Source organism: Saccopteryx bilineata, chromosome 2, assembly GCF_036850765.1.
Source record: "Saccopteryx bilineata isolate mSacBil1 chromosome 2, mSacBil1_pri_phased_curated, whole genome shotgun sequence".
In the NCBI taxonomy this organism is placed as follows: Eukaryota; Metazoa; Chordata; class Mammalia; order Chiroptera; family Emballonuridae; genus Saccopteryx; species Saccopteryx bilineata.
This window is the reverse complement of record NC_089491.1, coordinates 363,283,450-363,409,293: the sequence shown is the minus strand read 5'-3', so window position 1 is coordinate 363,409,293 and position 125,844 is coordinate 363,283,450. Positions and strand designations below refer to the sequence as shown.

General features: G+C 50.9%; 1 protein-coding gene and 1 long non-coding RNA gene across 20 annotated transcripts; one reads left to right on the top strand and one right to left on the bottom strand.

Moving 5' to 3' along the window:
* Nucleotides 1-10,131: 10,131 nt before the first annotated feature.
* On the bottom strand, nt 10,132-108,178 carry MYO18A (myosin XVIIIA). Of its 18 annotated transcripts, XM_066263166.1 has the most exons (48): nt 74,684-74,716; nt 70,916-70,976; nt 69,177-69,318; nt 66,803-66,864; nt 63,682-64,350; nt 61,414-61,491; nt 59,957-59,992; nt 57,824-57,911; nt 57,524-57,630; nt 57,225-57,401; nt 56,679-56,892; nt 56,394-56,536; nt 55,723-55,823; nt 54,506-54,569; nt 54,138-54,282; nt 53,788-53,808; nt 51,797-51,973; nt 51,491-51,581; nt 51,003-51,195; nt 50,091-50,177; nt 47,913-48,054; nt 47,603-47,762; nt 46,679-46,865; nt 46,115-46,355; nt 43,234-43,343; nt 39,020-39,085; nt 35,758-35,886; nt 34,930-35,073; nt 34,450-34,539; nt 34,190-34,309; nt 33,861-33,972; nt 33,301-33,428; nt 32,854-33,008; nt 30,881-31,004; nt 30,603-30,803; nt 29,929-30,039; nt 29,302-29,406; nt 28,465-28,611; nt 27,969-28,082; nt 26,576-26,692; nt 26,299-26,382; nt 25,741-25,878; nt 23,563-23,748; nt 22,274-22,413; nt 21,450-21,494; nt 18,087-18,209; nt 15,645-16,942; nt 11,344-11,483 (listed from the first exon to the last, which is right to left on the bottom strand). In XM_066263166.1, the coding sequence occupies exons 3-47, from the start codon at nt 69,211-69,213 to the stop codon at nt 15,649-15,651; spliced, it is 7,203 nt and encodes a 2,400-aa protein (XP_066119263.1). In that variant the 5' UTR covers nt 69,214-69,318; nt 70,916-70,976; nt 74,684-74,716; the 3' UTR covers nt 11,344-11,483; nt 15,645-15,648. The 18 variants fall into 18 exon arrangements, with proteins under 18 accessions (XP_066119268.1, XP_066119269.1, XP_066119272.1 ...); XM_066263158.1 differs by lacking the exons at nt 61,414-61,491; nt 63,682-64,350; nt 66,803-66,864; ... (1 more) ...; nt 70,916-70,976; nt 74,684-74,716 and adding exons at nt 96,736-97,815; nt 108,035-108,178 and having other exon boundaries at nt 59,849-59,992; XM_066263164.1 differs by lacking the exons at nt 61,414-61,491; nt 63,682-64,350; nt 66,803-66,864; ... (1 more) ...; nt 70,916-70,976; nt 74,684-74,716 and adding exons at nt 96,736-97,815; nt 108,035-108,178.
* LOC136326767 (uncharacterized) lies at nt 70,701-81,359 on the top strand. 2 transcript variants are annotated; one of them, XR_010729517.1, is made up of 4 exons: nt 70,701-70,931; nt 78,538-78,606; nt 79,946-79,977; nt 80,759-81,359. It is a non-coding gene; the product is annotated as an uncharacterized lncRNA (long non-coding RNA). The 2 variants fall into 2 exon arrangements; XR_010729516.1 differs by lacking the exon at nt 70,701-70,931 and adding an exon at nt 74,819-74,878.
* Nucleotides 108,179-125,844: the final 17,666 nt, after the last annotated feature.

The following is a 125,844-nucleotide window of genomic DNA, read 5'->3' as shown; positions in this document are numbered from 1 at the left end:
AAGCAGCAGCCATGAGAAGCCAGGCTGTGAGCTAGGGACATGGGCATAATTCTCTAAAAACACTCCAAGGGCCAACACCCTCAGGAGAGAAAGGTTTCTCAGATTCCCTGAAATGTGCTAAGTTCAAGTTCTACTCAATCCCTGGTTTCCCTTATATCTGCTGCCAAGGCCCCAGCAGGCTCCTCGCGTGTTACAGTGCAGCCCAGAGCCACACAAGCAGCCAAATGAGTACAGCCCCCAGGGAAGTTCTCATTTTTTCCTGAGGTAGGAATTCTGCTATTTTCACACAAAAGGAAAAAAAAAAAATCTGCTACGCTTGCAAGGCAAGAACAGGCACTAGGCGTATCAGGGGAAAAAGAGATAGGAACAGGTACACGTGGTATGTGAGTATGTAGGGAAAAGGAATGTTCGTGTCCACAGAGAGTTCGAGCCTACCCTGAAAGAGGGGCCTGGAGAAGAGAGGCCTCCAGTGGGCATGCTAGTGCCTGCTGCTCTGCTATCTGCCCCGGTCTACTGGCCAGAGGCAGGGGAGGAACTTAACAGCCTGGGTGAGGAGGAGTTGGCAAGAAGCTGGTAGGGGGAAAGGTAGAGCATTCCTCAACCTTGGCTCCACATTAAAACCACCTGGTTAACTTTTTTTTTTTTTTTTTTTTTGTATTTTTCTGAAGCTGGAAACGGGGAGAGACAGTCAGACAGACTCCCGCATGCGCCCGACCGGGATCCACCCTGCACGCCCACCAGGGGCTATGCTCTGCCCACCAGGGGGCAATGCTCTGCCCCTCCGGGGCATCGCTCTGCCGCGACCAGAGCCACTCTAGCGCCTGGGGCAGAGGCCAAGGAGCCATCCCCAGCGCCCGGGCCATCTTTGCTCCAATGGAGCCTTGGCTGCGGGAGGGGAAGAGAGAGACAGAGAGGAAGGAGGGGGTGTGGAGAAGCAAATGGGCGCTTCTCCTGTGTGCCCTGGCCGGGAATCGAACCCGGGTCCCCCGCACGCCAGGCCGACGCTCTACCGCTGAGCCAACCGGCCAGGGCTGGTCAGCTTTAAAAAATATAATATAATGCTTGGGCTCTTGCTGTATAGCTCGGTTGGTTAGAGCAGCATCTTGATAGGCAAAAGTTGCCGTTTCGATCCCCGGTCACAACATGTGCAGAAATAGATTGATATTTCTGTCTGTCTCTCTCTCCCTCTTCTTCTCTCTCTAAAAAGCAATAAATAATTTTTTTTAAAATAAAAAAATACAATGTTTGGGCCCCATCCAAGGCTAATCAGATTGGAACCCCTGAGGAAGAAGTTCCCAGGCACAGTGTTTTTTTCATACTGATTCAAACAAACTAACTTAATATATATATAATTATTAATACATAATAAAATCAAGAAAATTTAAACATTGGCTGGATATTTGGTATTAAGAAGTTTTTGATAAAATTTTTAGGTGTGATAAGAGTATTGTAATTATATCTTTTTAAGGAGTCATTTTCTTTTTTTCCACTGAGGAGTAGATACGAAAGTATTTATTAACCAAATGATATATCTGGGGTCTGCTTCAGAACAATCCAGTGAAGTGGGGAAGTGGACAGGGGTGAAGATCAAGCAAGATTTGCTCCGTGTTGTTAATTGTTGAAGCTGCTTGATAAAGAAGTTTATTACACTCTTCTTTTTACTTCTTATATACAAAATAAAACAAAACCAAGAACTCTTTGAGTGTTTCTAATATGCAGCAGGGTGAGAACCACAGAGTCAGGCACTCAGCTGGACAGGGGCCACCATGGTACCTCTGTGAGCACACCCAGCTTCAACATTGTGGGTCCCTAAATGTTAGGTGAGGGCCCTGACCTCCAATACCCTGGGCCTCAGGCAGAGCTGCAGGAACCATCTTCAGGACACAGTATCTGACAGTTAGAGATGAGCCCTGGGGGCCCAGGGGCTCTGCAGTCCCCTTCCCTGGCCAGCACAGCCCTCACGCTCTGTGAGCCAGGCCAAGTGGCTGGACCCAGGCAAGTCGCCTGCCCAAGGCACCTAGAACAAGCAGTCAGCCTTGCTTTTCTCTCTCAAGCCCTGCTGTCTCCTGACGGACTGCACGGGAACTGGACCCCCACCTCAGCTGGACACTCCCTCCCCACTGCGGTCACCACTGCTTCCCTGCACTGTCACTCCCCCGATGGCCTCATCTGCCTCTGCCAGGGAACATTAGCCCAGCTGACTTCATCAAGGAGGTGAGAGGAGGCTGCACACCAGTCCACAGAAGTAGGGGCACCCAGGCGCCCAACCCCAGTGGCTGCTGGCAGAGCTGTCTGAGCTGCTGAGAAATTTGCTGGTAGCTTGCTCTCATTTGCATACCACTCCTTTAATGAACAAATTCAAATGAATCCCAAATTCTCACTTTTCTACTATCCCGACTGGTTGGATCTCCTCACACTTGTCCCTGACACGGACCAATCATTCCCGTGTTTTCCTGGAATGCCAGGTGAATGGTCCCCCAGCCCCAACTGCTTCCGCTCCCAACACCCCACAAAACTCAGCCCCTCTTCCTTTCCCACCCCAGGGCACCACCAGCTTGGGCATCATGCTCAGTTTGGGGCTCTATCTGTCTTCTCCACTCCATTACCTTCCCTTGATGGCCTCGAGGGGCTGGGGAGGGGAGAGAGTTGGAGGGGGTCTATTTAAGAGATTTTTGGAGTCTGTGCCTGGGCATTACCTGCTGCCATGAGTTATTTCAGCTCGATGTTTGTCTGGAGCTGATTATTCCAGCCCGAGAACAGGTGGAGCAGCCTGCGGTGGCTTATTCGTCAGCCAAGGCCATCTGTTCCCAACAAGCTGAGATTTGTAGCTAATTTCTACTGGGGAGCAAGGAGAGGGGGAGGGGAGGAAGATGAAGATTACTACCACCCTCAAGGGATTTACTCCTTCCAGACCTTCTGTGATGCCTGAATCCCCAGACATTCCTTCCAAATACCCATACCGTCTCATTTCCTCAGATAACTCACTGGTCACTAGATTCTCTGAAACAGCAAAAATACTTTTTCCTTATGGGGCTAAACCTTCTTAGATGGAGTCACGTATGAGAAACACAAATCCATTAGCCAGGCACAAATTCTGGTCATTGAGCCATGTCCACTCTTACAGATCTTTTTTAAAAAGTACATGACCATGACACAGATATTCTAAATGACCTTGGCAGTTGGCGTCTCCTCAACTCGATCTATCACCAGTCCCTTAACCAACAGCTCTCCTGACTTAAACCTGTCACCTGCAGGGCACAAGGATGTATGGGGAGGGCACTATCTAGATGCTATTCTCTTCTCCCTACTGCTTCTCTCCCCCAAATACTCTGTTCGAGTTCCACCCTCCAATCTGTTCCCTTTCAGCTTCCACTCTCAGCCGTGCCAAGAGATGCCTGCTGCTTTAAGAATAGCTCTCCCCGAGCAAGGGATCGAAGCAGTTTCTAAGCAGCTTCGCCACATGGTTTCCCCCTATGGCTACTATTTCTGTATATGAAATGCCAGCAAGAAGCTACTCTTATAGTCACACTAATAGAACAATTTGGGGCCTTCTTTCGTGTTTGGCACAGACACATATCTATAATGACTTTTTAAAAATACATATGTAAATTTTATATTATAAGCACAGATACTTCATCTATAACCTCATGTGCCCAAATAAAACTATTTATAATATTCAGAAGTTCCTTTTACTTTTTCTCTATTTATCTGTTCTCACATATACTTTTGTTATTTGTACACGTTCCCTTAAGAACTCATTCACAGAGCTATAAGACTTCCTCACTTTCTCTAGGCTTATTTTGCCAGTTCTTGGGAGCAGAAGCTCCCTTTCTACTATGAAATCCTGCCGAGTGGCTCAGTATGGGTTTCGCTGGAAAGACTAGCCCCACAGATGAGTTCTAGGACGCCCAAAGGCAGGCCGTGAGACTTGTGCCTCTAGTGCAGAACATTCTGGAGCAGTGCCACTCACTAGGGTCACATTCTCCCTTACCTTCCAGAGGAAGATAGCTCCGTGGGTGGCAGAAGCAGCCCTTAAACAAGAATACCAACCTGCAACTGATGCCGTCCTGTGAGAAGGATGACCCATGAGGCCTATTTCACCACATACATTTTATATTTGCCTGGTTACCAGTCATTGACCTGTATTTTAAAGACCTAATGTTTCTGATACCATTGGCTGCATCTTCCCTATACCAGGATTTTTTTAAAAACTCCCTTTTTTTGAGGTATTCTTCACTTTCAAATTCCCTAGTTGTCCTCTCTTAACCAAATCCATTCACTTCTTTTCCTAATCTAGTCAGATCACAGATGTGGCACAAAACACATCAAAATTTATTAACATGTGGAAACTATTTGACTCTTAAGCCACCTCAAATATAATTTGCCTGAATAGTGTCAAAATTTAATATCCTTTCTGAGGTTCTTTTTGGTAAAATTGTCATAGCTGACTTTTGATATCTAAAGCAAATCCTCTCTGCACATTTAAGTATTCCACTGGGAGACTTATGTCACTGACTTCAATTGCAAAACACACATCCTTTTTGGAATCTCTCTTATGTATATGGCCCATTACTGGGGTTTATACTACAGAAGACTCAATTTCTCTATAAAATTTATTCTAAACAAACCTAGCACTCTTGTTAACTCCAGTATGGCTATTGCTCTGGAAATCACTTCTCCCAGGTCAAATCCCAGAGAATGGTCCAGAATGGTCTCCTGTACTGTAATGAAATGAGGTGAATATAGCTTAAAATAGGCATTCTGGGCTGTTGGGAAAACAGTTGTGTTAGACTTGCTCACTTGTACTTTGCCTGATTAGTTCATGAGCATGTGGCAGCACCCACATGTGTGTAGTCTGTGTAAGGCTATGGGTGCTTGCCCTGAGGGCAAATTGCGGATTGCAGATTGCCTGCCCACCACGGGGAAGGGCTGTTTTGTGTTTGTTCACCTGCTACCATGAGAAGAGGTTTTCCCCTGCTTGTTTGCGAGACTGTTAAACAGGAATGGCCCAACGCTTTCTGGCTCTGCAGTTTCTTTACTGTCTGTCTGAATACAATGTGAATCTGCCTGGCTTCGACCACCAGCATTACACGGGTCATGTGGAACTTGTTATTCATATTGTTGGCATAGTGTGTGTGAAGCACAAATGTGAAAATGTATAAGGGAGGCTCTGAAATTGTAAGAAGCCTCAATGTGAGGCTGATTTGTTCTGAAGGCCAGGCCTTGGTGGATATCAGACACACAGGTGTTTCAGATGAGGCTCATAATAGGAATTTTTTTTAAAACTTTTTTTTTTCCTTTACAGAGACAGAGACAGAGAGTCAGAGAGAGGGATAGACAGGGACAGACAGACAGGAACGGAGAGATGAGAAGCATCAATCATTAGTTTTTCATTGCAAGTTGCAACACCTTAGTTGTTCATTGATTGCTTTCTCATATGTGCCTTGACCGCAGGCCTTCAGCAGACCGAGTAACCCCTTGCTTGAGCCAGCGACCTTGGGCTCAAGCTGGTGAGCTTTTGCTCAAACCAGATGAGCCCGCGCTCAAGCTGGCGACCGCGGGGTCTCGAACCTGGGACGCTCTATCCACTGCACAACCGCCTGGTCAGGCGCAATTCTTGGCTTTTTAACTTCCCCCTTCATCCTCTGACAAGAATAGCTCCAACTCACCTGGCCCATTGCAGAAACCAAGCTGAGGACCTTGCCAGGAAAGACTTTTCCTCATGGGGACAAAGACACTTCACAGAGTTGTGACAAAGGTTAAATGAGATTGTGTAGGCAAACTGCCTAAGTACTGGGGATATTGCAAATGCTCAACAAATGGGAACTATTACTGGTTTTATCATTCTCTTCATCCCAAGGATCACCACTGACAAGCCCAGAAGCCCCAGTCACTAGTCACTCTCAGCTCCCGCCAAGGACTTCCAGGAGCGATTAAAAGAGCGGGAAACAATACTGACGTATTGCTGAGCTAAGAGATGTGACCTCACGCCTCTGGAATCCTTAAAGGGCAACGATGTGGGGCGTGGCCCGGCTAACTGCTTAAGAATCTTTAAAGGGGCGTGGCTTCCAGGAAAGGCGGGAAGAACCTCTAGACGGGGGCGGAGCCAGAGGACCAGTGCTCCCAAGGCCTAGGTCATGCAAATAAGATATGAATATACTAATTAATCCCTATTTCCCAACCAATGGGAGGGTGCATGAGGACAACGCGGAGGCAGACGCAACCAGGCTTCTGGACCGATCCAACCCTGACACACCTCGCGCTGGGCTAAGACGTCCCTCCCTCACTAAGCAGGGGGACATCGCGGGGGGGTGGGGTGGGGGGTGGCTAGCGCTGCCTCTCCGTCCCTCTGTTCCCCACCGAGAGTGGTGAAGGGGTGGGGATGCTGGCAGCATTGACGGGTTCCTTCAGAATTTAGAAACCAAAAGGTTCTTGCCAGTAATATCTCTTTGTTTTACAGATGGGGAAACTGAGGCTCAAGAGGTTAAGTCTTTCCTCCAAGGTCTCAGTACTAGAGGCAGAAGAGCTTAGCTTAGACGGTTTTATTTGTCTGTTTCGTTTTCACTGTAGGTGAGAAAGCAACAGCCCCAAACACAGCAAAACTTGGTACATTACTAAGCGAGTCCGGACTGCCCACGAGACTGGAGGATTTAGAAAAGAATACTTCCTGTGGAAAGATGAGAGGAGTTGGGGTGGCAGCAGGAGCAGTAACAAGCAAGGATAAATGATCCTGGATTGGTCTGGAATATGTTGCTATGTAAAAGGTGATGAAATGTTCCAGATAACCTGAGAACCAGCTCAGAGAAAAGGAAAGGGGAACAGAAAGGTTTAGGGTTAGATTTAAGGCAGCACTTTCTCCCAGGGTCGATAATGGGGCCCTTTATTCAGTGACCAAGGAAGGATGTGGGCTCACCCCCCTCCCCCATGAGGCATTTGGGAATCCTTCTCCCTCTAGTCCTACTCAGGCCTGCTTGGAGGACAAGAATGAACAATTGATTTTGAAAAGACCCCAACATTTAGGAAGGAGATCCTTTTCCTGGCTGGGCCTCCTGGTTTCTTTGCTGAGGGTGAGGACAGCAGACATGCTGGCTCCCAGGGCCCTGGGGGAGAAGCAGCAGTCATAGCATCCCTTACAACACGCTCCCTGCCAAATTGATTCAAATTGGCTTGGATATGAACATATGATTAAAGGAGCGGCGTGACTCATTTATCAGGAGAGATTAAAGAGCGGCATCTGCGCAGCCTAGCTGGGGGACAATTAAGAAGCAAATCTCTAAGTGTCTGTGCCACCAGGCATAGGGGCAGGGCATGGGGAGGGGAGGACAATCGGTATAATTTGATAAGAGGACAAAAGGAGGTGGTTTGGGAGTTACTTCGTGCCACTGTTGTCTCTAGGCACAGACTGGGTACCATGGGTAGCCTTATAGGGCTCTGGTTCTCACCCATGCCTCTTATCAAGAGTTAGAGCAATCCTGAGATTAGAGAGGAGGATCTATTGAGGTGGCATTGAGCTTGGCACAAGGGGCAGATTTGCTGTCAGTTTTGTGGGAATCACATTTTAGGGACAAGAGCTACTGTGAATGAACAGGAGAGGGCAGGAGCTTACAGAGCTTTGAAGGCACACCCAAAATGAAGACGGGCTTTGATGTTTCTGCAGGCCCCTGGACTCTCCTGAGGAATTTGTGCTGAGGGTATTGCCTCCTTCCCAGCCTGGAACCCAGCACCTGGCTGAGAAGCTTTGCTGCAGCTTGGAGAAGCATTTGCTATATGTCCTGCTTCCCCAGACAGCCTGTGGACTTTTCTACCACCACTTCTTTTGTCTCGGAGCCTTTGCTTAAGCTCTTTTTTCTTCCCAGCACACCTGTCCCAGCAATATTTACCTGTGGAAATGCTATCCTTTCTTCACACCCCAGCTCAAAATACCACCTCTTTTTAGAAGCTTTCCAAGTCTGCTGCTTCCTCTCAGTGTCTCCCCTCATAATATGCCCAGAGCAACTTTTTATCCTATTACTGTATTTCCTCATGTATAAGACACACCTTAATTTTGGGGCCTGAAATTTGGAAAAAGATGTATTACATAAGGTTATTGAACTCAAGTTTCATTCATCAGAAAATTCATACAACTCATCACTGTCAAAACTCCCATCCATTAGCTTGTCCTCATCTGTGTCTGATGATGAATCATTGTCTTCATATATTGCCTCGTCCTCAGTTCCATCTATGGCATTTGAAATGCCACAACCACTGTTAAGATGCACCCAGTTTTTAGATCCCAAATTTTTTTGAGGGGGGAGGTGCGTCTTATACATGGGGGAATATGGTATATCTCATGTAATTATTTCACCACAGGTCTACCCTAGCCCTAATCCACAAGCCCCTGGAGGAGAAACACTATGAATTACGCCTCTCTTCTCGCCCAAAACTTTCACATATTAGTAGGTGCAGAACCTATTTTGTGTCTAACTTCTCCACTAGACTATCTGCTTCATGAAAGAAAGGATCTCATCTATCCCCAGCAGTCAGAACACTGCCTAGTAGACCATAGCAGGCAGTTATGAAATATTTGTTGAATAAATGAGTAATATAATTGATTTTGAGTGAATGAATAAATGAATACTAAAGTTTTCTGATTTGGACAAAGTCCTTTGCCTCAGGCCAGGCTACTGGAGATTGATGTTGAAGTTGCTAGTTAACCAGAGGCCTGAGTCCATGTGGATGAACAGAGTTCAGATCTTGTCTGCAGTTGGTAGGGACTCTGTCATACTAGTTCCTGAAAACAGAAAATACACAAACGTATTTGAAAACAGAAGTAAAAGATGTGAGTGACAGAACTGAACATGAGGAACTAGTAGTTTAAAAAAAGAAAAAAGTAACTTCTCTTTTACTATCTTCTTTATTCAACCTTGGAGGAAAGTGGAGAGAGGTGATCTCAGATTTAAGATGAATCCATTTTACACTTCTCTCCCACTCACTATGGGGGTGAGTTTTCTCCTTCCTTCCCTTTTTTGACCCTTTCTGGGTAGCTGACATCACCAGAACCTCAGCATTAGAGAGCTGATATTCCTTCCTACTTGCCCAAACCAGGGAAGCCTGATTGACCAGCTGTAAACATGTCATGTGTGTAGGGATTATACTGGGTCACATTACAGAAGGTAGAGGAAGAGGAGTAAGTTGTTTATAGTCCATCTGCATGAGCTGCCTCGTGGCTTCAGTGAGGGGACCAAGTGTGGACTGGGGCAGGAAGGCCAGAAACTGAGCAGGGCAGAGAAGTCATCACTCCCAGCCTGTTCAAATTGCCATGTGGTCAATGGGGCTAGGGGCCATAGAGAGTATATCAAGTTTCGATCAAAAAGTCATCTTTGGAATGACTAAAATTAATGTTCTAAAGAATTCTGGCCTGACCAGGCGGTGGCGCAGTGGATAGAGCGTCGGACTGGGATGCGGAAGTACCCAGGTTCGAGACTCCGAGGTCGCGCGCGGGCTCATCTGGCTTGAGCAAAGAGCTCGCCAGCTTGGACCCAAGGTCGCTGGCTCCAGCAAGGGGTTACTTGGTCTGCTGAAGGCCCACGGTCAAGGCACATGTGAGAAAGCAATCAATGAACAAACTAAGAAGTCGCAATGCGCAACGAGAAACTGATGATTGATGCTTCTCATCTCTCTCTGTTCCTGTCTGTCTGTCCCTGTCTATCTCTGCCTCTGTAAAAAAAAAAAAAAAAAAAAAAAAAAAAAAAAAAAAAAGAAAAGAATTCTGATACAAAGGGCTTGTATCTGTTAACAACAAAAAGTTAGAGCAGATAGGATCTCTGTGATTGGTGAGATTTAATAGAGGGACTGCAACATTTCCAAGTAGAGGCCAGGGAAAGATGAGGTCTGGTAGTTGTGCCAACCTGAATTACCATCCACAGACTTAAAATGAAAGGGGGCGGGCTTGTATCTCTTCTGACCAGTCCTCTCATTCCACTGCCTCTGCCTGTCCCAAACGACCTGCCGAAGCTCTTTGAGTGGCTCTGGTCTGATGGGGGACAAGACCAGGGAGATTCCCCCAGGTCCCCACCAGAATCCTCACTCTGCTCACCTGTGGCCACCTGGACTTTACCCGAGCTTGAAGGAACAGGCAGGAAAACTGGCGAAGCCAGGAGGAAAAGGACATTTATTTCCATACATCAGGTAACCAGGGAAGAGAGAGCACAGCCCAATGAGTACAAACCACCTGCAGGAGAGGAGAGGGGACAGCAGATGGGAGCGGCACCAGGCACAGCCCTTGAGCCCCCAAGTCTGGTGGTGTTGGAGGGATGACCTTTAGGGTTGGGGCTGGGACTGTCTAGCTACATGTTGTCATGTCTAGGATAAGTCAGGTGGGGCAGGGTGATTGGAATAGAAAAATGACTCAGGCTCAGGACACAGGGTCAGGACCCGTGTCTAATACACATTAGTACTGACCAAAACTTCCATCTTTAGTTTTTCTGACCACAACTCAACCCAAGGCCTTCCCTCTCAAATTGAGCTTATGGTCTAGGCAACTTGGACAGAGGGGGAGGGAAGCAGTGCTTGGATAAGCCCCAAATCGGTGTAGGTGGAATGGGTTTACTTTTAAATAGGTCATTGCACTTAACACACTAATGGGCTGAAGAGGGGTAGGGGCTGTATGTTCCTGATGGTACGTATGCAGCCTTGTCTATGTAGGCTTGCTCAACCCAAACCCAGAAGCACCTGGATCCAGCTCTGCTTACCCGTCTCTCCAGCTGCACAGAGGAAGGGCTGCTCTCTGCAGAGTGAACATCGAGATGAAATTCCCCTAGTCGTTCTGGGGCCCCAGCTGCCACCGCAGCCCCCTCCCACTCTTGGAGAAGCAGCTGTGATGGAGAGGTTGAACATTTAAATTAAAAAGTAAAAAGACAGCAGGCACTGAGAAGAGAAAGCCCTCACCCCAAGCCAGGAGGAAGGAATTGCTGTTCCAGCCCCCAACTCCTCCCCATGGACCCAGCAACTTAGAATGTCCCAGTAGGCAATCTGTCCACTGTCCCTGAGCAGAGGGCTGAGATGGAGGTCAACTTTCTGGCTCCATGCAGTGCTAAGCCACCTGCCACTGTCCACAGTGGCCCAAGGTCAAAGCCAAGAGTGTGGCATTTTGGAGGCAGAGGAGCAAAAAGTTCTCTGATCAGAAATTCCTCTTCTCCCACTTCTTCCATGTGGAGAGGTCAGACCCCAAGGCCCGGAAAGCCCCATGACCCAAGAGGGCCAGGTGTTTCTCCTGCAGATCAGCAGCCAGGTGGGGAGACCTGTGCCCACAGTTTCCTGGGAGAGGTGCTGTGGCAGCAGTAGCCCATGGGTTGGGGGGCTATGCGTTGGTCTCTGTTGGTTTGGCCTCTGTGTCGCTGTCACTCAGATAGCTCTGGGAGTGTCGGGGCCTGGAGGTGCTGTCGACAGGGTCGTGCTCTTCATCTGACCGGTCAGGGACAAGGGACTTCCAGTAGTTGGTGGGGCTGCAGGGAGAGAGGAATGAGGTCATAGAGGAATGATGTTCCTAATCTTCAGTACCAAAGCCTTTGGTCCTGGGGAGGCCCCCAAAGCCTGGTCATAGCATTCTTCAAAAGCCACAAATTGAAAAGTAAAAACCTTCCCTGGCTTCCCCAGAAGATATTCAGAGTAGTAAAAGAAAGCATATTGTCTTTACTCTGAAAACTTGGAAAGCCCTGAGAAAAGCGATCCTGTACAGCAGTGGGTCTCAGGCTTGAATGTGCATAAGAATCAGCTGCAGATTCCTGGGTCCTTCCCCTGAGAAATTTGGATTCACTAGCTCTTGGGTGGAACCCAGGAATTCTGCATTTTCAACTTTCTTCCCAGAAGATTCTGATGCAGGAAGCCCATGGACCACACTGATGTGGAGACTGACAGTCTGGTGATCACATGACCACATGACCTTGTCTAAGGTAGTTATTCCTAAAAAGATTCCAAGAAGGAGAGACTTTCTCCATTGAACACTCCTAGATTTGAACCCTTTCTCCCAATCGGGTATTCCTAAGGCTTGTGAGAATTTCTGCTCTTGATCATAGCATCATCTACTTACCATGGAGACTCAGGATATAAGAAGCTGGCAAGACTTGTTTCAGGGTGGCATAGATATCACTTTCTAGGTACCATAACCCAACCCCATTGAGTTTTCATCAGGCCACCCTCTCCTCCCACCAAGATGTGGAGTAGGCTCACGGCATCAAGCAAGGATGGAACCAGTGCCCTGTACCAATGGGTCTCTGACCAGTGCTTCCAGGGACACAGCCCTGCTTCCAGATCCTAGAGAGCTTCCACTGGGATAGATAGGAATTCTTTGATCTCTCTGCTTATAATTCTAAGAATCTGAGGGCCCAGGTTGACTAGTCCTTTCAAAGTTAAATCCCTAAACCGAGAGGAAGAAACCATTCTGCATGAAAAAACGACACTCTGTGGTGAAGAAAGGGCTTGGTCATCTAGTACTTGCTGTGTGTGAGACACTCTCCTAGGTGTTCTCCCCATGAAATGTCCCCAGGAAGCTGGTTTAAAGAGATGGAGCATTTTGCCCAAGGTCACACAGCCCGTGTGTAAATCTGAACCTCGGACTCGTAGACCTCAAAGCCTTTTCATAACTCCACTTTGCCACTAGATTGGGTGACCTAAGGAGAAAACAAGACCAAACCTGAATTATCCCCACTGGCCTGGGTGAGAGCCTGGGGTGTGTATAGATAGGTCAGTCTCTCTCTCTCTCTCTCTCTCTCTCTCTTCCTGGGGAAAAGGAACAGCCTGATAAAATACATGTTCAATTATGCAAAATGGTTCAGGAATAGGGCAGTCTGGTTAATAGTTATCGTATTTCTCATGAATGAATTACCATTTTTAAAGGAATCAGAATAGCACAAAACACATTTAATACAAACTAGACTGAACATAAATGAGTCTTACTTTGATGGGCCAAAGGCACTTAAGGACTCTGGGGTGTCTTAGGGACAAAATCATAAAGCCAATAATGACTATGCAATACAGGAAAAATTGGGGTTATTTTAGCTTTTGGGTTGTTTGAATTCTAAATTAGTGGGAGTCTGATATTTTCATTTTTTAGACAGAATTTCTGGGTGTCCAATGCTAAGATCTGCTGTTAGGCAAAGGAAGGGCTGGCTTTGTGGAAAGACAGTGGGGTTCTTTGGTGGGTGGGGGAGGGGGCGAGACAGATTCCAGGGCTGACACCCAGATGCAAAGTGGGTGTTCTGGAAAGCCTGGGGTGCTCCTTTCCATTCTGTCACCTCTTGTCAGAGGGGGGCTGCAGCCCCCAATCCCAGTTCCTGTGCTGGCCAGGCAGACCCCTGGATAAAAGACAGCCAAGTCTCAACACTGTTCCATCGAATCGCTGGGCAGTGGCAGAGGCAGCGGGGAAGGGGTAGCTCCATGCCTCTCTTTCCTGCTCCGTGGAGCCACAAGTCCCCCTTGCTCCTACCTTGGGTGTGCTGTAGCCAGTCTCCTTTGTGGCTTCCACTGCCACAGCTGTCAGCCAACAGCAGGCAGCTAGCCCTCTCCCCCTGGCAAGAGTCCGGGCTGACAATTTAAACATTTTAACCAAATTGTTTAAAAAGCTTTCCTCCCCACAAGCCACTGTCTCCTGCTCAATGCTGTCACAAACAATTTGGTACATAAGCTAATTCCTGCTGGGTGAGCCCAGGGTGGCAGCCCCCTCCCCTTTCCTTAGCTGTGGATGCATGCGTGTTCTGCATTCCCGCTAGTCCCCACCACCAGATGGGAAGCTAAGCCACCACTCTGCCCCCTCCCCCACCCCCGCTCTTGGCAGTTTATCCATCCAAAGCCAGTCCACGCTGAGTCCAACTAGGTCCTCCCGCCCCCCGCCCTTGTCCTGCCAGCTCTGTATTGGTTGGCGAGTTCCTGGCTTGGTGCCCACTCTCCCGAGTGAATACAATCCTCCTTGGAGGTGGTGGTGTGTAGGGTTTCAGGACTACTCCTGTTTTCTTTGTGGACAAGAGGAACTGTGCTAGTGGTTCGGGGAAGAAACAGGATTTATGTGTTTTTGTTCTTGCTGGTTGTCGAGTCAAGGGCTGCGGGCACTTGAGTCTGAAATCCACCAGTTGTCGGTTAAAGTAGGATGGCTTGGCTAGGCCCATGTCCCCCTCTTCAGGTAGGGGTGCAGTAGTCAGAAGGGCTTAGCCCTTTGCTTCCCTAACCTCTCCCCAGGGTCCATCAACAACTGACTTCCTATCACATGGAAGGGGGCAACGGAGCAGGGCTGAACCCAAGAAATCTGGGCCATGAGCCTGGTCTGGGTTTAAGTCCCAACATCCCCATTCCATCTCCCCTAATCCCATCCCATCACCCATCTCCAAACAGTTTCGGGTACCATTCACTTCCCTTTGCTTCATTCCTTAAAACATAACTTGGTCCCTTTGGTATAAAAAGGACAAAATCATTGTCCTTGTCAGCTGCCCCGCTGCATAAGCCCACAAGCATGCGACAGGTTTTGTGTTAGTTCATGCACCTAGGAAACAAATGCCTGTGCCCCAGGGGGCTGTGCTCTGGGGTCATACCTCCTGGGAAGCAGCAAGCTTGCCCCGGGAGGGTGCCATGCAGAAAACAGCTTCACATAACGAGGGTGCTCCAAATGTCACCACCCGCCAGGGAAACTCGCAACAATGGGATTCCAATGAGTCAGTCTCTGCCTTTCTTCCGAGGTGGGGGTGTGGGCAGAAAGAACCTAACTGCTAGATCTCCCTCCCCACAAGGAGAAGAGAGGGGGAGGCAGGGAAGCCAGGAGGGGGCTGTCACTCAGCAGCTGCTAATTTCTACTCATTAAAACTTTACAAGATGAACAGAGATGAGGTGACGCCCATGTGTGGGCTTTAGGTGGGAGGGATGAGGAGAGAGTCAGGCGTCTCAGGTCTACTGTACGGTGCAGTACTGTGGGGGTGGGAGTCCTGTGAACCTTGTACTCCTAGGCTTGAGATCCATGCCAGGGAGGAAGGTCATGTTGCAGGGCAGAGGATAGCTGAGCAAAAGACCCCATGATAGCCAGTGGCCACTGATACACTAACCCACACCAGGAGGTCAGCCAGGGCCTTTTCTTGGTTCAGCCTGTTGGGGCCATGGACAAGAGCTCCTACACGGTGCTGCCAGGCACACTCAGTAAACATTTTGCCCATGTGCTCTGCTTTGGGCTGTATGGAGGAGTGGTTAAGGACAAGTTGAATAGCCTCCATTCGGATCCTGGCAATATATCTTCCTGACTGTGGGACCTTGGCAAGTGACATAACTTTCCTGAGCCTCAGCTTCCTCTTCTATAATATGGGGCCAGACTGTTGTTACGGAGTTAGTGTGAGGATTAAGTGAGTAAAGCCTGGCAAGTATCTAGGAAGGTGCCTGGCCCAGGGTAGGACTGGATAAGTGGGAGCTGTGATTGACATCATCAGTGAGCTCAGCTGACTGGGCTCAGGGCTCTGAATGACTAACCAACTTAGCTGGCCTCTGCTTTCCGAGGTAGCCGGGAGGCTCTCTGAGGCCAGGGCTACCCAAGAGGACTGCAGGAGGGTCCTAAGTGGAGGTGGGTGGGACAGGAGCACGTTAGTTCACACCGAGTGGCACACGCCATGCTGCACTCCACGCCAGGTGCCACCTACTGCACTAGTCGCTCTCGGGCCGGTACAGGTACCGCATCATCAGGCTGTCCACTTCTTTCTTATGTTTCTTCTCCTCCTTCCGAGACGGCCGGTGAGCCTGCCCAGCCTCCTCGTTGTCGGCAGCTGGGCCCTTCTTCACGCTGGAGCGGCTGTGGCCTGAGACGGTAGAGCCGCTGGATGTTGACGAGGAGGATTCAGACTCCGTCTCCGCTCTCTTTCTTCTTGATTTGGACTTCTTCTTGCCCTTTCGAGAGCGCCCTTTCTTCCGCCGCTTGGGCTCTGAGGACTCTTCTGAGCTGGAGCTGGAGCTGGAGCTGGAGCTGCTCCTTCTCCTTCGCCTGCTCCGGCTCTTCCGGCTGCTGCGGGACCGGGACCGGGACCGGGACCGGGACCGGGAGACATCAGCAGCGGAGGCTGAGCGGCGGATGCTGGTGGCCCGCTCCAGGGGGTCCAGCTGGGCGCTCCGGGCACTCTGGATGCTCTTCCGGTCGTCTTCCTCGGAGTCGGGCTCCAGGCTCCTCCGCTGGAACGGGCCGGGTTTGTAGCTCAGAACCTCATTGATGGCAGCCTCCAGGTCCGGGTCCAGGTAGGAGCGACGGCTGGCAGGGCGGCTGCTGGAGCCGAGGGGCTCCTCCGTGGCGGAGGCCGAGTTGTGCGGCCGGGGCGGCACTGACAGACTGCGGCCCAGCAATGGGTAGCCGTACTGGGAGTGGGCCTCACTCAAGGCCACGCTGGCTCCGTCATCCCACTCGTCCAGGCCGCCCCGGCCCACGGACAGGCGGGAGTCAGGGCTCTCCCGGCCTACGCCCGAGGCCCGGCTCAAGCAAGGGCTGAGGGTCCTCGACAGGCTGTCGAGCCGGGAGGTGCTGCGGCGGGAAACGGGTGAGCCCGACAAGGAGAAGCTCATGGAGGAACGCGCTCCGTCCTCGCCCGAGCCGTGCCGTGTGGCTGAGGAGGCCCGACTGACAGGCGCAGAGACGGCCGAGGCCCGGTCGAAGTCTGAGCCCCAGCGCTTCTCCAGCCCCCGGCCGGCCCGGCTCCCAGCCTCGGCCTTCCTGCCCTGGCCTGGCTCCTCCCTGGGGCTTGGGTGGGCCTTCCGGGGGGGCCTCTCGGGGGAGGCGGCGCGCTCGCTCAGGGTGGTGAAGAGCGAATCCACATCCCCGGTGCCCCCGATGGAGTCCTTCAGGGTGAGCCTCTTCCGATAGCTCAAGGAGCTCAGTGCGGAGGCCGGCCTGTCCTCCACCCCCGGGCCCCCCGGGCCCTCCTTGCCCTCCTTGCCCAGGGCGCTGAAGGCCATTCTGAGGGAGGAGGTGAGACCGGGGAAGAGAGGACCAGGAGTGGATTAGAGGCAGCAAAGAGAGAATGAGAGAGAAAGAGAGGAACAAGCATTAAACCTAGAGAATAAAGACACGGGGAGGGAGCAGAAGGAGGAGAAATCAGCAGCCCCGGCAGTGAGAGCGTCGGAGGAAATGAAGCAAAATAATTTGCGTCAGTGAAAATAGCTTCATGGAGAATGTCATGTAAATTAGACTATTGTTCTATTTCATCACTTTTCCCCCTCTAAAACGTTTAGTTCAATTTATTTCATTGTCAACTACCTGGAGCCTCATGCCATGCCACGGTGAATGGCAGTGTGTGTGTGGGGGAGGCGGCATTATCTGCCATAACAAAATGTGGCTTGGCCAAATAAATTAAGCCAATTAGAGGGGGCCACTGGTGCTTGTGGTCAGGGGCTGGACTTGGGAAGGGACTCTGGGGAGCAGGAGAAGGGGGTGCGCTGGGATGTGATGCCACTGAGTTGGGGAGAAGTGGGGAAAGGGGTGAATGCCAGCAGGGAAGTGGGCACAGGAAGGGTGAGAACGGAGGACCACGCTCTCTGCTGCTGTGCCGGCTGAAAGGTGAGGGATGGGGAAGGTAGAGCTCTGGACTGTGAATGGGTCAGAAAACAGGGGAGCAACCCCTCCTGCTCACCCACCATGGGTGTGAGCAGGAAGCATGGGGGGGGGGTGCTCAGTGAAAAGGTTGGAGGAAGGAGAGATGAACAGAGAAAGATGACAATGTATCTGCAGCTGTGACAGGAGAGTCAAAACCAGTGCCTTTTCTGCAGCTGCTCCTGTTGAGACCTCCAAGGGCCCAAACTATCATATAGTTCAATCAACATTTGTTGAAGGAATAAGTGGGAATGAAGTTAAACCTGTATCAAACCAAAGCCCTGGGGGGAAAGTACTACCTGGGAGTAATAAGGGTGCCACAGACCCTGCCTCAGAAGGAACTGAGCCTCCTGTGTTCCCCCAACAACATGCCAGGGGCACTCCTCATACTCATGCCACGCAAGAGACACAGCCGGTGCGAGGTCTACCCGCTTTGGGATAAAGGCATACTGCTCATCCATCCTTGGGGCACAAGGTGGTTTTTCTTCCGAGCTCAGGGCCACATGCTCACCTGGAACTCTTCAAGCTGCCATCATCAGAAGCTGCCTTGGAAGGCCCCTTGTTTTTCGACAACCACGACTTGACCCCGTCGACCCGGTCCTCCAGCTCCGAGTCCACATCCGAGTCCCCTTCACTATGGGATGAGGAGCAGAAGGGTAGGCGAGGCTGGGGAAGAGCTGATCACCTGCTGCCCAGCAGGGAGTGCTGAAGTGGCAGCAGGTTTGTCTTGGGCAGGAGTGGGATGCAGGGTGGCATGCGTATCAGTGAGTCAGTAGAAAACAGAGAAGTTAGATAGAGCACACCATTCATCAGAACCCTGTCCCCACTCTGCAGGCCACTCTGTGTGACAGCCACCAAGAAGACCCTTGGAACATGGGGGGGGGGCACCTCCCATTCCACTTATGTGAGAGGCTGCTGCTCAGCAAACCAACCCAATGAGAATGATAAGGTGGCCACTCATTCATCAATTATACCTAAATGGCTTTTGATTAAAAAGAAGAGTCCTGAACCTTTCAACTACTCCCTGAGGTCTGTTCTGCTGTTTCTTATCTGCCCACTCCCCAAAACGTGGCTATAGTTGCTATAATTTTCCATGCCTTCATTTCAAGAACTAGGCTGCTGGCCATGGAGCAGAAAAGAGAAAGGCTTCATTACAACTTTAAGTTAGCTTGAACTTGGAGTCTCCTTAGCTGATGGCAATGCCAACCTGGGCACAAGAGGCTATATCCCAGACCCATGGGATTCCTGGCCCTTAGGAAACAGAAAGGAAAAAGAGGGGACAATGACATTTCCTAAGAGGCTAGCAACAACTTCAGGATTTAATTTGTATTCTGGAGATCCAGTTGGCCCCAAAAGTACTAGACAACGGCTCTGCCTCTCCAAGTCTCCTTTTCTGTCCCTCAGACAGCCTCCAGCTCTTGCTCCTCAGTACTTCTTTTGGCCAAGCTGGCCTGAGGCCTCTCAACTTGGAGGAGAACCCATAAGAGTCAAATTCTTAGGCTGGAGTCACAGTGACCCCTCACAAAGCAGCAGGGCTTGGAGAAAGCTGAGTGAGAATGCTTCTAGAATTCTGCAAAATGTCTGTTCAACACATTCTCAGGCTATGGATATGCTAGGATTTCTCCTTGATATAAATTTCCTTTCATCTATGTCAACAGGAGCAGCCCTGTTCCTGATTTATGTTCTTGGATAAATAGCCACACAGGTGTGTGTGTGTGTGTGTGTGTGTGTGTGTGTGTGCGCGCGCGCGCGCGTGCAGGCGCGCCACACACCCACACACACACACACACACACACACACACACACACACGAAACCACCAGACTCTGTTCTGGGGACTGTGAGAGAGCATGGCTCGTGGGGAGGGGAATAAAAAGGCATATTTTATGGGCTTCCATCAAATACAGAATTATAACAAAGACGAGGCTGGCTGATGCCCCTGGTAAACAGTTTAGCAGACAGCCCTGAAACTGCTAATGCAAGCCCGTGCCCGTCTGAGCCCAGCAGATTTACTATGGTGCAAGGGCCCCATGGAATGCCAATACTACCTGATTTATACACCGTGCAAAAACCCTCCTCTTCTAGCTTCAGAGCCTGTTATTTATCACCACCGTTCATAACCATATTGATTGCCTTTAGAAAGGAGGTGCTGTATGCATCGCAAAATCTATGCCTACATGTTAAAAGCATCTCTGTATAAATCTCCCTTAATACCGCGCTGTTTACTGCTTTCATTAAGGTTATGGCAATAACAACTGTATCTCTAAGTAAATCGAAACATTTTTTTTATTCTGCCTCTCCTAGCAAGCTAGCTTGATAACTTGGAGCTGAGGCCCAGAGCTGCTGAAGAAGGAGCCACATCACCTCTCTGCCATCAGCAGGAACCTGGCTTGGACTGCATACCCTTGTGCGCCTGCGTGAGTACGTGCTGGGGTGTGTGTGTGTATGTGTGTGTGTGTGTATGTGTGTGCGCGCGCGCGCGCGCGCGTGTGTACACGTACCGTGTGCTGTGCCTGGCAATGATTTAGAATATGATCTTAAATGCGCATTTTATCAGTCCTTGAAGCTCCTACAGCCCAAGGATGGCAGGGCTAGAACACACAGGGGACAGACAGTCATGGGCCCAGAATATGAATTTTCCTCCTTACGAGCAACGATTAGGTTGAAAACCTGGCCTGCCTGCTTTCGCCTTCCCTTTAGTTTCAAGTATATAGATGATGTTTGGGTTCTTTTCCTTAAATAATCAAGCCTGTAAACAAACTCTAGGGGCAGGCAGGCTCAGGGGGCAGTTGAAATTTTAAATGGTTGAAATTAAACCTCATGTCAAATACAATTTATGTCCAGGCTCATGTGCTATTAGTTAACTGGGAGCTGAATCACGGGGGAACAAACAAACGGAGACAGAACGGTGGGGGATATTAATTGTGTGTGACAACCGGGCTCCAGCGGCCCTCTATCACTGTTACACACTATTACATTTATCATTAGCTCTCACAAAGTCCTTTGTGCGGCTGCCAGCCCATCCTGGGCAGGGCAGGGGGCCTGCCAGGCAAGAGGGAGTTGGGGAGGAAACCCAACACCATGCTAAAAAAACAATCTCTCAAAAATAGCTCTGTCAAACTTGACGGAGGATCACTGGGTCCACCTGCACACACTGTCCGCTCTCACCCAGAAGGAAGGAAATGATGCGAGGGGTGGATTTACTGAGCTTCCCGCCACCTGACAGCACCAGCACAAGGCCCCAGGGCCTCCCTCTGCCCAGTTGCCCAAGGGAGTAAAGTAAACACATCTGGCTGTGTTCCCTTCCCAGGCCACAGCAGAGCAGCCCATGATTCGCTGCCTGAATGCTTTCTCCAAACAAGCGACTGCTCGATGCCCCTCTCCTCCTACCCTTGTCTGCCAAAAGAAGGTGGCAGACCTTTCATAGAAACATACCAGCTTCTTTCAGGCATTTCAGGCTCCAAAGGAGCCCAAGGATATGGACAAATCCATCCCAAACAGACCTGTCCCCAGGAAAATTGTCTGGGGAGGCACCTACACTTGGTTTTTGAGAGAGGAGAGGGCTGGAGCTCGGGAAGGCAGACTGTGGGTACTACCGACTGAGGCTGAGTTCTCCTTTCTGATGGAGTCCCCCTCCTGCCTGCACTGGGGAGTGCACCTTGTTGCCTTCCCTCTACCTCTGAGGCAGGGCCCAGCCTGTCTCCCTGCCTTCCCTCAGGACAGAGTCAGCAGTGTTAGTGTGAGAGTCTAGCTCAGAGGATATGTCAGAGGCTGTGTCCCCATGCGTCATGCAGCAGGCCGGTTGGGAGGCCAGTGTTAGGGGCAGTTAAACACCACGCGAGGAGTGGCAGAGAGCGCATGCGCTCTAGTCCTCACGGTTTATTTTTTCTTTTCTGATACTTTGTCACCATGTCCTGCAAACTGGAAACAGAAAGAAAATGGTGGGCAGGGAGGCCAGAAGAAGACAGAAAAATAAACAGGCAAACCAAGGTGGACCCCTCTTTCCTCAGCAAGTATGGCTGGGGCTGACTGAGAACAGATGGCAAGATGAATGATAGTGCTGTCCTCAGAGGGAGGTCCAGGCCACCCAGGTACCTTTCCTCTGACACAAAGGAGTAGGCTCCCTGGGACCTGCCTGCAGGATGGGGCCCTGGCCCTCCTGCAAGAAGGGGGCAGCTCTGGGGCATCTGCTCAGGGCAGACGTGGGAGATTTTCTAGGGCCCTCACATCCCCGACTGCCAGTCTGCCTACCTCATGACTTCCTCCTCAGCCTAAGACTACAAATCTTTCTCTCTCCCCTAAACCATTCCTTGGGTGGGTTTTATGAGAGAAAACCTCTGGCATGGTAACAAGGCACCATGGCCCTTAAATCTCTGCTCTCCCCAGAGTAGGGCAGGCGTCACCGGAAATGCAGCTAAATGGGGGAATAACTCATCTTGAACAGGCAGAGCTGGAGAGCCAGGTCTGGGGGAGGCCTGGGGAGGGAAGATGGGAAGGAGGAGGGGAGGAGTCTGACCCAGGCAGCACCTGCCCTGCCCTCAGCTGCTGCAGGACAGATTCCTGTTTGGGTCTGGCAATGACGGGGGGAGGCTGGCGGCTCAGGGAGACGGAGGTTGCAACTATTCTACCTTTTGGCCTGGTCCCGAGGTGGTCAAGAGGGCCTCCATGATGTCTGAAGCTGCCCTAGAGACGCCTCTTACCTGTTGATGAGGTCCTCGTTCTCATCGCTCTCCATCTCATCCTCAATGGCAGCCTGCAGGTCTCCGATGCGCTTGAATGCCAGTTTTAGATCGGCCTGCAGGCTCTGGTTAGCAGCCTCCAGACTCTCCATGTCCATTTCCTAGGAGGGAGAGTGGGTAGTCCAGTTCACAGGAGGGCTAGTCTCTCATCCAGCTGCCCCAGAAGAAGCCTAGTTCCAGGCTCTCCTAGCCAGACAGGAGATACATGGATGCAAGCCTACAGAGCTTTTTTTATGTTTATTTTTAGCTCTGGTGTTACTGGGCTGTTGGGCCTGGTCTTGCCTGATGGAGTTTCCAGGGCAACCCTTAGTCCCTGGACTGCCCTTAGGGCTTCCTGGACTGTCCTCATGACATGTCTTCTTTTCTTCTAATTCTCTAAACCAGAAGTCCCCAAACTTTTTACACAGGGGGCCAGTTCACTGTCCCTCAGACCGCTGGAGGGCCGGACTATAAAAAAAACTATGGCCCTGGCCGGTTGGCTCAGCGGTAGAGCGTCGGCCTAGCGTGCGGAGGACCCGGGTTCGATTCCCGGCCAGGGCACACAGGAGAAGCGCCCATTTGCTTCTCCACCCCTCCGCCGCACTTTCCTCTCTGTCTCTCTCTTCCCCTCCCGCAGCCAAGGCTCCATTGGAGCAAACATGGCCCGGGCGCTGGGGATGGCTCTGTGGCCTCTGCCTCAGGCGCTAGAGGGGCTCTGGTCGCAACATGGCGACGCCCAGGATGGGCAGAGCATCGCCCCCTGGTGGGCAGAGCATCGCCCCATGGTGGGCGTGCAGGGTGGATCCCGGTCGGGCGCATGCGGGAGTCTGTCTGACTATCTCTCCCTGTTTCCTGCTTCAGAAAAAATGAAAAAAACAAACAAACAAACAAACAAACAAAAAAACTATGAACAAATCCCTATGCACACTGCACATATCTTATTTTAAAGTAAAAAAACAAAACGGGAACAAATACAATATTTAAAATAAAGAACAAGTAAATTTAAATCAACAAACTGATCAGTGTTTCAATGGGAACTATGCTCCTCTCATTGACCACCAATGAAAGAGATGCCCCTTCCGGAAGTGCGGCGGGGGCTGGATAAATGGCCTCAGGGGGCTGCATGCGGCCCGCAGGCCATAGTTTGGGGACCCCTGCTCTAAACCATGGTTTCTTTGCAGCCCCCCCCCCCCCCCGCCCAGGAGTAAGGTGTGCACTTAGAAGCTACTCAGTGGGCTGCCAGGTGGGGGCCCCAGGGTGGGGTGCATTACCAGTTCATGCTTCTTGCGGCTTGCCTCGGCCTCCTTCCGGGCCAGCTCGCCCATCTCCTCCTTGGTGTCCCGGAGCTGCCGCTGCAGCCTCTTGTTCTGCTCCTTCTCCCGGTTCTCAGCTGCTATGCGCTGATCCCGCTCCTCAGTCAGCTTCTCCATGTTCTCCTTGAGCCGGCTGGCCAGGCTCTGGACAGGGAGGTGGACAGAGGGGCCCATCAGCCAGGTGGAGAGAGGGCTGTGGTGGAACTCTGGAGTCAGGAGGCCTGGGGTCCAGCTCTGGCGCCACCACTCACTGGTAGGTGGGCAAGCAGCTAAAGCCCTCTGAGGCAGCTTCCTCTGACTTTCTGTACAATGGGAGACTAACACCTAGTCCCCCGGGGGTCTTCTGAGGACCCAATAAGGTAAAGTACACGGAGGCATTTGGGAAGGGAAAAGGTGTTAGTATCATCATTAGCACTCCCAAGGTCTGGCGCCAGCCTGGGCCTGTCCATGCTGACTGACATCATGTGTGGGGCCGCCGTGAGCAGCAGGCTTCCCTCGCAGACCCGGAACCCAGAAGCTCCAAAAGCTAGATCCTGAGCCCAGAGGTAAATGGCTTTACTAAGAGTTCCCAAATGAGGAGGAGACCAAACAATCATCCCTCTAAGCCTGATGAATCTTTCTTCCCCCAGAAACTTGAACATGCTTCCTCCTCTGGGCCATAGGATGCTGAGCAAGAAATGACCTGGAGACCGGGACAGAGTGTGAGGGAAGAACCCTGGTTCCAACCTGACTATCTGCGCCCCAGCCTCTGTCTCTCTAAAATAACAGCACTAGGTTGGTTACCTGATCGCTAAGGGCCAGTTTTGTTTAATAGTCTATACATCTAAACCACAATATTGTATTTCTGAGCAGAAGGGGAAATGAGAGAGAGCTGAGGAAAGGGACTGGGGTCCACCAGAAAAGGAGACAAGTATAGTAAGTGTGTCCTATATCTACCAGGCCAATGACCTCTTCTGTCCCTGGATAGCTCTGTGACCTTAGTCAACCTACTTACCTATTCCTATATGTAAAATGGAGATCAAAATATTACCAAGGCAGAACATGAGCTATTAATAAGTCTCTTCTCTCTCTAGCTCTCCTGAGGACTGTGAGCCCATTTTTGGGAGGTCCAGTCATAGTCTCTTCTTAGGTCAAGAGTATTAATGCCCTCCAGATGCCCACTGCCAGCCCACAGTCACCTGTTTCCGTCTCTACCCTAGTGCCTACTCGACTGAGGGGCTGACGGAATGTGGCAGGGATGCTCCTCAGCACCCACATCCCATGAACACAGTTGTCATGGAGAACTGCTGGTGCTTAGACACGTCTGAGAGAGAGAGAGACAGAGAGAGACACACAGAGAGAATGCTGCCTGCTTCTTTCTCCTACCTGCTCTGTCGGAAAAGGAGGGAGCTGGAGCATGCTGGTTCTGGGACATTAAACAGAAAGGATTGAATTTGGAGTGTGGAGATCACAGTTGACAGGAAGGAGAGATTAAAGAGAGAAGAAAAGAGGTGAATAGAAAAAGGAGAAGGGTTGAAGGGAAGAGATTGAAAAGTAGAGGGAGAGGAGGAATGGGAGGGGGGAAAAGGGAAGAAACAAGGAGAGGGTAGGAAAAGGGAATCAGATCAGGGAGAGGAAAAACACAAAGAGAAGAAAGGATGGGGCCAAACTAGAGAAAAATGACGAGAGAAGGAGGAAAAACAGAGAGAGACGAGAAGGGTAGGAAGAAGTGAGGAAAGGGGGAATAAGAAAGGGAAGGGAGAGAAAGGGAGAGCTGTGAGATGAGAGAATAGACTTCAGCCTCCTAGAAGTGGCGCCGTTCACTGCATATTTATGACCCTGCCAGAGAGCGAGTGAGGCGAACCTGCGGGGGGAGCTCATGGTGGAGGAAAATATGAAGACGAAAAGCTAAGCTGCTCTGGTCCCTTGGCAGAAAGTAAGCACGAAAACAGAATGTAAAGCAGGCAGGCTCCACGGTGCCCAGAGAACAGCCAGGCGGGCAGGGGAGAAGGCATCGCCCCGTCAGCTGGCCTGGCAGCTTGGCAGAGGCCTCTGAGGAGCGTCCGCGGGCCTGCCCAGCCCTGCTCAGCATGCGTGGCTCTGGCTGCCAGGGCAGCTCTGCCCTGGTCACGGTGACCAGGAGACGTGTGCACCCACCTCCAGCCGCTTCACTTGCGTCCTTTCGAACTCCAGGCGTGTCTCCAGCTCTCGGATCTTAGCTTCCTGCCTGCTCACCAAGGACTTGTCCACCATGGATTGCTCTAGGAACTCCTTTTGGCTCTGGAGGGCTTGTAGCTGGGGGGTGGGAAGCAGGAAGAGAAGAAAGAACTGAGTCCAGTGGGGGTGGGGGGTGGGGGGAGGTAGAGTGCGGTGCTGGAAAGATCATTATGGTGACCAGAAGGCTGAGGAGGGAGGGATGTGTAGGGGATGTGGAAGAATGGGGCCCAAGCCAGAGACATTCCCCACCTGGCCAAGCACTGGCACAGATTTAGCCCTTTGGAGACAAAGGAGAAAGCTAACGACCAGAGAGGGACTAGAAATGTGCAATGAGGCAGCTGAAGCCAAAATGTCTGCTATGGCGATATGGCTCCAAGCCTAGCTCTCTGTACTTGATGCTGCTCTGTGGATTGCGGAGGGCAGAGAGAAGTGCTTGCTACCCTGTGAGCTTGGGGGTTCATCCCCATGCATGGTGATCCCGGGACTCCCGGTCCCCACCTTCTCCTGGAGCTCTTGCTTCTCCTTGTTGGCTTCCTCTAGCTGAGCTTGAAGGTCATTCATCTGAGCGAGGTCCCGGGAGGCCTGGGGAAGGAGTGAGTGCTGAAGCAGGATCCCCTATGAACCTCAACTCCACCCCATTCCACCCTACCCCGAGTGTCAGGGACGGCAGGCACTGCAACCTCTCCCAAGAAGTGGCTGTACTGGGGACCTCTGAGGAGGACCAGAGGACAGCGTCTGTGGCACCGGGTGTGGTGGGCACTCGTGGGCAGGGTACCTGAGCCACAGCTGCCTTGTGCTTCTTCATCAGCTCATTCATGTCCTCCTGATCCTCCTCCAGCCGGTTCTGGATCTCGTTCTTTTCCCGCTGAAGGCGGCTCAGCTGCTCCTCCAGCTGGACAGAAGCAAATACAGATCAGAAGGCCTCAGGCCAGGCGCAAGTTCGAACCTTCCATGTCACTTCCAGTGGGAGGGGGGTGGCGAGGAGGCCAGGCCCACATTCTGGGGTGGATCCCAGGACCAGTGTGATCAGGGAGCTGCGGGAAAGGACTGTCCTTGCAGCACAGGCAGACCCTGGCCTAAATGGCAGCTGCTTTCTGGCAGTTCTCGGGGAGCTAATGAAAAGGTCTGTCCACAACAAGCGACCTATCATCATGGAACTAGCAGTCTAAGCCCTAACCTATATACCTTCTGTCCCCTTCAGGCCCCAGGAAGGACCCCTCGAGTCTGTGTAGCTCTCAGGCATGGATTCTGTATTCCCCTGGGGCCACCTGCTCCCTGACCATCCAACCCCCACAGCCAGTCCATGCCTGGGGGGAGGGGAAGAGACAGCCAACAGCAACTTCAGGAAATGAATGAATCTATTAGCCTGTAATTCCAAACCAAAATGACTGTGTTGGCTCCTTCTCTGCCCCATCCATCTTGTTACCGGGCTGTGGGGAGCTGAAGAAGCCTCTGCCAAGAAATTTATTAACTCAGATTTAAATAAAATGGTAATTTTATAACAGCCCTTTTTAACACAATTAAAGATTTTGAATTACTCACCTGAAAACTGCTGAGGAACACAAATGTCACTGGGATAAATCAAGCCTGGGAGATTGGCATCAGTAGCCAGGTGGCTAGCTATGGGGTCGTGGAGCCCCAAGCCAAGCCCAGCCTCGTCCCCTGCCCCATTCCCTGCTCGAGATGGTACTGGTTGCCACATCCCAGTAATGAATTCTCAGCCAGCAATGGATGGGCCATGGGAGAGGTGGGGAATTAAAAGGGAGGCATTATATAAGAGCTCTAATTAGCTGCCACTTGGGCTTGTCAGTGGGCTGGCCAGGGGAAGGGGAGAGAAATGAGCCATCCCATCCCCTTATCGGTGCTTTCGCTACTCTCTAGGCACCCGCTTACTTCCCTTAGCCACATTAACTGCTTTTATTTATGGTGTTGGGGCCTGCAGCCAAGCTCCCACAGGCAGGTGTTTAAACAGGGAGATGGGCCCTTGCTGGCTCCCTCTTCCACCTCGTTCCCTCCCGGGCCTCTGCTGTTAGTGAGAGAGACAGAGGAGGGAGGCCCGCTCTCCCTGCAGAAAGTTCTGATGGGAAAGGTCCCTGTTTGAAGTGAAGTCAGCCACTGTCACAACTCCAGGCTCCCACAGCCCGGCCCCGTATAACCCGGTTCCTCACCGCTGTCTTGGCTTTGGCGATGTCATCAATCTGCAGATGCAGGTCTTCGATCTCCACCTCCATTGCTTTGCGAGCTTTTACGGCTGCTGCACAGGTGAACTCGGACTCCTCTAGCTGGAAACAGAGCCAGGGAGAGATGTCAGCCATTCCTTGGGGGCAGGAGGGCTATGCAGGGTGTTCACAGGGGAGAGGGAGCCCAGGCTCTCTCCTCCTCTGTTCACTTCGGACCCTGGGAACTTGGGGTGTTGTGGTGCATGCATAGGCATCTCTTCCCAGAACAGGCACCCACCCACAACATCCCAGGGATTGGCAGGCACACTGTACATCATGCAGAAGCCCTGGGGAGTATGGTTGCTACAAGTGGCTTCTCCCCTCTTCTCTGTCACCTTCCATCCCCAGAACTCAAGAACCATTGAGAGGGACAAGAGGGAGAGAAAGAAATTGAAAAACTAAGCTCCGCTGCACTGAGAGCTGACTGCATCCTCTCTGCAGATACCTGGTTCTTCAGCTGGGCGATCTCCCTCTTGCTGGGTGCGTTGTTCTTCAGGTGGTCCAGCATGATCTGGGCATCTGCCAGCAGGGCCTTGGTGCGCTTCAGGTCCTTCCGGAGCCGCTTCTCTGACTCAAAGTCCCGCTGGTTCACCTGGGTGGACACCAGAAGTTGGGGCTCTGGGCTCCACCACAGAGCCTCCTCCTGTCTTCCCCAAGCCCACACCTCACCCTCGCTCTCATTCTGAGTCCCCCTACTGAGCAATGACGGTTGAAGTGCCAGGATCATGCCAGCCAATAAGGAAAGCCTGGGTGCACCATGTATGGCTATCACCCCCATTCCACAAGTGATGACAGTGGGTCCTATAGAGCCCAGCACCCTCCTCCATGTTCCCAGTTTTCTTTTTTTATTTTTCTTTTTCTTTTTTTCAGGGACAGAGAGAGAGTCAGAGAGAGGGACAGATAGGGACACACAGACAGGAACTCAGGGAGATGAGAAGCATCAATCATCAGTTTTTCGTTGCGACACCTTAGTTGTTCATTGATCGCCCTCTCATATGTGCCTTGACCACAGGCCTTCAGCAGACCGAGTAACCCCTTGCTCGAGCCAGTGACCTTGGACTCAAGCTGGTAAGCTTTTGCTCAAGCCAGGTGAGCCTGTGCTCAAGCTGGCAACCTCAGGGTCTCGAACCTGGGTCCTCTGCATCCCAGTCCGACGCTCTATCCACTGCGCCACCGCCTGGTCAGGCCATGTTCCCAGTTTTCTACACCTGAGAGTCCCATCCCTAAGTCTAGATGGGGCAGGCAGCTGGCCAGACCCCATCCAACAGTCTCAGTGACTCACCTGGTCACTGAGTGTGGCGAGCTTGCTCTCCAGTTCCCGCTTCTCTCGTAGCACCTTCTGCTTATCCTCGTATTCCTCCTCAAGCTGCACTTCCATTTGTTTTAACTGGAGAACCGTGGGTACAAAGCCCTGTCAGTCCCTTCAGTGTCTGGAGCCAGCCAGTCCCCTTTTGTTCTGGATACGCCCCCACCCCGGGAAAACAGTGGGGCAGGGCTGAGCATGGATGACCCCAGAGAGAGCAGACCCTGAATGTGAACTTCCTAGTGTTTCAGAGCAGCCTGGCAGGTCGAGGAGGGATGGCAGAACATGCATGGTGGCCCCAAGCCAGAGTGGGAGCCCCTGGTCCAGAATGGGCAGGCCCCACTGAGCCAGGCAGCTGACTGCACAGGGCAGCACAGGGTGGACTGCTGACTGGCACAGAAAGCAGAAAGCACTAGTTCCTCAAGGGCCCGAGTTTCTCTGTAGACCCTGAGAGCACACATCCCAGCTAATGCCAGGAGTGGAGACTCCTGGTCCAGAATGGCGATGAAAGATAGCATGGCTGAGGCAGGGAAACACTAATCCCCTTTAAAGCAGTGATGGGGGAAGCAGCATTTATACTGGATAGGTAAATACCCACTGCCTTACCTTTTTCTGACACGACTGCCGGGCCTCCTCCACCTCCTCATCGCGACTTTCCATCTCCTTGGAATGGGTCTGTCTCATCCGCTCCATCTCCATCTCAAGGCGCAGCTTGGCCTGGAGGTGGGTAGGAGTAGAGACTGGGTTCCTTTCCCAGCAGCACTCTGACCCCACCCACTGAACACTGATGGGCAGCTCACTCCAGACTCAGGAGCAGGGAACATCTCCGCCAGCAGTTCACTTTGCTCCCACGGTGCTCCTGTGGCAGTGGGCTTTCCCGGAGAAGCTGAACTCCCTTACTAGGTGTCTAGCACAGGCCCAGAGAAGGCGCAGAGAAGCTGAGGACAACCCTGCGGCTTTTCCACTTGGCTCCCAGGCTCTAGCTCCCAGAACTGATATGGTGGCTCAGTGGCAGCCTGGGTGGACTCATGGCCTTCTGGCTGCTGTGCATCCTGAGCCCCTTTACTAGAGCTCAATCAAGATTTGTCCTTGTGAAAAACACCACAAAAGCTTAATTATCTTCTCACTGGCTGGCACAGATCAGGTGCTCACTCAACATTTTGTGACTAAGGCAATGAATGAGCAAATGAATGTCTGAATTTGGATCCTGCCCTCCTCAGGCCCAGGCCTCAGTTAGCTGTGGGGATGGTGGTGGCTCCCTTAGCCAAGCCCTCCAGCACCTGTTCCAACATCTGGATGGTCCCCGCCTGCTCATCTAGCTCCTCTTCCTGATCCTTGACCTTGGCCTCCAGGTCCCTGAGCTGTTTCTTGACCTTGGCCAGAGAGGCTTCATCCTTGGACTCTTGGGAAGAAATGTCCTGGAGCTCAGCCTCCAGTGATACGACCTTCTGGGTGAATCCTGCAATGTCCATGTCTTTTTCCTGGAGCAAAAGAGAAGATGAGGCTGGTCCTGGCCTGTGAGGAGGACGAGGAGTGGATGGTGGGCATCACAACGCACCTCCAGTTGCTGTTTCAGGCTGAAAGCCTCGGCCAGAAGCATGTCCTTCTCCCGCTGCAGTTTCTCCCGCTGCCCTTTCTCCCTCTGGGCCTCCTCGTGGGCCTGTGAGAGCTCGCCGTCAAACCTGCGAGGCGGACGGGCACAGTGGCTCCATCAAACAAGGGAAGAGTCTGGGTCTCCAGCACCCAGAGGCTGCCAGGAAACGATGCCACAGATATGAATGGGATATAGGCAGAGGGGATACGCATGCAGCCTGAACTATGGCCCGGGTGAGGTGACATTCAGGGGTTACGGGTCAAGTCATCGAGGCCCTGCTCAACAACCTGGTCTGGGATGGGGGCGTATTTCATCAAGCAGGTCCAAGGAGCCCTTTCTTTGACTTGGTGGGCCTAAGGGGCCACACAGACTGCTTCCAGGGAAGAGGTGAACACATTCTCCTCGGGTGTTAAGTCTTGACCTTTTTTCATTTCAACAGATCAAGAATGAGGGCCCAGCCTGAGGGCAGAGAGGGCATCAAGATGGGTAGACATGGACATCCTGCCTGGTCTAACTCACTCTCCACAGTTCACTTTGGCTCCTGCCCCCAGCTCTCAGCACCAGCCTCTGGCCAGGCCCACCTGCCCAGCAGTACCCATGTCACCACCAGGACACCCACATTGGGCTGGAGTCAGCAGTCCCACTATGCCTAGCTGGCCCCGTGCTTCAATGGAAAAGAGCACAGTCCACGGTTGGGGGCCTCCTTCTTCACTCCTCCACTTCCTAGCCTTCCTTTTCTTGTCCAGTGACTTTAAACAGGGAGCAAATTGCTGAAATTCCTCTTAACACCTTTCCTGAATAGCTAATCAGATTCCTGTAAGAAAATTGAACAGTCCCCCCCCAACCCAACCCCAACCCCATCTCTCTCTCTCTTTCTCTCTCTCTCTCTCTCTCTCTCTCTCACACACAAACACACACACACACACACACACACACACACACACACACACACACACACACACACACAGAGCAAGAAAACTCCGGGCAGCTGAAACCTAATAAGTTGCCCAGTGGGGAGTGCAGCAAGATGGTAACTAGGCCGCACTGGCACCGTGATCGGGGCGCTCAGAAGGGGGTTCCCGCTAACAGTGTCAGCCTCTAGGTGAAAGGGGGGTGGGGTAAAGATAAGAACTAGGGAAGCAGAGAGTCTTGGTATTGGGAGGGAGATACTTAAGACCTTGTTTCCTCTCTCTCTGCAAAGCAGCAGCCCAGCCCAAGAGGCCGAGGGTAACCTGGGGTCACTGGAAGGACGGAGCTCTGCAGTTCTCACCTCCAGGGTTGTGGCTGCAGGGCTGCCCCTTCACAAAGGCAACTAGTGCCTCTGCTGAGAACCCCTCTGCTGCACAGGAGAGCTGGGCTCTGTTCCCACTCCCCGGTGCACCCTGCTGTTCCCAGGGTGTGTGGGTCCCTCTGTGTTGCTAATAAAGGCGTCCCATTCCCATCCCCAGCCAGGGAAATTAATTTAGATTGGATTTTTCTCCTGTGAGGGCTGCCCCCCTCCTTTGTGTCATTACCATAATGAGATGGAAGTGGCACAGTAGTTTAATGACATTAGTCAGGAGAGTGTGTTTGTGTGGCTGAGGCAAGGGGGAGCCGGGGAGCCAGGTGGGCACGTGGGACAGGGCTGCAATGGAGTGGTTCCTGCATGGGGCCTGGCTGGTGCCTGTCCTTGTTGAGCTGAGGCAGGGTGACAGGAACACTGAGCCGGGGCATATCTGAGAGCAGAGGCCTGAGCAGGCCTTCAGTGGGGATGTGGTCTGAGTGCTCCACAGAGGTCAGGAGTAAGACCCACTCACATTCTAGGACTAGTGACCATGCAGGCAAGCCCGCGGCCAAACTGAGGTCCTCCCTCCTCCCCTCCCTGGAGAGGGGGGAGGGAGCCCTGTCTGGGGCTGCTCTCGGAGGTCCTCTGCGCCCAGGCCGGGGGACCCACCCACCTCCTCTGCTTCTTCTCCAGCTCATGGTTGCGGACCTGCTGGCCCTCCAGGTGCAGCTTGGTGTCCTGCAGCTCAGCTGTCAGCCGCTGGCACTTCTTCTTGAGCTGCTGCAGAGTCCGCTGGCTCTCCTCACTGTCTGCCTGCAGGTCCCCGAGCTAGGGGCCGAGGTGGGGGGCGGGGTCACGGGCCATCCAGCGGCCCAGAAGTTGGTAGAGAAGGTGAGGAGGGCATGGATAAGTGAGGGGGAAACCCAGAGATGAGGGATGAAGTAAGGGATGTTCAGAACTAAAACACTGTAACAATAGTTTGCCCTTGTCCCCCCACACCGAGTGGCTGACACGCCAATCCCTCCCCAGCGCTCCCTAGCGCCTCTGGCCATTCACTGGGTCAACACGTGGCCCCGAGCCCCTCCTTGGCGCTCCCAGGCACAGGCCTCCACAGACTCACCCGCCTCTCCAGCTGCCTCTTGTTCTGCTGCTCCACCTCCAGCTTGTCCTCAAACTCCTGCTGGAGCCGCTTCTTGGTGAAGTCCACCTCCCGCACAGCTCGCTCGTACTTCAGGCGCCACTCACCACCTGTGGGGTTGGGGGCAGACAGAGAGGAATGAAGTTCTGAGAGTCCTCAAGAAAGGGCAGAGGGGAAGCCGGATGGGGCAGGGAGGAGTCACCCGGAGGGACTCAGAAAGGTCTTTGGTATGATGGCTTCCTCGCAAAGTGGAAGGAGCCAATACCTGGGAAAAGATAAGAGAGGGTGGGGTGGCTGTGTATGCTTTCTCCCCAGGGACTGCCAGACCATGGCCCCCAAACGTTGTCATCATCATGGTTGTTACAGCCCTCCATGATAATCTCCTGCATTTATTGGCACCTCGACTTCCCATCTATTTCATTTTAGCCTTATGCTAGACTTATACAAAGGAGACAGGCCTGGACAAGGGTGTGGTTACCCCACAGTGGGCAGCAGAGCTTGCCACTTGGGCCACAACTGAGCTCCTCTGTCCTCAGACTCACCTGCATCATCATCATCCACTTCCCCGTTGATCTCAGCTGCCCGGATGAGACGCGCCTCCATCACCTCCATTTCCATCACCTCCATCTGCTTCTTCAGTGCATCGTACTGGGTCTGCAGGAGAGGGGGTTAGGAGGTGTGCCGTTCCACCTCCTTGCTTGGTACCCCACCCCCACCCCTGAACCACACAGACCATGGTCACACGCTTACCCAGGGCAGACAGGGGTGCTGGGCTAGTGGCAAAGATGCCACCAGTCCTTGGGGTGAGTAGATGGGCACTAGAGTGTAGCGGCTGCTAGCGTGGCTGTCTTTAGCCCAGCCCTGCCCTCACCTGCAGCTCCTTCATCTCTTTCTCAGCTCGGAGCCTCTCTGCAGTCTCTGCGTCCAGCAGCTGGGAGGCGGACTCTCCCGTGTTACGTTCATCTGTCAGCTCCGATGTCAGCTCTGAGATCTGGGGTGGGGGCAGGGAGATGCCACCAGTTGAAATGCCTGCCTCACTCAGCCAGAACACCGGGCGGGGGGGGGGGGGGCTCCTAGGCCTAGCCTCCCTGTGGAGGTGAGCCAGTCTGCCTGGTGCTGGGAGTTACCCACCCGGGTCTCCAGCCGGTCACTGTTGAGTCGCAGCTCATTCCGTTCCTTCTCCACCTTCTCAAGCTTGCTCCGCAGCTGCTGGATCTCCTCCTGTGGTGTAGTAAGGAGGGCAAAGTGAGCCAGAGGCTCTGCAAGAGGCTGGGCCCATGATCTGCACTCTTGGGATGAACAAAGCTGGTAAACCTTGGGCTAAGACACAAGGAAACAGGAAGCCACGGCCTTCCAGGGACTCCTATCCCTAGACCCTTTTCCATATGCCGAGGATGCTTGAGAATTTTATCCTATTGGGCCACCCAGGGGCTCAGCCCACACCTCAGAGGGATGCCTTCTGTTTGATGGGCATAGTTAAAGGAACCAGCTCTCTGGACTAAAGAAAAGAAGCACTTGGGAGCCCAAGAAAAGCTGGTAAGACTCTTGCCCACAAGGACGAACTAATCCTTTTTCTCCCAGGGACCTGGCCCTCCTGGGGCTGCTACATACATCTCTGTTCCGGATCTGCTCCTCCGACAGCTGCACCTCAATCAGGGGTCGCACAGTGGTAAAGAGCTTCCACCAGGGCCAGTCTTTCACCCCTTTGTTCTTCTTGATGTTCTTTTGCACACAGCGAATGGCCAGGTCCTGGATCTAAGTTGGGGGGGGCACACAGTGGGGCCCTCAGTCCCAGGATCAGCCAGGTCCTCACACTGGGCTGCTCTTCTAGCCGTGTGACCTGGAGTTAAACACTCCCTGTGCCCCAGCCTCCCCCATCCCTCAGAGAGTGGGTGACAGAGAGCCTGTCCCTGGGAGCACTGCACTGGGCACTGACCACTCCGCCATCATTAGGAATAGTTTCACCTGCTTTATTTGCTGCCTGATTATTTCCAGCACCCTGGCCTGGCTATGCTATAAAACCTAATCTTGCTGAAACACAAGAGGTGGTGGTGCTGGCTGTTTTATGGACTTGCTAATAAGAAAAGGAGTCGCTGACACAGCTGCTTAATCTTCATGGAGCAGCCTATAACCCACAACCCACCTCTGTCTGGGTCCCGCTCCCCCACCCCACCCTAACCCCTGGATCAGGCCACATGGCCCCATTGCTAAACACACCACCACTCTCGCTGGTACCAGGGGGTTGCCCATCCCCCAGCCTGGTCCAGGCTTGGTGGCCCTGGGAGGTCCCTATCTCCTTTCCCCCAGATAACAATAACTCATAGTCCCAAGACTAGCCTCCTGTCCCTACATGTTTCCTTCAGTCTCCCACTCCACCCCAAGCACTCAGTTCTGCCCACCAGGCTGGGGAGTAGGATGGGGGTGTCCCTGGAATAGCACCTTTTTCTTCTTGAAGTGCTGGCGGGCCAGGTAGCCCCTGCAGGCCGCTTGGAACAGGGTTAGGTTCCTGCTGGTCTTTTCATCCCGTTGCTCCTCCAACCGCGCCAGGGTGCCTGCCCGGAAGAACACCTGTGGAGAAGCAGGCCAGGTGAAGGATGGAGACTGTGGGGCAGGGGGCGGCCCTGCCGAGGAGACCAGAGGCAGGCACAGAAACCAACAGGCCCAGGAGTGTGGCCCCAGGCCTGGGAAGAGCCTGAAAATCCAAGTGTCCAGGACAGGAGCGAAGGAGCAAGAAGAGGCCGAAGGAGGTGGGCCAGGCTGGGTGCTGCAAGGGGAGGAGTAGATGGAAAATCTAACTTCAAAGAGAGATGAAAGGAAAGGGAAGTCCAGGGAAGGCACTGGGAGAGGAAGGAAATGAAGCACCATTGGTCAAATGGGGAGAGGACAACCCTCAGCCACATCAGCAGTGGCTTCTTCCCCCACTGCTGCCAGCCACACTGTCCATGCCCCCTGTGCCCACCACCCAGCACAGGGCCCAACCACAGGCTCCAGCTGCCTTTGGCGTCCAGCTACCTGAGATCAGGTGAAGGGGACGGCAGTGTACGTGCGTCAGAAGAAAAAGGTCCAGGAAGCAGTGTACAGAGAAAAGGGGGTGGGAAGGAGTAGAGGGTCCCTTCTCTGTACCCTCCCAGCTCAGTTTCATTTCAGACCTCTCTTTCATGTGCCAACACCCCACCCTTACCCACACACCCAGGTTTCATCTCATGAAGAAGCCCGTGTGGTGGGTGGAGGTTGGCGCAGTCAAGGGACCAGTCATACAGGTTTGGGGGCTGGAGGGCAGATGTGAGAGGAACCAGCTGGACGACCCCACACCTAGCCTTTCCTCTCACTCTTTGGTGCCCGGAGCTGGAGTTGGGCAAATGTTTTTCTACTAGGAGAGGAGTGAGAGAGGGGGAAATGGACAGGTGAAAAAAGGCTCTAGTCTCCTTCGAGAGGGCAAAGGGACACCTAGGTATATGCCCACCTCCACCTTACCCAGGACACTAAAGATGCCCTTTGTGGGGGCAAAGAGAAGATATGAACTCCATGGGAAACACTCGAAACCATTAGGCACAGTATCTCCAGGCCTCTCTTCAGGGGAGAAGTGAGGACAGGGTCTACATTTTCTGCTGAGAAAGCTTTGCCTCTGGCGACTCCGAGGAAACCCAGTCCCCTGAGGCTGGCCTGGGAGAAAGCCAGCTCAGTCTCCTATAACACTTTCCCGAATTCCCAGGTGGGGCTGAGCGCTGGGATCTCCTATGGGTCCCAAACCCCAGCACAATGTGTGCGCCTGTGATCCTACCACAGAGGCTGGGAATATCCAGGTCCCCTGTGCTAGTGGTCAGCACGCATAGTTGTCTGACGAGGGCAGAAGCAGCGAGGCACCAGGTAGGGGACAGATAATGGCCCAGAAACACGTGGAAAGAAAAAGGATGGTCTGCAGGCTAGAACAGTGAGCCTCAAACTTGTCTTGAACAAACTGTATGTTTGTGTGGCAAGGAGCCCTTTTGAGTATTAGGTGAAGGTTCGGGGCCATCTCCTCCCCAACACAGTCATACATACAAAGTTTACAAACAATAACAGGAGGCTCTCAGATTGCCCAAACTCCTTGCCTCCACCCTCAGAGTCCTGTAAAGTCAGATTGAGACCCGCCCCACCTCTCTTAAAGGGATGTGACAGAGAAGCCTTGCTCACTACCTAGTGCCAACCACAGCCTAGAAGTCCTCAAACTTCTTTCCCAAACCAGATATGAGCAAAATCTACCTCTGCCTCTAATTCCACCCTGAGGAGGAGTGGGGCCCTGGGGCTCGACTGCCTCAGCCAGGCACTGGAATGATGCAGGGGACTGAGGTGGCAGCCGGGAAGAGGACCAGCCCACACAGGCCCTCTCCTGCCCAAGACATGCCTTGGAGGAGGTGCCACCCCAATGCCAGCCAGCAGCAGCTCAGCCTGCCAGAGGGGCTGGGGCCCACCCAGAGAGAGACCATGAGGCTGAAGTGAAATCTTTGACTGCAGGCTTCCCACGAGAAGGTGAGCTGGCAGCCCTGGAACCTACAGACAGCTGGGGAAGGGGAGAGAGGAAGTGAGCCAGACAGCAAGAACCAAAAGCAGAGTAATGATAGAGAAAGAGGGTAGGATGCAGAAGACACAGAGACCACAGAAAGAAACAGTAATAGAACCAGAAACCAAGAAGTAGAGACCAGCAGGTACTGCCGGGGCCAAATGGACAAGGGAAAACCAGGGACAGCAGAGACAAAGATACAGCAAGGGGGCAGGAAAGGGATTTCCAGTGAGGGAGGGGGCGAGAACATGGCTCAGAAGGCAGCACAGAGAGGACAGCGTGGACAAGCAATACCTATGCCTTTTTCTCGACTAACCCTTCTACCTCACTCTCCCCACGAGGCCTGGGGAGCTGGAGTTCCTTCCCCATCAGCCGACAGCTGGACCAGTCCAGAACCCTCTGTCTGGCTCCCAACTGCTCTCCTTCCCACTGCAGTCCTTGGAGCACATACGTGAATGCTGCTGGTCAAGCCTCCCCGTCTCAGGAGAGAGGGGCACGCAGGGCTCCCTGGCCTGTGAGAGGCACGCTCAGCTGACCCTCTTGTGTGGAGCGATTCCGCAGACTGGCACCCAGGGCCGGGCGTGCCTGCCTTTAATGCTCTACGTTCCATTCAGATGAGGAATTCGGCCCGTGGGCAGGTGGTGGCAGCACAGCCTCCCCATGTCCTGCTTGCCCTTCTGGGATCCTGGTAGCCCTGGACGACTTGCCAAAGGGGGCTCTGCCCTCTGGAGCCCTCTGCCTACTGCCTTCCTGCGTCTTCCAGCTCTCTTGCCTTCTGTCTTCCCCACTCCCCATATCAGGACCCAGGCCAAGTCCAGGGCCACCTTCCAACCCACTCCCTCCTGACATGACAAGGTGTTCATGGCAACTGAACAAGCCAGTTATTTAGAGAGAGGGAAAAACCAAGTTTGCCGCAGCTGGAATATCTGAAATCCTGACCCCTAGCCCTAACGAGGGCAGCTTGAAGAGGACAGCCCCAGAGTGGCTGGTGGGGAGAGGGTAAGGAAAGTGGGGGAGGGGGTAAGGAGACCGGGGGGGGGGGCAAGACTCAGAAGGGGCACCAGGAGACTCCTGAAGTCAGACTGAGCAGGGAGGGCCGGCCATGAGGACAGGGTGACCAGAGAGCGAGGGCCCGCCCACCTCCCCGCAGGGACCACTCACCCGGCTCAGGCCCATGCAGCAGCTGCTCTTCTCCAGGTCCAAGGACTCCAGCAGCTCCTCCACCGCCTGCAGAGAGCGGTCTCTGTCAGGGAGCCCACCCAGGGGCCCCCCCTCTTTACGCAGGGCCTCGCCTAGTCACTTAGTCCTTCCCTGTCCTCCACCCAGACAGTCCCGTTTTTGTGCACCGAGTACTTTCGGTGGGCTTCCGCAGGGCCAGGCTCCGGGCTCGAGTCGGGACGAAAGGATGACCACCCGAGGAACAAACTATCTTTTGGGTGTTGTGAGACAAGTGAATTAGTGAAATACACAGAGGAGGAGGCATCTAAGTCAGCCAGGGGACCATGGAAAGCATCCTGGAGGACGTGTTGATTGTGCTATGTCTTTAGATACGAGTGAGAATTAGCCGGCCAAAGTAGGGGTGAGGGCATCTCAGCAGAGGGCCTAGCATGAGCAAAGACAGGAAGCACGGGACAACAGAATCACCGAGGGAAGTAGTCAGCATAACTTGCAGGAAGTGGGGGGCCGCTAAGGTACAATTAGGGATGTGGGCACTTAGCCAAAGTACTTGGAATCTGTGTGATAGGAGAACCCCTGGAGGGTTCTCTCAGTCAGGGACATGATCAGATTTGCATTCTAAAGAGATATCACCGGTAGAAGGGCAGAGGATGAACGGAGACCCCCTTAGGCAGCTACTGCAATAATCCCCAGGAGAGACGGCCAGGGCCTACCCAGAGGAGGGGGAAGTGTGGGAGGTAGATATTAAGGAGATAGAACCTTGCCCAGTATGAGGCAGGGGTAGGTGAGGGGAAAGAATCTAACACACTGAGGTTTCTGACCTATGTAACTAAATAGATAATGGTGCCATTCTCCAAGGTAGAGAATACCAGAGAAGGAGTCGGTTTGGGGGGGTGATATAATCAGTTTGGTTTGAAGGTGCTGAGTTTGAGGTGCTAAAAGGTATACCGGTACAGAAGTCCACAAATAAGCTAGATAACCATGCATGTCGGAGTTCAGGAGAGAGGCCTGCGCTAGAAGTATTGATTTAGAAGTCGTCAATATATATGCTGTAACTGAAGTGATGGGTGTGAATGAGGTCGCCCGGAAAGAGGGTGTAGAACAGAAACACATATGGCTAGGGAGAGTCTTAAAGAAGAGAGATCTTTTATTTCAGGGGCAAGTGGAAGAAGTGAAGCTCAGAAGTTCTGAGACAGAGAATAGAGAGACAAGGGAAAAGCCAGGAGAGGCAGCAACAAGCCGAGCAGAGAACAGTTCAAAAAGAACAGAGTTGTCAACAGTGTCACATGTTGCGAAGAAGCACGGGAGAGTGCTGTTAGCTCTGGCACCATGACATGACTAAGGGGACAGGAAGACCGATCCCCAGGTTTTGGGGACCCAGGAACCAGGCAGCTGTGGGCGGAGGGATGAATGGCGGTGAGGTGAGGGGAGGCAAGAGGAGAGTAAGTGTTAAAGGTACGGGGCAGGCAAGAGACAGACAATAGTTGGGCATGAAAGAGGGTTATGTTTCTCTACTGACAGAAAAGAGCCAGCAGAGAAGGAGAGACTGAAGAAACAGGAGAGAAGAGTTACAACCAATGGAGCAGGTCTCCAGGGAGACCAAAGGGAACAGGTTCCAAAGCACAGGAGGAAGGGACCAGGTGAAGGGAGGGATGCCTCTCCCGCCCAGACAGGAGGCAGGAGGCACCTGAAGAGCAGTGTGCAAAAGACAGAGGAGAACGTTGGATTTGGTTGGCGTTCAGAGGCAAGGTCAGCAGCTGGGAAGAAGACCTCAGAATGCGCGGTTGGGTAGTATTTGAGGAGAAAGGTGGAGAATAGAGTATCAGGTAAGGAGCTTAGAAGTGGGGCCACGTGCCTGACCAGGCGGTGGCGCAGTGGATACAGCGTTGAACTGGGATGTGGAGGACCCAGGTTCAAGACCCTGAGGTTGCCAGCTTGAGCGCGGGCTCATCTGGTTTGAGCAAGGCTCACCAGCTTGAGCCCAAGGTTGCTGGCTTGAGCAAGGGGTCAGTCTGTTGTAGCCCCCCAGGCAAGCACATATGAGAAATCAATCAATAAACAACTAAGGAACTGCAATGAAGAATTGATATTTCTCATCTCTCTCCCTTCCTGTCTGTCTATCCCTCTCTCTAACTCTCTCTGTCTCTCACGCAAGGGAAAAAAAAAAAAAGTGGGGCTATGTATGGATGGGGCACCTGGAAAACTTGCCAGGCCACCCCAAGGGCCCAGTTGGGGCTGGAGACCTGAAGCTGCAGGAATTCAGGCCCACATGGTTGTATCATTCTTTCCCACAGCAACTAGGGAGCCCCAAATGGAGGAGGAGTGCAGGTGCCCACAGGCTGGCCCTTCAGGGTGAGGTTAGGCAGGGTAGGTGCTAAGGGAGGCTCAGAAGGGCTGAGGGTGGTGATGAAGGCTGAGTGACCAGAGGGTTAGACCGGGGCCTCGAGGCCAAGCAGGAAAGGAAGTAAAGTCAGAAGGGAATGGACAGAGTAGAGAAAATAAAGTGGGGTCCATAAATGACGGGTGTCAATGGAGTCAAAGAGCAGGTGTCCTGAGAGGAAGGAAGGAGTGAGTTGCTCAGGAAGGAGGCTGAAGTCAGAGGAGATGGTGCTGGAATTTAGGATTTCAGAGGTGGAGCATTTCCAGGTGCTGGGTGTGGTCATGAGTGGGAGGCTGGAATGAAGGTCAAGGGTCAGAGAGAAGAGGGTGGGGCAGATCGTTTACATTCACACCAAGCTTGCTGAGGACACTGGCAGGTCCTGGATGGCGAGAATGCAGAGAAGGTTCTGAGGCCTCCATGAATGTGGGTCTGTGTGTGACTCAGGGAATAAGGGGGGAAGGGGCCTGTCCTGGTCTGCAGAGTATCTTCCTTTTAAGGTCTGAGACGCTTCCAGAGTCAGGCTGGGTGCCTAGGACCAGAGCACAATGAAGGGGGATTCCTCTGCTCGAGGCGCCCTCTGGCTCTCTGAGGAGCTGCCTCTGGGGGTCAAGGTGACAGCTCGGAATGTCAGGGTGTCATCCCCATCAGCAGCCAGGAACTCACCAACCCAGGCTGACATGGGGCCCAGGAGCCCTAGGCTCACCCTGGCACGGCTTCCTCTACAGCAGTGGTCCCCAACCTTTTTTGGGCCACGGACTGGTTTAATGTCAGAAAATATTTTCACGGACCGGCCTTTAGGGTGGGATGGATACATGTATCACGTGACCGAGACAAGTGTCAAGAGTGAGTCATGGCCCTGGCTGGTTGGCTCAGCGGTAGAGCGTCGGCCTAGCGTGCGGAGGACCCGGGTTTGATTCCCGGCCAGGGCACACAGGAGAAGCACCCATTTGCTTCTCCACCCCTCCGCCGCGCCTTCCTCTCTGTCTCTCTCTTCCCCTCCCGCAGCCAAGGCTCCATTGGAGCAAACATGGCCCAGGCGCTGGGGATGGCTCTGTGGCCTCTGCCTCAGGTGCTAGAGTGGCTCTGGTCGCAATATGGCGACGCCCAGGATGGGCAGAGCATCGCCCCCTGGTGGGCAGAGCGTCGCCCCTGGTGGGCGTGCCGGGTGGATCCCGGTCGGGCGCATGCGGGAGTCTGTCTGACTGTCTCTCCGTTTCCAGCTTCAGAAAAATGAAAAAAAAAAAAAAAAAAAAAAAAAAGGGGGAGTCTTAGACGGATGTAACAGAAGGAATCTGGTCATTTTTTTAAAAAATGAAACATCGTTCAGACTTAAATATAAATAAAACGGAAATAATGTAAGTTATTTATTCTTTCTCTGCGGATGGGTACCAAATGGCCCACGGACCGGTACCGGTCCGCTGCCCGGGGGTTGGAGACCACTGCTCTACAGGATCTAGTCCAGCGGTTCTCAACCTGTGGGTTGCGACCTAGTCCCTGCTATGGAGGTCAAGGCTGAGGAGCGCAGGGGCTACCAGTGGCACACCAAAATATTAGTTCTAATCTGCCCGCTGGGCGGCTCTTAGAGGATTGTCTAGTTCACCGGAGAGCAGACAACCCCCATTTTGGGCCTCCAAAGAGGGTGGTCGTTCTCAGATTCCTGCAATGCATTCCCCAGGCTGCCTTCTTCCCATTGCCACACACCCGTCCTGACCCTGGATGGTCAAAACCAGGGGCCTGAGCAAGGGAAGGAAGGGCAGCAGCTCAGAGGTGTCTGAGCAGAGGAACGGGGGTCTGGTGGGGCTCTGGGGCCCAGACCTACCCGCCTCTCATCCACCACGATGTAGTTGCGCCCATGTTTCTTGGTCAGGTGTGGGGCCAGGACGTCAAAGCGGCGGCGGAACTCAGAAAATACCATGTGATCAGGGTAACCTAGAGAGAGAGAGGACCAGGGCCTGGTCTGTCGGTGCCTCACACGTTCCCACACATCCCAACAGCCACTGGTGTCCAGGCAGCTTGCGGGGACAGTCACGCCAAGGGAAAGAGATGGCTGGGGTGGACAGCCTTTGGTGGAGGCAGGCCCAGGAAAGGAGAGTGCAGAGGAAGGAGGCAGGGGCGAGGGACAGGAGGCCAAGAGGACAGCTAGGGCTGCCCCACAGTGGAATAAAAAGGGAACAGAGCCTGACCAGGCGGTGGCGCAGTGGACAGAGCATTGGACTGGGATGTGGAAGGACCCAGGTTCGAGACCCCGAGGTTGCCAGCCTGAGCACGGGCTCATCTGGCTTGAGCAAAAAGTTCACCAGCTTGGACCCAAGGTCGCTGGCTCAAGCAAGGGGTCACTCGGTCTGCTGTAGCCCCACGGTCAAGGCACATATGAGAAAGCAATCAATGAACAACTAAGGTGTTGCAACAAAAAACTGATGATTGATGCTTCTCATCTCTCTCTGTTCCTGTCTGTCCCTATCTATCCCTCTCTCTGACTCTCTGTCCCTGTAAAAAAAAAATAATAATAAATAAATAAAAATAAGAAAATAAAAAGGGAACAGATTTTTTTAGAAGGAAGCAAGTTTCTTGTCAGTGAGGGGTACAAATGGGGGATGGCTGACCACCTAGAACGAATGCTATGGACGTAAAAGCCTGGATGACTGCTAAGATGCTTTCTAGCCCTCCAATCTACAACTCGGTCATAACCCGGAGAGAACACTGTGTGAGGACTTAGGAAAAAAAACAACAACAACAACAGGGCACCAGAGAGTAGCTGAGAGAAAAGAACACCAGCTTGGGGGTGGAACCCTGACCCTGGCTCCTGGTATCACTAGGACGGATCACTAGAGCTCTCTGAACCTCGGTTTCCTCACTTGAAATGGAAGCCCCACCACATATCTTACATGGTGGTCATGGGGCTGAAATAAAAAAAAATATATAGAAAGCTTGGCTCACTTGATGGCTGTTCAGTAAAATGTCCTCTTCTTTTCCTCAGTCCACTGAGGCAGGGCATTGGGAAAGGGCTCCCTCCTACCCCTATTCTGACCTTGAGCCCTAGGTCATGTAAGAAGACCTGCAGATTATCTCTCCCTAAAGAGTGTTACCTCTCACAGAGATCCCCTTATTGTCTGGGCTTGAGGGCAGGGCAGGGCAAGGGTGAGATGGCTTCTGGTTTGGAGCAAAGTCAGGATGGTGGCCAGTGGGGAGGCTACTAGGAGTCACTAAGACACCAGAGCCCACAACAGAGGACCAAGAGACCCACTCCTATGGAATTTCAAACTGAACAAGGGTCTTAGACCAGATATAGCTCATCTTCCAGACGTGAAAACTGAGTTCTGAGAGGTGGAGTGACTGATTGCTTAAGGTCACAAAGGCTGCGACCGGAGGCAGAACTGGACTCCAAACCCAAACTCCCGACAGCCAGTGGGGGCTCTCTCCACTCCACCGGCCTCACTAGCTCTGGGAAACTCTCCAACTGGGAGATGAGGCTGATGCATGTGCCTGATAATTGAAACAGGAGGCGGGGGCCACTGAGGGGCCAAGACAAAGTGAGCTATTGATTGTATCTGAATTGCAATTAAATTGATGGGCCAGGATAGCGGGTCCGGACGCCTGGCATCTTAATTAATCATCAGCGCTATCGATGGTGGCTGGGGGCTGAGAGGGAGGGGGCGCTGCTACTGCTGGCCTCATCGATCTGCTTGTTTGAGTAAAGCACATTGATTTTGGTTCAGAGTGGTAACAATCTGGTTTTGAAATAATAAACACCAACTCCATATCAAGACGTGGAGACAGATCGATGATTTATTTCGAGCAGAGCAGGGAGTCCGTTTCCTGGCTTGGCTGCTGAGGAAAAGTGGCAGTGCCTATGGGGATGCCTCAAGGGAACTTGGCTATGGGTGGGTGGGACCCTACCTGCTCTTCTAGCTATGGAAAAAAGGGCAGAAACCTGGCAATTCATAACTTTTCAGGCAAACAAAACCCTACTTGAGAGGCCTGAACTGGGAAGCCAGTCTGCCTGGGTCCCACTCTGCCACTCATGAGCTGTGTGACTTTGGGTAAGCCACTTAACCTCTCTGAGCCTCAGTCTCTTCATCTGAGGATGATAATAGTACCCACATTTCATGAGGTTGTTGCAAGGATTAAATCAGTTAATGTGTGTGATGACTTTAGAATAGTGCCTGGTGCACTGTAAATGCTCTAAGGCGTTAACTACTCTTACTGCTTACCCTCTCTGTGCCCTCCTCCACATGGGTCCGTAAAAAGGGTTTGTCTGAACTTCCTGGGGAATTTAAGTACTTCAGAAAGATTTAGCACCTGCTCTTAGAAGTAGTGACCTCTGCTGGGCAGATGGCTCCACGAGGGCATCTGCTGCTGTGGGCAGAGCTGACCCATCCAAATCAGGGAGGGGGGCAGGCAAGAGCTCTGGGAACAGGGCATGTGGGGCAGAGGGACCAGGGGGATGAAGATGACTGGAATATGAAGGGGAGAAAAGGAGGAGAGGAGTCAGTAGGGTAGAAAGGAAAGAGGAAGGAACAGACTGGGCTGGAGAGACAAGAAGAGACCCCACAGAGGAGGCTCTGAAGCATAAGAGATTAAGGGCTGGTTAGACACAGGAGGGGAGCAATGCCCATCTCGTCCCATGGGCCCCATCTGAGAGACGGGGAGGCACAGGGCAGCTCCAGAAAAGCAGGAGTTGAGAGGGAAGGAGGCCTCACCTTGGCGGTACATGCGCATGGCATCAAGCAGGCGGGAGCCGCGAAGCTGGGCCCGGAGCAGTGGTACGTCCAGCTGCAGAAGCCCAGCCTCGCAGTGGTCTGGAGGCAGGTCCAGCTCGCTGCTGCTGCTGACTCGGCGGGAGGAGGCAGAACGGGGCTCCCCGGCCCAGCCCTCTGCCACAGGCAAGAAGCAGTGCACAAAATGCAGCTTTGACTTCTTGATGGTGTCGATGAGGGCATCCTGCCAAGGGGAAGGGTCAGCTCTCAGTGGACTCTGATGGCCCCGCCCAAACCCTAGAGAGCAGGGACTGGTGCCAGTATCTCCACTCCTTGCAGGATGAGAGGTGCCCCAGCCCTGGCCGGGACATGCAAAGCCTGGCTAACTCTGCCCCTACCACACCTGATTGACCACTCAGGCAGCAGCACTGGAAAGAGACCCCACCAGGAGCAATCAGGCCAAAGTGGGATGCTGAGTAGGCACTGGGTGACTTGAGTGTGCCCAGAATGCCCAGGCTACCTGCCAGGCATAAGAAAGGGTGCCGGGGCCTGGGCTGACAGACTCACCACCTGCAGCTTAATCTGGATGCACAGTGACTTCTTTTTGACAGCTGCCATGCCTGTGGTGAAGGTCTTCCGCATGCTGGTGGCCCGGCGCAGTGCCAGCTGAGAGCCACCTTCTAGGCCTGCAATGGAGCCTGAGAGCACCGTGGCACTGCCTGCCCGGCCCAGAAACAGGTTGCTGATGATTTTTCTGCCAGAGGCGGGAGGACAAAGGAGGGAAGAAGTCACATTCACAGAGCAGTAGAAGCCATTCCTTTCCTGAGCTCCTAGGAAACCAAATAGCCCCTGCACCACCATGGCCAGGAACCTAGACTGTCTGGGCTAGGGCTGCATGTCCCACCCTCTACAAAGCCACTGTACAGAAATCTCTAAATAGTGACTAGAGAAAACCAGAGTGAACAGAAGCCGAGGGTTAGTCAGGAATTAGAGCGGGTGATCTGTTCTCTATCATTAGGGAGGGCAGAGGTGTGGAAAGGGCTCCCATGTGGCATGAGACTCAACACCTTCTAACAGAAGATATAATCTACAATTACATTTACTGTCCCCACCCCTCCCCACCAGAACATAAACTCCACAAGGACAGGGATTTGTGATTTATTTACTGTCACAGAGTAGGTGCCCAATAATTATCTGTTGAATGAATGAATGGATGGCAGGGATTATATGACTGAGGGGTTTCTAAGGCTACACCAGCCTTCTGGGAAGAATGTGGAGGTGTTAGTCAAATTTAAAACTATAGATCCCTACAACCATGCCTGTCCCCACCTCTATTCCGGGAGGCTACCCCATGCCCTCAAGGCCAACTAGCCTTGCCTATTGCCTCTTTGCAAGTGGGGCTATCTATCCTGCTGGTAAGGGGGCCTCTGAGACCAGGGGGCCCAAAACAGCCTTGGGGAATGGGACATGGGCATAGAGTGGTGTTCTTACTTCTGAGAGTCCTGCAGGAGCCGGGGGGCATTCTGGGTAGCTGGGTTCTGCTTGGCATAGCTCAGCCAGCCAGCCACATTGTATTCTACCCAGTTGGTGCCATGGCTGTGGCCCAGGAGAAAATGGCGTGGTTTGCTGCTGCGCAGGAGGGGCCTCTGGCCTGAGGGCGGGAAAAGCAACATGCAGGTCATCAGGTCACAGGGCCAAAAACCCCAGGGACTCGGTGGGCCCTCAGGCAGTGCTACCTGGACCCATGTAGATGGGTCCCTGGAGAGAAGCAGAGAAGCTGCCCTCTAGGGGTGTCACCTACCTTTTTTGTCACCTTCGTGGGGGCCATAGTAGGAGAAAAGGCGCTCCAGAAGGGCATCCTCAGTGGCCCCTGGCACCAGAGCCTCTTCTTCCAACAGCCACAGCAGACCCCTTGCCTCGTCTGTGCGGGCCAATGAGCGGACCTGTGAGAAGCAGAGGAATCCACCGCATACGTGGCCGTGGGAAAGGAGCCAGTTCCCCGCCCTAACCACACACTATAGATATGCTGCACACGTACACACACACATACACCGCATACACAGTAGCTCCTGCCATTCACTGCTGACACCTTGTGGAGCAGGTGGGCAGCAAAGAAAAAAAGGGAGCCAGAAAGAAGCCCATGGCAAAATGTGATTCCTAGGACTCCTGTCCTAGGTCTGTCAACAAAGACTGGCCTGACCTGTGGTGGCGCAGTGGATAAAGCATCGACCTGGAACGCTGAGGTGGCTGGTTTGAAACCCTGGGCTTCCCGGATTAAAGCACGTATGGGAATTGATGCTTCCTGCTCCCCCACTTCTCACTCTTTCTCTCTCTCTCTCTCTCCCCTCCCTCTCTAAAAAAAAAGTAAAATAAAAAAATAGTCAACAAAGATAAAGGCTCTCCTCCATCCTTGTCCTGTTGCAGGTCACATGGGGCCTGCAGGGCTTGCGAGAGCCCCCTGCAGTTACTCCCTGGGCATCATCTCCCAGGCAGATTAACTGAGATAGAATCTGTGAGGTCCTGAGCACAGCACAGTGCGTGGCCTAATGGAAGCTGTCAGTAAGTGACGGCTGGGGGGTTAAGCCTGGGAACCCTGAGAGGAGAGCACCCAAGAGGGCTCAGCAGAGCCATAAATTCAAGTGTATAAGAAAGACAGGTGGCTTAATGGATGGGAAAGCCCAAATAGGTGGATCTAGGCTGACTGGAGACCAGGTATCCCCATCTCCACATCCCATTCTTCCCTGGCCTTTAGGGACTGGGGGACAAGAGAAGTAAGAGAAACGCCATTTTCCTCTCTTGAACCCCAGCTGCCTACACCTCCCGGTAGCTGCCCAAGGGAGTCAGTGTGATTACTAAGAAGTGGCCAAGGACTGATGAACAACTAAGGTTCCAGAGTGGCTAGAGCTGCTAGCAGGGACGAGCAACAAAGCCACCGGCTGGGGAGTTGCAGGCTGGGCACGGAGGGGCCCTCATCCCCAGGGGTGCTACCTCATCAGCTAGGGAGAGCGAAGAAGGGAAAGGACGGCCAAGCCCCATCCACACACACTGTCTGACCGACTTCCTCAGGCCTCCTGGGAATGGCGAAGGCGCTGGAGGGAGGGCACCATGGGGAGCCCAGGTGTTACCGGGAAAAGAGCCAGCTTCCCTGAGGAGAGGTGGATACTGGGCACTTGAAGCATTTGTCCCAGGGGGACATTCACTCTCCTCAGGGCCCCACCCCTTGCTAGCCCAACAGGGCCTTTCCACAAGGAAGGAAGAGAGGGGGAAGGAGTGGGAGATAGGACTCAAAGCAGAGGAGGGAGATCAGCAGCCTAGCAAAAATGTCAGACCAATAAAACGCCTTACGTAACTTCCCTAACGGAAGACAATCACCAAATACCAAGAGCTCATCAGTCCAGCCAGTCCCCAGGCAGCATGGTGTCCAAGACACTAGTCCCAAGGGCGACAAAGCCCATCCCCAAGGGGCGAGAGCTCATATCCACATGGCCTTCGGTGCATGTGTGTAGCGCGGGGCATTGCTGCCCTGTTGCAATGCTGCCTCCTAACCCCACTCTGCCAGACTACATCAGTCTTCTTCTTAGGGACAACGGGAGGGAATGACTATGTCTGCTGGGTCCAGCCAGGCCCTCGCCACCTAGGAGGAGATACCAGGGTTCCTGGCAGATATACCTGAGGCTCAGCCAGGCACAGGACAGGGCCTGAGCCCCCGCTGGTAAGAGAAGAGGTACACCTTCCTGTCTGGCTCAGACACCCAGGGGCTGAGGCTCCCCACCGCACCAGGGTAGAAGAAAGTGCCACCTTCCTGGCCAAAGTGGCGGAGGGCTGAAGGGCAGGGCCCATAGCTCTAAAGTGCTTGGTGTCTGTGCCTTATTGCTGGGCCCCCTCAGTCCCCATTGGCACCAATGACATCAGCTCATACGGGGAGGGCTCTAGTGAGGAAGAGGAACAGGAAAGCCCAGGGCTTCACTGGGATTCCTACCAGGGACTGATGGGAGGCTTGGTCCACAGCAGCAACAGAATCATCTGTGGCCGGCTCCAAGTCGTCAAATGCCAGCTCGATGCTCTCCTAGGAAGGAAGGCAGAGTGTCAGTGAGCACAGAGCCATGTGTGGGGCGCAGTGCTATGAGCAGACCGGGAGGGGACACTGGAGTCAGTAAGCCTGACCACCTGTCCTACACAGGAGTGCTCCTCCAGTAGCTTGAGTGACAAATGCTCACCACCGTCCAGGGCACCTCTGTACCTTTGGACAGTTAAAATTCTTCTAACCTCCTTTTAAACTGAGCTGAAGTCACATATTTGTTATTTATATCCATTGATTAGGCTATGCAGAGTAAGCCTTTCGATTTCACACACATCCTTGAAACACTTGAAGACAACTGTCATTTTTCTTCTGAATCTTCTCTCATCCCTGATAAATATCCTCCCCGGGATCAATATCCCTCACCTCCACGTGAGGTAGGATTTCCAGATCTCGTTCCATCCAGGACACTCTTTTATGACAAGGCCCTAAGTAACCAATCACCATCTTAACAGATCAGGAGACAGAGAAGGCCAGGCCTGACAATATGAAAGAGGGAACTGCACAGTGGCAATCACGGGGCTTAGGGAGCACCTTAAAGGTGGGCAAGAAAGGGCTCCCAGGGACCCTGAGTGCATCTTTAGCTTTCCAGAGAGCAAACTCTCCACCAAGTAAGAATGTAGCCTGGGCAGGAAAAGACGCCTCGTCCAGAGAGCACAGGTGGACAGAAGTGACAGAGTAAAAGCTGGGAAGGGGCAGTCAGCAGGGAAGGTGGTTCCTTCCCTCGTCCACAGACGCCCTCCCCAAGGGGGCCAAGGCCAGAGGGTGAGGTTTGGGGGTGGGTGGACAGACAGAGGCAAGGTCAAGTGCTACCTCCTTGTATCTCTCCAGCTCCTGCACAAAGGTGCGCTCGTGGAAGAGCGTCTGCAGCCGGTCCTGGGCATAGTTGTGGCACAGCTCCTCAAAGGACGCTCCTCGGGCCGCCCCACCCTGTTCAGGGTTCTGGAAGCCCGGAGTATCCACAATCATCATAGAGCAGAGTGAGTGCTGGCTGGACTTGAGAGCCCTTCACAGGGAGAGCCTGGGTCAGAGCTGGCTAGGACAGTACCACTGGACAGGCCCCACTGTTCTGCCCCTGGTGCCCAGGCAGCCCAGCTGTGCCCCCAGCCGAGTTCCCATTCCTGCGCATGTGCCCAAGACCCTGGTGGGGAGGGCATGCCTGCCTCAGCCTACAAGCACAGTGAGCCCTCTGCTGGTGGAAGACGGCTCTGCCTCAGCAGTCATACAAGCACAGTCATCAACTCCACCTTCATCAAGGCAGAAAGTCAAAGAGCTCCTGGGCCCTCCTGCTTGGCACTCACCTGTTCACCAGAGAGACAAGAAGGGTGAAGAGCTCGCTGTACAGGCCAGACGCCATGCCCTCTAAGCACTCCAGTGCACTCAGTTTGGGGCCTGTGGGGCAAGAGCACCAGTTCTACCTCCTGCTCCCTGGGATCCCCATCTGGGTATGCTCCCTACCTACCCAGGTCCAAGTCAGCAGAGGTCTCGGGGCTTCCTTTCCCCCCGATGGAAACCCTATTCACCTCAGCCATCTCCCCATAGCAGAGAGCAATGAGCCCTGGAGGAAGCCCCCCACTCACATTCACCAGCCAAGGGGCTCAGAGTACCTGGACCATCTCCCAGGCTGCTCTCCTCAGGGCCCTGGCGGAAAGAGGTAGAGCGTTGCAGGGTGCCACCCTTGTGCTGGTGCTTGAAGATGGACGAAGAGAGCTCCTCCAGGCTGCAACCCAACAGGTACGCAGCTTTCTGGGCCCACTCATGGCGGGCAAACTGCTTGCGGCCAGCTACGGGGTAGAAAAAGCAATCTGGTATCTTGGGTCTTCTTCCTTAGGCCATTTGAAGACCATTGTGCCCTTTGGCTCCCTGTTCCCATAGGACTGGGAAGTGGGCATCTTCCAGAGGCGAAATCAGCCATGATGACACCAGAGGGCCTCAGGCAGAATAAGGACAGCCAGCAGCTGCCAGCTTCCTATGTCCCTTGAGGGTGGAGGGAATGAGCAGATCCTAAAAGAGGAAGTAACACCACACTGCTGCCACCAGAGGGCATCCTGTCAACCTCGAACATCCTTTTAGAGGGCTCGGCTGCGGGGCTGCCAACTTGGGGAAATGCTGTCAGAGGGCAAGCCAGCCCACTGATGATGAGCACTGAGATCCACCTGTGCCTTGGGGGACATATTATGCCCCCTCCCTCTTACCTCCAGGCATCTGCCTGCAGAGGCCACAAATACCCACCCGTGGCCCACCAGTGGGTATATGAAAAAGCCTCAAGAGGAAAGGGAGCAGCCCACACAGACAGCGTGCCTCAGCTGACATATGTCTAATCACGGCAATTAGGGAAAGCTAACAAGAAACAAGGTTTTACCTTCAGCAGCTTCTGTAAGGCAAAGGACCAGCATGCAGCATGCAAAGAAAAACAGCGTGTTAGCAAACAGTCATCAACTGAGCCCACAGGCCCATGGGAAGGGGCTGTGAGGGTGGGGGCGTGTGAGGATGAGCAAGCAGGAAAACACAACCGCATTCAGGCTCAGGAACACAAACACACACACAGTCTCAGAGGAGTATGTTTATGAATGTAACTGCACTGACACACATACACACCGAAAGACCTCCAAAGACATTCTCTCTCTCACACACACACACACCCTAGAAAATACTGGAAGCTCTGAGGAGGTAACAGACCCTGCTCAACGAGGCCCACGTGCTGACACACCCAGAGCTCCCCGCCTGCAGGCAGCCCTGAGTAGGGTTACAGGAAACCTGGCTTGCCACCTTCTCAGAGTGAAAGCACTTCTGTAAGACGTGGCCAGATGCCCTCATGCCTGCCCGCCTACACAGTCTGGAAACTAGCTTCCTTCACTCAGAACCTGCTTCCTGCTTGGTAGGGATGCCACCTGCTGGGATCATAAGGAGCCTGACACCACCCACACACCTGTGCCTCCATGTGCCCACCCACCCACCAGAGCTTCCTCACTGCTGGGAGCAGCCTGGGCCCCTTCACATCCTGAAGGAAGATGAAAACAAAGCCCCAGATGCTGTTCCGAGGCAGCATCCCTTTCCCTGAACTGGAGGAGAAAGAGGTGAAGAGGTGCTCAGAGCACCCACCCACCAGTGTAATCTCAAAAGGCAGCATAGCCCTTTCAAGCCAGACCAAGCTCATTCACAAGCCCCCGAGCACAAGTGCCAAAGCTGCAGCCCATTTGATACCACGGTGCCTGCTGCCCTCTAACGGCCTCCACCTTGACATGCAAGAGGAAGAAACACCTGCTACCAAACCAATGGAAAGAAGAGAAGGCTCAGGGAAAACTGGCCTTAGGAAGCCCCAGGAAGCAAGCCCACCCTACCCCACCTAAGCCCCATGGAGGGCATTGTGACAGCTTCCAGGATCTGGATGCAAAACAGATAGAAGCAGCTATTCTGGGGACTCCAAGAAGCCCCACAGCCAGCAGGTAACCTCTCCACCCCTCAATTAGGGGCTTTCTCCCAGGCCAGTCCCCTCTATTACAATAGAACAAGCCCAGCCCCCAGAGAGAGCCCAGGGAAAGCACCAAGATGGGGCCAAGTGGCCCTTACACCCCAGGGAGGGGCTAAGGTCAGTTACCCGCTTGCTCTTCGGGGGCCTCTGTCAGGAAGGGAACAAGAAGGACAGTTATTCCAGGGGGACTGCTCTGAGTTCTCTTTCCCCTCAACCTCAAAGCCCCCACCCCCTGCTTTCACAGTGCTCCTGGCCATGGCCACCTGAATCCAGGCCTCAGGCCATCACTGGCAGAGACGTTTCTCCGAGTGCTGGGAGCCTCTGCTCTGCTCTCGGGGGCTGGGAAGAGGCACAGTAAAAGAGGGGTATCTGATAACGGAGGAGTCTGTGCTGGCTGAGGACAAACTGGGGGTGGGAAGGTCCCCCCAAGGTCTCCTGGGCAACAAGGTAGGCCTTTGGGACCCAGTGCAGGTTACCTTTGGTGGCTCCTGCAGCCCCCAGGTGGTAGATGGCAGCCAGGATGAGCCAGCAGGCTTTCTGTTCATCAGGGGAGATGCCCAGCACTTTCATGGCCGTCTGTAGCTTATTGAACTGCTGGGCTGCCTTCTGCTTCTCCTCGGGCTATGGGGACAAACGAGTACACTGGCACCGGATCTCAAAGGGGCTCTTCTCCCTACCCACAACATACCCCCATGCTTCTGGTCCTTTAGGGAGGGCAAGGCTAGGGCAGAGCCCCCTGCTGGAGCTGGGCTCCTGTTATTCCCGTGGAGCACTCCAGGCCATTTGGGGCTTCTTTTACTCCCAAGGCCCAGGGCTGTCAATCCGGTCCCCACAGGCCCCTCACCTTGGCCAGTGGCACAATCCCGAACACATTGTTCTCTGCCAAGTGGTTTAAGTGGAGCTCTGTCCTAGGGGTACAAATGGGGCATCAGCATAGTGCTTGGTCCCTATGCCAAGGTCATGTCCCTATCAGTGTGGAGACAGACAAAATCTCCTTCCAGCTTCTGAGTTCCGTCTGCCCACCACGCTCTACTGCCAGGATAGCTGCTATTGACTTCTTTTTTTTTTTAAGTGAGAGGAGAGGCGATAGTGAGGCAGATTCCCACATGTGCCCCGAATAGGATTCACCTGGCAACCCCATCTGGAGCTAATGCTAGAGTACTCAGCTATTTTTAGCACCTGAGGCTGAGGCACTAGGACCAACAGAGCCATTCTCAGCACCCGGACCATGCTCGAACCAACTGAGCCACTGGCTGCAGGAGAGGAAGAGGGAGAGAAGCAGATGGTTGCTTCTCATGTGTGCCCTGACTGGGAATTAAACCCGGGACATCTATATGCCAGGCCGACACTCTCCACTGAGCCACCAGCCAGTGCCACTTTTGGCTTCTTTAATTGGCCTGGATGCCTGGTCAGAGCTTCAGCCTCCCTATAGGACAGGTTACCAGAGATGCGCTGGTGAGAGTATCAGTCAGATGCCTGGAAGGGAGCAAAGCAGAAAATCTGCCTGAAGGGTGAGTCCAGCCAGGACAGAGACGGGTGCCCTCAGCTGCAAGAAGAAAACTAAAGAGGATAATGCTCTGGGCTGCTTGCTTAACCTTATCATTTATTCCCCCCCCCCCCCCCCCCCCCCCAGTGAATACAGACAGCAAGTCTGAAGGGCTAAAGGGAAGAGCCTGGCAGAGAAGCCAACAGGTGGGCAGGCAGGGCCAGGTTAGAGGGAGGGCACTGAACCTTTTGCCCCAGTGTGGACCAGCTCAGCTCCATACTAGCTGGGTCATTGTGGGCAAGTCCCCGATCACCTGCATCTTGGTGTGTTTTCCTCTCTACACCTGACTTCATGGGTAACAGAGACATTCGTTAGGCACTGAGAACACTGAAGAGTTAATTGTGCCCCTTACACATAACCAGATCCCTCTGCCCAGGGCCAGGCAGTTCCCTGCCATCAGGCTCATTCATCTTGCCACCCTCAGGGCCCAGCTCAGAACCTAATGTCACAGGTTCAGGAACTTTCAGGGGGCTGGAGTCCAAAGCACCCTCCCTGTTCCCTCTGTCTCATCTCACCTGAGGGTGCCATCCCCACAGGCCAGCAGGTAGTAGAAGACATTGAAAGTGGCCTCACTGGCCGGGCGTCGAGCCACACGCAGCTTCTCCAGAAGCATCGTCTACGGCACAACGTGAAAGGTGTGGGCAAAGGCGGGCAGTGCCAGGAATGGCCTCCCTCTTCCCCCAAACGAGAAGAACCAAGCCCATGGGAACAGCAGCTGCTTGTTATTCTTTGGGTACTCAACCAGAGGCCAGGTCACCTCTGGGGCAAGCCCAGGCAGAAACCAGGGCCAGGGGGCAGAAGACAGGCCCAGTCCACGGAGGGACATTGCTACTCTGCCTAATCCCTAGCACAGCCTTTGTGGGAAGCTGGACACTTTGTGGTGAGCGCTCTCATTTAGCAAGGAAGGGAGTCAGCCGTGGCCAGTCTTCCCTTGGTGAAATCTGCCAGAGATAAGCCCCAGAGCACGGGGTCAGGGCTTGGGCAGGGTTGGGCAGAGAGCTGAGCCTCGTCCCTCCCGGGGCAGGAGGCATAGGGTGAAGGCTCAAGCAGAGCAGGCCAGCCCCACCAGTGCCAGGGTCCATTCTGTTGGGGCAGAATCCCAGGAAAATGAGGCACACGAGAGAGTCTGATTTCTAGGGCATGAAATCAGGTGGCCAGTCACCTACCCCTCTGAGCATCCCCTCACCTGAATGGAGGCCGAGGCCACCTGGCCAGCTTGGTCAAAGTCTAGGGAGAGGATCTGGGAGAAGCGAGTGGCATTGCTGTTCATGATGGTGGGGCTGTTCCCAAAGGCTTCCAGGAGGGTGTACAGAGCCTGCCACTTCTCCACTGTAGAAGACAGGCCCAGGGGACGTCAGGAAAGCCGGGGGCATAAAGAGGTCAGGGAGAAAAAAAACTTGTACCCAGGAGGGGCCTCCACGCTGCCCTCTCTCCCCAGCTCATTCTCAGTTTCTCATTGTCCCTGCCTCACCAGAAAACACCTTGTTCCCACTAGTGCCTGCGATGGTGGCCAGGTATTGCACCAGATGCTGGCAGCTGGTGGTCTTGCCGCTGCCACTACTGCCCAGGAGGATGATGGACTGGTCTTGACGGCTCATCAGCATTGCCCTGTATGCAGTCTGGGCCACAGCATAGATGTGGGGGGCCATGTCCTCCCGCCGACACCCCTTGAACATGTGCATCACCTTGGGCAGGAGAGGGATGGGGAGAATAGATAGGCTCTTAGCTGGTCCCACTCAGTCACCCCTCACTCCCAAAATCCGTATCTCTTTGGGCCTTTCACACCAGGGTAGTGGATGGATTCTGAGGCTAAGGCCATGCGTGGAAATGCAGATATCACCAAGTTCTGTCTTTATCCCTTTAAATGACTCCCCTTCCCAACGCCAACTGTGAGAAAGGACAGGAGCCCAGTGGGATGCCAAGGGGAGGGGGCAGAGCCAGAAAAGGTGGGGACGACGAGGTCGGTAGTGGGTAGGTGGGACCACGAGGCAACTTGCTAGCTTAGGGGGCATCGCACCTTCTCAGAGTACACAGCGGGGGCCCCACGGGGGCTGAGGACAAGCAGGCTGGGGCCGGCATACGTGTGCAGCAGGCTAGCGCCATAGCGCTGGCGCAGAGTGTGCAGGACGCTGGACTCATTGAGGTACACCAGTGAGGCCAGATCTTCTACACGGTCACAGGAGGGAGCATTCGCCTGTGTGGCAGGAACAGGACAGGCAGGAGGGCACTGAAGAAGCAGAACCCGTCTGCACTGCCGGCAGAGAGGCCTGCCCTGCTCAGCCCACCTCCTGTGCCCTCCACCAGCCTCCTGCCAACCTTCTCTACGTCATCCTCGTCCACATCCAGGATGGCTCCATCGTGGTCTAGCTTCACGCGCACCTTGCCCTCGGGTAAGCTGAGCTCCTGGGATTTGAGCTGACTGGCTGCAGAGTGGGGCAGACAGACATGGGCCTGGGAAGCCTTTGCTACCCTCTTTGGGCCATTATAGTCCTGCCTGCACCCCACTGTCTCACCAGCCTCTCCTCGCTCACCACCCAGCCCTCACCAGACGGAGAAGGCACACCAGCCCTGAAGCCCAAGAGGCCAGACACCTGCCCTTGGGCTCCCCAGACTCACCCAGTGAGAAGCCGTCCTTATGGACCAGCCACACCTTCTCCGTCTCATGCCAAGCCTCCTCAGCTGCAATCTGTTCGTCTGTCTTCACCTGTCAGAGGGAGGGGAAGAAGAAATAGTCAGACCCTGTTCTGGAAAATAGATGAGGACAGCAGGAGAGAGGAGATGCTTGAGGTGAAGGACTTTCTGGTGAGCCAATGGGTGAGGGGGACAGTTGGGTGGCAGACTCAGAACAAGGACATCAGAGGAGTCAGAGAAAAAAAGATGGGGAGGCCAGGAGGCTGCAGTGGTCCTAATGAGTCCTGAGGACAGAGACACAGAGCTAGACCATGCCACCTCGAGGGTCTGGCAGGACACTGGCACAGGGAGCATGTACCCAGGAAAGCACATCAGCAGGTTCTACCTTCAGCTGCCCTTTCCCCACCTCCCTGTGAGGCCTGTGCGACTGGATCCTCAGCCCACGCCTGCACCCTGGGCCGCAGCTACTGTGACCTTCCAGGTCTAGCCTCTCCTTCATCCTCACAGGCCCTCCATCACCAAGCAGGGCAAGGGCGTTTCCTCTAGACCAGCGGAGAGTGTCTACAGAGGACTCTTCAGTTCAAAACGGTACGTAGGGCCCAAGTCCTAGTCTCGGCCTGGCTTTCCCCTCCAAGGGACGCTCCACTGGGCGGGGGGCAGTGCCCAGATGCACATGCCAGCCTCCCCGCTCCGACACCGTGCCTCTTCAGAAGGCAGCGGGTACGCAGACCTATGTGGACATGCTAAGGCCATACCAGGGCATGACCAGAGATATGGGGGGGGGGGCAGCACTGCTCTGCCAAACACAGAAAGAGACTTGTATGTATGTCACACAGGTATGTATCAGAATGGGTATAGAGGGGCGGGGAGCCCCTGGAGGCCAAAAGTGGTCACCAATCAGAAAGAAGCATTGGCAGACAAACCAGCCTGGCACTGCATGTGAAGCCTTGGGCGGGGCACAAGTGGTGCCAGGGGGAGCCGAGCAAACAGGAGACAAGTCCATTCGGCTCCTTTTGTTGGATGTGGGTCTCAGGGCAGCAGGTCATTCAGTGACCTTGCTGGGAGGATAGTCACCTCCCATGGCAGGGAGCAGCCATCAGGGTGGCCCCCAATTCTCTGAGGAACAACTGTCTCCTAGAGCCCCCCACCCTCGTGAGACCGGGGGAGTGTATGCTGCTTTGTGATACTGACCCCGTGAGGGATCGAGAAGGACAAGAACACATAATAGAAGGAGGCATTTTCTTTGTCATATTTCTTAGAGCTGAAAGAAAGAGATCTGGGTTCTACTGCCAGGTTGGTTCCGGCTTCAGAGGGCTCTCCCCTCACTGACGGCCCCTCCCAGCTCCAGAGTGAGAAGGCTGGACTGCACCAGGGGGCCCCAGACTCTGGCGATCACAACCAGTAAAATTACCCTTCAATTAGGAGGCTCACTATGGGGTGTCAATATTTTTAATTGTTAAGTGAAAATATATAGAAAAAAGGCTAGTTCGTTATATTTGAAGAAATGTAACTTTAAAAAACAAAATTATATAGTATGTGTTTTCTTTTAAATCACATGAGACAGGTAAAACATTTGTCTTGAATGGGCATGACCAATGGGTCAGGAGTTTGATGCATAAGGTGACATCAAAGGGTCATTGCCTATAATTAACTCCTTTAGAGCTAATCGTAAGGTGGGTTTCCCACCTTGGCCAGCAGGTGGAGACAGAGGATGCTGCATCTTTAGGCTTGGGCTGGGGGCTGGGGTGGTGGTAAGGATTCAGCCTCTGCAGCTTTCTCTACCCAGTCTGAGCAGAACTGAAACAGCTAGAAACCAAAACTCTGGCCAGGCCCTTGGGCTTCAGTGGCTAAGAACCATGTGCCACAGAGGCCAAACCTGACTGGTGACACTCGGTCTAAACATTCCCCAAGGGCCTAACACAGAGATGCCCAATCTCAAACTCCTAGGACTGCTTCCTGGGAGGATCCCACCAGATAACAGGCGGAGACCAGAAGGGAAAGAGGCCTTACACTCCAGCATGAGGCCCGAGCGCAGACGCCAGCCCAGGTACAGGCCAGGGGTGGCAGGTGGTCACTGGAGAAAGTGGAGGGCTCCTCAGAGGAACAGGAACACCCTACCTGGCTGTGGGCAGGAGAGGCGGCCTCAGGGTCCAGCTACCAGCAGCAAGCAAAGAAGAAAGAAGAAGAAGGGTGAAGACAAGCAGACCATCGGCATGTCCCCTTCCACAAGAACCCTGGGCCCAGTGGGCGGGCACTCTCAGGCAGCCCAAGGTAAAGGGTATAGAGAGGAGTTGCTTAGCACCAGGAAGGGGTTGCTGGCCTGCAGGTGAACTAAGCCCAGTCGAGGATAGGCTACCCGTGTTTTTCAACCATCAATCCATGGACCGGTCTGCCAGAAACTTTGTGCTGGTCCATGAAAGAGTTAGCCACCCTGATGTCGTGTGAAGATTAAAGGCCCAAAGATCTTACTTGAATTCGCTTATTATGCTCAAGGTGATTTCTGCCTTGGCTGTTCCCAAAATAATTCTCCTTATTTTCACTGGTCCTCAAGTATAAAAAGGTTGAAAATCACTGGACTAGACCATGAAGGAGAGGCCTAGCTCGGTGAAGAGACACTGGTTACCAAGGCCTGCTTCCTGGGAGGACCTACCAGGAGACGCCACCGTGGCCAGTCTCTTTTAGGCTGGCCGTCTAGTTCATTCTGAATCAGGCTCCTCTTCTGTGTGCCCCCAGGCCAGGCCAGCTCACCACACCCAGGGCTTTGTTCCCCTGGGAACCCCTTGCCTTATCTCCCGGGCATTTTCCAGCCTAGCTTCCCTGTGGCCATCAGACCACAGGACAGGGCTGCCCCTGGTCTCCAAACACACATCCCTGGTGCCACTCCCCCCCTGCCAAAGGTTGCCCTTCACAGATGTCATCCCTGTACCTCTCATACAATAAGACCACCAGTAGCCCCAAGTCTAGCACCCCTTCCTCAAACCCCACTGCACCACTGCACCACTCCCCGGCAGGCACACCACCCATGGCAAGTGGAGGCATCATCCCATCCGGGCCCACATGCCAACTGCCCACATATCAAGGCACCTTGACCTCTCTGCCTCGGTCTGGTCACTTAAAGGCCTTTCTGGAGAGGAAGGGGAGTCAGCCAGGTCTTAGACCTTGCCTGTTAGAAATAGACAGGGAGTTAACAGGCCCACCTGTGTCTGAGAGCTAGGGCATCAAAAAAGAGGGGTGTCAAATCCCTGCCTCAACACCCATCAGACCTTGGCACCAATACCTGTTCTCCATGGCAAGAGAGCAGAGCCAGAGAAAGGGGTTGGCTCCCCAGCCAACAGGGGCTCCTCCCACAGGCAGTGGGCTCCCGGGGGAAACAGGCCTCACTGTGCTCAGACCCTCCACAGAGCTCTTCTCTCCTTCCTTGAAGCGGGAAGGCCATTGTGAGGGCCCCCGGGATGCCATGGAGCACTCTTCCGTAAGCAGGTGCCCCTCTGCACACAGACACACACAATCTGGCCACCAGCCTCAGGGAAGTGGAGGGCAGGGACTGGGAAACCACACATGAGAGGTGGCATTACAGAAGCCATGAAGATCCTCTCAAGCCGCTGGTGGGCCTCCTCTGCGGGGGTCAGCCGGACCTCGGGGGCAGCTCCTGCCTAGAAGTTAAACCACTATTAGTCCTGGCCTGGGAAGTGGTGGGGACACAGCATGCCAAACTTCTAGCCCAGGAAGCTACTAGGAGTCAGTGGGTAAGTGAAGTAGGGTCAGGAAGGCAAGCCAGGCACCAATTTAAGTTTTTAAACTATCAGATAAGAAAAAAGAACAGGTGCCTGAGAGTTCTGGGGTTATTTCTTCTCGCCATCTAAACCACATCAGCACTAGGATGGTCCTGCTCTTCCAACCACCCGCTGGCCCCTGCTATCAGCCCAAGTGACAGGTGGCTGAACTCCAAGCAGAGCTCTTCTCAGCCCCCCTGTCCACTCTACTGAGAGGTGGAGGGACAAGGAGCCCGAGGGAAGGCGGCTGGCCCAGGAACAAGCACAGGATGCTCTCAGCTCCTTAGAGGTTTTCTCAGAGACCAACAGTTCGCCTCATATCCTACCCATCAAGCCAAAATGCCCCTGCCAGCTCCTGCGTTCAGGTCACTTCCATGATTCAGAGTGAGCCAGGAGAGGGGGGAAGCTGCAGCCTGCTCCTCCCTAGGTTCTGCAAAACCCACGAAGAATGGAATGGAAGCAAGATGGGTTCTGGAGACAGGACAGGCCTTCAAGCTGAGCCCTGCCCCTCATTCCCTGCCCCTCCTCTTCCAGACAGGAGCATGCAAGAGCACAGAGAAGCAGTGTTGAAACTTGACACCCCTCCTCCCCCATATACATGCACCGGACGAGGCCTCAGAAGGGTCTATAAAACAGGAAAGCTTAAAGAGAACTGGCTTTGGCCCTGGCAGGTTGGCTCAGTGGTAGAGCATCAGCCCAGCAAGTAGAAGTCCCAGGTTGGATTCCTTTTCTGGGCACACAGGAGAAGCGCCCATCTGCTTCCCCACCCTTCCCCCTTCTGCTCCTCTCTCTTTCTCTTCCCCTCCTGCAGTCATGGCTCGATTGGAGCAAGTTGGCCCCGGGTGCTGAGGATGGCTCCATGGCCTCCACCTCAGGTGCTAAGAGCTTGGTTACTGAGCAACAGAGCAATGCCCCAGATGGGCATAGCATTGCCCTCTAGTGGGCTTGCTGGGTGGATCCCGGTAGGGGCGCATGTGACATTCTGTCTCTTTGCCTCCCCTCCTCTCACTGAATAAAAAAAAAGAGAGAGTCTTCAATTCAAGGACCAGCGAAGCAGGCATCATCCAAGGGAAAGGGCTGGGCTGATCGTCCTTGTCCCTCCCCTCTGCCACTCAGCCTCCTGTTTCACCGAGAGGGCACTTTGTGGACAGACAGGACCCAGATACAAAGAAGGCCCGCTGTGACCATTAGTCACCCAGACACAAGGCTCCTTTAGAGTTCTGCTGCCAGAGGGGACAGCTGGCCAGGCCTGAGGTAGTGACGGCAATCATGGTATTAATAACTACTGTTACTAGCATCACTATCAATACTACCATTTATTTATGGAGCACTCACCACATCAGGGACTGGGCTGGGAGCATTCATTACCTGAATCATTTCTAACCTTCACAGAAACTCCGAAATCCAAAAAGCCCCCCAAAACAGAAGATTCTTCTTAACTACATTGGTAGCAAAACCTGACTATTTATAGTCTATCCCTCTGTAGGGTGAACATTCATAGATTTTGCTGTAGAAATATTAATATGTTTGGTTATGGGTCGCTGCTCATTATGTACACTGTATAATATTCTAAATATAAAAACTACTAATTTGCAAAGTACTTCTGGCCCTAAGGGACTGAAGGAACTGAAGACCTGCATGGTCCCCACCTGACAGATGAAGGCTCAGGGATAAGAATCCCTCAGGAAGTGAGTGGCTGGGATGTGAACGACGCAGGCCACCTGACCTCAGAAGTTCTGTCTCCCCACCCTAGCACTGATCTGCTAAGACTCTGGATCTTGATTTGGGGTCTAGAGCCTCAAGCTGACCCCACGTAGCGGAGGCCCAGGCCCTGACTCCCATAGAGCAGCAGCATGCTGGTTAGCAGTCCCATCGCAGAGCCCAGACCACCACACGGGCTCAGGCATTCGGTCAGGAAAGCCATGCAGACCTGCCATCAGCAATGGCCCAGGCCTAGCCTCTCAGTCATGTGGGGTCTGTGAAGGAGCCTTGGGGAAGCGGTTGGGCAGGCGCCTGGCTCTTGAGCGAGAGTGGTGGGGAGCACGGGAGGTTAGTGACACACTCAGGTACCTCCTGCTGCACATCAGGGACCCGTGACTTGGACTGCTGCGATCCAGAGAGGTTTGACTTCGGGCTAGCGGAGCCTGGGTCAGCCAGCTCTTCTGGTGGGGCTGGGGAACACTGCTTCTCTGGGGTTCCAGGCTTGGTTGGGGAGTCCACCACCTCTGGGGAGCCTGGCTCCTGGCTGGAGGGCTTCTCCATCTTCCCAGGAGACTGCCTGCTGCGGGGCCTGTGGTCCTTGCCCCTGCCCCGGGACATCAGGCTCCGCAGGCCCACAGACAGCTCATCCTTGGCCGGCTCCTTCTTTGCTTCAGGCTTAGGTGGAGCAAGGGGCGGAGGGGGTGGCAGCTTGGGACCAGAGGCTGCCTTTTCTCCCTTCTTGCCTCGAGCTGGGTTCTCAGGGGACTTGACCCCTCTGCTCAGAGGTTCCCTGGCACCCCCAGGCTCCTCGCCAGGCAGCACCTTGCTCACCACCTTCTTCACTGCGTTCGCCACTTTCTTCCGGGACAGGCCCGGGGCCTCCTGGCTTGGGTCTTCTGCTGAGGTAGTCCCCAGGCCATTCATGGTGAGTGTGGGCACGGGGCTCTTAGTTCTCGGGGAAGTCTCTGCAGGTACAGGGCTGGTGGGAGGCTGAGGACTCTTAGATGGGCCACTGCCAGCCTTTGAGCTGCCCTCTAGCTACAGTCATAGAGATACAGGTAGATATTAGCATCAGTCCATGTGTCCCTGCCCACCCCACACAGAGGAAGTAAGAGGTGTGGCCTCACGCCTAGCTCTGGAACAGACCTTCCATACATGCACCGAACAACACATAGCTCTAAGAGGCTTTCCATCACTCAGATAGGACAACTGCACCTGAGTGTGATGTCTCTCTCCCACAAAGCACAAGCAGGTCCTGCTATCACCTGTCATCTATTCCCAGGCTTAGCATGCAGCTGTGAGATGCCAGCAGAGTGCCCAGAGGCCCATAAGGTGTCCCAGAGTTACTGGCTTTCTGTCAGGGCAGTAACCAAGCCCCAATCCAGATGAGCCCAGTCTCACATGGCCCAAACACAGCGGAGATGGAGCCTAGAGAGGTCAAACAACCAATTCTTAGCCTCACTCCAGGGCTTCCTGCCTTTGTGGTCCCTCTAGCAGCCAGTTTTCTGGGTGGTCAGACTCAGAGTCTGCTCATCCTGATGAGGACAACAGTCAGGGAGCGAGTCCGTGCCCCAAGATATGCCAAGCCTCCTCCCTCCCCTCTCCTCTGGTCTGCAGCCACTGTCCCGCACCCACCGTCTATTTTTCACCCACATTCTTGAGGGCTGCAGAAACCCAGTGCTGGCCCAGGAAATTCCACCTCAGCCTGCTTGCTATCAGTCTCTGCAGTTTTCCTCCTGCAAACCAAACCTCTCAAGGGCTAGAGACCTCCCGGCTCCCAGAGTATACACATGGAATAATGGGAGGAAGAGGAGGAGGCAGCTATGGCCCACAAAGGGTTAAGCACTCAAGTTACTCTGGCTCCACTCTGCCTAGAGCTGGGGCCCTGGCTCAGCCACCCTCTCATCCTCTGGGCACCCCAGAGCTCCATGGAGCATGCTGGCACACTCCACCTGGTATACCTACCCTTCCCCCAACACTGGTGGAAACTGTCTGTGGACCCAAGGGACTGCCACTGGAAAGGCCATGCTGGCTAATGGCAGGGCAGAGTTTCCTGCAAAGCCAGCCACATGCCTGAGGGGAGCAAGGTCAACTTAGGGGCTCCTTGTTGGTCAGACAAAGCCCTGCCTCTAATGAGCTATGCTTAAGCCCTTGTTCCCCAAAACAATGATCTTGGTTCTACAGTACTCCTGGGCACAGGGCTCTGTGAGGGACCAGCTGCCATCTCTGCAGATGTAGGAAGATGCTCACAGAGCGGGCGGACCTCTGGCTGCCATGTGGAGAGGTTGCCACACATCCTATGCAGAACTGAGCCAAGTGGCCTCAGTACAGGCCTCAGCTGCATTGTGGTCCTGCTGCAGGGTGGGGAGGGGAGGGCTTGAAGGTGCTCTTCCTCAATCTCTGGGACCAAGAGTGCTCAACAGCATGCCAGGGCACTGCGGAGCTGGCTGGTGGCCCTAGCTGCTAGGTCCTACGCCCTCCCCTCCCTCTCTGGCTTTCCTCCCATTCCCTCTAACTGCAGATGATGATGATGATGATGATGATGATGACAATGACAATGATGACGATGAAAGTAACTGCTAACACTTATAAAGTGCTGATTATATGCTAGGCAGTCTTCTAAGCACCTTACATGTAATTTTCACAGAAAATCTGCCCTACTGCAAGACCCCTTCTGCCAATATCTCAAATATATCCTTTTGAAATCACAGGCTGGCCTTGCAGAATTGTTTACAGGCTAGGCAGAAGCCACAATGCCGAGCTAATCAAATCTCCACCCAAGGAAGGGGTGGGGTGGGGGGGACAGGCACCATCTGGGGTAATGAAGTATGGATCTGTTTGGTGACCCAGCTCGGCTCCAGGACTCTGGGCACACCAATGGTTTGTGCTGACAGCAGCCCTCTCCTAACTATACATCTCTAGACCTCACTCTTCTGGAATTCTCCCTTCTCTTGCCTTAAAAGAGTCCAGTTTTATTCGGGGTCTCTATCCAAAGGCTGAATGACTTGGGTAGGGGGTGGCTAGGGGCCCTGGGCAGCTGGGCCTGCCTCCAGGTCATCTTTACCGAGCAGCTGACAGGGTCTTGGGAAGAGACAGCAGCAGCTGCAGTGAAATTCCTCCCTGCCCTTGTCTGGTGCCACACAGAGCGGGATGAAGAGTCCCAACAGCTGCTCATTTGGTGCCCCTGACCTCAGAGTTTGCCCACCTAAGCCTCTCTAGCCCCAAAGGTTCAGGAAACCAGATCTACAGGTAGGAGCTAAAGGGGCTGGGGGGAGTTTAGGGGAGGTCTCCAAAGTGCATGACATTCCCATCTCCTTCACCTGCTCCAGGTTAGCACCACACAGGCTGCCCCTGCTGCCCCTTGACTGGCATTCCCTCTCGCCACCCGCACAGGAAGGGAAACTCTGCCTGCCTGCCTGCTCCATGGAACTGCCCCCCAGGTTGGGCTACGGTGGGCACACCCACGCGCAGGGGGTCTTGGAGAACTTACAGCCCCTTCCTCCTTGCCAGGAGGGCCAGACTTCAGCAGACTTTTGTCCTCCTCTTTCACCTGAGGGAGCAGACAGAGATGTCATTGGCAGGTCAGGGCACAGAAGGCAGGCACCCTTCAGGCCTCTCTCCCTGATGGGCAGAGCCCCTGAGTGTGCAGCAGTACTGCGGACCCGGGCAACATATACTGGGGTCAAAACTGGCCAGTGACAACTTTAAGATTGAAGGGTCTCTGTGGGGTTGAAAGCCATGTACCTTTGCCCTCAGTGACCAGCCAGCCGCGTGGCCCACTGGGGCTTTCTTAAAGAGGTCCACCCGCGAAAAGCAGTGTCATGGCCTTGGTCACAGTGTGGATAGAAAGAATCAGCTAATTCAACTCAGACTAAACTACAAGAGCCATTCCAGCTCAGACAAGAAGTGGTCTGAACAAGGGGCCCCTGATCTAGTGGCCAAGGAGAGGGAATGACCGCGTGCGGGGACCTGCAGAGCCAGCAGAACTCAGTGGAGGTGACTGGGAGGCTCCAGCAGGCTGACTCTGGCTTGCTTCTAGGCTCCAGATGATGTCCCTCAGCACAAGCCCAAGTGCCTTCTCAACCAGATGGCTGAGCTCTGGCTGGAGGCAGAAAGTGGGGCAGAGGCAGGGATTCAGGAGGCCAGATAGCTTCCCAACCTCAGACCCGCAGAACTGCCAACCCTGCAGCTGAGGGAGGAAACCCCAAGGCTAGGGGCGGGGTGTGGAGGAGGAAAAGATGCCTGAGGTCTGGCTGCTCTGGTCAGGGATTTGAGCTCAGCCCAGGGCTAACAGGCCTGAGTCAGAGGAGAGGAGCAGTTAGGAGCCAATGGCCATAATGAATCCGGAAAAAAGAGCAGACAATATGGACGCTCTGAAGGTTCTTTCAGTTTAGAGACTGGGGTGTTCGGAACACATCCTGAGGGGCCAGGCCTCCAGTCTGGGAGGGCCTTCTCCCCTGCTTCTCCGTAGCATCTCTCCCTCCACAAGCTCTGGCAGACCTAGTGGATTTCATTTCTCCTCTTTACTCAGTCACTTAGGACTACAGAAAAAGACAGGTCTGGAACCAGCCGTATCCCACCTCCCTCAGCATGCCTTTCTTTCCCAGCACAAGGCGATAAGAAGGAGTCCTTGATTCCTAACGGAAAAGATCCTTAGGAACTCTTCCAGGGTCAGGTTAATTATCCACCTGGGGAGACTCCATTTGTAACCAGCGTCCACGGCTAATTATGAACTCTAATTAGCAGTGCCTGGGGCACTGACCAGCATGCTGGCCACTGCAGTTTTAAAGCTGCATCTTGCCCGCAGAGCTATTTCCATATGAGCTCAAGCTTCAAAGTTAGTTCATACTGCCACAGAGGGGAAAATGGCAATTCTTTATCAGTGTGGACTCTACTACTTCGGAAACTGGGATTGGAGCAGAGACGGGGAAGGGAGGGGCTGGTGAAGAGGGAATGAAGAGGAGTGGCGGAGTCCAGGCCTGTGCCTGCTGCGGCCACACCGAAGCCCATCCCTCACCACCCCGCCCGCAGAGACCACGCCATGCACTAGCTCGGGGCACCCAGGTTAGAGGGGCAGCAAGTGCTCACCACACAGACACACTCGTCACTGCACGCAGTGCTGTTAGCTCGGGCACAGGCATGGCCCAGATTCCAAGTCCACTTCGCATCCTTTACCAGCTCCAACTCTGCCCTCCTCTCTCCAGTGGCTCGAGCTTGGGACCCCAAGCATCTTACCCAAGTGGCACTGGGGAAACACTAGCTGTCCCACCAAATGTTTGGGACACCAGGCCCAGCTCTGAGCTCAGCTCTGAATTTAGCCTGAGGCTGACTCACCACCCCCTCCCCCACCCAAAGGGCTCTGTCTGTCGTAGGTCATTGCCCAGCTGGGGACAGTGCACAGCACAAAGGCACGCCCAGGTCTGCAGCCTGAACTACCCTCTGGACCAAGGCAGCCAGAAGGCCTTCTCCTACTGGTGAGACCCAGTTCTGAGACCTCAGAGACAAAGCCATTCCCAGTGGTCCCTCCACAGCAGCCCACATTCCCAGGGGCGAGTCAGAGCAGCAGGGGGCATGGGAAGAGTGTGGAAGGGTTAAGGCTGAGGGGCACCAGTGGGACAAAAGGCAGCTCAGCTTACTAGAGGTGGAGCTCAGGGGAGGAGCGTGACTCAGCGCAGGAGCCCATCCAGACAGAAAAGTGAGTTCACTGGCCCCCTGGTCGTTCTCCCCAACCCCCCAAATATGCACACATGCTCCAGTCCATCTCTAGTTTCCAAAGCTTCCTCTCCCACAAGTCAGTCTCCTGCCTGCACACACCATGCCAAGCACATAGGAAAAGCATAAAGGTTTTGAAATCCAACTTTCCTTTTGCTCCCAGAAGGCAAATCTTGATGAAAAAGCCATGGCGCCGAAAGTAGCCTGCACCCTGGGTCAGAGAAGAAATGGGGTGGGCAGGGCCTCTCAGGGGCTCAGAGTCTTCCTAAAGGCCAGGTTCTGCCAGGACAAACGCTGTGAACACAGGGGTGGGGGGGAAGGGGATGGAGCAGAGGGGGAAGGATTACAAAACTCAAAAGGTCAGAGAAGGCGTAAGGATAAAATATCAGAGGAAAGAAAAGGCAAAGTGGGGTACAGAACCTAGAACTTCTTGCCCTTGGAAGCTGTGTGCCCTTAAACAAGCCACTTCACCTCTCTGAGTCTCTCTGGACTAGTCTAGATAATGGCTAAAGTCCTCTCTGGATCTAGAGGCACTCAAGCCCTTAATTCAGTGAACCAAAGCTGCGGCCTGTGATCTGGGAGGGGATTAAGGAAGCTGCTTCAGGACTCTGACAACTTTGCCTTTTACCTGCAACAAACCATTACCTGCTGGGGCAAGAGGCCCGGAGAACTTAAAGCCACTCCATTCATGGCTTAGAAACTGGAGCCTGTCCCCTTGAAAATCAACAGGCAGAATCTGCCTCAGCCCAAGGAGAGACTTCATCCAAAGAAGCCATTCAGTTCAGTGGCATTCAAGAACTGGTTTCATTCTTAGGACTACTTACTTATAATGAATTAGCAGCAAAAAAAATCATAGAATTTTTTTGTTTTCAATGAGTTATTTTTAATTTGCTTTGTTGACTTTTCTATTTTATTACCCAGTTCATATGCTAGAGATTTGAAGTTTGTTTAATTAACAAATTTGTTCTTTGACCTCCTGCTCTGTAAGAACATCAGGCCACTCATACCAGGGCCTAGTCATGCCTTATGAATACCACTCTGAACACAAACGTGGGGTTCTTCTCAAAGGAAGCTCTCTCTGTGGCCTCTGTACAGAATTGCCTCGACATTTCTCCTTTTTTCCTTATCACTAGATTTTAACTAAGATTTGCTTAGGATCCAGAATAACCTGTCTTTATCCAATAGAGAACAGGTAAGGAACTCAGCCCCAAGGATGGTGGCAATGTCTCCCCCGTAGACACCCCCAGAGCTGGGAACCAATGGCTCCGTGGAACAAAGGTACCTGGGAGCCAAGGCCTCTCTTCCTGACCTGTTTCCTCTCTAGAAAATTCAACCATTTTCTACAATGATATTAATTACTGAATATGGAACACCTACAGTGAGATGGACTTTGTATATGTATTTGACATATATTTTTTAATCTAAATCTTACAACAGCCCCATGACATGGGAATTATTATCATTCATTCCCATTTTGCTGATAAGAAGGACTCAGAAGAGATTAAGTCACAAAGCTGATAAGTGGCAGAGCTGGAATTTGAACTCATGTCACTCAGACTGAAGAGCCTGCGCTGCTCCCCACAGAGGCCCAACTTTTCCGCTGGGTTAGGCAGAGTCAGAGTGGCTGAATCATCCTTAATAGCCAACTCTGGCTGATACTCTGCGTCAGCGTCAAAGTTCAGGAGGTCTGGATCAAACCAAAGCGTGGATTGATAGTGCAGTGTTTACTAGTGACCAAAGAGCCCACATTGAGTTTCTGGACTTGCAAACGGAGACCCCACGACGATCCTGCCACTCGCTAGGGACTGACCACCCCCTTCCGCTCTGGTATTTCTGGCCTCTTTTCTTGAGGAAGGGAAGAGAAACCAGCGCTCATTGAATGAATACTCACCATGAGCCACGCACGGGTAAGCACCTTATACCGTCTCCATTTAATCCTCACAACTCAACTTCTAGATGAGAAAATTGAGAGGGTGAGTACCTTGCTGAGGGCCCCAGAGCTAGTAAATTGGCAGCACTAGGATTCACAACCAGGATGGGTCTTGGGGAACTGTTTGTGTGTTTATAATGTTCCCTGAACTCTGACTTCCTCATGAGGAGAACTCTCTTCTACCCATCCTGCTGTGGGCACTTACCAAATGCTTGTTGCAAAACAATACTGCAATGGGGTTCCTTTGAACTATGGCAAATAACAATTGCCCATCCTGATTCCCAGAGATGTGGGGAAAACAAGGAAGGTATAATCACTAAACTTAACAACAATAAATGGATAGTAAACTCGGTGCCATGGAGTTGAGGGGAGGGCTCAGGAGCATTTTGGGAGCAACAGCAGCCATCAAATCTACCATCCCCTGGCCTGGCCATCCCATCTTCAGGAATGTGCATGCAATAGGCTGACTTAAAGAAAGGAAGAGAAAGAAAAAACCTACAAACCAATGCAAAGACTTTGAAAGACACACTCTATGTAATAGCCCCAAATTGGAAGCCACCAAAATGCCTAGAATTAAGGAGGAGTCACGTAAATTATGGTACTTTGGTATGAAGCACCTTTATGTTACCATTTAACAAATATGTAGCCTGACCAGGCGGTGGCACAGTGGATAGAGCGTCGGACTGGGATGCGGAGGACCCAGGTTCAAGACCCCGAGGTCACCAGCTTGAGCGTGGGTTCACCTGGTTTGAGCAAAGCTTATCGGCTTGGACCCAAGGTTGCTGGCTTGAGCAAGGGGTTACTCGGTCTGCTGAAGGCTCATGGTCAAGGCACATACGAGAAAGCAATCAATGAACAACTAAGGTGTCACAACAAAAAACTGATGATTGATGCTTCTCATCTCTCTCTGTTCCTGTCTGTCTGTCCCTATCTATCCCTCTCTCTGATTCTGTCTCTGTCTCTGTAATAAAACAAAACAAAAAAAAACAAATATGTAGACAATGTAACCATATAAAAAACTTCACCTAAAATAACATCAATCAAAAAAAACTAGAATCTAAACAGAAAAGTGATAATAATGTCAATCATGCAAATTAGACACAATAGAGACATTTGGTATTTATTTTATGTATTTGTTACTTATTGATTAATTCTATTGTAGAGATGACTAAATAGTCAATAAAAAAAAAATGCTGCCTGACCTGTGGTGGTGCAGTGGATAAAGCATCGACCTAGAATTCTGAGGTCACCAGTTCGAAGCCCCAGGCTTGCTCAGACAAGACATATATGAGTAGTAACTGCTTCTCGCTTTTCCCCCTTCTCTGTCTCCTCTCTCTAAAATCCATAAATAAAATCTTTTTTAAAAATGCTAAGGAGATAATAGATAAAAAGCATTTGTTTTTGAAGAGGAGAAAATCTGAGAATGGTGTGGAAGGACCCACTTCCACTCAGGCCCAGAAGTCTTCCAACACACAGTGGTGGGCCAGACTGGCTTTTACCCTCTGCATGCCCAGCAAGGACCATTTGTCCTTAACATACAATCTTCTGAGCCCTTCACAGGAGGGACTGGAGGCACAGTACCCCAGGAGAATCACTCCACCCTTCAGATACCCCTTAGGCATGAAATGCCCAGCCTGGAGAAAGGCATTGAGGTCCAAGTGCCCATGACAGATGTCTACACTCTGCAAGTCCCAAGGACAGCAGATGCCCCAAGAGAGAAAGAGCCGAGGAAGAGAACTTGCTGCCTTCCCTCCACCAACACTCCCACACATTCTGGGCTTCTCATTCGGGGAAGAAAGAGGCACGACATCCTCCCCTTTCTCCTCTCCCTTTCTGGGGTGCAGAAGGCAGGTCCCAGGTAACCCTCTCCCTGCCGGTCCCAATCTAGCACCAAATTATGTAAGGTCTGGGGTAAGGAGAGGAGAATAGGAAAGAAATAACAGTAATAACAGTGACCCTTCCTGTACAAAGCGTGTACTAGGTGCCAGGCACTGTGCTGAACCCTTCACATACATCATCTCATTTAATCCTCACAACAGCCTTCTGAAGTAAATGCTGGTAAAAATCCTACTTTACAGGTGAGTGAAAGGAGGCTCAGAAATGACTTGCCTAAGGCCTCGCAGCAGTAAATGGTACATTAGGACTCATGCCCAGATCTGTCCTCCAGCAAGAACTTCCAAGGCTACTTTAAGGGATGGACACAAGCCCTGCCTCCATCTTCCAGATTCACCTGTACAGTTGTCCTTCCATGACATCACAAGCCAGAACAATAGCTTGGATAGAAAGTCGAGTTTCCGTAGATGACCTGTTTGACCTGTTCCTCTATGGATGCCCCAAATAACTCCACATAGAGCTGCTTGAGAGGAACAGGGGCTCTGCAGGGAGTGGGCTGAAGGCCACACTGCCAGGCAGAGGAAGAGAGGGAGAAGAGCTTGACAGGGACACCCTAGCCCCTTTGCTCCAGCCTCCAGTGAGAGCCCTACCCTATCTCAGGGCGGAACAAAAAGCAGCCCAGCGCCTGCACACTGCCCGGCAGGCTGGGAGGAAGCAGGTGCACTGGAGCGGCTTCCTGCTGCTGCCACAGTTGTAGAGGGCCCTGGGTTTCCTCCTCTAATGGCCAGACCTGCGGGAGGCCTCCCTTCCCTGGGGACACTCACTGCCCCTCTGTAGGGCACTGTGCCATCTGCCTGGCCGTCTTCATGCAGGGCCCGGAATCTGTGACCAGGGTGGGGCAGGGTGGGGTGGGGCATCAGCTAGACCAGGAAGCACCCACTTCTCAGGGTAAGAAGTCTCTCTGGCCCCACCCCCTCCCTGCTTGCCACATAACTCCACCCTGGTGCCCAGGCAGAGCAGGGCAATCCTGGACACAGAGAGATACAAATGCTCATGGGCACATCTCAGGCTCCTGGTACACCTCCGCACCAGGCCAGCCCGTACACTCCGCCAACTGCTGACACAACTGAAAACCTTACCCTTGGTGGCGGGGAGGGGTGGTGTGGGGGGAACGAAACAGACTGGGAGGCAGCTCTGTCTCTCCTCACTTGCTTTTTAAAGGCACTTACTCCTCTGGAGTAACCTCTACTAAAAAGGAGACCTCCAGACAATCAGGGCATCTCAGAGATGCCATCTGTGCTGCTTCCAAGTGTTTGAGCCACAGAACTGGAAGCGGGGGTGCTGAGTCCACTCTAGGGGACAGTGAAAGGAGCGGTCCCTGACAACTCCAAAAGCCACCCCTCTCAAGCCCCTCTTTTGTCTACCAGGAAGAAGAGGGGATGGAGGGCTGTCCTGGCAACCCGACGCAGGGAACAGGATTTCCAAAGACCTCGGAGGTGCTGGGGTTCCGGGTTCTGGAAGAAAATAGTGTTCCAAGGAATGAAGACCTCAAGCACTCAGTTTGTGGGAAGAGTGCATCACAGCCTGTGGGAGGCTAATGCAGTCCCATGGCACTGAGGTTTAGAATATGGTGCCCCCTCTGAAACTCCCAAAGTCCCAAGTCAGCCCCAGAAGGCCTGGCCCCTCACCTCCAAGGAGTTTATGAGGCTGCCTGGGGGCTGAGTAATTCCCTCCCCACCAAAAGGCGGAAAGGAGACCAAGGCTGCCCCTCCCATCCCTCCTCACCGCCTTCAGCCACATCTGGGAAAATTACGAATAGGCCCCTCCTTTCCTAAATGAGGAAGCAGCATGAGGAGCCTGGGACATTTCCGGGGTGGGGGTCAGAGGGACACTCACCAGCATGGCCTGGCCTGGAGCAGCCCAGAGCAAGGAGTCTTCTCTGATGCTGCTCGGTTAGCAGCTCAAAATAGCACTGGCTGCAGCCCCGCCCCTGCTCCCCTCCCTCTCCCTTGGCCCCTCCCATCAGGAGCTACCCAACCCTGGCCAGAGCCGGCGGAGAGAGTGAGTGGCTCAGAGGACTGCGGGTACCAGGTATGCCATAGGCCGCCTGGAGGGAGAGGGTGATAACCTTGTGTGGAAGGGAAGGAGGAGGCTCAAAGGAGAGTAAAGGCACGGGGTAGAGGGCAGACAGGGCTGGAGGGTTAGGGGCAAGGGACTGGGAGGGTGGGGCTTCCCTACTGACACACACCCGAGCTCCCAGACAGCTGAGCTGATATGGTCCCTAAAAATAGCAGAGGAATTTGAAACCTGCAGCCCCCGGCCCCACAGGCCAGGATCAAGACAAGCACACGCAGGGTCACGTACACATACACTCACATACACAAACACACCACCAGCACACATGAACACTCAATCACAACACAGTGTCCTTGAGAACACACAAATCATAGGCTCACCCCAGACATCTAATTACTGTAGCAGGGGCCAAGACAACCACTAATGTCACTTGTAACACAACACACAGGGCCCACTGCACACTGTGCCCAAACAGCAGCCGCACGGCTGTCCTGTCGAGTGCAGAAGGGGCAGAGACCCGCAATATCAGTCTGAGTCCCACTGTTGCTGCCTCACAGTAATAAACGCACCGGGACATCCGTTGTACTCTGTGTATACATCAGCCAGAGAGGAGGATGGGGTAAGTGGACCTCGGTTTTGAAGACAGAAGAAATTGTGGGTGTCTGGCCAATGAGCAAGGGCTGCCAATGAAAAATCAGGGCTCCTCATGAAGAGAAACCATGACCCAGCTCTCCAGTTAGCAGCACCCAGTGCTAGGCCTGGGCTGGGGACAGCAAAGATGCTGAAATAGGAGCTGGGAGTAGGTGGGAAGGAGCCAAAAGACAGGTCTTTTGAAGCTGTCTCAAAAGCTGTCAGCTCTGCAGAGAAAAGGAAACAGTCACTGCCTCCCTCTTCCTCTAAAGGAAAAAAAAAAAAAAAAAAAAAAAAGATTGGGGTGGGGGTGGTCCTTGGAAGCCTTGGGAGGGGCAGAGCTGTCTCACAACCAGTGACTAACGGGAGTGGCTGGAGACCCAGCCCTGTCACCCCAGGCAGTCCTGTGAGCCCAGTGGGCCCTGTAAACAGTGTTACTTTCTCTATGAAAAGGTTTGGTAAACACTGTCCAAAAGGACCAAAGCCCAGCCCTGCCTCCTACCTACCACACAGCTACACGTAGCCATTAGGACACTGGGCTCCTGCCTCCACTTTCTAGGAAGTGCTGTGTCTTCCCAGGAAGATGGCCTGCCCCTCTGGGGCACATGCTATGTCACAGGTCTACGCATCCCCAGTGCTTTCTTGACACAATGGTGCCAACCTCAGCTGCACACTAAAATCCCCTGTGGGACTTTAAAAATACTGATGCCTGGATCCTCCCCCAACCCCCAGCCAGATGTTTCTGATCTAATTAGTCTGGGAGGGAGGCCTGGGACTGGGATTTTTTTAAAGCTCCCCCAGGTGATTCTTAACATGCAACCAAGGCTGAGAACTGCTCAGCACAGAGGCTGGTATAAGGCTTAGTGCTGAGGTGCCTATTTGTTCAATCAATGAGTGAGTCAGTGAATGAATAAATGAATGAATGACTTAGCTGTGTGACTGTGAGCAGGTGACTTAAAGTTCCCTCATCAGCAAAATGAGGATTATGCTGCATGGACTCTTTTTTTTTTTTTTTTTTTTTTAAGATTTTTATTTATTGGCCCTAGCCAGTTTGCTCGGTGGATAGAGCATCAGCCTGGTGTGCAGACATCCTGGGTTCGATCCCTAGTCAGGGCACACATGAGAAGCAACCATTTGCTTTTCTTCCCCTCCCTCTCGCCCTTTTCTCTGTCCTCCTGTCTTGCAGCCAGTGGCTCCACTGGTTGATTCGAGCATTGGCCCCAGATGGGGGTTGTCGGGTGGATCCCGGGTCGGAGCACGTGCAGGAGTCTGTCTCTCTAGCTATCTCCCCTCCTCTTACCAAATAAACTAAATAAATAAAAAAATATTTTATTTATTGATTTTACGGAATGGGATGGGGGATGAGAAGTAGTTGCTTCACTTTAGCTGTTTATTGGTTGCTTCTCATATGAGCCGTCATCAGGCAACCCCAGGGTTTCGAACTTCAGCATTACAGGTTGGTCCACTGCAACACTACAGGCCAGGCTGCACTGACTCTTTCACACAGTTAGCATGACACTGGTGAAATCTCAGGGAGTGAAAGGCTTTGGTTTTCAAAGTGTGGTCCTCAGAACTGCAGCATCACCATCACCTACGAACTTACAAGAAATGCACATTCTAGGGCCCCTCCCAGACCCATTGAATCAGAAACTCTGGATATTGAACCAGCATCTGTGTTTTAACCAGGTCTCTAGGTGATTCTGAGAACTACCGCCTTAAATGAATTATTCATGGCATACCGTGGTTAAGTTATTTAGACCTCCAGAGGCTGATTGCCTGGTTCATTCTTGGCTCTTCTATACACTCAACTCCACAACTTAACCCTGTACTTCAATTTCTTCACCTGTAAAATGGGAAACTAATAGTGCCTACCACAAATTGTAGAGGTTAAATGAATTAGGACCTGCAAAGCTCTAAGAACAGTATCCAGCACAATAGCTTTCAATACATTTTAACTATTTTTATCTATCTGGGATCCCTAGGGATGGAAAGACAGATCATAAGCAAATAGGTAACTAACTGAAGCCTATCCCCTTTAAGGAATAAAATATTTTCTATCTTGAGTAGTTTTCTAAATTCTATTACTATTAATAATCATAAAAATAACAAACATTTTATAGACTCTCTTCAATAAAACACGCTGAACTCATCTCAAACTCTGCGCTTCCCCTTCTGAACCTAATCATTTCCACTCCATCCTGTACTGAAGGGCATGTTGTCCCCACTGCGATGACTCCTGACTTCCCAGCCTGGCTTCTGCAACCCTTACCCCGCCCCCCACAATACCTCCAGCCACTCTCAAAGGAAACCAGCCCCATCTAGGCATCACAATCAACATGAATACTCGCTAGATGCCCACGTGAATAAGGCCAGACATCCCTTGTGTCCGTATATCTGCTTTTTAGTTCTTTTGTTCCCTATCCCTGTCAAGCTATCAGCTGTCACTCTGCCTGTCAGCACGCCTGTCCCCAGCACCCTCACTTCCTTATAATATGCTGTTCCTGCTAAATGTTAGAAAACCAGATAACCAAGCCTGAGAGAACAGACTCCAAAGCAGAACAAGTGGGATGTCAGCGAAACGGCAGGCTCTCCTGCGACTCGTCCACTATTTTGGCAGCTCAAGGGCCTTCTTAGGCCCACCTGCCATTCGGCAGTGCTCTGGGAAATGACTTCTGGGTGACTGAGGTGTCACTGTATCGTGGTCTTGTTCTGAATTAACCATGTGCCCATCCCCTCCTCTTTTCTGACCAGATCCTTTCAATTCTGTCTGAGCTGATTGGTGTGACTGATGGAGGTCATGTCAAATCAGTTTCATTTTCCTTAGTGAAAAGAGCAGACCTCTGCTTTGGCCAGGTTGCTCAGTTGGTTAAAGAGCATCGTCCCAGTATACCAAGGTTGTAGGTTTGACCCCTGGTCAGAACATGTACAAAATCAACCAATGAATGCAGAAATAAGTGGAACAACAAATCAATGTCTCTTTCTCTCTCTCCCCCTTCCTCTCTCTAAAAGCAATTTAAAAAAAAACACACTTCTTCTTCATTCAGAAGGGAAACCTGATGCCCTGACAACCTGCCCAGCTTCACACACAACCACAGCTGCCCTGCTGCTCAAAGGTCAGTACTGTCTCAGGCCTGGTCCATGTCTTTAATAAGCTTACTCTATGTTTCTTGAGGCATTCCCACAGTCAGCCACCTCAGGTCCCTTGGCCTGCCTCCAGGGACAGCCATTACGTGCCCCTCCTTACACTTCACCTTCACTTTTCTATCTCCTTCTCCCGAGCCCGCTCGCTCTCACTCTCTCAGGCTGATCTGCCCACAGTTCCATGCCCTCATCAGCATCAGAGTTTTGACTTATAACTACTTCTCCACCAGTCCCTCTACCTTCTCAAGCCTCCCCATCTCTCGCTCGAGGCCTGCATGGTAATGTCGTGCAAAAGCATGGACTCAGGCCCTGGTGGGTTTGCTCAGTGGTAGAGCGTCGGCCTGGCATGCAGAAGTCCCGGGTTCGATTCCCAGCCAGGGCACACAGGAGAAGCGCCCATCTGCTTCTCCACCCCTCCCCCTCTCCTTCCTCTCTGTCTCTCTCTTCCCCTCCCGCAGCTGAGGCTCCATTGGAGCAAAGATGGCCCGGGCGCTGGGGATGGCTCCTTGGCCTCTGCCCCAGGCGCTAAAGTGGCTCTGGTCTCGGCAGAGCGACGCCCCGAGGGGCAGAGCATCGCCCCCTGGTGGGTAGAGCGTCGCCCCCTGGTGGGCGTGCCGGATGGATCCCGGTCGGGTGCATGCGGGAGTCTGTCTGACTGTCTCTCCCCATTTCTAGCTTCAGAAAAATACAAAAAAAAAAAAAAAAAAAGCATGGACTCACAGTCACACATACTTGGGTCTGAATTCCATCTAGGTCTCTTAAGAGTTTCTGCTTTTTGGGGGGTGGGGAAGTGAGAATTTTAAAAGTACATGTAAAGCACCAGGCAAATTGTAGGTAAACTCTAATGAAGAACCACATCACTCAATGTCTATACCTAAATATCACCACATACACATGGCAGTTCTTGATTATACTTAATAAGGTGCTCTATTAGATATAGTGGAGTCACATACACATGAGGTTAGAGTCCAGAGTCAGCATGTTAGGCAAAAATAGAATACAGTCAAAATTACCCTTAAAAATCCCTTAAATTGTTCACACAGTGTAGTATACATGGTTTTGTACATACTATTTCATACACCTACATAAAGGCATAATGTATATAGTCAAGGACAGCTTATAATAAAAATACACAAAATACAATATTTACAGTTTTAGACTACAGTAATATAGTTTATCTAATCAGCTAGTTGAATTTATTGAAACTTAATGTGTATGTGCCATGACTACACAACATGCACTGTTTTGATAGTAATTTGTGTCATATGTTTAAGCCTTCTCTCCCTTCTGTCCATTTCCTACTTCTTTTAGATCTCATCCCACTTCCCGGCACAATGCACATGGTAGGTGTTCAATAAATATCCATTGGATTTAACTAACTGATCTAAAGGGTGCAGGTACAATAACCTCGGTGGACCAGAATGGGGAACAAAGGCATATCCAGAGAGAGTATCAGCTTCAACTCTCTGTTCTCTGATGTTGGTGGTGTGGGTGAGTGGAAGCTACTTCCCTCTGTTTTGGGCACTGGGCTAGGCCCGGGTGGCTAAGAAGAGTTGGGGGCAGGCTAGACAGGAGTCTGAGAAGTAAAAAGTCTTTCACTGATTCAACTGCAATGACGTGTAATACCTCAAGGTGAACACTGTGGGGAAGCACAATGCCTGCTTCTTTTTCAGCCTCCTCACTACTAACCTGTGAGCTTCTTGAGGCTGGTTCAGAGGGAGATAGCTTGGAAAACATGGAGGCTGAGGTTCTAATTACCAAGAGAATACTCCTCTGACCCCATTTGTTTCACTAGTTCCCCTTTAAATCAAAACTCATTTAAAAAAAAAAAAAGCTATAAACAGTTGCCATAAATGTATATTAACTGTATGGTGCCTGTATTATTACTAATTTGCAATGTCACTAATAGAACTATTTATTTAAGGAAGCTGGGGAGGGGGGTGTCCTGTTTCCAGCCCTCAGCTCTCAGGGCGGAGGAGGGCTCCCTACCACCGAGAGGACAGGTGCATTCCTTCCAACCTCAGCACAAGTGCTTTCGCTCTCTTAGGAAGGATTATCTTTTATTCCTTATTTGTTTGTTTGTTTGTTTTTTGGTGTGTAACATATATCTTCTCTTTTATGAAGTACCAGTTTTAGTAGACAGTGACTGGTATGCTTTGAGAAGCAATTTTTATTTTGAAATTTTACTGAGCACTGGATGACCAGATGACCAGTGGATACCAAAGAGGAAGAGGGCAGATGACCTGCTTGAAGAAGCCTAGGGATGGACACGGGAGGGAAAGGAGGATTAAGCGGAAATCAACGCCCAGGGCTTGGCCCAGACACGCTGTTCCCCAGAACAGCTCAGTGCCAGTCAGCTCCAGGCCCACAGGACGGCCCACGCTTCCCGGCCCCGCCCACCGGCTGGCGCACAGGCGGGGCTAAGGGCGGGGCCAGGCCAGCACATGCGCCGGAACCCCAGGACGCACCCGCCCTGCAGCATCGCCGGAGCCCAGCAGAGGGCGGGCCCACCTTCTCACGGACCCGCTGCCACTGGCACCGAGGCCGCAGGATTTCACCTCCATAGGGCTGGCCCCGCCCCCACCCCGAGAGCCGTCTCCCTGAGATCTCCAGGCTGAGGGGCCTGTGGCTGAAAGACAGCTTCTCGCCTTACCCTGGAGGGTAAGGACTGGAAGAGGCAAAACAAACTCAGTGCCGACTTTGCTTTCATCACTGCTTCATCCCCAAAGCCCCAGTCTCTTCATATAGTAGGCACTCAATAAATGCTTATTGATGAAATAAAATGGATGAATAGATGACTACAGTAATAAACTGAAGACTCCAGAGACACCCTTAACCTGTATGGTGGGCAGAGGTCTGGGACAAGCAGGAGGGTCAGTGGACATGGGGTGGTCAGCCCCAGATCACTACCTCAGAGGTGGTCACTGAGGCTTAGGGCTCCATATGCCCTCAGCCCCTGCCTTGTCAAACCCAAAGGTGTGCCCAGAGCCTGATGACACCATACCATCTCATGGGCACAAAGCCCAAGCAGGGTCGTCTGGGCTTGCACTCTCTGCTAAGACCACTGTTAAGAGTCAGATTCTGACTGCCTTCAGGGATCACCTGATTGGCAGCTCCAGCAGGCCAGTTCTCTGATTCTTCAGCTGCTGGGGATTTCCTCATGGCCCCTGGGGATTTCCAAACTGCCTGTGCTTCCTCTAGCTTCCACAAGGCCCAAAGCCAAGGGCCAAACTTGAGGATGGTTTCCCAAAATCCTTCTCACCCATGCCCCAAGTCCTACCAAGATTTGGGCCTGTTCTGAGTCTACTAAATGCACCCCACATGCTAGTCCCATCCCCACCCACTCTGGCAGACACAAGAGAATAAACATAATATAAAGAAGTATTGTTCTCTTTTTTTGCACATAAATGACAACTCTTCTCTATTCCCAGAGAAGAAAAAAAGAAAACCCAGTTAAAGAGTTAGCCACACTGATTTAAATAAAATATCAGTAAGGGCCCTGGCTGTTTGGTTCAGCAGTAGAGCATCAGCCAGGTGTGTGAAAGTCCCAGGTTTGATTCACAGTCAGGGCACACAGGAGAAGCAACCATCTTCTCCACCCCCATCCCACTCTATCTCTCTCTTCCTCACCCAAAGCCATGGCTCCATGGTTCGAGCAACATTGGCTCCAGGCACTGAGGATGCTTCATGGCCTTGGCTTCAGGAGCTAAAATAGCTTGGTTGCCAAGCAACAGAGCAGCAGCCCAGACAGGTAGAGCATTGCCTGGTAGGGGGCTTGTCATGTGGATCCTGGTTAGGGTGCATGTGGGAGTCTGTCTCTGCCTGCTTCTCACTTCATAAAAAATAAATTTTAAAAACATCAATAAGGTCTTCTGGAGGGTGAGCATTGGAGTCTTGTGGTGCTTATTCTCAAAGTCAGAGGCTTCTTTAGATATGCCTCAGGTTCCTCCAAACACTGGATATTCAATAAATGTTTGAGGACATGTGTGTTCACCTCTGGAGGCCCCTATTGCTCCTCTTTCGGAACTCTTTGAAGTACAAATAAAGCACACACCCAATCTCCATAGAAGCAGGAAGCAAGAAGTAAAAGCTTCTACTTCTCCTACCAACCCACCACCTCCACATTAACAGCCCTGGCCAAATCTACTGGGACATGTGAGCACCTGTGTTACAAAACCAGGCAGAAAACATGCTTGGGGAGTGGGGAAGCACTGCCTCAATCGTGGGCACACAGCCAGAGACCTGAGGGCTCTGGGGCATCAGGATTCCAGAGTTGGTGAAGCGTAAAAATTACCAGAGAGGCCTGACCTGTGGTGGCGCAGTGGACAAAGCGTCGACCTGGAAATGCTAAGGTCGCCGGTTCGAAACCCTGGGCTTGCCTGGTCAAGGCACATACGGGAGTTGATGCTTCCAGCTCCTCCCCCCGTCTCTGTCTCTCTCTCCCTCTCTCTCTCCTCTCTAAAATGAATAAATAAAATAAATAAAAATTAAAAAAAAAAAATTACCAGAGAGGACAAGACTTCCTTCATGAAAAGAAGTGAAGATACCACCATCCCCAGCCTCACCAAGGGGACTGCAAGAGGAAAGAAGCCTTCAAAGGTACCTCACCATTTCCTTTCTGAGAACTGTCTAGAGCTGTACTATTTACTATGGTACCACTAACCATGTGTGGCTATTTAAATTGAAATGAAATAGAAACAATGGGAATACTTCTGATTAAATTAAAATAAAATAAAATGTACAATTCAGTTCCTCAGTCACACTGGCCACATTTCAAATGCTCAATAGCCACACGTGGCTAATGGCTACAAAACTGGAAAGCACAGGCTATCAAACATTTCCATCTTTACAGAATTCTCTCTGGCCTAGAAGATCCCCCTTTCAGCTCATCCTGGTCATCCCTGCCCAAGACTCCTCAGGTATTGACCCTGACCACCTGCTGTTCTGTCCCATCCCTTCCCCAGAGTCTACTTAGACTCCAGCCCCCATATGCCTGGCCTTGACCCCTAGGCCTCAGAAAGAAGTAGGGGAGGGGACTGTAGTTACAAGTTAACACCCCAGCCTGAGAGCAGAAGCCAGAGCAGAGGGGCTGAAAAGGCAAGGCTGAATGGAAGCCAGCCCCAACCCCAAGGCATCTCAGGCTTGGGAGAAAGCCCCTCAGTGCCACACAATCATTCCTTGTTTCTACAGTCTCTGGACCATGCATGGGTAAGACATCTGGAATGTAGTGGCCTGAGGGCTTCCCCACATCACCCGCTGCTAGACCCAGCTGATGTTAGTGCTCTCAGAGAGAAGTCCCAGCAGTACCCTGAACTTTCAAGGGCAAATAAGGCCAATAAAGCCTCGCCCTGAGCAGCATGCCAGGAGTTCTGCCATGGAGCAGTGGGGGCCATAACTGGACACCTCCCTGTGTAGCAGCTGGATGAAGCAAATGAGGAAGAAGAGAAGGAGGACATGGTGGGGAAAGGACTTTGGGGCATGATTGTCATGCTAGAGAGGTTCAAACGAGATCCCTCAGCCCTGAATACACAGGGGGAGAAGGAGGGGGAGAAGAGAAAAAGGTATGGATCTGACCACTATCACATTCTATCACAGGCACTTAATTTGAAAGGTTCTGCTACAGTTGTTAGAAAATCCAGCGGGAGCATCTGGGCAAGCTGCTCTGTGTGACGAACTGGAGATCAGACCCGGAACTACCTCTCCGTTCTGTGCCTCAGTTCTGTCCTCAGTTCCTGCTTGGCCTTAATATAGAGGCAAGACAGGTAAGAAGAAACAAAGTGAATTGTAGAGAGACCACAAGAAAGTCAAGTTTGTCTGTTCAATTGGAAAATAAATAGATAGAAAGCAGTCAGGCATTTCATAGGTGTTGGCATCAGCCAAGAATTTGACCAGAGGAAGACAAGGAAAAGTGGCACAATTTTAAAAACTGGTATCAAACTATAGATTGGAAGCCCAGGGCAAAGCAAACCCACTCTGAGGCTACCCTGTGGCCCGTGGGGACCAATCTGGCCTAATCTCCCTATGTCCACCTGGAAGGCCCAACAAGAGTAAAGTCCCACCCCATGAGCAGAGCTAAGTCATCAACAAGCCTCTGGCATTCCTGTGGGCAAATGACCCATCAAGCTCCCACCAAGCACCGAGGGCTTCCCAACACTCAGAGACAGATTAATGATGATGATGATAATGCTAAATGATTTATATGTATTGAGTCATTGAATCCTCAAAACAACCTTACAAGTAAAGTACAATTATTATCATTTTACAGATGAGGAAAGTGAGGCACCAAGGAATTAAATAATTTGCCCAAGTCACCTGCTAGTAAGCAGCAGAGACAGGATTTGAACACAGGCAGTCTAGCTCCAGAGTCCATGCTGTATCCAGTATGTACCAATGTATTAATAACACATACATAACCCTAGGCAGCTTCCAATTTGTGGACCCTTCGGCTAAGTTGTCTTCCTCCTCTTTCCCTTCCCAAAATAAACTGAAGACAATTCCTACGGCCAAAAACCAGCCCTTCTATCCAACTTCTTATTTGCCAAGCATCTGTTTCTATAGCAACAGAAGCTACATTTTTTTAGATTTTAAAGAGAATGGATGGGGAGGGAAGGGAGGAGACCTTTTACAGCAGGATTCCCTCTTTCAGAGGCACAGAAGGGAGACCTCAAAACCAGTCATCTAAGAAAGACACAGGGGCTGGGTGGAGAATCCAGGGCCCTGATAAAAGCTGGAAAATCCTGCTTTCCCCGACCCAGACACCAGGTCTCTGGACAGAGAAGGTGAGGCTGGTCAGGACTGGAAGATGATGGCAGAAATGCTTACGAAGGACCTAGGAGAAAAGGACAACCCACACTAAGTTCTGCAGTGTGTGTGTATGTGTGCGTGTGTGTGTGGCCATTTCCAAACTGGGTGTCCCTTCACAGAGCCTGGTTCTGCTACCCAGATCAGGGCCAAGTCATGACGAGTGGGGGCAGAGAATGATAAGAAGCCCTGGGGGAGGGAGGCAGCATCTATGTGCCTGTGGGGGTGGTTCACAACCCACCAGGTAGGGCAGGATAGTCAGGCTGATACCCTCCACCTTCTCCAAGTGTAGACCTCACTGCTGCCTGCCACCCCCAACCTCACTGGAACAAGAAACTCCTGTCATTGTCCAGAAATCCTGAGGCCAGAATTATGCAGTGGGGGCTCCGCCAGGCAAGGCCAAATGCTAAAGGGAACAGGGATGTTTGCTGGTCCCTTGATTCCAGGCAGACATCCCACTGTAGCCCATCAGGCTTCTCAGGCGGCGGGCCCAGTTTCCCTCTTGCCTCTATTGATCTTGATGCATGGCCAAGTGAGTGGGGACCTCACCCTATGCCTGAGCGTCCTTTTGGTAACCCCGGCTACCTGCGAGGAAAAATGCAGCGCTGTGCCAGGCCCAGCACAGGGTGGTTCTTCAGTGCCTGAAATGCCAGACACACAGGCTCCCACAGGCTCCCACAGCCTGGACAGCTCCAAAGAGAGTAAGGCAGGAGACACCAACCCACTCTGGGAGGAGACCTTTCACGGCCTGAAGCTGTGTTCAACCATCAGACCAGTCCACAGATGAGGGAGATGGGGGTGGGGAGGGGCAGGGTGCAGGCCCCAGCAAGAAGAACTAACATAAGAAGACAGTGTCAGACCCTTCCCCTTGCTATGTCCCTGGAAAGCTCCACTGAAATCTCCAGACACTTCTTCCTTGACTTGATGGGGCCAGGCATAAAACTGGGTGTCACAGGGAGTCATAAGAGTCATGACTGTCTCATGCTGCCTGACAGTGCTGTCACCGCTTGGCCTCTAGCCCATGCCATTCTGGGCTGAGAGCTATCTTTATGCAGATGTCTTCTGTTCTAGAGAAAACACAGACTCCCCGATCTCAAGGAGGGCATCTTCAGCCTTTCTCTTCCACAGAACCAAGCCCACTGGGTGTGACATTAAGCAGGTGCTCTTTAAGGCTTCCTGGCATCCGCCTTGATGGTGCCAAGACTCTGGGCCATTTACCACCTGTCCTTCCCTATAGTCCAGAGTCATGCCCCCTTCCCACTCCAACCCACCCCAGCCCTCTTTTGCCCAGAGCCAGGGGCAGCCTGTTCTGCTGGCAGAGAAAAAAACTTGGGAAGTGAGAAGTCTCCCTCCTTATGGGTCCCCTGCATACCACAGGGCCTGGCAATGAGAGAAGCTGGGGAGAGAGAGAGGAAGTGAGTCAGCTCCTTGCAGAAATGGGAATGAGCAGGAGGAGCCAGCAGAACAGAGAGCAGGGGACAAAGGGCACAGGGGCCAGGAAGGTCACTAAGAAAAGGAACCAGGTCCTGGAGGCGTTATGGGGTCCACAGGGTGAAGGACAGAAGCAGATGACAAACTCAACAGTACCACTTCCCACCAAGGCTGGGTGGGCCCGGCTGGTCAGAGAACCTGGGTCTGGCAGGCACAGCCCCACCTGAGGATGGAATCTGAGGCGGCTCCACTTCATGACTCATGTATGGTTAAGGAAGTGAGCCACAACCATGCTCTCTCCTCACTGAGGTGGTGTCTCTGGTCCCCAAAGCCTCCCACTGCCTCTTCCGAGTTCCAGAGCTCCAGAAGCCCAGGTTCCCCCTGGCCTGGCCCAGTGGGGAGACAGATGTTTGCATCTCCAAAGAGGGTGGGAACTGAGCCAGGGCCTGAAGAGCTGAGGAGTTGGGGTGCCCCAAGTATCCACCATTGCCCTCTCCAGTAGCCCCTGCCCATCCGGGAGCTGTCCCAGACTCCAGCTGGGATCTGTTGCTTTGACTGGGAAAAATCCTTGCCATGAAAATTCCCAGCCTGCTGAATTCCAGCACAAAGGCAGCCCAGGGACAGCGGTGGAAGGGAAGAGGAAGCCATGAATCCTGCAGGGCCACATTCCACCCCCTCAGAGACCTGCAGCCAGTAAAACAGGCACATTCCCCCAAAGTCCCCTGGGGGATCTTAGGCAACAAACCTTAGGCAACTTACTTAACCTTAACCTCTCTGTAATCCAGATCCCCAGAGCTTGACTCTGTGTGACCCCAGTGACCATGCATGTGCTTCTCACCCAAGCCTGGTGCCCTCCTGGGGGCTCCACTGCAGAGGCAGGAGACAGGCTGTCCCCAAGACCCTCCTCCCAGAGCCCCTTCCCCAAGCTCCTGTTCCTGGATGCCTAGAGCCCATCTCTCCTCCACGCCTGTGGGAGATGCTGAGTGCCCAGGAACACAAGCAGCAGAGTCAAGGTGATGTCCTGCAGACAACTGCAGCCCACAGTAGCCCCCCGGCTTCTCAGGCGGCGAGCCCAGGCCCTCTTGCCTCTATTGAGGCAGGGCATGGTTATGTACTGCGGACAAGTCACCAAGGCCAGTGGGGAGGGTTCTAAGAACCTCAACTGAGCCAAACAAGGAAAACTGGACAGAATGGGAAACCAATTCCTGACTAGGGCACCATCTTCTTTTATTCAACAAACAGTCCCTGCTCTCACAAAATACTCCAACACTGGAGAAATAGAAGATAACTAATTAATTGCAATCTCAATGAATGCTATGAAGGAGAAGGACGAGGTGTTGCCAGGGTGCAGACCTGACTTGGTCTGAGAGGATATGGAAAGGCTTTCCTGAGGAAGTGATATTCAAACTGGAGCCAATGATTATAAGTGCCTGAGGATGGGCAGGGAAAAGCATTGTAGACAAAAGGAACAGCAAGAACTCAATGGTAGAAGCAAATGAGAACTGCATTGCACACCCGCTACCTGCCAGGCACTCTTGCCTCTTCCCCACCATGCACGCTAAGAAACAAGTGTCAGCTTGTGTACAACAAAAGAGGATCCATTCTTGGTCAGTGGTGACTATCCAGGGATCCTGCCACTTCAACTGCTGTGGTGGCCAGTACTAACATGTCAGTAAGGGCCAAAAAGTAAGAGGGCAATATCTCTGCCTTCCAGGATCTCACAAGGGAAATGGATAAGGGGCAAAAGTGCACCCATCCACCACCTCTGGAAGACCACACCCAAAGGCTGCCAAGCCAGATGCTGCTTCTCTTCCTAAGGCTTCCCTCAGCCATGCTTTTCAGTACCACAGGGTTAAGTCCTGCCTGCTGCCCCTTGATCTCGCTTCCTCTGATTAATCTTCAGGAGGGTCTGAGAGCAATGGCCATACCTTCTATGGCTCACTGTCCATAGAGCAAGAGCAAGAGTAAGAGTGGCCAGTCACTTTGGCTTCCCCTTTCCTTCTGGAGAAGAGGCTTCTAGAACAGCAGGAGTCAGAAGGGCCCAGGCCTGGGCTAGACAGATATATAAGGACATCCAGACACTGCTTTCCCCTGCTCTGTACAGCAGGTCTTCAAATAATGTCATTTAATTCAACATCATTTCATTATAATGTTGATGAGATGCCATAGAAAATGAACTTTTTTTTTTACTTTATAGACAGAAGAAGGGAGAGAGAGACAGGAAAATAAATCTGTTCCTGGTTCCTGAATGTCCGGACAAGGGATCAAACTGGCAACCTCTGCTCCAGGATGATGCTCCGACCAACCGAGCTATCCAGCCAGGGTGGAACTTAACTCTTGTTTATATAAATTAGCCCATGCTAAAATTGGTTTCAGTATCTGTCATTTAGTTGTAGTTCTAAGAACCTACTGATAACGTTAAGTGAGGACCTACTATAGAACACACTAGTGAAGAGCAAGGAGCTGATGCCTTGAGTTCAAAATCTGAAAAGTCATTTAATAGCCTCGAAACATTAGGCAGTTTACTTAATCTTAACCTCTCTGTAATGCAGTTTCCTCATCAATGAAGTAGAAATGATTATAATACCTACTTTAAAGGACTATTGGGAAAATTAAATGAGTTAATATATATATATATAATCTAAAACAGAGTCTAATGTACAGTGAATGCTAGCCATGATCCTCATCCTTGGTATTATTTCTCATGCCCTTCTCTCAAGGGATTTCTGTTCAGCTGAATCCTTACAGATCAATTAAACACCACTAAGGAAGCATGTCTGTGGCACACACTGAACCTGGTTGCCATACAGAATACTGGACAAATACCCTACATTCTTTCCTACCCCAAGTCTGTGCAAAGTGGCCTGGCTGAGCCATGATGGGGCAGAATGCCGTGCCCTGATTCCGAGGAACATATGCTGGGAGATCAAGTGAGCCGGACTGGTGACCCAGGTCTAAGGAAACTGTTTCCCAACCATTCTAGAGCCAATAATTTAAAAAATAGGCTTTGCTGACACTGTCCCCCTGTGTTTAACAGAACAGAAGCTGCTGCCAAACACCACGCTAGACTCTAGGGTTGGCTGGAATCCCCCAAAAACTGCTCAGCAGGAGGTGGGGAGCCACAAAGACTGCACTCCTTTGCAGAGCCTATCTGGCATGGTGGGCACCCACAGTGCTGCTGGATGCCTGGGGCACATCTGTACCACTGCCCAGGACTGACAATGGCAGCACCAGGCAGCCTGCCCAGGCAGTGGGGGTGCCCCCTCCCCAGCTGGGTCACTGGCCCCCACCCCACAGATGCTGCTCTCCATTCCAGGCTACAGTGAGGAGAATCCAGCAACTTAGTGTAGTGGGGTGGCGGGAGCCCTGCTGGCAAGCAGAACGCGTGCTTGTGGTTTCTGGTAAACACTGTAGAGATTTGCAGCATTTTTAAAATACTTGTATTCCCACCCGCCACACACCCCCTTCACCCCACTCCTCACTCACCCCCAGTCTGGGTGTTTGCATATCTGGTATTTTCCAGAACCATCTCAATGTTATAAGAGAGATTAGAAGGGAGCAGAGGGCAGGGTGGCCAAGAGTATCAGGGTGGGCCAGAGGCGTTCTGGCCAGGGCTGAAAGGGGCCAGGGCAGGCTACCTCAGTCAAGGCCCTGCCCCCACTCCAGGGCTCCAAGCTGTGCCTGCAGAAACAACCAATGACCATGACATGTACCCACAACCAGTTCAATGTGGCCTGGGCACTGTGCCCACCACCCACAGGCTGGTGGTCAGGGCACTTAGGGGCCACAGTGTGTCTAGCATCTCATCAGGAGGAAGAATGGTGCCTCTGAGGACAGAGAAGGGAGGCCTAGCAGAATAGAAATTATTTAGTCCGCTACTCTATCCTGCTGGTCCCGTGCACCCCACTCATCCAGGAGAGCTAATCCCCCCAACATGCTCCTAAAGACCTTTCAGCCTTCAGTCTCGTGTCCTCCTTACCTACTGGCCCCTCATTATCATAACAACTCCATTTGGGTCCTACTCTGAGCCCTCAGCCAGGGTTCTCACAGAGGAAGATTCTGATGCAAGAAATGCCTGTAGCTTTGGCACAACACGTAGTAAAAGTTTTCTATTTACAAAACAAAAAAACACTCCAAGGATCATTTAGAGTAACATCAGGAACAGAAGCATTCTAGAACACTGGACCCAAGCAGCGCCCAGCTGCTCCGGCACCACTGGAAGCCCCTGAGAAAGCCCACTGCTCAGAGGCTGGCCCGGCAGACCGGGAAGCAGTACAATTTCGAGTCTCTCCTTGGAACCGGCAGTCCCCCCACCGGACAGCATCAGGGGTCCTGTGGATGAAGGTGGTAAGGCTCATACAGTTTCCGCCCAGGGGTCCAGGGCTTCCACTGTGGTAAAGGGACCCCTGCCACAATGCAGGTAACCTTGGCTGGCCTGTCTCCTGCAGGGCCTCTGATGTCCATGCCCACAGGCCTGAAGGAGCTGGGCTCTGAGAAGCCAGGAAAAGCCAGGGAGCCCCCAGTGTCCCATCTCTCCCTTCCGCTGGCTGGTTTTCAGAGCTACAGTTAAAGAGTTCAGACAAAAGCATCAGGAGCCCCCACTGGAAAGAAAACCTCACTAGGAGCAATGATGGGACAACACTAAGATGGATTCATTAAGGAGACTGCAAAATCACCCTTCCCTGGATGTCTTCAGAGACTGGGCAGAGAGAAAGATAAGTATCTTCCTAAGCATTAACTACCTGCCAAAGTCTGCCTGAGTGATCTCATCTAATACATAAAGATGTCTATCTTAAATAAAGGCCCATAAAGTATAGTATACAAAATAAAAACAAAACAAGTCTCCCTTTATTCTCCTTCTCAGAGAAAACTGGAGTGAGTTTTCTCCAGTTTGGGTGTGCATCCTTTTTTTATTTCGTCTTCTCAAATTCTGGGAGGATAGAATAAAGCCCATTTATAGAGGTCAAGCGTCACATCCTCTGAGCAGCCTCTCCTAATTGCCAGCCCTTCTCCCTAGGTGGAACTGGCCACTTCCTCCTTCCCATCCTACTGTGTACCTGTATGGACTTTTAGAATAGCAGTTACGGTGTTTGGTTGCCTTTCTTTACTTAGGTCTATGCTTCCTCAAGGAAAGATTCTATTTTATTTACTTAACCCTCCAGTACCTAGTGCCTGCCTAGTACAGTGACTGGTCCTTTAAACAGACTTCATTAAGTATTCAGGGAATGAGTAAACTGAGGCTCAGAAAAGTTTGCTAACTTTAGTAAAACTCAAACAGGTCTTTCTGGTTCCCAAATCCATGTTCTTTCCACTATAACATGCACTCTTCTAGGCTCTCCTGAATGGGGAGGTGTTTTAGATGGATAAGATGCCCTTTTCAGGAACCTCACACTCCCTAGAGCTGTTGTGAACAGACTCCAAGATCCAACGGGAGAAGAAACTCGATCACAGATCTCGGCAATAACCTGACAGCTCTACAGGGCTCAAAAAACGACTTGACTGGGATGGAGTGGTAGGCCTTTCTTTAAACCAGGAGTCGGGAACCTTTTTGGCTCAGAGAGCCATGAATGCCACATATTTTAAAATGTAATTCCATGAGAGCCATGCAATGACCCGTGTACATTACACATTATCCAATAAAAATTTGGTGTTGTCCCAGAGGACAGCTGTGATTGGCTCCAGCCACCCGCAACCATGAACATGAGCTGTAGGAAATGAATGGATTGTAATACAGGAGAATGTTTTATATTTTTAACATTATTATTTTTTTTATTAAAGATTTGTCTGCGAGCCAGATGCAGCCATCAAAAGAACCACATCAGACTCGCGAGCCATAGGTTCCCGACCCCTACTTTAAACCCTTTCCTCTGCCCTCCCACCACATCCTCAGAAGCTCAAGAAGCAGTGCTTTCTGCGTAGGGTTCATATAGGCCAGCCCCTCTGGTTCTTGGCTGCAGAACAGGTGGGCTTTTCTGAGCTCAGCAGAAACATTCTACATTTTCAGACAATCTATGTGGTCCCCACGACAGGCCTACTGAGAATACAAATGGGCGGGACCAGCTCTCCCCTCCCGCAGACCCTAGTCCCCACCTGGCCTCCACCCCTTCTCAGTAGGCATTGACTTTCCCACCGAGGCTCATGGAACTTGAAAGAGGAATTTTGATCCAACTGGGTTTTAAGATCCTCATCTTTACCAATACCTCCCTTAATCTCACCAGACTCAGAGAACTTTTTGCCTTTAGAAAACTTAAGAATAACTGTTCTAAAAACAGATGCCTCCAAAACACTTTCCCTGAGGAACCACGGAAAGAACTAGGCATCCTCCCCCCAAACATGACAGTCACACTGGACCCTTTCTCTCCTCCTTCCCTCACACCAGTCGGTCCACAGCCTACCTCAGTTGCTTACATCTGATACCTCTCTCCATCTCCAGTGCCTCTACCTAAGCTCAGGTCTCCCTCCATTCATTCTGCTCAGATTACTGTAATAGCTCCCTCTCTACTCTCCCCACAGCTACCCTTGCTACTCGCGAAAGCATTCTCCATAAACAGCCAGAGATTGTGTCTAAAATCTGTCCCTATGACCCCCTGATTAAACTGCTACATTGCCCTCAGGTTAAAGTTTACATTCTCTAACATGACCCACAAATGCCTTTGTGACCTGGCCCTTGCTCACTTCTCCTAATACTGTCCCCATATACTGTCCCCTAGTCTTTTAAACATTATTTATTCATTTTAGAGAAGAGAGATAGAGAGAGAGGTAGAGAGAGAGAGAGAGAAGGGGGGAGGAGCAGGAAGCATCAACTTCTATATGTGCCTTGTTTGGGCAAACCCAGGGTTTTGAACCGGCAACCTCAACATTCCAGGTCGACGCTTTATCCACTGCGCCACCACAGATCAGGCAATGTCCCCTAGTCTTGTTCCCAAATGTGTCATTCTTTCTTCAACTTCTAGGTCTTGACTTGAGTCTAATACAGGCTTTTCCTTCCTTCTGCCTCCCCTATATGCCTGTTCTCTCTGACTCATTCCAAAGACTATACTTGAAGTCCCTCTTCTGTGCTCCCTTGTACCTTACACTCGCCCGTCATTGAGCTTCTCAAATGGCAATGTCATTGTCTGCCACTTGACCATCTCTCCCAGTAGACTACGAGTTCCTTGGAGCTGGGACTATGTGCTGCTCACTGCTGGGTCCTAGGACTTACCACATAGTAAGTGCTCAACAAATGTTTGCTTTAGGTGAGTGGAAGAACAGATGGTGGAAGAAGGGCTGCTCCTCTTGGGCCTGCTGAGTGATTTCTATCAGGTCCCAAGTCCATCCTAACACTGTGGCTCACCCCAACTCCCAGTGGATCCTTGTCTAGCAGCTACAGAGACATATGAACAAGGTGTGAGCCAAACATTCTGGACACACACCATGTGAGAAGGAAACTCAAGGGGCTATCTTTCCCTAGGGCCCTCTGAACAGGCCATGGACAGGAGCCATGGGGCCTGACCCCAATCTGTGTCAGAAAAAGACCAGATGGCCAGCCAGCTCCATCAGAGCTCCCTGGGGAAAGGCAACGTGTGGACACAGTTGATGGATGGCCTGATGGGGCAGAGTGGCCGCCAGAGCCATCCCTGTGGGGCTAGAGTTGTCAGGGTACCCCACCCGGGAGTGCGGAGGAGGTGGGAAGACTCTTTTCTTGGAACTGGGATTATAACTGCTGCCAAGAAAAGGAGCAAAAGCAGGAACAGGAGCAGGAGTGGGAGGAAGGGGAGCTCAGCAGAGGCTGCAGCATCCCCAGGTCTGTCTCAGGAAGTCAGAACGCAGGGCTCACTCTGTTCCTCTCTGTTGTGGCATGAGTCCCCATCACCTATCCAGCTAAGAACACATCCAGGGCTTCTTTCAGCCCTATACTTCTTGTTGTCTTGTCAGATAGTTCTAGGAGAGTTGTGAGGATGAAGCTTTCTACTGTGTCCCCTGCTGGAACCCCCAGGTGGGGAAAGAAGTCCTCTGGGCACCAGTTGGGTTTGCCTCATGAACTAGAGCAAGCCAGCAGTTCGGGGATACCAGCGGTAAGGTGGGATCCACCAGGGCTTCCAAAGCTAAACCATCCACTTCCCCAGGGATGTGGTAGCGGCAGTTAGTTGAGAAGGAGAGTGGCTGGGAAATATGAGATGCCAAGATGATCCCTGTGCTATACAGAGAAAAACTAAACAGCATCTGTGATGCCAGGCCTTGGCCTCCACAGAGGCCTGTACTGTGGTTCAGCGGGGAGCTAGCAACAATCCTCAGGGCCTGGGGGATTCATTCTTTAAGAAGAAAATTCCATCTGTTGAAGGCAATGTAGCTTGGGAGAAAGTTGATAGTTGTGGCAACATGGTATGGTCTTTGGTTCTGAGATAAAGACCACTCCCTCTAAGCTGTAGTTCCCCACGTCCAGTCTAGCCTGGTGGCTAATACAGAATAGGTGCTCAATGTGTTTCTGGAATAAATGTGTCCAGGTCCTTCCTGGATTCTATGATAGGCTCCCTCCCACTCACTACCCTGTCCTGACTAGCAAAGCCGCCTGACCCCGTAAGGGCAGGTCTGGAACCCAACTCCAGTGCTTCCTGCCAGAGTCTGACCCTGCCGCTCCCAGGCCCTCCAGGCCCGATATGCTGCTCGGCTGAGCAGCCATCTGACCAGCCACTTCCCCCGCCTGGGAGAAAGCTAGGACCGGGACTCTGCCTGTTTCCTCAGCATTTCCTCCCACTTCTAACTTGGACACATCTGGCTGGTCGCTTATTGCTGAAAGGTCCTGGCCAGGCTGTGCACTAGTCAGGCTTCAGGGACCTAGACAGTCCTAAAAGCCACAGCTAGGGGAGAGGAATGACCAGAAGCCAACTTGTCCTTCATCTGCTGTCTCCAGGCAGAACATTCCAAACTGATATATAGCCACCCTTTCAAAAGACTCCTGGGGTTAGAGCTCTCCATCCCCCTAGAGACCATCTTCTCAGGAGTTCAACTGGGTTGGTCCTTGGTAAGTAAACAGATACCTACTAAATCCGATGGATACATCTAACCTAAATCTCTTCTGGGCCTATGTCACCTCCTTCCACTGATGTTTTGTACGGGCAGGTAACAGTTGGGGTCTCCGAGATAGTCAGGTCATACTGTCCCTGTAGCCTTAACCCCATTGTTATTTTCCCAGGGCCACCTGTTTTCTTCTTTCAGGAAAAATAATAAGACTCTTGGAGCACAGGTGATCTTTATAATCAGATCCAGCCACTCCCCTTCAAACCCTATAATGGTTCCATTTCACTGGGACAAAATCTAGCTCTTGCCATGATTTACACAGTGTTCTTTCATGATTTAGCCCCTGCTAATCTCTACAACCTTACCTGGTATTCAACTCCTCACCCACTCAGGAGCTAGAGGAGGCCTGAGGTCATCTTCCCAGGAGCTACCAAAGCAGCTGTATATCCCAGATGTTTCATGACAGCCCTGATTTGAAATAATTTATCTTTTCTTTCACCTCCAACATCTAAATAACATGGAAATCCTATATTTTAGTTCATAAACCAGTGTGGACAAGTAGTCAAGACTGTCTGTCTCTCTTATCTGTAAGTGGTACATGTTAGCCTCCATACCCCAATTTCGGGTTCAGAAAAGATGGCGCCCAAACCCTTACCCCACCCTTGTATCATGAAGCTTGTACGACTGTGTACAGCTCCCACCTGAGGTGCTTTCTCCCCACAAGCCAGGTAAATGGTCCCTGGAGCTCAAGGAGTGGCCCGGCTTCACCACTCACATATTCAACAGGCCGTGACTACAGCTCTTGGGTACTCCAATGATCCACCAGAGGTCCCAGCCCCTGCTCATCCCATGCTGCCCAGGGAAACACTCACATCAGCTGGCTCCCTGCAGGGTCCCTTGCCACTCCGCAGCCAGCTCCGGCTGAGCTCACTGAGCTCTGGGATGGGCTGCACCTTGAGCCGCACGCTGTCCCCGGACTGCCGAATCATCTCCACAATCTCATCCCTGGACTTGCTCTCCACGTTGTGCCCATTAATCTCCACCAGACGATCACCTGGCACCAGCCCCAGCGCCAGGTCCTTGGTGCCTGCACCAGGCTCAGCAAAGTGAACCACCCTCCGATAGACCTGGCCCTCAGGACCCCGATCCAGCATGGTTGTGCGCCGCAGGGAGAAGCCAAAGTCTCCAGTGGGCCGTCGTTGCAGCTCCAGCACCCGGAGAGCAGGGGGTGGCGGAGACACCACAGGGGGCAAGCGCAGGTCTGCTGGAAACCTTTTAGTCACCAGCTCAGGGACTCGAGACCGGGGCCCTGGTCGAGAGAGGCCTGGGCCAAGATGCTGCACCGGCTGTCCCTCTAGAGTCCTCACCTCCACCTGTGGAGATGGGGCAGCAGAGTGCTCTGAGGGGGTGGAGGTCTCCGAGGCACTCTCATCCCGGCTCCGCTGAGAGAAGGAGAAGCGCTTGACAATCATCTGTGAGTTCTGCTTGGCCAGGGAACCGAACTTGGCCGCCCGCTGCAGCACAGAGCCACGGAAGCTACCTTCCTCGCCCTTGAGGTCATCGCTGGAGCTGGCTGTGCTGAGGTGGCCCGAGTCCAGGATGATGCTGCCCCTGTTGCTGTCAGAGTCAATGTCAGTCAGGTGCAGGTCAGAGCCGCTGGCCACCTTGATGGGGATAGGGTTGGAAATTTCCAGGCGCATCTTAGATTCACGCTTGGAGGAGCGGTTCAGGTTGAAGAAGCCCCGTCTCAGGCTCATCTCCTCCAGGCTCTTCAGCTCTGCCGCTGACATCCGCTCCTTCTTCTCCTTTTTCTCTTTCTTCTCCTTCCGCCCGCCATCTTTGTCCTTGTCTTTCTTCATTAGGTTAAACATGGTGGGGGTGCTGTTTTTAGGGGTGGAACCCCCAGAAGATTATGGGTGCTCAGCACAGGGTCTTCGTGTTCCACCTTGCTGCTGCAGACAGAAAAAGAGAGAAAAAGAAAAGTCATCCAAGCAAAGCTTCTTCCACCGTTTCCAGTCCAGACATGGCCAACTACTGAGCACACCCAACCCTCACAGGGCACTAGCTATGTGCCAGCTCTTCCACTTTATACAACACTGTCTCCGTTAAGGTAAGCCTCATAACACTGCTATGGGGAGGTCTATCATTATCCCCATTTTACAAATAAAGAAACTTGAGATGTAGATAAGGTTGTAAAAGCTCAAACTCCTAAGTCTCTCATTTCCTGTGATCCCTGATAGATTCAGGCTTAGGTGTGCATGGAGGTGGCATCTAGGAGATCTGACCTCTTGGCAAGAGAATGCCATCAAGCCACCGTGGGATCTGACTTAAGATTCAAACACAAGGGAAAAGAAAAGGGACTCTGTGTACCATTACCTCCCCACAGCCAATGTCCCTTAAGGTAACAGACATCAAGTGCTACTGGACTCTTTCTTAAACCTGTTATCTCTAGAGCAGCAGACTTAGCTACTGCCTGAAGAGGACCTCCAAGAACCAACACTTATTCAATGACTACCACTTGTCAGGCATAATGCCAGGGACTTTATGCTCACTACTTCATTTAAACTACACAGCATCCCTGCAAGGTAGGTATCATTCTCTCTACAAATGAGAAAACTAAGTATACGTTAGTTGTCATACAGCTAATTAGCAGCAATGTCAGGATTCAATGGCAGATGTTTTCTGGCTAGGTCCTGGGTGTCCACACTGCAGCAGGGAGGGAAGTAAGGGGAGGTTCCAGACTGAACAGAAGACAACAGTGGGGGTAGAGGTGAAGTCCACTGGATAAACAGGATCCTGTAAAACTCACATCCTTTTCCCCGGACCAACACCTAAATATAGCCTCAGGAAGAAAGTTGTGGCAGCATGAGAGAAGACCTCAGCTCCAGGGCACGTGAGCCTACGGTGCCAGCCTATTTCCACCCCTGTGCACACCTGCTTGGGGGCAGGACTGAGAAAAACCTGATGGGGGTGGAGTTGAGAGAGGCTTTCTTATCCTAACCAGCAGGGAACAAGAAGTAGAATTAGGCCATATCACCTAATTAGAAATTAAATATAGTTGTTTTTTCCTCTCTCTCCATGAAGGCCTTCTCCCTGAATTCTAGACACAGGGCCTATAAGCTTACTCTTTCCAACAATGACCTATTGTAGGTTCCTGGAGAGGCCTTTCCTCTCTGTGTACCCACCTGATAACCAAACAGGGCCCCTCTAGGATCCCCATTCTACTGAGAGGGACCCCCAACCCAGGTACAATGCCTAGTAAGGCATCAAAGCCAGGAACTCCAAGGGCCCTGGTACATTGGCTAATTGCTTCCCCCTTGCCCAGCACCTTCACCCAAGTGGTTCCTGAGAGATCAATGTATCCTTGCTAGAACAGCAATATCCAAAAGAAATAGACTTCAAGATATATATGTAATTTAAAATTTTCTAACACCCACATTTAAAAGGTAAAAAGAAGCATTAACTTCAATGAGAAAACTTATTTCATGTAAATGTATCCAAAAACCGTCATCTTAATATATAATCTAGATGGAAAATATTGAGATATCTTATATTCTCTTTTCCATGCTATATGTTTGAAATCCAGTGCATGTTTTACACTCAGAGCACATCTCAATTCAGACTAATCACATTTCTTTTTTTCTTTTTTTTGTATTTTTCCGAAGCTGGAAACGGGGAGAGACAGTCAGACAGACTCCCGCATGCGCGCCCAACCGGGATCCACCCGGCACGCCCACCAGGGGCGATGCTCTGCCCACCAGGGGGCGATGCTCTGCCCCTCCGGGGCGTAGCTCTGCCGTGACCAGAGCCACTCTAGCGCCTGGGGCAGAGGCCAAGGAGCCATCCCCAGCGCCTGGGGCCATCTTTGCTCCAATGGAGCCTTGGCTGCAGGAGGGGAAGAGAGAGACAGAGAGGAAGGAGGGGTTGGGGGTGGAGAAGCAAATGGGCGCTTCTCCTATGTGTCCTGGCCGGGAATCGAACCCGGGTCCCCTGCATGCTAGGCCGACGCTCGACTAATCACATTTCAAATATTCAGCGGCTCCATGTGGCCAGTGGCTATCGGACTGAATCATATAATTCTAGAGAAATCTTTAGTTGTAGAACACATCCAAAGGGATGGGAAATCTGGTCTGGTCACTAGATCCCTGTGGACCTAGCAGGTACCCATTTCTTCCTCTCACCTCAGTCTGTACCAGGTAAAACAAAGCTCCTTCGGAACTTTTTGGTTCTAAATGTTCCATGCACTGTACCTGACTCGGAGGGTACAAATGAGTATTTTGGCCTCAGCCCAACCACAGAGAGCCCGGATGCTTTCAACAGTGTCCCACTAAAGACACCTTTTGTTTTCTGTTCTCACTCTGCAATCCTTACCCAATCCAGGTTCTTTGCTGGGGGTTAGATATTTGAGCAGTATCAACAGAGAAGAGGTCCAGAATTCCAGAATCTTTGGGCTGGAAGGATCCCTGGGAAGTAATTTCATATAAATCCCTGTCTTGGCAAAAGGTTGCCCCTCATTTACTGTGACAGGCAGGAACAACAGTCACAGCAGCAGCACAGGGGAGAGTGCTGGCTGGAAATGTTAGATTTGGTATCTAGACCTGGATATGACAACAAATCACCAGGGGACCTTGAGCCTGTCACTTTGCTCAAGGTTGAACTATATGTACTAGGTCTCTTTGAGCTCTAAAATTCCAAATATCTAAGTCTAATGCGAACACAGTTTAGTTATTAACTTTCTGCCAAAGTCACTCTTCTCATCCCAAACCTGGGGCCTTTGGAGACTAGGTCCATTTCAGCCCTTCATCATGCCTGTGCTGCCACTGTTATCGGCATAGCTCTCAAGGTACCCCTTCCCCACTGTCATCCCTACAATTGCCAGGCCTGGCTGTGGCCTGGGGTCTCCCCTGTGCCACATGTCTGGAGCTACCTGCAACCTCTCCCTTCAGGGTCAGACCTGCAATGTAGCTGTAGCTGCTGCTGCTCTAATGCTCCTCAGCACCCAGTTTACTAGAGACCTGTGCTCTGTCACCTTTTTGTAGACCTTGGACTTTCCAGCACCCCCTGTCCTCATGTCCAGAGTCTCTACCAGCAATGACATCACCACCTCCTCACTCTCCATTCCAGGCTGCAGTTTCCACCCACCTCCTTTTGATTTCTTACTCTCTCCAGTGAAGGAAACCTTATAGTTTTTCTGACCTCCTTTTCTGCCTTTCTCCCCTTACCCTACTTCAGGAGGCCTTTTTAATTTTAAGTGAAGAAAAAGTAAGCATGTATTTTAGGGCATGTATGTAAAGTAGGGTATGTATCTAAATCATCTTGACCTTACTATCTTCAAAATCAAAGCAAAGTACAATTGACTCGGTCAATTCAACTGCTTTATCAACAGCATTTTCAGGGCAAGGACCATTCAACTCAAATATGCACCCATCAGTTCACCAACAGGAGAAACAATGTACATATTCATATAATGGAATCCCACTCAGCAATAAAAAGGAAGCAACTACAGATACATACAACAGGGATGAATCTCAAAAATGTTATGCCAAGTTTCAGTGAAAGAAACCTTCGATAAAAAAGTACATACTGGTATGGTACTATTTATATGAAGTTCTAATATAGGCAAAACCAATCTAAGGTAGAAAAAAATCAGAACAGTAGCTACCTCTAGGAGGTGGGGGTGGGGATTGCTTGAGAGGGTTCATGAAGAAACTCTCTAGAGTGATGCTCATGTTACATATCTTGATAAAGGTTTGGACTGACAGGTGTATACATTCGTCAACAGTCATCAAAATAGTGTGCATAGATTTTTGCATTTCATTGTGTGAAATGCTCAAAAGAAAAAAGAACTGTAAATAAATATTAAATTCTAGTTAATGTATGCTAAGTGTCTGGGGCAAAGTATACTGATGTCTATAATTTTCTTTGAGATGCATCAAAAATGCTTACATGCTTGATGAAAGGATTAAGGGATAAATATGTGATAAAGCAAGGACAGGTAAAACGTTAATTGTAGAATCTAGGATGTGGGGGTTGTTCACCATAAAATTCTTTAACTTTTTTAAATGTTTGCAGAGTTGTATGATATAATATTGGGGGAAAATATGTATCTATGAATCACCTATTAAATGCAAGGGATATAAGATAAATAAAACTAATGAAAGAGCTTAGGTTTCAGGTAACAAACATGGTAACAGATTCAAGTTAATGGCTATTAAATCTTGGGCAAGTCACTTAAGGCCTCTGTGCCTCCGTTTTTCCATTTGTAAAAGGGAGATAATAACAGTACCTACTGCATAAGGCCTGAGAATTAAATGGAATATGTATAGAAGCTCTACATATAATGCCTAGCCCAGAGCATGCCCTCAAGAATGGTACCCAATAGAAGCAGGACACATTCTTGCCATCTAAATAGGATGGTAGAGAGGATAGTAAAGTACACAAATGACTGTCAGCACAAGTGTGATTAAAATAAGTCTAGACAAGCTCTGGCCTGTTGGCTCAGTAGTAGAGCATTGGTCTAGCATGTGGAAGTCCTGGGTTCAGTTCTTGGTCAGGGCACATAGGAGAAGCAACTGTCTGCTTCTCCACCCCTCCCCTTCCCTTTCTTTTTCTCTCTCTCTCTTCTTCTCCCGCAGTCATGGCTCCACTGATTCAAGTGCATTGGCCCCAGCACTGAGGATGGCTCTGTGGAGTCTCTGTCCCAGGTGCTAAGAATAGGTTGGTTGCCAGCACAGCCCCAGATGGGCAAAGCATCAGCAACCAGGGGTTGCCAGGTGGATCCTGGTCTGGGCGCATGCGGGAGTCTATCTCCCCTCCTCTCACTTGAAAAAAAAAGAAAAAAAACTCTAGACATAAAATCTCAATGCTGGACAGGACCTTAGTATATAGAAAGCAAAGCTCAAAGAAGTGAAGGCAATTCAATGAGCACATGGCCAACCTGGATCACACTAGCTCAAGTCTAGAGGCCCCATATGGGTACTGCCAGGGATAAGGGAAGGTAACTCATAGATGCAGAAATATGAATGGGCAACAGCATGGACAGGTATTCTGCCCCCAAAATATTCAGGCATATGAAATAAAAATAAATAAAAGAGGTATAGATACCATTATTCACTTAGCAGTTTAGTAAAAACTACCAAGATTAATACTATCAATCAATCAGAGAATAGGAAGCAGGACATTTTGTTCATGCTGGCGGAAGTATAAATTGGTACAAAGAGAGCAAGTAGGTGGTACCTATGAAAATATTTAAATGTAAATATTCTTTGGGCAAGTCCTGTTATAGGTCATGTACAAATATATTGACACAATAAATATGGATAATCTTTGCAGCATTGTTTATAATAGCAAAATTCTGTCAGTAAAAATGACCACCACTGGGAGAATAACTAAGTTATAGAGTTGGGCAGTTATTAAAAAGAATGAGGTTGATTTGTGTATGCTGACCGAGAAAGATTCTATATCTATAGTATATTATTAAGTGCAAAAAGCAAGTTGCCAGTTAATATATAATTACTGCTAAATTTTTTAAATTGTGTATTTATGTGCATATACATATAATATACATTATGTATAATGTTTGCATATGCATAGAAAAATGTGTGCTCTGTGGAAGAGACAGGGATTTTAGTAGGGTCAAAGCAGACTTGTGTTATCTGTATTGTTTTAATTTTTTACAATAAGAATATTTGGCTTGTAGGGTGTGTGTGTGTGTGTGTGTGTGTGTGTTTAAGCCTAGGGCTTTAGATAGTGGAAATATATATAATCTTTCTTCTATTTGGGGCATGTTCTTTATTTCCTAAAGAAAAAAAATATGTTTTTTATATAAAATTATATTTATATAATATATATCTTAAGTTATATATATATTATAATATATAAAATATACATAACAAGCTTTTGAAAAATAGTCTGGAAAGATCCATTACAAGAATTTATCAGAGTTTTCTCTGTGGAGTAATGGCAAAGGGGTACCACGCTTTCTACCTAGTATACCTTCTGCAGATTAAACCTTTTTCAGCATGTTACTTTTGTGACTGTAAAGATTTTTTCTAAACAAAGAAAGAGAAAAAAAAAAGTTTGACAAAGTAGTAAGCAACCCATTTAGCATTGAGGCTGTAAACAAGGTTTGCAATGGTAAGTTCAAGGATTGCCCTCATGACTCGAAAAAATTTCAGTGACTTGGGGGACTTGATTAAAATAGATTTTGCTGTTTTCTTGTGGCTTTGAGTGGGGACAGATTTAAATGGGTCACCCTGCAGCTGGAAAAGTAGAAACCCCAGGAAATGGAAACTATAACGTTAGCATCCCAAGACTTGGCTGCTGTGGGTAGATACTTAAAAGGGTCAGCCCCCACCCCACCCCATCCCAGACCACACTCATAAATAAATACAAAGGACATGCTTTCCCCAGAGAGCTGGCCTCTTTCGCTTAGCCTCTGACCTCCCTGAGGGGCCATTTCCTACAGCCTCGAAGCCTTTATCTCTGCGCTGGCCCAAGGACTGCAAAAGCATTCTGCGGGGGCTCTTATGGCACCTGGCCCCTGCCGGTGGCCCCAGCCGGAGCCCCAGCCGGAGCCCCAGCCGGAGCCGCGCGGGGTGGCGTCTGTGCCTGCGGCTTCTGCCGAGCTTCTCCTGGCGGGTTCTGCTGAGCTCCGCAGAGCCCCGTGACTCACTGCTAGGTCACATGGAGCTTATCTGGCTCCAGGTGTGCACCCACACTCAGACTGCACGCTTCTCACATGACATCGGCTGGCCGGCCTGCCGGCTCCCTGTTCCCTTCCTTGCCCGCTGCCGTGCTGGGAGCCCCAGCACTGGTTCAGGCAGCAGGGCCCAGCGCAGCCACAGTCCAGAGCCACCTCTGGCTGAGATACTATCCCCTTCGGAACGCAGCTAACTCGCAAGCCCCGGGAAAAACGCAAGCGGGAGAGTTGCCAGCGGCCAGGCCAGGTGCAAATCCTCCCTCTTATGTGCAGCCTGCTGCAGCCTGCTGGGTGCTGAGCTCAGTTAACGCTACCATTCTCACCCCAGCTTTTGTGTGACCTTGAGTAAGTCTCGTCCCCTCTCTAGGCCTCAGCTATTTCAACTAAAATGTCCATGAGCCTGAGAGTTCAGACTTGGCCCCAAGCTCGTGCCTTTGCTGAAGAGGTATTCTGCTCAACCACAAACTGCAGGTTCTAGTCCTGGTCTGCCTCTGCCTTGCTGTGTGACCTTGAGCTCATCATCCAACATCTCAGAATAGCAGAGAACAATAAAAATAATCCTTTGTAGGTGACACAGAAGTACCTGGCAGAAAGAAAAGGTCCTGGGCCCTGTAAAATCGTCAGTCCACAATTTAAACTGCTGCCTGACTCTAAGCTATTTGAAATGTCAAAGGAATGTGGCTAATTTATAAGCCACGCAATTCCTATTGCCAAGGAAAGGGCAGGAGAGTAAGGGGGCGGGGCTTTTCCAGGTCTCCCCACCCTCGCAATCCAGTTCCTGCCACTGTACCACCCTACTCTAACACTGTCCGCCTCAGAAAATGGTGATTGGGTGTGAGGTGCAGTAAGCAGCTCTTAAAGCACCCTGGGGCCTGACCCAAAGCAGAACTTTAAGTCCCATCAAGCCCCCAACCCAAGTCGTACAGGAACCTGTTAATCATAGCACAGAGTAGGCTGGGCCCTCTTATTCTCCCAAATCTTTAAACTACGTCAGCTTCACCCACCATGCCCAAGAGAGGTCTAAGACAAGGACGTGGGCCCCAGGCTACCAACAGGATCCCACTCACAGAATGCTTTGGTTCCAGCCTGTGGTGTCCACTCCAGGTGAGGGAGATCTGGTGGGGACAGACCTTTTGGTTTAAAGGAACAAGAACAGCACTGCTGCCCTGGAGACCTGTGACACACCAAGTCGGGATCAAGCCTTCCTTAGTTCCAACAACTCCCTGCCCCACCCGAGGAGGGTGGATTCTCCCTTTCATACAAGGCCTAGCTCTGCCCCACCCCGTCTGCCTTCAGGTACCTGTGTCTGGGGGACCCCAGTTTTCAGGCTCAATTTCTGAAGACACATGCATCCCTCAGTGAGCAGTTTCAAGCTGGGCCAGTGAAGGGAGCTCCAGGCAACTGGCTGGCTACCCTGACTGCCAGGGAGAAGATTGAGGGACAAAATCAGAGTGAGGGCAGCTGAGGAGAGCCTGGGCATGAGAGGAAGCCCTCAAGCACACACCCTAGCACCTGAGCCAGACTGGGGAAAAGTAAACAAACTAGATGCTCACAGCTGCCAGGCACCAAGTCATCAACTGTTCAAAGTTCAAAGCTCCCAAAGGAAGTGACCACCAGCATTCTCTTTCCCACCCCGACCTGCAACCCTTCCAGTCCCCTAAACCCACAACACAATAGCTTCCCCCACCATCTTCCTGGAATTGAGGCCTCAACTCCAATGTCCCCAACCCCAAATGGCCAAGCACACCTCCACCCGAGGCTATATATAACCAGTCATGTCCAGCATACAGAAGGATGTTTCCTGGAAAGACCTCATCACAAAAAATCAGAGGGGAAGCTGAGGAGGTGGCAGGTCACTGACAAAGAGCCAGTGAGGTCCGTCAGGAAGCCAGAGACCTCAGGAGAGCAACTTTCAATATCCCCAAATAGAAAATAGCCCCTGAACCAAAAGGGTGGGAAACAGGCAAGGCCAGGCTTCTTGCCATGACAACAGGACACCAACTTGCCTCCCAAAAGGGCTCTAGACCTGATAAGCACTTAGAAAGAAGCTTGAACCTCTAGAGTCAATATCTTGCTAAGGTGATCCGCTTTTAATTGCCTGGACATGTTTTCTCCCTTCCAGCATGGCCCAGAGCATACACACATCGCACTTGGGGGGACTTATAAGGCCTCCTCAACTACAGATATACCAGGTACCCAAAAGATAAAATGACTCCACTCAAATCAGCCCAAGTCACTGGCACAGTGAGGGGGGTAGAGAATTCAATTCTATCATTTGGGCAGACCATCTGAGAGCAGGAAGGCACTGGGCAGGAGAGCTCCTCTCAGGAAGCATCATTCCAGGCCTCCCTACACAAACACAAACCATGAGGACACTGCCAAACACATGCCAAACCAGGCAAAAGGAGTAATACTAAAAAACTGGATGTCTTTCCCCACCCCCACCTCCCCAGTTCATTCTGGCTGGCAGCCTTTCCAACTAATCAGCAGGACACATGTGCCTTGCAATAGGGTGACACCCCCAATCCCCACCCCCATAACAAAGCCCCAATGTGTGGTGTGTCCCTATAGGCCTTATCTCAGCCAGGAACATGATCCACTTCTCAGTAGGCTTGGTACCAAGCAGCAATCCCCCAACAGGGGTTTGGGTGGGGGACAGCTAGCCTTACCACCTTCCTTTCCCATTGTTGAAACAACTGGCATGACAGGTTAACAGGGCGGGGCGTCAGGGCAGTCTCTCCCAGAGGCCTGGGGCAGGCTGTCCGACCTTCCCACACACACTCCACCCCTTTGCAGGGACAGGTGAGATGAGCAGCCAGTCACTGGGGACACAGCTTGCACTCCCAAATCTCCAGAGCCTACCATTCACCCACCCCCAACCCCCTGTCCCAAGGGGAGGAGACTTGGGGAAACGGGGTCTCCATTGTTTAGCCAGCTGTCTAGCAGCTGCTCCTTTGAAAGCAGCCCGCTGTCGGCCTGGCAGTGAAAGGGTAAAGGCCGCTGGGAGGAATAAAGGGTTCTGTGGAGGTGCTAGCCTTCCCGGCTGCCTTCCAGAGCCTCAGTGGGTCGGTCTGTCTGGGGGAACTGGGCCTGGCCCGAGAAGCCCCCTACCCCCGAGGCTGCGGCTTCTACCTCGCAGCTTAGGGCCACCTGGGCTCCCCGAAGCCCCAAATCCTCCCAAACTGAAGGCCACCCTACCCTGCCTCCGCGCGCCCCACGAGCTGGCTAAAGGGCCGGGAGCTCGCCCTCCCCGCCCCTCTCGGTCGGCCCCCACTCTCGGGCGCCGAGTTCCGCGGCGCGCCCGGAGACCAGAGACTGGAGCCGGGAGTCCGGGCCGCTGCTTCCAGAGGAGGGGGGTTGGGGGGAACAGGAGCCGACGGGCCCCGCGGCCCGCCCGCCGCCCCGGCCCGAGTCCTTCCCGCCACCCTGCCGGGCCCACCAAGCGGCTGCCCGCGCCGCCCCGCACTCACCGGCCGCCGGAGCCCGCCCGGCAGGCAGCAGAAGCGGAGACACGGCATCCAGCAGCCCCGGCCCGGTCCCGGCTAGAGCGCAGCGAGGCGCAGAGCAGCGCCGCCCCCCGCTGCCGCGCGAGCGGGGCCGAAAGGGAGCTCCCTGCTGGCGACTCCAGGAATAAATGCCCGGCCTTCCGGCAGCGCCTGGGCGCGCCTCCAGAGTGGGCCATCAGAACGCCCTGCACTACCCTGTGCGACTTCTGTTCGTGTCTTAGAAGTCCTACCTGAGGTCCGGTCTGCACCGAGCACTAGAGGCTGCTGGACATCCCCAGGGCAGGCACCAGGGGCTTACTGAATGTAAAGCAGGTTCTGGCCAAGGCAGGCACTGGACTCTCATGGCTGGATCCAAGAGGCTGCTATGCTGTTGTACAGAGCAAGCAACTGAGTCTTGCTGGCCACATTTTCCCAGGGTGCTTCTGCAGAGACAGGCATAGGGCGCTGCTGGATGGTGCCAGATAGCTCGGACCAAAGCAGGCTCTGCCTGCCATGTCCAAGGTGAGTCTGGCAGAATGTACTCCCCAAGGTGGACACAGCTTTCTGTTGGCTTGCTCTGCCTCAGGTGGAGCTGCCTGAGGGCCCAAAGGACACAGCCATAAATGGCACTCACACCCTAAAAGAGTCCAACAAGCCAAGACTAACACCTTTCAGAAGCTCTTTAGAGTGAGGTCTGCCCCCAGGTCTCTTGTTCTGTAAATATCAAGTGAGCTGATCTACCCAGCAAGGAGGAATGTTAGATTTCCTGGGAAAAGCCAGAGGCATTTAAAGAACAGGCCTCTAAAGACAGGTGAGAGAAAGAGAGAGAGAGAGAGAGAGAGAGAGAGAGAGTTGGGGGCACTTCTACAGGCAGTGTCCATATTACAGTAGGGTAATATGTACCCCAGAAAGTGGAAGAAACTTAATAGAGCTTCAGCAAAAAGTTGTAGCAGACAAGGGCAGTTGCCTCCATACATGGCCTAACCAAATCAACCAGGAGCTTCTCCAGGTGGAGGTGGCATACTCTGACAGACCTAGGAAGGCTGGAAGGAGGGAAACTCAGGAGCAAAGAGCTGAATAAGAGCTGGAAGATCCTGAGGAATAGACCACACCCAGGATGTGCACTGTGGATAAAGGAATAATAGCATGCAACCAAACTCAATTCAACAAGTATTTACTGAGAGCCGCTAAACAACAAGTGCAGCACTGGGCACTCTGGGGGACACAGAGAAATAAGGCATGGAGCATCTCTCCAAGGAGCTCACACGGAGATTGGGGAAATGTGGGGTGGAAAGAAAGCTGCTTTGAGGACATGACATTTGAGTGGAACTTTGGAAGCAAGGTAGGACAATGACTATAGCTACAGCTTCCAGAGCACCTACTATGTCCTAGACACTATCTCTGTTCCTCACAACAAACTTATGAGTGAGACATTATTTTTAGAGCTAGGAACTGAGTGCATGGACTCTGGAACAAGGTTGCTGGTTCAAATCCCAGCTCTGTCAAGTACTACCTGTGTTACCCTATGTGATTTATAAAACTTCTCTGTGCCTCAGTTTCTTTATCTGAAAAAAATGGGGATAATAACAATGCCTGCCTCAAAGCTTACTTTGAAAATTAAATGAGTTTAGTCTTTTCAACAAATGGTGCTAGAAAAACTGGACATGCATATGCAGAAATATGATTCTAGAGACAGACTTTACACCCTTCACAAAAATTAAAATGGATCACAGACCTAAGTGTAAAACACAAAACTAAAACTGCTAGAAGACAACATAGGAAGAAACCTAAATGACTTTGAGTATGATGATCATTTTTAACATACAATGCCAAAGGTATGGTTCGTGAAAGAAAGAATTGCTAAGCGGGACTTCATTAAAATTAAAACTTCTTTGTGAAAGGCAATGTCCGAGAAGGAGAAGACAAGCCACAGACCGGAAGAAATTATTTGCAAAAGATACATCTGATAAAGGACTCTTATCTAAAATATGTAAAGAACTCTTAAAAGTCAACGATAAGAAAACAATCTGATTTAAAAATGGGCAAACTGGGCCCTGGCCAGTTGGCTCAGCGGTAGAGCGTCGGCCTGGCGTGCGGGGGACCCGGGTTCGATTCCCGACCAGGGCACACAGGAGAAGCGCCCATTTGCTTCTCCACCCCCCCTTCCTCTCTGTCTCTCTCTTCCCCTCCCTCAGCCAAGGCTCCATTGGAGCAAAGATGGCCCAGGCGCTGGGGATGGCTCCTTGGCCTCTGCCCCAGGCGCTAGAGTGGCTTTGGTCTCGGCACAGCGACTCCCCGGAGGGGCCCAGCATCGCCCCGGGGTGGGCAGAGCGTCGCCCCTGGTGGGCGTGCCGGGTGGATCCCGGTTGGGCGCATGCGGGAGTCTGTCTGGCTGTCTCTCCCCGTTTCCACTTCAGAAAAATACAAAAAAAATATTTAAAAAAATAAAATAAAAATGGGCAAACTGTGGATTTGATTTCTGGTCACGACATATACAGGAACAGATCGATGTTTCTGCTCTCTCTTTCCCTTTCCTTTCCTCTCTCTAAAATCAATAGATTAATAAAATAAATAAATAAATAAAATGGGCTAAAGACCTGAACTGACACTTCACCAAAGAAAATACATAGAAGGCAAATAAGCATTTGAAAAGATGCTCTAAATCAGTGATTTTCAACAGCTGGTCTGCCAGAAATTTTGTGCCAGCCTGTGAAACAGTCAGCCACCCCAAATGAAAAAATATGCTCTACATCATATGTCATAGGGGTTTGAAAATTCAAACAACAGTGAGATACCACTACATGCCAATTAGAATAGCCAAAATCCAAAACACTCACAACACTAAATACTGGTGGGAATATGGACAAACAGGAACTCTCATTCATTTTTAGTGGAAATGCAAAACGGTAGAGTCACTTCGAAAGACAGTTTAGCAGTTTCTTACAAAATTAAATACGCTCTTACCATACAATCCAGCAATCATGCTTCTTGGTATTTATACAAATGAATTGAAAACTTACATCCACACAAAGACCTGCATACATATGTTTATTACAGTTGTATTCATAATTGCCAAAACCTATAAGAAACCAAGACATGCTTCAATAGCTGAATAAATAAACAATGGTACATCCAGACAATGATCTGATCAGCACTAAAAAGAAATGAACTATCAAGTCATGAAACGACATGGAGGAACCTCAAATACATATTACTAAGTGAAGGAAGTCAATTTGGAAAGGCTATATTATTCCAATTCTATGACATTTTGGAAAAAGCAAAACTGTAAAGACAATAAAATGACCAGTGGGTGTCAGGGGTTGGGGGAAGGGAGGGATGAATAAGCACAGAGGATTTTTAGGGCAGTGAAACTACTCTTGATGATATTATAATGATGGATATGTATCATTATACATTTGTCCAAACCCAGAGTATATACAACACCAAGAGTGAACCCTATAGACTTTGAGTATATGGGAACTCTGTACTTTCAGTTCAATTTTGCTATGAACCTATAATTGCTTTAAAAATAGTTTATTAATTTTTAAGAATTATTAATACAGCCTGACCAGGTGGTGGCGCAGTGGATAGAGTGTCAGACTGGGATGCGGAGGACCCAGGTTTGAGACCCTGAGGTCACCAGCTTGAAGGCGGGCTCACCTGTTTGAGTAGGGCTCACCAGCTTCAGTCCAAGGTTGCTGGCTTGAGTAAGGGGTCACTCAGTCTGCTGTAGCCCCTTGGTCAAGGCACATATGAGAAATCAATCAATGAACAACTAAGGAGCGACAACGAAAAATTTATGTTTCTCATCTCTCTCCCTTCCTGTCTGTCTGTCCCTATCTGTCCCTCTCTCTGACTCTCTCTCTGTCTCTGTAAAAAAAAAAAAAAAAGAATTATTAATACAGAAAAGGAACAGTGCCCAGAATATAGTAAACATTCTGTAACTGTCAACTTTATTATCATATCTTTCCTGACTCACAGCTATGTAAACTAAAGCACAGACAGGTTCGTGACTGGCACACAGCCTGTGAGTGGCAGAGTCAGGATTCAAACTGAGGTCCCCAAGTCTCCAAAGCCCACATTCTATTCCCTACAACTTGGTAGTGAATTAATAGGCATATCAACATGTTTTATTTATGTGTGTCCACATCTAGGGCATTGTTGGAGTAGCACACAGTGTGCCTAAGAGTGCTTCTAGCCCGAACCAGGAACCAGTTTCAGGGACCAGGTAAGACTGAAACACCAAGGCAACACCCATAATGACTGTGGCTCATGGTTAGTTGTTATTTTTAGTACTTTACTTCCCAAAGGTCAGAATAATACTTGCCCTGGCTCTAAGTAAAAGTGATACACCTCTCTACCCCCTCATAGAAAAATGTCAAAGCTGCCTGATTTGTGGTGGCACAGTGGATAGAGCATCAACCTGGAATACAGAGGTCACCGGTTTGAAACCCTGGGCTTGCCTGGTCAAGGCACAAAAGACAAACAACAAGCAAGCAATGAACAACTAAATTGAAGCAACTACGAGTTAATACTTCTCACTCCACCCACCCTGGTAAAATCAAGAAATAAAATCTTAAAAACAAAAGAAAAATGTCAAAGCGATGTCCACATAAAATAACCCAGATGAGCATGGAAAGGCCAGTTTTTCTAGAAGATTTCTAAGCTCCTAAGGCAATCTGACTTTAACTGAGAAGTCCCCTCAGAGAGAAACCAGGTAATACTAAAAATCACTTATATTAATTGAACCTTTACTGTGGGTCAGGTGCTATGACAGGCATCCTCTTGTTAGTATTCAAAGTCACCCTGTAAGGAAGGTGCTGTTATTATCCTCATTTTGCAGATTAGAAACTAGGTTTAGGAAAATAAAATAATTTGTCCAACATCTGAAACAAATACAGAATAATATTGAATGTAAACTATAATTGAAAAACAAAACAAAATAAAAAAATAAATTCACATAATGCCAGTATATATATGTATATGCCATAACACACACACACACACACACACACACACACACACACACGTTTATTTTATTGATCTTAGAGAGAGGGGAAGGGAGAGAGAGAGGGGCACAAACACAGAAACATCAGTCTGTTCCTGTATGTGCCCTGACTGGGGATCGAACTGGCAACCTCTGTGCTTTGGGATGATGCTCCAGCCAACTGAGCTATCTGGCCAGAGCAGGATATATTTTTTTAAAAGAGAAATAATTTGCCCAAGGCCACATGGCTAGTAAATAGCACAGCCCAGAACACTTGCTCTGAACTACTCTGTTGGGCTGTGTCCTGGGAGGAATGGAAAGTGTATGAACTTTGGGGCTCCACACTGAGAGGACACTTGGTATATAGCAGCTGCTAGCAAGTTCTTTAGTAGCCTTTCTAAGCCTCAATTTCCTCATCTACAAAATGGGGATAATAAAGTGCTTACCTTGTAACTGTGCAAGAGGATTAAATGAACTAATTCATTTGAAGCAATTATTAGTCCAGTACTTGACACATATTAAGTAGTTAACAGATGTTAACATCTGACCTTCCCACTTTCTCTCTGTAAAGTGGGAGCGATAATAATATGTAAGTCATAATTATTATGAGGCTTAGGAGAAATGGCAAATATAAAGCATGCAAGATGATTCTTATTACATGGTTAACCATCACAATACGACCCTCCCAAAAGGATCATAAATAAGCAAGTGGACTTTTTATTTATTTATTTTTAATTTTTTATTTATTCATTTTAGAAAGGGGAGGGGAGAGAGAGAGAAGGGGGAGAAGAGCAGGAAGCATCACCTCTCAATGTGCCTTGAACAGGCAAGCCCAGGGTTTCAAATTGGGGACCTCAGCATTCCAGGTTAACCCTTTATCCACTGCGCCACCACAGGTCAGGCCAAGCCAGCTTTTTAAAAAGCATATTGAATTGCAAACCTGCCTGATAGCAAGTGTTCAGATGACAAAAATGTTCCTTGAATATTGTTCCTCAAAATGTATTTTTTAAAATTAAGATCCTTCCTTTGCATAGAAGTTTGAAGTGTAGGTGGAAAATGTCCAGGCAACTTAAAAGCTACCATATTTCCCCATGTATAAGATGCACCTTTTAAAGAAAAATTTAGGGTCTAAAAACTGGGTGCGTCTTATACAGCAGTTGTCGATTTTTTACTTGCATTTCTTGCTTTTTCGCACTTGTTTTTGTGCTCATTGTTGAAGACAGTGATTTGTCATCAGACACAGAGGAGAACAAGCTAATGGATGGGAGGTTTTTGTTTTGTTTTGTTTTGTTTTCTTGTGGCAGAAACAGAGAGAGGGACAGATAGGGACAGACAGACAGGAAGGGAGAGAGATGAGAAACATCAATTCTTCGTTGTAGCTCCTTAGTTGTTCATTGATTGATTTCTCATATGTGCCTTGACCATGGGCTTTCAGCAGACCGAGTGACCCCTTGCTCGAGCCAGTGACCCTGGGTTCAAGCTGGTGAGCTTTGCTCAAACCAGATGAACCTGTGCTCAAGCTGGCGGGCGACCTCGGTCGGATCTCGAACCTGGGTCCTCCGCATCCCAGTTCGATGCTTTATCCACTGCGCCACTGCCTGGTCAGGCTGGATGGGAGTTTTGACAGTGATGAGGAGTTGCATGAATTTTATGATGAATGAAACTTAAGTTCAATAACTTCTTGTAATACATTTTTTTCAAATTTCAGGCCCCAAAATTAAGGTGCATCTTATACATGGGGAAATACTCTAACTTCTTAGAAGAGAGTACCTGCCGAAGTCCAGCCTAAAATAAAGAAGCTCATCTCTGAAATCTGAAGTGACATTAAAAAGTTTTATTTTGAGAACATTGAAACACATACCAAAGTAAACAAAACAATATAATAAACCCCAAAGTATCCATTATACAACTTCAATAGTTATCAACTTATGAAAATTTTATTTGAATTATACTCTTTCCTACCAGTCCAATTTTGAAGCAAATCCAGATAATATGTCTCTTCATCTGAATATATTTCACTGCATATCTCTAAAAGATAAGGATTATTTTAAACAAAATCACAATATCATCATCACACTTAAAATTTAACAAGAATTCTTTAATATCATTAAGTAATCAATGTTCAGATTTCTAATTATCTCCTTAAATGTCTTTTTGAAAACTACTTGTTTGTAGAGAGAGGAAGACCAGGAACATTGATCTGTTCCTGTATGTGCCCTGACCGGGGATCAAACTGGCAACCTCTATGCTCCGGTACAATGCTGTAACCAACCGAGCTGTCTGGCCAGCGCTGACATGACTTTCAATCTACAGGTTTCTTTTCTGTCTCTTTCTTTTTCCCCCCAGCAACTTATTTGTTGAAGAGACTAGAGCATTTATCCTGTAGATTTTCTACAGTCTCGACTTTGCTGATTGCAACCCCATGGTGTATTTTAATATAAAGATCTGAGCCCTGGCCCGTTGGCTCAGTGGTAGAGTGTCGGCCTGGCGTGCAGAAGTCCCGGGTTCGATTCCCGGCCAGGGCACACAGGAGAAGCGCCCATTTGCTTTTCCGCCCCTCCCCCTCTCTTTCCTCTCTGTCTCTCTCTTCCCCTCCCGCAGCCAAGGCTCCATTGGAGCAAAGATGGCCCGGGCGCTGGGGATGGCTCCTTGGCCTCTGCCCCAGGCGCAAAGTGGCTCTGGTCGCAACAAAGTGACCCCCCCCAGGGGCAGAGCATCGTCCCCTGGTGGGCAGAGCATCGCCCCTGGTGGGCGTGCCGGGGGGATCCTGGTCGGGCACATGCGGGAGTCTGTCTGACTGTCTCTCCCCGTTTCCAGCTTCAGAAAAATACAAAAAAAAAAAAAAAAAAAAAAAGATCTGGCCTTTGCATTTTCTATAAATTGGTAGGTTTAGAGGCCTGAACAGCTTTGAGCTTTATTTTTTGGCAAAAACACTTCATAGGTAGTGTAGTCTTCCTTCAGGAAGCACCCAGTGTCCTGTTGACTTTGAAATGGCACTTTAAGACATCAAAAATATATGATTGTATTTACTGGAAACGTAAAAATGAAAAGAATCTATTCACCAACAAATTAATGGACAAAAAATGTAGCGTTTACATACAATAGAATATTTTTATGAGAGAGAGAGAGAGGAAGGGGGGTAGAGAAAGAAACATCAATTTGTTGTTCCACTTATTTACACATTCATTGTTTGATTATTGTATGTGCCCTTATTGGAGATTGAATCCACAACCTTGGTTAATCATGACAATGCTCTAACTAATTGAGCTACTTGGCTAAGGCTACATACAATAGAATATTATGCAGCCATAAAAAGGAAGAAAATTCTGACACGTGTTACAATATAATTAAACCTGGAGGACATTATACCAAGAGAGAGAAATCAGACACAGAAGTACAAATATTTTGTGACTCCACTTATATGAGGTACCTAAAATATGTAAATTCATAGAGACAGCAAGTAGAATAGAGGTTACCAAGGGCTGGGGAAAGGAGGCAATGGGGAGCTGCTGTTTAATGAGTATGGAGTTTCTACTGGGGATGATGAAGTTCTGGAAATGGGTAGCAGTGACTGTTATACAACATTGTGAATGTACTTAATGCCATTGAATTGTATACTTGAAAATATGGTTAAAATGGGTAAATTATTATGTTGTGTATATTTTAGCTCAAAAATTATTTTCAGAGCCTAGCTATTGCATAAAATAAAGTCCCTCTTACAAACCCTTGTTGGCCTTGGCTTGTATGTTGGCCTTTCTCTGAATCAGCAGCCTTACTACTGTACTGATCTACACATACTGTGGGGCCCCTTCTGTGCTTCCAAGATTTTCATAGCCTCTGCCTCACCCTGCAACGAGCGGGAGATCCACTGCCCCACCAGTTACAAGCCTGGTGTCCCAGGCTACAGACATGTATAAGGAGGGCTGTGAAGGCAGCTGGGGCACAAGCTTCTGGAGTCACAGGTCTTAGAGATGAGCCTGTTTTTGCTACTTGCCATGAGAGCTTAGTTAAATGACAACCTCTCAGTTTCCATTCCTATAAAATTAGAGCTATGACCTCCTACCTCACACAAGGTTGTTGTAAGGGTTGAATTAGGTCATATCATGGTCAAGTGCTATACACAGAGAGGACTTTGCTTTGTTAGTATGCTTGGAGTGAAAAAGGATGTCACTAGGACATAGGTTTATCAACTCATTGGGATGCCCCCAGAAGTTAGTTACTTTGCAAGCTAAACTTTTCTTGACAACATTCTTGGCAAAGTCAGCAGTAGAGTAACCGACTGTCTTGGTTTTTTTCACAACTGAGGGCATTCTCAGGATGGGGAATTTTCAGTGTTAAAACAGAAAGTCCCAGGCAAAAGAGAACATGTTGATCATCCAACCAGAGATCTCCCAATTGCTAATGCTAGGATACGCGTCTTAGGCTTGCTGACTACTGCTTATTTGACCAGCCCTCCTTCTAGAAACTCTCTTCTCAGCTTGGCTTCCAGAACTTCTCCTTCTGGATCTCCTTGTTGATACACATCTTCTGTTTGACCTTCACTGTTGGTGCTTCCCAGGATTTCTGCCTCTGCCTTCTGCTCCTGTATCCTACAGCTCCTCCTTGGAGATTCTTGTTCATTCCCAGAACTCCCAACCACCTCCCACACAATGGATCACTCCTAAATATCCACAGCAGGACTCACTCTAGAGGCTAACTTGGTTCTAATAGCATTTCTTCCCAATACCCCAAGTGAATCCTGTCCAAAGCCAAATGTACAACCTTCTTCACCAACTCCCTCCGTTTGGTTAATGAGCTTAACTCTCAGTCCATGAAGTTAGAAGCCCACTCTCCCTACCTCTTCTCTCTCCCTCAGCCTCTATCCATTCAGGCATCTAGTCCTTTTGGTTCTACTCCATAAATGTCTCTCCAACCTGCATCATTTGCTCATCCCCACTGCCATTGCCTCAGTTCAGACCTTGTTAACTCTCTGCTAGACAACTGCCACAGCCTCCTCCCAATCACCTGCTTCTACATCATTCCCTCCAACTCCTCCTCCAGGAGATTACCAGAGTGGTCTTTCTAAAATACAGATAAAATACAGATATGACCATATCACTCCCTGGTTTAGAATTCTTCAAAGGCTCCCAATGATCTAACACAGGATTCAGCAAACTTTTTCCATAAGGGCCTGATAGTAAATGTTTAGGCTCTCCACGCCAGATGACCTCTGTTTCAACTATTTAACTCTACCATTACAGCACAAAAGTAGCCATAGGCAACACAAAAATGAATAGGCATGTCTGTGTTCCAATAAAAATTTGTTGACAAAAACAGGTAGAGGGTCATATTTGGCCTGAGGGCTATCATTTGATGAACCCTGGCCTACAAAATAGAATCCATGCCTCTTAGCATAACTCAAAAGGCAGTTGGCCCCCTTGCTTCTCAGGACATAGACATTAGTAGCCTGAGGCCCAAGGAGAACAGTTCCATTCCAACAAGCAGGACTTCAATTAGATCTTGGAAAGAACACTCTTAGCTGTTAAAGGATTGTTAAAATTGGCCCAAGTTGTGGAAGGAGGTAAAGGAATGTCCATCTTTTCTGGTTTTCTGATATGCCTCAGGTATGGCCCTGTCTGAACCTACTGCTAATTCTAGCCTAAAGATTATCCAAATTAAATTAAATTGGCCTGTAGGAATTGAACTGCTATTCCATGCAAAGCACTAAGCTAAGAACAGAATTGTGTATCCTCTTCTTGCAAAGTTTTTTTACCACCTTGTCTGTGACTGAGGTACGAAGACCAGTCAGAGACGCTTGCAAAGTTACACAGCAAGATGGATTTAAGTAACTGCTCAAAGCCACAGTAAAGGGGAAGTCACAAACAGTGTGTAACTAATTATCAAGTGGAGTCAATATGGAAGCTCAGAGAAGAAAAAGATCAGACCAGGGGTCAAGGAAAGTTTCAGTGAGAGAGGATTGGATTTGAGTCCGTAATAAAATTTAGATGATATTAATAGCCCTACTGCTTAAGGAACATTGTGTACCTGGCACTTTATTGACATTATCTTATTTAATCCTCACAACAACCCTGAGAAATAGGTATTACTAGTTTCTTTATATACAAAAAGAAATTGAACTGCAAAGCACCAAGAAGTTTGCCCAAGGTTACAAGGCCAGTGAGTGGTTGAGCAGGATTTGAAGCCAATTGGTTGGGCTCTGAAGCCTGCTAAGGCAGGACTCCCTGGGAGGGTACACAAGCAAAGGATGGGAGGAAGCCTGTGATGGTCCGGGACTGGCTCCTAGTGAGGCTGGAATGGGAAAGCGTGGGTGGTCCGGCTGAAAAGTGAGATCTGGGCTGGCTCATGGAAGACGCTGGATGCCAGGCTGAGGAGCTTCAAGGAGAGTTGACCAGGAGGCAAGTCCAAGTTGAATTGGAGGGAGGGGACTATGCAGGTAGGGAGGTAATGCTTTCAGGAAGAAGAAGGTTCCTCATTTCCACTTCACATTCCTCACCCTCAAGGATAAAGTAGGATAGTGATGGCGACGGCAGGATATTTTTGCCAGGTGGCATGGCCCTGGATATCAGGTCTCTGCTGCTACCCTGAGTGGCTGCCTCTGACCACTGGGCAAGGTGGTGAGCACACTGTGCTGGGGTCTGCAGGCATTTACTGGCAAGAAGGTACCTGGAGCCTAGTCCTGTTCTTATTAGAGTAGAGCAACGGACAGTGGACAGGATGCCCCAGAGGTGGCAGCAGCTGGCACAGGCTGCAAAGAGAGCCTGGCAGGTGAGGACCCAGACAAGGTAATGCAGCTCCACCAGGTTCAGGAAGCAGCAGCTCATCCTCACCCCAAATGTGAAGTTCAGGAAAACCATCTTCTCTGTGACTGTGTACAAAAAGCAGTTGGTACTAGTGGGACAGGGATAGGAGTAGCAGTGAAACAAGTATGGAACATCAAACCCAAACAGATAGTATTCCCCACAAGGAGGGCCATACAGGCCCTCAGTAGCACATGAGCGATGTAGATGGCCAAGACCCTCTGTGACCGCAGGCTGGAGTTCCTGTCTGCAGCCCCAAGGCATTTGGGGAGAATCCCCTCTCCTACCAAAAGTTGTCCCTCTAGGAAGTGAGAAGACTCCAGGAACCCCAGCCTGGGTCTCTGCAGGACTCCCCCAAATGCCAGCTTTTGAAATGTGTCCAGCAGGTACTCCTCCACAGCTACTCTTTCCTCCCTTGTGAGCTGGTGCAAGACATTGATGACATAGACAGTAGAGGACATGGCCACCAGCCAGAGACGGATTAAGGTCAGTTGAGGCCCCAGGTGCAGAAGAAAATATTGGGCCCCTTGTCATTAGAAAAAAGTTAAAAGTTCTAGTAAAGTTGAGGTTTTGCAGGGCCCTTCAGAAGTTGGGGCCCAGGGCATGCGCCCGCGCGCCCGCTGTTAAATCTGCCTTTGCCACCAGCACAATCTGGAAAACCCTGAAACGAAAGTGGGAGCCTGGTGAGAAGCATTTGTAGCAGGCATTTATGCAGCCAAGCTGCAGGGCATTGCAGATGTACTTGGACTGCTCATCTCCACAGACTTCATCTCCCACCAGGGTAACCAGCAGAATGCAGAAAACCAGGAAGCTGGTGAGCCACACCTTGCCAGTCACAGTAAAATAGTTCTGCATTGGGGTCAGGAGCCAGCCCAAGAAGGGCCAGTCATTCATTCATGTACACAGAAATCACAAGCCTTAAGGAAGGAGTTCAGGTGGGGGCTGGGAGTAAGAAGGGAAAGGGGATGAAAATTTAAAGCCTCGGCAGCTAGATAATTTGCATCACTATTTTTGGCCCACAGCAAGAGCTCCAGTTCCATCTGCACCTACTGTCCAGGCAGGCACACTCACTACTTGACAAGGACAAGAAGAACAATCTGACAGAGAAAAGGCCACTGAAGAATAAAGGCCCTCTCTCTCCACTCTTATTCAACATAGTTCTGGAAGTTTTAGCCAGAGTGATCAGGCAAGAGAAAGAAATAAAAGGCATCCATATCAGGAAAGAGAAAGCAAAGATATCACTTTTTGCAGATGACATGATCCTGTATATAAGAAACCCCAAAGACTCCACAAAAAAACTATTAGAAACAATAAACTAATACTGTAAAGTCACAGTATACAAAGTTAATATACAAAAGTCTATTGCTTTTCTATATATCAACAATGAAACTTTATAAAACGAAGTAAAAAAAAAAAATTTCTGGCCCTGGCCGGTTGACTCAGTAATAGAGCGTTGGCCTGGCATGTGGATGTGTTCCAGGTTCGATTCCCAGTCAGAGCACACAGGAGAAGCACTCAACTGCTTCTCCACCCCTCCTCTTCTCACTTTTCTCTCTCTTTCTCTCTCTTCCCCTCCTGCAGCCATGGCTTGATTGGAGCAAGTTGGCCCCGGTGCTGAGGATGGCTCCATGGCCTCTGCCTCAGGTGCTAAGAAGAGTTCTGTTGTTGAGCAACAGAGCAACCTTTCAGATGGGCAGAGCATTGCCCCCTAGTGGGCTTGCCCCCTCCCAATTGGGGCACATGCAAGAGTCTGTCTCTCTGCCTCTCTTTCTCTCACTGAATAAAAAAAAAATTTCATTTACAATTGCAACAATAACAAAAAATACCTAGGAATAAACTTAACAAAGGATGTGAAAGATTTATATACTGAAAACTACAAAACATTATTGAAAAAAATGGAAAAAGACACAATGAAATGGAAAAATATTCCATGTTCATAGATCAGAAGAATCAACATAATTAACATGGCCATATTACCCAAGGCAATATACAAATTTAATGCAATCCCCATCAAAATTCCAATGTCATTTTTTAAAGAAATAGAACAGCCTGACCAGGAGGTGGTGCAGTGGATAGAGCATCAGACTGGGACATAGAGAAATAGAACAAAAATCTACCAGGTTTGTATGGAATATAAAAAAACCCCAAATAGGCAAAGCAATCCTGAGGGAAAAGAATGAAGCTGGCGATATCATACTACCTAATTTCAAATTATACTATAGAGCCATGATAATCAAAACAGCATGGTATTGGCCTGATCAGGTGGTGGCTCAGTGGATGGAGTATCAGACTGGGACGCAGAGGACCCAGGTTCGAAACCCAGAGGTCGCCGGCTTGAGTGCAGGCTCATCCAGCTTGAGCACAGGCTCACCAGCTTGAGCAAAGGGTCACTAGCTTGAGCATGGGATCATAGACATGAGCCCATGGTTGTTGGTTTGAGCCCAAAGGTTGCTGGCTTGAGCCCAAGGTTACTGGCTTGAGCAAGGGGTCATTAACTCTGCTGTAGCACACCCCCCCCATCAAGGTACATATGAGAAAGCAATCGCTGAACAATTAAGAAGCTGCAACGAAGAATTGAGCTTCTCATCTCTCTCCCTTCCTGTCTGTCCCTCTCTCTGACTCTCTGTCTCTGTCTCTGTCAAAACAACAACAAAAATACCCAGCATGGTATTGGCAGGAAAACAGACATACAGACTGATGGAACAAAATCAAGAGCCCATAAATAAAACCACATATATATGGACAAATTATCTTCAACAAAGGAGCCAAAAACACACGATGGAGAAAAAAAACCTCTTCAATAAACGGTGCTGGGTAAATTGGAAAGCCACATGCAAAAGAATGAAACTGGCCTGACTAGGTGGTGTCGCAGTAGATAGAGCATCAGACTGGGACGCGGAGGACCCAGGTTTGAAACTTCGAGGTCGCCAGCTTGAGCATGGGTTCATCTAGTTTGAGCAAGGCTCACCAGCTTGAGCCCAAGGTCACTGGCTTGAGCTAGGGGTCACTCAGTCTGCTGTAAGTACCCCCCCAGTCAAGCCACATATAAGAAAGCAATCAATGAACAACTAAGGTGCCACAATGAAGAATTGATGCTTCTCATCTCTCTCTCTTCCTGTCTGTCTGTCCCCATCTGTCCCTCTTTCTGTCTCTCTTTGTCTCTGTCACAAAAAAGAAAAAAAGAGAATGAAACTGGACTACAGTTTATCCAGTTTGCACAAAAATTAATTCAGAATGGATCAAAGACCTAAATATAAGATCTGAAACAATAAATGACATAGAAGAAAACATAGGTACTAATCTCATGGACCTTGGCCGTAGAGAACAATTTATGAATTTGATCCCAAAGACAAGGAAAGTAAAGGCAAAAATAAATGAATGGGACTATATCAAAGTAAAAAGCTTCTGCACAGCAAAAAAAACAAAACAAAGTCCTGGCCAGTTGGCTCAGTGGTAGAGCGTCGGCCTGGCATGTGGAAGTCCTGGGTTTGATTCCTGGCCAGGGCACACAGGAGAAGTGCCCATCTGCTTCTCCACCCCTCCCCCTCTCTTTCCTCTCTGTCTCTCTCTTCCCCTCCCGCAGCCAAGGCTCCATTGGAGCAAAGATGGCCCAGGCGCTGGGGATGGCTCCATGGCCTCTGCCTCAGGCGCTGGACTGGCTCTGGTTGCAACAGAGCGACGCCCTGGATGGGCAGAGCATCGCCCCCCAGTGGGCGTGCCGAGTGGATCCCGGTCGGGCTCATGCAGAAGTCTGTCTGACGGCCTCCCGTTTCCAGCTTCAGAAAAATACAAAAACAAACAAACAAACAAACAAACAAAAAAACACACCAAAAACAAAAACAAAACCTAACAACAAAACAAATAGACAGTCAACTAAATGGCAGATATTTGCAAACAACAGCTCCAATGAGAGGTTAATATCCAGAATATATAAAGAACTCACAAAGCTCAGCAACAAACAAACAAGCAATCCAATTAAAAAATAGGGAGAAGACCTGAACAGACACTTCTCTTCCAAGAGGACATACAAATGGCCAACAGATATATGAAAAGATGCTCATCTTCACTAGCTGTTCGAGAAATGCAAATCAAAACTACAATGAGATACCATCTCACACCTGTTAGATTGGCATTAGCAATAAGACAGGTAATAACTAGTGTTGGAGAGAAAGTGTTGGAGACAGGTAATAACAAGTGTGAAGAAAAAGGAACCATCATTCACTGCTGTTGGGAATGCAAATTAGTACAACCATTATGGAAGAAAGTATGGTGGTTTCTCAAAAAATTAAGACTAGAACTACCATATGACCTAGCAATCCCTCTACTGAGTATCTATGCCCAAAACTCGAAAACATTGGTACATAAAGACACATGCATCCTCATGTTCATCATAGCATTATTCACAGTGGCCAAGACATAGAAACAACCAAAGTGTCCCTCAATAGGGGATTGGATAAAAAAGATGTGGTACACACACACACACACAATGGAATAGTATTCAGCCATAAGAAATGATGACGTAGTGACATTTATGATAACATGGATGGACCTTGAGAACATTATACTGTGTGAAATAAGTAAATCAGAAAAAGCTAAGAGTTAGGCCCTGGCCGGTTGGCTCAGCGGTAGAGCGTCGGCCTAGCGTGCGGAGGACCCGGGTTTGATTCCCGGCCAGGGCACACAGGAGAAGCGCCCATTTGCTTCTCCACCCCTCCGCCGCGCTTTCCTCTCTGTCTCTCTCTTCCCCTCCCGCAGCCAAGGCTCCATTGGAGCAAAGATGGCCCAGGCGCTGGGGATGGCTCTGTGGCCTCTGCCTCAGGCGCTAGAGTGGCTCTGGTCACAACATGGCGATGCCCAGGATGAGCAGAGCATCGCCCCCTGGTGGGCAGAGCTCCCCCTGGTGGGCGTGCCAGGTGGATCCCGGTCGGGCGCATGTGGGAGTCTGTCTGACTGTCTCTCCCTGTTTCCAGCTTCAGAAAAATGAAAGAAAAAAAAAAAAAAAAAGCTAAGAGTTATATGATTTCACACATAGGTGGGATATAAAACTGAGACTCATGAACATAGATAAAAGTGGTTACCAGGGGGATGTGGGGAAGAGGAACGGGGGAGGGGTGGAGGAAAGAGTGTAAAGAGGGACAAATAGGAGGTGACAGAAAGTGATTTGACTTTGGGTGACAGGTATACAACATAATCAACAGTTCAAATGCTATAGAAATGTTCACCTGAAACCTATGTACTCTTCTTATTGATCAACGTCATCCTGCTAAAGTTAATTTTTTGTGAAATTAAATAAAAAAAGAATAAAGGGCGGAAGCAGCAACTCTCAGAGGGAGCTCCAGCGCAATCCCAAATTAACCAAGACAGTCTGCACACTCATGCTGCAATTAGGCTTCCGCTGACACGTCCTCAACTAAATGGGTTCTCAAAACTTCCAACTGTCCTGGCCATTTTTTCTGACCTACATAGCACCAAGCATATTTTTCCAAGATTCCACAGCAGACTGTTCATGACTTAGACTGTCTTTCCTCCAGGTTCCAGGGTAACATGACTTTTGGTCACCATGCCAGGGTTTGGAAGAGACAGGTCTTACAGCCCTGTCCTTCCCCAGTGGATGCTCTTTAAGCTCTCACATTGTAAAAACCTCATCTAACTTTCTATTTCTGCAGCTTCTGACTTGAGGAATTACAGAAAACATTGCCAAGGCATAGTTGGGGGGCATTTCCACCCATTATGTTCATCAGCACCCTCGTTCATCTCCCAAATACACATACAATCTAAGTGTAGCAGAGACAGCACACTTATTGTGCAAACTCAGGATCAAGACAGGACCCAGCTTTCACTGCTGACTGATTTCCTTCCCTAATGCCCTCCTGAACAGAGTCTTGGAGCTGTCACGGGAACCCCCTTACTTTCCCTTAACTTTCAAAAAGCCAAGTTCTCTTGATTCTTATTTAAATGGCTACTCCACTCTCCAATGTGCTGTTCTTCTACTCTCCAAGATGGAAACATGA

What these genes read in the sequence shown, in the direction of transcription:
- MYO18A (XM_066263158.1), bottom strand. Translation starts at nt 97,734, where the DNA reads ATGTTTAACCTAATGAAGAAAGACAAGGACAAAGATGGCGGGCGGAAG. An exon ending in AAGCCTCCCATCAGTCCCTG is followed by an intron (nt 48,055 to 50,090) that starts GTAGGAATCCCA and finishes TGCTTCTCACAG; the next exon opens with GTCCGCTCATTGGCCCGCAC. An exon ending in AGTGGATGATGATGATGCAG is followed by an intron (nt 33,429 to 33,860) that starts GTGAGTCTGAGG and finishes CCAACCCCACAG; the next exon opens with GTGGTGAGTGGCGCCTGAAG.